This window comes from Rhinoderma darwinii, chromosome 10, assembly GCF_050947455.1.
Source record: "Rhinoderma darwinii isolate aRhiDar2 chromosome 10, aRhiDar2.hap1, whole genome shotgun sequence".
In the NCBI taxonomy this organism is placed as follows: Eukaryota; Metazoa; Chordata; class Amphibia; order Anura; family Rhinodermatidae; genus Rhinoderma; species Rhinoderma darwinii.
Window position 1 is genome coordinate 86,056,453 of NC_134696.1, and position 121,896 is coordinate 86,178,348.

At 42.1% G+C, this 121,896-nt stretch overlaps 1 protein-coding gene, 1 long non-coding RNA gene and 4 other non-coding genes across 8 annotated transcripts; 5 read left to right on the forward strand and 1 right to left on the reverse strand.

Moving 5' to 3' along the window:
• The first annotated feature begins 31,083 nt into the window (after nt 1-31,083).
• On the forward strand, nt 31,084-37,535 carry LOC142662158 (uncharacterized). Of its 2 annotated transcripts, none has more exons than XR_012850876.1 (6): nt 31,084-31,265; nt 34,320-34,425; nt 35,022-35,063; nt 35,775-35,828; nt 37,063-37,102; nt 37,469-37,535. It is a non-coding gene; the product is annotated as an uncharacterized LOC142662158 (long non-coding RNA). The 2 variants fall into 2 exon arrangements; XR_012850877.1 differs by lacking the exon at nt 31,084-31,265 and adding an exon at nt 32,141-32,278.
• Nucleotides 34,768-34,856, forward strand: LOC142662780 (small nucleolar RNA SNORD88). Its single transcript, XR_012850994.1, has one exon. It is a non-coding gene; the product is annotated as a small nucleolar RNA SNORD88 (small nucleolar RNA).
• On the forward strand, nt 35,107-35,196 carry LOC142662781 (small nucleolar RNA SNORD88). The gene has a single exon (XR_012850995.1). It is a non-coding gene; the product is annotated as a small nucleolar RNA SNORD88 (small nucleolar RNA).
• On the forward strand, nt 35,864-35,953 carry LOC142662783 (small nucleolar RNA SNORD88). The gene has a single exon (XR_012850996.1). It is a non-coding gene; the product is annotated as a small nucleolar RNA SNORD88 (small nucleolar RNA).
• LOC142662157 (testicular acid phosphatase homolog) lies at nt 37,019-116,528 on the reverse strand. 2 transcript variants are annotated; one of them, XM_075840162.1, is made up of 11 exons: nt 116,316-116,528; nt 96,712-96,807; nt 96,187-96,273; nt 69,351-69,503; nt 50,831-50,929; nt 49,639-49,734; nt 48,146-48,278; nt 47,002-47,084; nt 45,816-45,922; nt 45,085-45,260; nt 37,019-39,122 (listed from the first exon to the last, which is right to left on the reverse strand). In XM_075840162.1, exons 1-11 carry the CDS (start codon nt 116,418-116,420, stop codon nt 39,007-39,009), a joined length of 1,251 nt encoding a protein of 416 aa, XP_075696277.1. In that variant the 5' UTR covers nt 116,421-116,528; the 3' UTR covers nt 37,019-39,006. The 2 variants fall into 2 exon arrangements, with proteins under 2 accessions (XP_075696277.1, XP_075696278.1); XM_075840163.1 differs by lacking the exon at nt 69,351-69,503.
• Nucleotides 37,140-37,229, forward strand: LOC142662784 (small nucleolar RNA SNORD88). The gene has a single exon (XR_012850997.1). It is a non-coding gene; the product is annotated as a small nucleolar RNA SNORD88 (small nucleolar RNA).
• Nucleotides 116,529-121,896: the final 5,368 nt, after the last annotated feature.

The window sequence follows — 121,896 nt, forward strand, 5'->3', positions numbered from 1 at the left end:
GGTACTATAAAGGCATTATACTGTGTGGGGGCCACTACAGAGGCATTATTCTGGGTGGGGGGCACTATGGGGCATTATACTGTGTGGGGGCCACTATTGGGCATTATACTGGATGCTGGGTGACTATGGGGGCATTATACTGTGTGGAGGCTACTATTGGGGCACTATACTGTGTGGAGAGGCACCATGGGCATTATACTGTGTGATGGGCACTATGGGGCATTATACTGTGTGATGGGCACTATGGGGCATTATACTGTGTGGAGGGGAGCTATGGGGGCAATATACTGTGTGGGGGGCAGCTATAAGGGTATTTTCACACGGCTTAGCAAAATACGTCTGAAAATACTGAGCTGTTTTCAGGCGAAAACAGCTCCTGATTTTCAGACATTTTGTAACAACTCGCGTTTTTAACGGCGTATTTTATGGACGTTATTGGAGCTGTTTTTCAATGGAGTCAATAAAAAACGGCTCCAAAAACGGCCCAAAAAGTGACATGCACTTCTTTTTCGCGGGCGTCTTTTTACGCGTCTCTTTTGACAGCGACGCATAAAATAACACCTCGTGGGAACAGAACATCGTAAAACCCATTGAAAGCAATGGGCAGATGTTTGTAGGCATAATGGAGCCGTTTTTTCAGGCGTAATTCGAGGCGTAAAACGCCCGAATTACGTCTGAAAACGGTGCGTGTGAACATACACTTAGGGTATTATACTGTGTCGGCTGAACTGAGTGTGTATGGGTCGGGTTAGAGTGCTGCGACATGCAAGTTATGTACGACGCTAGGAGTCCCTGCCTCGCTGCCGGACAACTGTCCCGTACTGTAATCATGTTTTCAGTACGTGACAGTTGTCCTGCAGCGAGGCAGGGACTCCTAGCATCGGACATAAGTATGATGCTTGGAGCCCGGCTCCCTGCACTGTGTTCGGTCCGGTACTTGCGGCCGAAATACGTCCGTATATTACGGACGTAATTAGTGTGTGTGCACATACCCTTAAAAGAACATGCAGCTTTTTTTCCTATGAGCAGTCAAAAGCCGCCCAGAGGGAAAAAAAATGCCTCTACATCCAATTGAAATCAATGGGGGGGGGGATTTCGGCCATTTTTTGACACAGATTCTAACGTGGTTTTCGCATCAAAATCAGTACCCAAAAATTATTTGTGAAAATTATTTGTGAACTGACCCTAAGGGGAGATTCACACGAACGTTGCGTTTTTGCGCGCGCAAACAACGCAGCGTTTTGCGAGCGCAAAAACCATTTGACAGCTGCGTGTGTCATGCGTGTCTGATGCGCGGCTGCGTGATTTTCGCGCAGCCGGCATCATAGAGATGAGGCTTGTCAACGCCCGTCACTGTCCAAGGTGCTGAAAGAGCTAAATCTTTCAGCACCCTCGACAGTGAATGCCGAACACAACAGCGAAAAACCTGTAAAAAAAAAAGATAAAGTTCCTACTTACCGAGAACTTCCCGGCCGTTGCCTTGGTGACGCGTCCTTGGTGACGCGTCCTTGGTGACGCGCCTCTCTTGACATCGGGCCCCACCTCCCTGGATGACGCAGCAGTCCAAGTGACCGCTGCAGCCTGTGATTGGCTGCAGCCTGTGCTTGGCCTGTGATTGGCTGGAGCTGTCACTTGAACTGAAGTGTCATCCCGGGAGGTCGGACTGCAGGAAGGAGACAGGAGTAATCGGTAAGTTAGAACTTCGGTTTTTTTTTACAGGTTAATGTATTTTGGGATCGCAAGTCACTGTCCATGGTGCTGAAACAGTTTAACTCTTTCAGCACCATGGACAGTGACTATCTCCTGACGTCGCGTACCGATAATTTTTTGGCCGGGATCGGCCAAAACGAGTTTGGCCGAACCCGGTGAAGTTCGGTGCGCTTGTCCGGCTTCGCTCATCGCAAAGACACTCCGTTTGGATGTTCGGAAACAGAAAAGCACGTGGTGCTTTTCGGTTTTCATTCATCCTTTTCACTGCTGTTGCGCGAATCACGCTCGTCCCACGGAAGTGCTTCCGTGTGGTGCGCGTGATTTTCACGCACCCATTGACTTCAATGGGTGCGTGATGCGCGAAATACGCAGAGTTATTGAACCTGTCGCGCATTTTGCGCAGCAGACAAACGCTGCGCAAAAAGCACGGACTGTCTGTACTGCCCCATAGACTTGTATTGGTCCATGCGTGCCGCGTGAAAACCACGCGGCCCGCACGGACCGAATACACGCTCGTGTGAATCCCCCCTAAGGGGGGATTCAGACGAGCGCGATTTGCGCGCGTGCAGGCCGCGTATTTTCTGCGCATCACGCACAGCACTATAGAAGTCAATGAGGCAGTTCAAACAGTGCGTGATTCTTGCGCAGCGTTTGTTCGCTGCGTACTATACGCGACCGGTTCAAAAACTCTGCGTATTTCACGCATCACGCACCCATTGAAGTCAATGGGTGCGTGAAAATCACGCGCACCACACGGAAGCACTTCCATGGGACGAGCGTGATTCGCGCAACAGCAGTGAAAAGGATGAATGAAAACCGAAAAGCACCACGTGCTTTTCTGTTTCCGAACATCCAAACGGAGTGTCTTTGCGATGAGCGAAGCCGGACAAGCGTACCGAACTTCACCGGGTTCGGCCAAACTCGTTTTGGCCGATCCCGGCAAAAAAATTATCGGTACGCGACGTCAGGAGATAGTCACTGTCCATGGTGCTGAAAGAGTTAAACTGTTTCAGCACCATGGACAGTGACTTGCGATCCCAAAATACATTAACCTGTAAAAAAAAACCGAAGTTCTAACTTACCGATTACTCCTGTCTCCTTCCTGCAGTCCGACCTCCCGGGATGACACTTCAGTTCAAGTGACAGCTCCAGCCAATCACAGGCCAAGCACAGGCTGCAGCCAATCACAGGCTGCAGCGGTCACTTGGACTGCTGCGTCATCCAGGGAGGTGGGGCCCGATGTCAAGAGAGGCGCGTCACCAAGGACGCGTCACCAAGGACGCGTCACCAAGGCAACGGCCGGGAAGTTCTCGGTAAGTAGGAACTTTATCTTTTTTTGTTACAGGTTTTTCGCTGTTGTGTTCGGCATTCACTGTCGAGGGTGCTGAAAGATTTAGCTCTTTCAGCACCTTGGACAGTGACGGGCGTCGACAAGCCTCATCTCTATGATGCCGGCTGCGCGAAAATCACGCAGCCGCGCATCAGACACGCATGACACACGCAGCTGTCAAATGGTTTTTGCGCTCGCAAAACGCTGCGTTGTTTGCGCGCGCAAAAACGCAACGTTCGTGTGAATCTCCCCTAAGGCTGGGTTCACACGACCTATTTTCAGGCGTAAACGAGGCGTTTTACGCCTCGAATTACGCCTGAAAACACGGCTCCAATACGTTGGCAAACATCTGCCCATTCATTTCAATGGGTTTGCCGACGTACTGTGCCGACGACCTGTAATTTTACACGTCGCTTTCAAAAGACGGCGCGTAAAATAACAGCGTCGTCAAAGAAGTGCAGGACACTTCTTGGGACGTAATTTGAGCGGTTTTTCATTGACTTCAATGTAGAACAGCTCCAAATTACGGCCGTAATTGACGCCTCGCAAAACGCGAGTACGAGCAATTACGTCTGAAATGCAGGAGCTGTTTTCTCCTGAAAACAGCTCCGTAATTTCAGCCGTAATTGACGTTATCGTGTGCACATGCCCTAAGCGCGATGAATGCCACTGTATGTCTATACAGTGGAATCCGTCAGAGGCATCTGTCAGGTTTATGTTGGGAAATCCTCCCGATGTATACCTCTGATGTACAGCTCTGATGCAGCGTGAATGTTGCCGTAATAAATGTCATGTGACCATTATCTAATATTCCACTTGAATTGGAACCAAGAATTTACAGCTCAGCTTTTATAAATGTTAATAGCAAAATGCAAATTTTTATTTTTACGAGGCATTCATACAAAAAATACTGTTCCTAACTGAACCCTTGAAGTTAAAATACGTTTCCATATAATTTACTCTGCGCTCAAAGCTTTATTTTCAAGTACCAACAAATATTCTGGTCGCAATAAAACAAAGAGCCCCAGGGGCAAGTAACACCTTCTTTTCACTTTACCAGATAGTTTCATCATTAACCATTTAATAGCTTATACCAGACGTCTTATAAGTAAAGTAAATAGGTAAACACGGTTTTATAAAGTGCTCCTCAGTCCTCGCTGTTCAGATTCCAGGCAGTACATTTCATGGCCTATGAGGCAAAGATTTCAGGGAAGACAGGTATTATTTTGGTCTTCGGACAGTCTGATGCAGGAGCGTATCATAGGTGGGGCAGATGTTGCGGTTGCACCTGGGCATTAGAGCCTGAGAGGGCCCAAATTGTCTATGCCCCATAAGACGCATGATAGTTTGGGTCCCTGATACAGATTTTGCCTTGGGGCCTGAGAAGTTACGCCTCTGTTCAGGGGCGTAACTAGGAAAGACTGGGCCCCATAGCAAACTTTTTACTGCCCCCCCCCCCCTCCCCTAGGTGTCACATAAACCCCCCCCCCCCCCCACTTGTAGATAGTGCCTTTTTTACAGCCCCCTCTGTAGATAACGCCATACAGACCCCCTGTAGATAACGCCATACAGACCCCCTGTAGATAGCGTCATACATCCCCCTGTGGATATCTACAGGGGGGGCTGTATGGCGTTATCTACAGGGGGATGTATGGCGCTATCTACAAAGGGGGCTGTATGGAGTTATATACAGGGGGTCTGTATGGCGTTATCTACAGGGGGTCTGTATGGCGTTATCTACAGGGGGTCTGTATGACGTTATCCACAGGGGGTCTGTATGACGTTATCTACAGGGGGTCTGTATGACGTTATCTACAGGGGGTCTGTATGGCGTTATCTACAGGGAGGCTGTATGGCACTATCTACAGGGGGGGCTGTATGGTGTTATCTACAGGGGGGGCTGTATGGCATTAACGCCATACAGCCCCCCTGTAGATAGTGCCATACAGCCCCCCCTGTAGATAACGCCATACAGCCCCCCTGTAGATAACGCTGTACAGCCCCCCTGTAGGTAACGCTATACAGTCGCCCATGTAGGTAACACCATGCAGCCCCAACCCCCAAAAAAAATCTGACCTATAGTGTGTCCTACAAACGACATGTATCCTCTATCCACAGGATAGGGGATACATGTGTGATCGCTGGACCGAAAGTCCCCCAAAGTTCTCCATAACTAACCTCTGACTTCCGGAGTCTGCGCAGCTCAATAAAAATGAAAGGAGCGCTGGTCACGCATGCGCACAAGCGCGACCGGCGCTCCATTCATTTCTCTGGAGCTGCCGACACAGACCCCGGAAGTCCGAGGTTTCTCATGGAGAAGTTCAGGGGACTTTCGGTCCCCCGTTCTCCCTATAGCTGCCAGCGATAACACATGTATCCCCTATGCTGTGGATAGGGGATACATGTCTTTTGTAGGAGCAACCCCTTTAACCCCTTCCCGCACCTTGGCGTAAATGCACGTCCAGGTGAGCAGTAACTTCGCGCACCTGGGTGTGCACTTACGTCCGCGCTTTAACAGTTAACCGCCGAGCGGCGCTACACCGCAGCGGCGGTTAACTGTGCAGGGTGTCAGCCCTGCTCTCCCCGTTGCCGATCAGCGGCCTGTCGCCGCTGAAATCGGCAATTAACCCCTTCGATGCGGTGGTCGATTGCGATCACCACATCGAAGAGGTTTACAGCGGATCGGCAGCCCCCCACATGCATTTTCGGGTGCTGGCGATCCTTCTCACGGCAACTAGAGGCCAGACAATGACCACCGGGTTGCCATGTACGGAAGCCTCGGAGGAGCAGCCTCCGGCCGGTCCTCCGATGCTTCCTGTCAGTGTGACTGTCACGTCACAATGACAGTTAGAACACATTACACTACGTGTGTAGTGTAATGTGTTCCAGCAGCGATCAGAGCTGCAAGTCTAAGTGTCCCCTAGTGGGACAAGTAAAAAAAGTAAAAAAAAAGATAATAATTTTTTTTTAAAAAAGTGTAAAAATAAAAGTTAGAAGTGACATAAACAAAGAATGCTTTTTTTCCTATAATAAGTCTTTTATTATAGGAAAAAAATTAACACGTTAAAAAAAGTACACATATTTGGTATCGCCGCGTTCGTAACGACCCCAACTATAAAACTGTAATATTATTTTTCCCGCATGGTGAACACAGCGAAAAAAAGAAACGAAAAACAGTGCCCGAATCACAATTTTTTGTTTACCAAAATATACAATAAAAAGTGATCAAAAAGTCGCATGTATGCCAAAATGGTACCAATAAAAACTACATCCCGTCCCGCAAAAAACAAGCCCTTACACCGCTTTTTTGACTGAAAAATAAAAAAAGTTGTGGCTCTTAGAATATGGTGACATAAAAAATTATTTATTTTATAAATAAGTGATTTTATTGCACAAACGCTGCAAAACATAAAAAAATTATATACATCTGGTATCGCTGTAATCGTACCGACCCACAGAATAAAATATAACGGTCATTTATAGCCCAGGGTGAAGGCCATAAAAAAACGAATAAAAAACATTGTCAGAATTGATGGTTTTTGGTCACCTTGCTTGCCAAAAAATGGAATAAAACGTGATAAAAAAAATTTCTGGTACCCCAAAATGGTACCAATGAAAACCTACAGATTGTCCCGCAACGAATAAACCCTCACACGGCTCCGGTGGTGAAAAAATATAAAAGTTCTGGCTCCCAGAATATGGCGATGCAAAATGTGCAGAGCGTTCCAAAAGCGGATAAGATCGGGCACCATTTATCAGTGCGATACCGGCCACATATCTGCGGATTATTATTTATTTACTGCATTATTATATCCTCTTATTATACCCTGATGTACCCCGCACAGATAACATGTACCCTGATGTACCCCGCACAGATAACATGTACCCTGATGTACCCCGCACAGATAACATGTACCCTGATGTACCCCGCACAGATAACATATGCCCCCACATTATAAACTGAAACACCAGTAAAACCCCAAACAGAACAACTACCAAGCTACATCTGCGCCCCAAAAGCCAAATGGCGTCCCTCCCTTCTGAGCCCTGCAGCGTGCCTAAACACCAATTTACGTCCACAGATATGGCATCGCCATACCCGGGACAACCCGGTTAATATTTTATGAGGTATTGGTCTTCAGTGGCACAAACTGGGCATAACATGTAGTGCACTAAAATGGCATATGAGTGGAAAATTGTAATTTTCACTCTGCACCATGCGCTGCGCATTAACCCCTTCGCGCACCACAACATAGCATGTCTTAGTGTGGGGGGTGATGTATGGAGCGTCTCATGTGAAAAATAAAGAATTTAAAACTGCAAAATCGCTGTTTTTTTGGTCACCTTGGCTCTACCTAAAAATGTAATAAAATGTGCTCAAAAAGTTGTATGTACCAAAAAATGGTACCAATAAAAACGAACGCTCGTCCCTCAATAAATAAGCCCTCACATCACTATTGACTGAAAAATAAAAAAGTTGTGGCTCTTGGAACGCGGGGAGGAAAAAACTAAAAAGGAAAAGAAAAAAATGGATCAGTCCAGAAAGGGTTAATTACTTTCTAATGAAAAACCATTTATGACCACACGTGGGGTATTGCCGTACTCGGGAGAAATTGCTTTACAAATGTTGGGGTGCTTTTACCCCCTTTATCCTTTGTGAAATTGAAAAAAATGCAACATTTTAGTGGAAGAAATGTTGATATTCATATTCACGGCCTAATTCTAATAAATCCTGCAAAAGACTTGTGGGGTCTAAATGCCCACTATATCCCTAGATAGATTCTTTAAGTGGTGTAATTTCCACTTTTGCAGGGCTTCCACTGTTTTGGCCTCTCAGGGGCTTTGCAAATGCGACATGGCACCCAAAAACAGCTAAATTGGAGCTCCAAAAGCCAAATAGCGCTCCTTCCCTTCTAAGCCCTGCTGTGGGTCCAAACAGCAGTTTATTACCACATATGGCATATTTCCGTAATCGGTAGAAATTGTTTTACAAATGTTGGGGTGCTTTTTCTCCTTTTTTCCTTGTAAAAATTAAAAATGGCTACCTTTTTTCAGAAAAAAAGTCGATTTTTACCTTTACAGAATAATTCCAATGAATTCAGCAAAACAACCGTGGGGTCAAAATGCTAACTTTACCCCTATAAAAATTCCTTGATGAGTGTAGTTTCCAAAATGGGGTCAGTTTCCGGGGGCTTCCACCATTTTGTTCCCTCCAGTGCATTTCAAACGCGACATGGCACTGAAAACTATTCCAGAAAATCAGAATTTCAAAATCCAAATGGTGCTCCTTCCCTTCTGAGTCCTGCTGTGGGTCCAAACAGCAGTTTATTACCACATATGGGGTATTGCTATAATCGGGAGAAATTGCTTTACATATGTGGGGGTGTTTTTTCTCTCTTATTCCTTGAAAAAATTTAAAATTTCTACGTTTTTTCAGAAAAAAAGTAGATTTTCATCTTCACAAACTAATTCAAATAAATTTAGCAAAAAAACTGTGGGTTCAAAATGCTAACTATACCCCTAGATAAATTCACTGAGGGGTGTAGTTTCCAAAATGAGGTCACTTTTGGGGGTCTTTTTTGCTTTGGCCCCACAAGACCTCTTCAAACATGACATGGTACCTAAAATATATGCTTAAAAAAAAAGGAGGCCCCAAAATCCACTAAGTGCTCCTTTGCTTCTGAGGCCGGTGTTTCAGTAAATTAGGACACTAGGGCCACATGTGGGGTATTTCTAAAAACTGCAGAATCTGGGCAATAAATAATAAGTTACATTTCTCGGGTAATTGCAGATTAGGAAGAAAAAGCTGCACCTCTGAACGGGCGCTCAATACTTCAAAACCGCAAGGAGAGGAGTTCCTGATACGAATTCACCCCATGCGGTTATGGCTCCAGAGGCAAGCACAGTGTGATCGAGCGTGTACAAGCTACAAAGTCAAGTTGTGCTGGCGACATTGCACAACTCACCAAGGTGAGCTCCATTCATTAAGTTACTCACTGTCCTACAAATACCAGAACGATATCACCTTAGAGGAGCGCAGTTTTCTCTCTTTTTTATCTCCCCTTTTTTATCTTAAGAATTTCTCGGGTAAAACCTTCTGTGGTATAGAAAAAAATGTATTACAAATGAATTTTGTAAAAAAAAAAATGACATTTGTAACTTTCACCTCTACTTTGCTTTAATTCCTGTGAAACGCCTAAACAGTTAATACACTTTATGAATGCTGTTTTGAATACTTTGAGGGGTGCAGTTTTAAAAATGGGGTGGTTTATGGGGACTTTCTAATATATAAGGCCCTCAAAGCCACTTCAGAACTGAACTGGTCCTTGTAAGGGTACGTTCACACGAGGGCGTCCGTAACGGCTGAAATTACTGGGATGTTTCAGCCTGAAAACATCCCCGTAATTTCAGCCGTAACGGCATGTGCAGGCGCTTGAACGCCGCGTCCATTACGGACGTAATTGGCGCTGCTATTCATTGGAGTCAATGAGTAACGGCTCCAATTACGCCCCAAGAAGTGACAGGTCACTTCTTTGACGCGGGCGTCTATTTACGCGCCATCATTTGACAGCGGCGCGTAAATATACGCCTCGTGTGAACAGACAAACGTCTGCCCATTGCTTTCAATGGGCAGATGTTTGTCAACGCTATTGAGGCGCTATTTTCGGACGTATTTTGGGGCAAAAACGCCCAAATTACATCCGTAATTAGTGCGTGTGAACATACCCTCAAAATCGCCTTTTGAAATTTTCTTGAAAATATGAGAAATCGCTGCTAAAGTTCTAAGTCTTACGTCCTAGAAAAATAAAAGAATGTTCAAAAAACAATGCCAAACTAAAGTAGACATATGGGAAATGTTAACTAGTAACTATTTTGTGTGGTATTACTATCTGTTTTACAAGCAGATACATTTAAATTTAGAAAAATTGTAATTTTTGCAAATTTTCTCCAAATCTTCTTGTTTTTTACAAATAAATATTGAATTTATGAACCAAATTTTTTCACTAACATAAAGTACAATATGTCACGAGAAAACAATCTCAGAATCGCTTGGATAGGTAAAAGCATTCCGGAGTTATTACCACATAAAGTGACACGTCAGATTTTAAAAATCGGCTTCGTCCTGAAGGCCAAAATAGGCTCAGTCCTGAAGGGGTTAATGGCAGAGCGGGGAGATACCTCCCTGCTCTGCCGTAGTGTTCAATGGTGTCACGCTGTAGCAGCCATAGCGGCAGCTAGCGGAGCCTCCGGCCATGGTGGGGGCCCGTGCCGGCGGGCGACACGGGCCCCCTCATGCCGCGGGCCCCGTAGCAGCCGCTACGGCTGCTACAGCAGTAGTTACGCCACTGCGTCTGGTCTGTTGTCTACATATTTTGCACGGCTCTAAGCCAATGTATTAATATATGGTTTTCCTATGGTTCTGCATCCTGGGGTTGGTTCCTTCCGGTTTACGATGCCACCGTGTGTGGCCATCTGTTCAGTGAGGAGTGCACCTGGGGTCTTTAAAGCTTTTTGTAATTTCACAGATTCTTTCCAAGGTGGCTGGTGGATTTTACAACCGGCAAATCACTTTCTGTCACTCCAGCATTTGCTGCAGACAATACAAACAGTATGGAAAAAATAGCAATAATAAAAATAATAATAAACCAAAAAATATATATATGTTTTTTAAAGTGCAGCTGTATGTAAATGATTCTGCAAGTTTTTGGACTTCCTGTCAGTCATCCCCTTAAAGAGGATCTGTCACTAGTTTATTAATTCCCTTCCTCCTAACTAATCTAATAGGCGCTTTGCTGCTGTTAACTAGTGTGATTTGTCTGAAAAAACATTAATTATTTGCAAAGTTATGTGTATTTTTCTAAATATGCTAATGTGGCCCTTATAGTCAAATAGGAGATTACTCTTTCCTTTCACTCTAGGTGGTCCACAGCCCAAGATATGGCTGTTTGAAGTGATCCCCCTTCCCTCCAGCCTCAGTCTCTCACACTGTGTGAAGCAGCTTCATGCTGATAGGACAGCGTCAGAGGCTGTGAGGAGGCTCCACCTCGCTGGTGTTGACACCCACTTGTCTAGTATAGCCTCATTTACATATTTAGAAAAAAGCTCATAAATTATAATAAATTATAATAAATAATAAACGTTTTGGGACACAATTTTTCACTAGCATTATCAGTGTGACAGCGCCTATCAGATTAGGCTATGTTCACATCTGCGTCAGAGACTCCTTTATAGGCCTCCGTCGCAGATGCGACAGGTTTTGCCAGAGTTTACCAGAGACAATAGCGCAGCATGCTGCGCTATTGTGTCCGGTGAAATCACGGACACCCCGACGGAACCCATTAAAGTCAATGGATTCCGTCGGCAACCGACGGAATCCGTTGTGTAACGGAACCGTTGGTTCCGTCATTCCCTTGTTCTGCTCCTCGGACGGAGCAGAACAACGGAACACACCAACACAGGTGTGACCCAAGCCTTAGTTAGGGGGTAGGGCAGTACTAAACTAGTGACAGAGCCTCTTTAAAGAGGCTCTGTCACCACATTATAAGTGTCATATCTCCTATATAAGGAGATGGGCACTATAATGTAGGTGACAGTAATGCTTTTTATTTAGAAAAACGATCTATTTTTACCACGTTAGAAGCGATTTTAGCTTTATGCTAATTACTTTCTTAATGTCCAACTGGGCGTGTTTTTACTTTAGACCAAGTGGGCGTTGTACAGAGGAGTGTATGACGCTGACCAATCAGTGACCAATCAGCGTCATACACTTCTCCCCATTCATTTAGTCAGCGCATAGTGACACTGCGTTATTCGCTGTCTTATACTGACATATTAACGTAACTGAAGTGTTTAGACAAAAATCTATTCAGTTTTTTTCTTAGTTATATGTTATATGTTTCTGGGAAAGCATGGAGACAAATACAGTCGGTGACTATTAGGCCTTGTGCACACGGCTCAGATTCGGCGCGTCAAAAACACATGCTTTAAGCTTCCCATTGACATAAAAAACTAGCCTAATTCCCATAGTCAATGGAAGTCCTAATTAAGCGCCCAAAAAACGTGCAGAAAACTCGGCAAAAAACATGGCAAAAATGGCTGTACTTTAACCCCTTCCCTCTTTAGCCACTTTTGACCTTCCTGACAGAGCCTCATTTTTCAAATCTGACATGTGTCACTTTATGTGGTAATAACTCCGGAATGCTTTCACCTATCCAAGCGATTCTGAGATTGTTTTCTCGTGACACATTGGACTTTATGTTACTGGCAAAATTTGATCGATATGTTCAGTATTTAATTGTGAAAAACACCAAAAATTAGCGAAAAATTGCAAAAATTAGCATTTTTCTCAATTTAAATGTATCTGCTTGTAAGACAGGCAGTTATACCACACAAAATTGGTGCTAATTAACATCACCCATATGTCTACTTTAGATTGGCATCGTTTTTTGAACATCCTTTTATTTTTCTACGACGTTACAAGGCTTAGAACTTTAGCAGCAATTTCTCACATTTTCAAGAAAATTTCAAAAGGCTATTTTTACAGGGGCCAGTTCAGTTGTGAAGTGGCTTTGAGGGCCTTATATATTAGAAACTCCCAAAAAGTCACCCCATTTTAAAAACTTCACCCCTCACAGTATTCAAAACAGCATTTAGAAAATGTCTTAACCCTTTACACATGTCACAGGAATTAAAGCAAACTAGAGGTGAAATTTACAAATTTAATATTTTTCTGCAGAAATAAATTTTTAATACAATTTTTTTTATAACACAGAGGTTTTACCAGAGAAATGCAACTCAATATTTGTTGCCCAGTTTCTGCAGTTTTAGGAAATATCCCACATGTGGCCGTAGCGTGCTACTGGAACGAAGCACCGGCCTCAGAAGCAAAAGGAGCGCCTAGTGGATTTTGGGGCCTTATTTTTGTTAGAATATATTTTAGGCACCATGTCAGGTTTGAAGGGCTCTTGCAGTGACAAAACAGTAAAAAATCCCCCAAAAGTGACCCCATCTGGGAAACTAGACACCTCAAGGAAATTATCTAGGGGTGTAGTGAGCATTTTGACCGCACAGCTTTTTTACAGAAATTATTGGAAGTAGGACGTGAAAATTAAAATCAACATTTCTTCAAAGAAAATGTAGGTTTAGCGATTTTTTTTCTCATTTTCACAAGGACTAAAGGGGAAAAAGCACCGCAAAATTTGTAAAGCAATTTCTCCCGAGTAAAACAATACCTCACATGTGGTAATAAACGGTTGTTTGGAGACACGGCGAGGCTGAGAAGGGAAAGAGTGCTATTTGGCTTTTGGAGTTCACATTTAGCAGGAATGGTTTGCGGAGGCCATGTCACATTTACAAAGCCCCTGAGGTGACAAAACAGTGGAAACCCCCAACAAGTGACCCCATTTTGGAAACTATACCCCTTGAGTAAATTATCTAGGGGTATAGTGAGCATTTTGACCCCACAGGTTTTTTGCAGAAATGTTTGCAAGTAGGCTGTGAAAATGAAAATCTACATTTTTTCAAATAAAATGTAGGTTTAGCTAATTTTTTTTCATTTCCACAAGGACTAAAGGAGAAAAAGCACCATAAAATTTGTAAAGAAATTTCTCCCGAGTAAAACAATACCCCACATGTGGTAATAAAGGGCTGTTTGGACACACGGCGAGGCTGAGAAGGGAAAGAGCGCCATTTGGCTTTTGGAGATCACATTTAGCAGGAATGATTTGCGGAGGCCAGGTCACATTTGCAAAGCCCCTGAGGGGACAAAATAATGAAAACGCCCAAAAAGGGACTCCATTTAGGAAACTACACCTCTTGAGGAATTCATCTAGGGGTGTAGTGAGCATTTTGACCCCACAGATGTTTCATAGAATTTATTAGAATTAGGCAGTGAAAATAAAAACAGTCCTTTTTCTTCAATAAGACGTAGCTTTAGCGCAAATTTTTTCATTTTCTCACCAAATAAAGGAAAAAAAGAACCCAACATTTGTAAAGCAATTTCTCCCGAGTACGGCAATACCCCATATGTGGTCATAAACTGCTATTTGGGCAAACGGCAGGGCTCAGAAGGGAAGGACCGCCATTTGGAGTGCAGATGTTGCTGGATTGGTTTCTGGGCGCCTGTGGGCCCAAAACAGTGGAAACCCCCCAGAAGTGACCCCATTTTGGAAACTACACCCCTCAATGCATTTACCAAGGGGTGTAGTAAGCATTTTAACCCTGCAGGTGTTTTGTAGAAATTAGTGTTCACTCGATGTTGCAGAGTGAAAATGGGATTTTTTTCCATAGATATGCCAATATGTGGTGCCCGGCTTGTGCCACCATAACAAGACAGCTCTCTAATTATTATGCGGTGTTTCCCGGTTTTAGAAACACCCTACATGTGGCCCTAATCTTTTGTCTGGACATATGACAGGGCTCAGAAGTGAAGAGTACCATGCGGAGTGGAGGCCTAATTTGGCGATTTACAAAGTATTGGTTCACAACTGCAGAGGCTCAGATGTGAAATAATAAAAAGAAACCCCTGATAAGTGACCCCCACTATGGAAACTGCACCCCTCAAGGCATTTATTAAGGGGTGTAGTGAGCATTTTCACCCCACAGGTCTTTTCCATAAATGAATGCGCTGCGGATGGTGCAAATTAAAAATTTATATTTTTCCCTAGATATGCCATTCAGTGGCAAATATGTCATGCCCAGCTTATGACGCTGGAGACACACACCCCAAAAATTGTTAAAAGGGTTCTCCCGGGTATGACGATGCCATATATGTTGAAGGAAACTGCTGTTTGGGGACGCTGTAGGGTTCAGAGCCGAGGGAGCACCATTTGGCTTTTGGAGAGCGGATTTTGCTTGGTACTATATTTGTTTGAGTATTGCTGGTGTTTTATAATGTGGGGGTACATGTAAGCGGGGCGGAGTATATAAGGGGCATAGTCAGGTGGTATAAAAAAAATACATAGATGTGTGTTACGCTGTGAAGCAATCCTTTCCGCACAGGCCAGTGTCGCACTGATAAATGCTGTCATTTCCTATCCCCCTTTTGGTCCACACTCCGCACCCTTTTGTAGTTTGGGGAATTTTGCTGGGAAAGTGTTGTCCTGGTATAATACGGGCACCGTCGCTTCCAGCGGATATGTTTGGGCTCTGCCCTTCCTGATTCCCTAATTTTAGGTCCTTGATAAATCGCCTCTTGAAACAGAAGAAATGTTCCCCTCAGGCCTGCACAACTGCATATTTTTTTATTTCCTGACTTATTGGAGCCATAACTAATTTTATTTTTCATAGACGTAGTGATATGAGGGCTGGTTTGTTGCGGGACGAGCTGTAGTTATTATTGGTACCATTTTGGGGTACATGTGACTTTTTGATCACCTTTTATCCTATTTTTTGGGATGCCAGGTAAACAAAAAAACGCAATTCTGGCACAGCTTTTTTCGTTTTTTTTATACAGCGTTCACCATGCGTTATAAATTACAAGTTAACTTTATTCTGCGGGTCAGTATGATTCCGGCGATACATAATTTATAGCACTTTTTTATGTTTTACAACTTTTTGCACAATAAAATTACTTTTGTAAAAAGAATGTATTTTTTCTGTCGCCAAGTTGTGAGAACCATAACTTTTTAATTTTTTTGTCGACGGAGGTGTATGAGGGCTTGTTTTTTGCGGGACGAGCTATAGTTTTTATAGTTACCATTTTTGGATACGTGCGACTTTTTGATCACTTTTTATGCTAATATTTGTAGGGCAAAGTGACCAAAAAACAGAAACTCTGGTAAAGTTTTTTACGTTTTTTTTTTACGCTGTTCACCGCGTGCAATAAATAATATAATATTTTGATACCTCAGGTCGTTACGGTCGTGGCGATACCAAATACATATGGTTTATTATTATTTTTCAATAATAAAGGACTTGATAAGAGTAAAAGGGGGATTGTGTTTTATTTGATTACTTGAAATTTTTATTGTTTTCAAACTTTTATTTTTTGCACTTTTTTATACTTTTTTTACACTTTTCTTCAAGTCCCACTAGGGGACTTGAAGGTCCAACGGTCAGATTATTTTTTTTCTAATACATTGCACTACCTATGTAGTGCAATGTATTAGATCTGTCAGTCATTCACTGACAGCATGCCGATTAGGCTTCGCCTCCCGGTGGGGCCTAAATCGGCTTCCGTAATGGCAGAGCAGGAGACCATTGTGTCTCCTGTTGCCATAACAGCAGTCGCCAGTCCCGATTGCCTCTCAGGGCTGGCGATCTGATAGTAACCGCTACGATGCAGCAATCGCTTTCGATTGCTGCATCGAAGGGGTTAATGGCAGGGATTGGAGCTAGCTCCGGTTCCTGCCGTTACAGGTGGATGTCAGCTGTACAGTACAGCTGACTTCCACCGCTGATGACGCCGGATCAGCTCCTGACCCGGCGCCATCTTGCCGGCAGCTACGGAAGCCGATCAGGCTCCGCCGCCGGGCGGATCTTGACCGGCTTCGGTGCTAGGCAGACCGGGAGGCCAGTATTAGGCCTCCGGTTGCCATTGCAGCCACCGGAACCCCGGCAATTTCATTACTGGGGCTCCGATGAGCTGCAAACACCTTAAGTGCAGCGATCACGTTTGAGCGCTGCACTTAAGGGGTTAATGGCGGGGATCGAAGCTAATTTCGGTCCCCGCCGTTACAGTCGGATGTCAGCTGTAAGATACAGCTGAGATCCGACGATGATGGCACCGACTCAGCTTCTGAGCCGGTGCCAAACATTTGACGTAAATGTACGGCATTTTGCGGGAAGTCAATGCTTTCCATGATGTACATTTACGTCAAATGTCGGGAAGGGGTTAAAAACCGCTTTGCAAAAACGCTAGCATTTTTAAAGCGTTTACACGTCGTTTTTTTTTTTAGCGCTGTGTGAACAAGGCCTTACAGCTTCCACAAGAATTCTCATTCCATTTTTCCAGAGTAGGAGGACATCAAAAATATTCTTTAACTCCTTGACCCCTTAAGGACACAGCCTAGTTTGGGCCTTAAAGAGGCTCTGTCACCAGATTTTGCAACCCCTATCTCCTCGGCGCTGCAATGTAGATTACAGTAACGTTTTTATTTTTAAAAAACGAGCATTTTTGGCCAAGTTATGACCATTTTTGTATTTATGCAAATGAGGCTTGCAAAAGTACAACTGGGCGTGTTTAAAAGTAAAAGTACAACTGGGCGTGTATTATGTGCGTACATCGGGGCGTTTTTACTTTTACAAGCTGGGCGTTCTGACGAGAAGTATCATCCACTTCTCTTCAGAACGCCCAGCTTCTGGCAGATCACGCTGTGACGTCACTCACAGGTCCTGCATCGTGTCGGACGAGCGAGGACACATCGGCACCAGAGGCTACAGATGATTCTGCAGCAGCATCAGCGTTTGCAGGTAAGTAGCTACATCGACTTACCTGCAAACGCCGATGCTGCTGCAGAATCAACTGTAACCTCTGGTGCCGATGTGTCCTCGCTCGTCCGACACGATGCAGGACCTGGGGCAGGAAGTGAGTGACGTCACAGCGTGATCTCTCGAGAACACGCTGTGTGTCTGTGCACTGCCAGAAGCTGGGCGTTCTGAAGAGAAGTGGATGATACTTCTCGTCAGAACGCCCAGCTAGTAAAAGTAGTAAACACGCCCCGATGTACGCACATAATACACGCCCACTTGGACTTTTACTTTTAAACACACCCACTTGGACTTTTGCAAGCCTCATTTGCATAACTACAAAAATGGTCATAACTTGGCCAAAAATGCTCGTTTTTTAAAAATAAAAACGTTACTGTAATCTACATTGCAGCGCCGAGGAGATAGGGGTTGCAAAATCTGGTGACAGAGCCTCTTTAAGGCTCAGGGCTCAGAGCCCATTTTTCAAATCTGACATATTTCACTTTATGTGGTAATAACTTCGGAATGCTTAAACCTATCCAAGCGATTCTGAGAATATTTTCTCGTGAGATATTAGGCTTTATGTTAGTGGTAAAATTTGGTCAATATATTCAGTATTTATTTGTGAAAATTAGCAAAATTTAGAGAAAATTTTACGAAAAATCAAATTTTTCTGAATTTAAATGCATCTGCTTGTAAGACAGAGGGTTTTTACCACCCAAAATAATTACTAGTTTACATTTCCCATATGTCTACTATATGTTGGCATCATTTTTTGTACATTCTTTTTTTTTTCTAGGACGTTACAAGGCTTAGAACATAAGCAGAAATTTCTCATATTTTGAATAAAATTCCAAAAGCCTCTTATTTTAGGTACCAGTTGAGTTCTGAAGTGGCTTTGAGGGGCCTATATATTAGAAACCCCTATCAAACTCCCCATTTTAGAAACTGGACCCCTTAAAGTATTCAAAACAGCATTTAGAAAGTTTATTAACCCTTTAGGTGCTTCACAGGAATTTAAAGCAAAGTAGATGTAAAATTTACGAATGAAATTTTTTTGTCAGAAAATCTTTTTTATTCAATTCTTTTCTGTAAAACAGAAGATTTTACCAGAGAAACCCAACTCAATACTTATTGCCCAGATTCTGCCGTTTTTAGAAATATCCCACATGTGGCCCTAGTGCGGTAATGGACTGAAACACCTGCCTCAGAAGCAAAGGAGCACATAGTGGATTTTGAGGCCTCCTTTTTATTAGGCACCATGTCCGGTTTGAAGAGGTCTTGTGGTGCCAAAACAGTGGAAAACCCCCAAAAGTGACCCTACTTGACAAACTACACTCCCCAAGGAACTTATCAAGGGGTATAGTGGGTATTTAGAGCCCACAGGTTTTTTTGCTGCATTTTGTGGAATTCGGCTGTGCAATTGAAGATCAAATTTTTCCAATAAAAGGTACGAATTTTTAATTTTGACAAGGAATAAAGGCGAAAAAGCACCCCAACATTTGTAAAGCAATGTCTCCCGATTGCGGCAATACCCCATATGTGGTCATAAACAGTTGGTTGGACAAATGGCAGGGCTCAGAAAGGCAGGGGCGCTATTTGGCATGTAGATTTTGCTGGATTGTTTCTGTGCGCCATGTCGCATTTGCAGAGCTTCTGAGGTACCAGTACAGGGGAACCCCTTAAACGTCACCCCATTTTGGAAACTAGACCCCTTGAGGAATTCATTGTAGTTTTCATGGGGTGCATGCAACTTTTTGATGAACATTTATTCTATTTTTAGGTGGCGTGGTGACTAAAAAACAGCAATTCTACTATTGTTTTTTTATTCTATTTTCTTTACAGCGTTCACCGTGCGCTATAAATGACATTCACTTTATTCTGCGGGGCGATACGATTACGGCGATACCAGATGTTTATAGTTTTTTTATGTCTTATGGCGTTTACACAATAAAATACTTTTTATAAAAAATCATTCACTTTTTCTGTTACCTTATTCTAAGAGCCAGAACGTTTTTATTTTTAAATCAATAAAGCCGTGCGAGGACATATTTTTTGCGGAACGAATCGTAGTTTCGATCAGAACCATTTTTAGGTACATGCGACTTTTTGATCTCTTTTTATTCCAATTTTTGGGAGGTGAAGTGACCAAACAATTGTGATTCTGGTACGGTTTATTATTATTTTCTTTTACGGCGTTCACCGCGCGGGATAAATAACGAAATACTTTTGTAGTTCAGGACGTTATGGACGCGGCGATACCAATTATGTATAGTTTATTTGTGTATTTTTATTAATAATAAAGGACTGATAAGGGAAAAAGGGGGATTTTTACTTTTACAACTTTTATTTTTACATAACTTTTTTTTTACTTTTTTATTTTGTCCCACTAGGGGACTTGAGGGCAGGAGGCCCTGATCGCTATTCTAATACACTGCACTGCATGCGTAGTGCAGTGTATTAGAGCGGTCAGTTACCTGCTGACAGCAAGCATAGTGGGTCCTGACTTAGTCAGGACCCACTAGGCTTCCGTAGATGGCATAGCCGGACGCCATTATTAGGCGTCCGGTTGCCATAGCAACCATCGCCGCCCACTATCATGTAGCGGGCCGACGATGGCAATTTAACACCTAAGAAGCCACAATCGCTATTGAACGCGGCTTCTAAGTGGTTAATCAGCGGGGACACGGCGATCGGTCCCTGCTGAAGGAGCTGCGGCAATTGCTGTACGAGACAGCAGCTGTCACAGCTCCTGTATGTGTAGGGAGGACGGCCAAAATGGCCGTTCCTCCCGCGACATACTATTCCGTCGCTGAGCGCGAACGATGCACTTGCAGATTGATGTGCATGAGCACTGTTGATCCCAATTTCCCAGCTGCTATTGAGTTATGAGTTTTTTAAAACGTAACTTTTATTTTTGTAATTTAGAAATGAAGCGCAGCAGAGAAGAGAAAGACGTACAACATAAAGGTGAGTTAAAATGGTTCCAAGTCGGTTGGCGTAATTATAGAGATCCAATGTGTATTAGGGTCTCATATGAATAGAGTGGCAGGCACGGTCAGCGGCTGCAGACTGCTGGAGAGCCTCTTTGTCACACAGAATAGGTACAGTAGCTAGTGCCGACTGGGATTATTAAAAGAGCGCTAGCCCCCCCCCCCCCCCGACATGTTTCTATTACATATATGTAATATCTACCTAATATCCCTAATCTATACTATATTCATAACCATAGGCACTAATAGCCTCTATTGAATACCTCATCAAATAAAGCTACATATATTACATTATCACTAGTTGATACAATCTTCCTTTTGAGGAAATTCTTGCATATGTCTACAAAGTATTGATATACTCTTCTCAGCAGAGTTAATGTAAGGTTCACTAAAACATACACAAAAATCACTTCTTGTTACAGTACAATATCATAATCATACCATTTTCTTCTTTCCTCCTCCACATGCCACTGCCTGGGGCACCTTTATAAAACATAGATGCGCTGACAGCATGCTATGCTCCTATACCTCAGCGCATAATCCGACCTCCCGTTGTAATTTGAAGGGGACATACGTCCCTTTAAACATCCAAACTCTATCACCCGATTCGACAAGGGTGCGAATGCGCCAAAAGCGTCTTCTGACGTTGACAGCGGCACTTCGAGACACTTATCTCTATCACCCGATCCGACCAATGAGCGCATGCGCGCTAACTTACACCTGATTGGAGGAACAGCTACACGATTACATAGGCCAGCCAGCATGTCACTCAAACACAATGAGGGCTCGTCCTTCCAAGCAATCACTATTGGCTGCCTCTTGGCTATGACGCACCCCAGTAGGTGGTCCCCCCTCCTATAACAGGAAGAGGAAAATGAACTCGTGGCTACTAGCCCCGAATTTATCCCCTGAGGACGCTGCTGTAGCAGCGAAACATGTCGGGGGGGCTAGCGCTCTTTTAATAATCCCAGTCGGCACTAGCTACTGTACCTATTCTGTGTGACAAAGAGGCTCTCCAGCAGTCTGCAGCCGCTGACCGTGCCTGCCACTCTATTCATATGAGACCCTAATACACATTGGATCTCTATAATTACGCCAACCGACTTGGAACCATTTTAACTCACCTTTATGTTGTACGTCTTTCTCTTCTCTGCTGCGCTTCATTTCTAAATTACAAAAATAAAAGTTACGTTTTAAAAAACTCATAACTCAATAGCAGCTGGGAAATTGGGATCAACAGTGCTCATGCACATCAATCTGCTTTCGTATATAATTTATCCCTGCCATCTACTAGGGTCTGCGCTATTCTTTTCGAACGATGAGCGCGAAGGGGTTAATGACCACCCATACACCTTTCCAAAGCAGCCATTAAGGGTACTTATGCCACGGCGCCGTGAAAAGGCAACACTGACACTCACACCGTGCTGGCTAGAGCAGGTGTTTGGCTCTCTAAATTAGCATTTATCCCACCTGTTTAACCCCTTAGATGCCACGGCCAATAGCGACTGCTCCATCTAAGTGGTTATAGAGGGAAGGGGCTCACTCTCTCACCCTAGGGTTTAACAGAATGCCCGTCAGTTTAAGGGTATGTTCACACGCAAACGTAAAATACGTCTGAAATTACGGAGCTGTTTTCAGGCGAAAACAGCTCCTGAATTTCAGACGTTTTTGCAAGGTCCGGCGTTTTTCGCGGCGTCCATTATGGACGTAATTGAAGCTGTTTTTCAATGGAGTCAAGGAAAAACGGCTCCAATTACGTCCCAAGAAGTGACATGCACTTCTTTTGACGAGCTGTCTTTTTACGCGCTGTCTTTTGACAGCGGCGCATAAAAAAAAAAGCCCGTCTGCACAGAACACCGTAAGACCCATTCAATTCAATAGGCAGATGATTGGAGCCGTTTTTTCGGACGTAATTCCAGGCGAAAAACGCCTGAATTACGTCCGTAAATAGGTGTGAACATACCCTTACACTGACAGGCATAATACACTCCAATACCTTTGTACTGCAGTGTGTTATATAGGAGCAATCAAATGATCGCATAGTGAAGGTCCTATTACACGGCCCGACGAGGCAGATCCTTGATCGGCGCTCGTTTGCTACTTTCACAAGGGGCTATTATCAGTAATGTATGGGGACGAGTGCTCGTTATTCTAATCACTGGTCCCCATACATTTCTATCATGTGGGCAGCACGTCTCCCTGTATACACAGATAGTTGTGCTGCCAACAAAGACAATATTTTAGGCTGCGTAAACGATACAATCAGCTGATGAACGAGCATCAGCCGATCGTTGCCCTGTTTATACAGGGCAATTATCGGGAACGAGCGTTTTGTGAATGTTCGTTTGCCCGCTAATTGACTGGTGTAAAAGGATCCTTCACACATAGTTTTTTTGCAACACAAAAACAAATACTTTTTGAAGAAAAGTGTTTTAAGGGCATGGCCCCACGTGGCGTATTTCTTCCACAACTGTCCGCATCAATGCCGCACATAATCTGCGTTGCAGATTCTGTTGCGGATCTGCCCAAAATGTGCAGTAAATTGATGCGGACTGGCCGTTGCGTATTGAGGTGAAAGTAGTTCCCTTCTCTCTATCAGTGCAGGATAGAGAGAAGGGACAGCACTTTCCCTAGTGAAAGTAAAAGAATTTCATACTTACCGGCCGTTGTCTTGGTGACGCGTCCCTCTTTCGGCATCCAGCCCGACCTCCCTGGATGACGCGGCAGTCCATGTGACCGCTGCAGCCTGTGATTGGCCTGTGATTGGCTGCAGCGGTCACTTGGACTGAAACGTCATCCTGGGAAGCCGGACTGGAGACAGAAGCAGGGAGTTCTCGGTAAGTATGAACTTCTATTTTTTTACAGGTTGCTGTATATTGGGATCGGTTGTCACTGTCCAGGGTGCAGAAACAGTTACTGCCGATCGCTTAACTCTTTCAGCACCCTGGACAGTGACTATTTACTGACGTCGCCTAGCAACGCTCCCGTAATTACGGGAGCCCCATTGACTTCCTCAGTCTGGCTGTAGACCTAGAAATACATAGGTCCAGCCAGAATGAAGAAATGTCATGTCAAAAAAGCAAGACGCATCCTCAGCACACATAACATGTGCATGACAGCTGCGGACTTTATTGCAGAATTTAGAATCTCCATTGAAGTCAATGGAGAAATTCCGCCATGAGTCCGCAACCAGTCCGCCACAACTCCGCAACATCCATTGCATGCTGCGGACACCAAATTCCGCACCGCAGCCTATGCTCCGCAGCGGAATTTTCTGCATCGTCTAAACGAACCCTACTAAAAAGAAGTGGAAGGCAATGGAGAAACGGGTCCGCTGCGGATTAACGCTGCGGAGTGTCCGCAGCGGAATTCCAGAGCAATTCCGCCACGTGGGGCTTTGCCCTTATTGTGTAAAAGTAGTAGAACATAAAAAAAGTTTATACATTTCGTATCGCTGTAATCGTAACGACCCATAGAATAAAGTTATTACGTTATTTAGACCACACGGTAAACAACATAAATTTAAGACAAATAAAAGACTGGTGAAATTTATGGTTTTTTACATTAACCCCCAAAAAAGTTAATGAAAGTTAAATTATAAATCAATAAATTATATGTACCCCAAAATGGTGCCATTTTAAAAAATCCAACTTATCCTTCAAAAAACGAGTACTCATGCAGCTATGTTGATGGAAAGTTTGCTTGGTCATTATTCCCTAAAATAGGCTGCTCACTAAGGGGTTAAAGTGGTTGTTCAGTTTAGAAAACCCATTTTCATATGACCTATTAGGGAATCCTCTCTTCAGGATTCTCATCTCTTAGTCGAAGTTGAGAGCAGTTAGGCTACATTCACACGAGCGTGGGTAACCTCGGACATGAAAAATTACAGTTTTTCACGTCCGACGTGCACCCGTGCGGGATGCTTTATCACGGATCCCCCATGGATTAGAGTCTATGGAGGGATGTGTGAAACACAAGAAAATAGGGCATATTCTATTTCTTCACGGACCCTTCACGTGCTCCGTTGAAACAACGGTCGTGTGAATGGCCCCATTGAAATACATGTCCGTGTGACACGGACGACTTATACGATCGACTGAATGAGCCCTTACAAAGAGTATCTCTCACTCTGGAGGACCTGTCCTGTATTAGGGTATGTTCACACGGCAGCCTCCGTTACGGCTGAAATTACGGTTCTGTTTTCAGGAAAAAACAGCTCCGGAAGTTCAGACGTAATGGCATGTGCAGGTGTTTTTCGCAGCGTCCATTACGGACATAATTGGAGCTGTTTTTCCATGGAGTCAATTGAAAACGGCTCCAATTACGTCTCAAGAAGTGACATGCACTTCTTTGACGCGGGCGTCTTTTTTACAAAAAATGACCGTCGGAACAGAACATCGTAAGACCCATTCAAATGAATGGGCAGATGTTTGCCGACGCTTTGGAGCCGTATTTTTGGACGTAATTCGACGTTAAAACGCCCGAATTACGTCCGTAAATAGGGTGTGTGAACCCAGCCTTACACGGACAACCCATTGATATGAATGGGAGCTATGCAATGCTTAATTTCTCCTGTAGTGGCGCTGTTGGGAAATTGAACACTTACTGCCAGGTTTCCCCACAGATTATAGCTAAGTGCTGGGGGTTTTAGCAGAGAGATATTTTGTGATCAGCTTATTGTCAAGGGATCCTTCTAACAAGTAGGGATTGTCCAAAGTGATACCCTGCTATTAACAGGGTTTATTCAGCCTATTTCATTCAATTAGAACAAAATGAATAGCAAGAATACAGTATTAAGATAATGACATTTCCTATATTCTCCCTCAGAGAGACTTTGTAAGTCCAGCAGTAGAGGAGCAGTATATATGTATTGAGTTCCAGCTGATGAACATTTGCTGCCGGAACTTTTTCACAGAATGAGGCCTCATGCACACGACCGTATTTTTTCCCACCCGTAAATACTGGCGTAAATACGGGTCCGGTGTCACACGTATCCCACCCGTTTTGCACCAGTATTTACGAACCCGTGCCCGTAAATATGGGTCCGGTGTCACCCGTATTCCACCCGTATTTACGGGCACGTTTTTGGCGGCAAAATAGCACTGCACTAATCGGCAGCCCCTTCTCTCTATCAGTGCAGGATAGAGAGAAGGGACAGCCTTTTCTGTAATAAAAGTTAAAGAAATTCATACTTACCCGGCCGTTGTCTTGGTGACGCGTCCCTCTCTTCACATCCAGCCCGACATCCCTGGATGACGCGGCAGTCCATGTGACCGCTGCAGCCTGTGATTGACCTGTGATTGGCTGCAGCGGTCACATGGCCTGAAACGTCATCCAGGACGTCGGGCCGGATGTCGAGAGGGACGCGTCACCAAGGCAACGGGCGGGAGACCGGACTGGAGGAAGCAGGAAGTTGTCGGTAAGTATGAACGTCTTTTATTTTTATTTTTTACAGGTTTATACTGATCGGTAGTCACTGCCCAGGGTGCTGAAAGAGTTACTGCCGATCAGTTAACTCTTTCAGCTCCCTGGACAGTGACTATTTACTGACGTCGCTTAGCAACGCTGCCGTAATGACGGGTGCACACATGTAGCCACCCGTCATTACGGGAGCTCCATAGACTTCTATGGACTGTCCGTGCCGTTATTACGGCCTGAAATAGGACATGTTCTATCTTTTTCAACGGCACGGGCACCTTCCCGTGAGAAAACGGGAAGGCACCCGTCGCCAATAGAAGTCTATGAGCCCGTTATTACGGGTCGTAATTACGACCCGTAATAACGGGAGTTTTTACGGTCGTGTGCATGAGGCCTAAAGTTGTAGAAACAGGACAGTGAATGGAGGATACTATGTAACAGTGACATCTAGTGGCCACTCTGTGTGCATCATGTCATCTATATATATATATATTTGTATGTATATAAATACACTGTACTTGTGTTGTTTTAAGGGTGTGTTCACATTAGCGTTCGTTTCCGCTGAGGGGTTCTGTCTGAGGTTTCCGTCTGTTAGCCCCTCAATGGAAAGGCAAACTGAAACCTTAGCTTCCGTTTCCCTCACCATCTATCTCAATGGTGATTGAAACGTTGCTAAAGGTTTCCGTTTGTCACCGGTGTGCCAGGGTTCCGTTGTGTTGACAGAATCAATAGCGCAGTCGACTGCGCTATTGATTCTGTCAAGACAACGGAACCTGTTCACAATGGTGACAAATGTAAACCTTTAGCAAAGTTTCTGTCACCATTGAGATCAATGGTGATGCAAACGGAAGCTAAGGTTTACATTTGCTTTTCCGTTTAGTGGTTATAGGCCCTCAGCCTGGGGCCTAAAAAATATACCACATTTTTGGAGGTGTAGTGAGGGGTTTAGCACAGAGGGGGCAAAACATATCTGAGTGGGCGCAGAAGCACATTCTAATTATATACCAGCCATCATCCCTGTATATAACCCACATCATCTCTGTGTATAACCCCCATCATCCCTGAATATTCCAGCCATCATCCCTGTATATAACCCCCATCATATCTTCATATACCAGCCTGCCTAGTATATACAGGTAAGATGGGTATTATAAACAGGGATGATAGGGGTTATATACAGGGATGATGGGGGTTATATACAGGGATGATGGCTACTCCAGCCATCATCCCTGTTTATAACCCCTATCATCCCTGAATATACCAGTCATCATCCCTGTATATAACCCCCATTATCCCTGAATATACCAGAAACCACCCCTGTATATAACCCCTATCATCTCTGTATATACCAGCCATCATCCCTGTATATAACCCCCATCAACCCTGTATATAACCCCTATCATATCTTCATATACCAGCCTGGGTAGTATATACAGGTAAGATGGGGGTTATAAACAGGGATGATGGGGGTTATATACAGGGATGATGGGTACTCCAGCCAACATCCCTGTTTATAACCCCTATCATCCCTGAATATACCACTCATCATCCCTGTATATAACCCACATTATCCCTGTATATAACCCCTATCATCTCTGTATATACCAGCCTGGCTAGCATATACAGGTAAGATGGGGGTTATAAACAGGGATGATGGGGGTTATACACAGGGATGATGGGGGGTTCTATAAGGGGATGATGACTGGTATACACAGGGATGATAGAGGTTAATGCAGGGATGATGGCTGGACTACCCATCATCCCTGTATATAACAACCATCATCACTGCATATAACAACCATCATCCCTGTAAATACAAGCCAGGCTACCCCGGTCGTAAAGGTTTGTACAGCGTAAAACTACTGCTCCCAGCATGACCCAAACAATGGTAAAGATATGAGGGAGTTGCTGTTTCACAAAAAACACAAATCATACCACCCATCATCTCGCTGCAGATCATAAAGTGATCACAGTGCTGATTAGAGGCAGGATAAACATTTACGTTAAGTGACTCATCGGTGACGTCCTTTCATATTCTAGTTATTTTTCTCTTTTCTTCTCCATCTGGTCCAGAGCTCTATGATGACTTCTCCCGGCAGAAGAGGATGGAGGCGCAGCCTTATATAGTGGATCGAGCGGGTTCCCCAGCAGCATTTAAAAAAAAAACAATATCCTGACCTGTCCACAGAGTTTAAGGCAGCACAGAGTTTTTCAGGAGCCGCGTTCTGCTCCCGTAGGTAAACTGGGTAGCAGCACTGCAAAGACCGCACGGAGAATTCACCGGCGGTCAGGATAGAACGTAGCAGCTAGATGAGGGGAACACACAAAGCTGCTAAGTGAGACACAGCAGGGCGCGCTTCCAACACAACCGTGCTGTTAGCTATACAGCTGACGGCTGTCAGCCGTGCAGTAGGATCTTGTGCGGGGTGGTGACTTGCCAATCATGTGAAGGTGTTATTGAGGACAGGAGTGGAGGAGAGGTAACAGACTGAGAGCTACGTAATGGTAAGAGTAGAGTTCACAGCAGCACAGAATATTTCAGGTGAGGAGCGTGCAGATGTTGAGGAGTGTATGATGCTGACTGGTCACTGATTGGTCAGCATCATACACATAAACACGCCCAGTTAAAAACACAATACACGCCCAGTTGAACATAACGAAAAAAACACGCCCAGTTGTCCATTTCAAAGCTCATTTGCATATATATAAAATAGCTCATAACTTGGCCAAAAATGAACGTTTTTAAAACAATAAAAACGTTACTGTTATCTACATTGCAGCGCCGATCACATGCAATAGGAGATAGGGGTTTGAGAATCTGGTGACAGAGCCTCTTTAACGACACATACAGAGATGGAATACGGCAGCTACAGGGCATAGGACACAATGAACGGGAGCCGTTCATTATATCCTGTGCTTCTGCTGTCTCCCTCTGCAGCTGGTTTGTAGGGGGAAAGCCGGCCCCATTTTGAAGACCAGCCGCACTGCAGGGAAGGTGTGTGTGTCTGTCTCTCACAGCCCCCCTCGTGGCCCACTTGCACACCTGCTGTAACTGTGTGTGTATAGCAGAGCTGTGTGTTTGTGAGTGTAGCGGAGGGGGGGGGTGTGTGTGTGTGTGTGTGTGTGTGTGTGTGTGCGCAGCAGACCTGTGTCCTATTTTTGTGCAGCGGCGTATGCACGTGCGTCGCTGATCCTTCATTGCCGCTTATCAGCTGTTTTGAAGAATCAGCAGCGAGCACCCACCACACACATACAAATCCCCCCCCAAACATGCAACAGCGCCACACTGTTCTTTTTTCCGCAACACGTTTTTTAAAAAACACTTTCGTAAGAAACTAACGGCTCGCATTCCCATTGATGTAAAGCGTTTGACCCTTTTTTTGCCTGTTTTTCTACGCACTTTGTGTGCGCTTTTTGGCACATAATTAGGACTCCCATTGACTATGGGAACATTTGGTACGTTTTACGTGCAAAGGAATTGACTCGACACTTCTTTATTTACACCATGCGTTTTTTTAAAACGCGTGTGTAAAAAAGCACGTGGTATGTACTAACAGCGCACTTTACCAATTATGTAAATGAAAAGCGTAAGCAAGCGTTTTTTTTATGGGGCTTTTGGCACGTAAAATGCGCCAAAAAACCACGTCAAATACACGCCGTGTGAACCTGTCAACTGAAAAGTCATTCACTTGTCTTTCATCATTCTTAGCCTTTTGTTGTGTCCTATAACTTCTACCAGCTGCATTGTAAACACTCTCCCAAAATGGGAGCCGGACACTGCTTAGCAATTTGAAGACACCTTTTCCTGGCTTGTAGCCAAAAATAGGGAGGGGGGGGTGAGATTCCCTCCCACATTTACAGCAGCTGTGAGTCAGGCTGCTTTGCCTTATTCACCTTGTTGTAATTCTGGGAAGTGCTCCCCCTGGTGGCCAACATAGGAAAAATTGTCAAATTATTATTTTGTTTTTAATACTTCCCACCATGTGGAGGAAACATTCCCTTTGAGTGGAAAAAAACAACAACTTTACATACTCACCTTGATCCCGTCCCTGTGCCAATGCGGGCCTGCTCTTTTCTGAGCAGGTCTGCTGGAGCTGAATGACACTTGCGCCGTTAAAAGGGAGAAAAATTTCGATCCAGCACGGAGTTTAAAAGGAAAAATCTTCCACTTTATTGAAAAAACTGTTAAAACCTACACAAGCACAGAGGGCTGGATGTACAGAGCCGTTGATGCACGTTCCGCGCCCGACCATTCAGCGCCTTCCAACAACGGGAGGCCACCCGCCCGGCTAGCTACGCTACTGACTGTCATATATACATATTAAATTATAGATTAAAAAAATTGTATTCAATTGTGACAAAAAAAAAAAAATTTGGAAAAATAATTTGTTTCTGATTTGCTAAAATAACTACGCAAAAGAAAAATATACAACTAGTCTTATTGTATAAAAATGATTTACCAGTAAAAAAAAAATATATACACATGTTATTTCCCGTACAATCAAGTAATTTTGTCAAATATAGTAAACAGTAAAGGGTGTTAAGAAAAAAAAACTATAGCGGAATTGCATTTTTCATGATTTTTTTATGCTAAAAAAAAAATCATAGAAATGAAACATTAACTTATTTGTACCCATAAATAATTCAACTCGTCTGGCAAAAGTCAAGGCCTCAAACAGCTATGTAGATATAAAAACAAACATTATAGCTGACAAAATGATGACGATGACAGTCAAAAACGAAAAATTCCTGTACGCCTAGGGTCAAAATTGGCTCCACTTATGCATTGAAAATTGAAGGCATAAAATCTTACAAAGCATGCTGGGAGTTGTAGTTCCACGCCCCCTAGCTGTTGACCACTGCTGCCTAAGAACACACAAGTGTCAGGGTTCTCCATTGCAGCCAATCAGATCATCGCTTTTATTTCGCCTGAGCAAGTCTGAAAATAAAATACGAGCTCTGATTGGTTGTTATAGCGACACAAGCTTCACCGTCTCCTTCGCTCCTTCATTGCCACTGGAAAATGCCTGTCCGCAAAAAAAAATGAATTGCCAATTCATTTTTCGTAATTGTCTTATTTCTTGTTTTAAATCCGATTAACTACTTAGTCTCGTCATTACCTCATGAAAACGCCCTATTTGTAGAATACTTATGTACCGGCAGCATTACGGGCAGCCCCTGGGGGCCTGACGCCGCAATATATATAAGGGTCCGTTGTGGAGCGCATGTTCCTCTTCGTGTTTGGCGGTGAATGGAGGAGCTGCGGGAGAATGTCGCCTCGGTGGGACAGGGCCGTCGCCTCGTTCCTGGCGGTGTGTAGTCATGGAACTCGGATGAAGGCCGGTCTTCGTGTACCCTTGTCATGTAGAGGACGGTCCGGTTAATAGCGCTCCCGGGGTCTGCAGGTAATGGCTGCTTGTTGTCTTCTCTCCAGGTTTTTTTTCCACCATAATTTTGCGTTTTAGACTTTGGAATAATTACTTCATTTCTGTTGTAGCGATATAATTATATCCTTATATGAAGCTACAGACTGCTGAGGTGATATCTCTATCTATATAGCCAGGAATAAAATCGCGGTTTTTTGGCGGGTTTTTTTTTCAGCACTTTGGGTGATTTTTTATTTTTTTTTGTTTTAATTTATGTTTAACAAGAATTACCGAGATAATTTAACATTCTCTTTTATATCAATAACTTTAAAATATATTGCTGTAATGATTGTATGCAACTTCAACTGTCCAAATTCTCCTACATTTCCAGTCTCTCTCGTGGCCATAAAAAAGATGGCTTTCATTTGTCAGGGTGGATAATGGCCACATGTAGTGCCACCCACTAATATAGTGCCAGTGCCCACATGGTGCAGCAGAAGTGCTGGTTCCATCAGTACCAGGTGGAACCCATTAACTTGAATGGTACTGTCGGGTTTCTGTCATGGTGTCTGTGGCTCTACCAGAACAGCGTGCTGCGCTCATCATGGTTTCTGGTATTTTTGGCCAGATCTGTAATGGAAGCCACTGTGCAGATGAGCACTCAGACTTTTTGTCTGTTGTCCCAAGTGCTTTTTAACCCACAGAAATTAGGCCCCATGCACACGAACGTATTTTTGCGGCCCCCACTCATCTCAATGGGCCCATGCACACGACCGTGGTTTCCACAGTCCATGCATTGCCTGGAACGCAAAAAGAACTGACATGGCTTATGACGGCCGCATCTTGCGTTCCAGGCTCGTTGAAATTAATGCGCACAGGCTGTGATTTGCAGGTGGCCACGCTGCAGCCATCTGAGCCGCAAGTCCCAGCCCGTGCACGCCACTACGGTCATGTGCATGAGGCCTAACTCATCTAAATCTGTCCCATGACAGGGAGACCAAATGTGGATCCCAACATTGGAAGGATGGGGGTCCCTTTGTTTAAATGAAGAGGTGTGTGTGGCCCTCTATTAAAGTCTTTGGGAGTTTTGCAAAGGGCAGGATGGGGGACCTAGCTGCATGTGGAGACACAGCGCTTGTATTTGGGTCTGTCAGGTGCTCCTCTCTGAAGGCAGTATATAATAGGGGGAGATATTGGGCATATAATTTGATTCGATATATTCATGCAAAAAGCTGGTGGGTTGTTTCATGAAGACATGGCGATTAGATTATTGTGGGTCTGACTTTACCCCCTCAACATTCCCTTTTTATTCTGGCCATTGCTCGTTGTAGAGAAGCAGGAGGATCTGTCTTTTTGAGTGCTGGCATGGTTTAAATGCTTTTTGCATGAAGACTATCAAATCCTACAAAATTACATACCCCGAGCTCCGCACCTCCCTTGGCTGCTCTTAGGACGCATAGGAAACTTGATGGACCAGCTTTAAACTCGGTGGGAGCTGTATACATCTTTGCTGTGTGCTCCCCCTAGTGGCAGCCATAAACTGCCCCTATAAACCTACTTGGCTTAGTTTTTCTCGCAGAAGAGCTTCTGCCAGACACCTGTGCCCTGGATTGGGCATCTAGATATCAGCATGCCCCATCCTTTTAAAGAGGCTCTGTCACCAGATTCTCAAACCCCTATCTCCTATTGCATGTGATCGGCGCTGCAATGTAGAGAACAGTAACGTTTTTTTTTGTTTTTTTTTAAACGATCATTTTTGGCCAAGTTCAGCAATTTTATATTTATGCAAATGAGCCTCATTTCCAACTGGGCGTGTTTTCTCATTTCCAACTGGGCGTGTCTTGTGTTTGTAACATCTGGGCGTGTTTACTTGTTTTACTAGCTGGGCATTGTGAATAGAAGTGTTTGTCAGCATCGTATGTCAGCATCATCCACTTCTATTCACAACGCCCAGCTAGTAAAACAAGTAAACACGCCCAGATGTTACAAACACAAGACACGCCCAGTCGGAAATGAGAGGCTCATTTGCATAAATATAAAATTGCTCATAACTTGGTCAAAAATTATCATTTAAAAAAAAAAACACGTTACTGTTCTCTACATTGCAGCGCCGATCACATGCAATAGGAGATAGGGGTTTGATCTGGTGATAGAGCCTCTTTAAAGGGAATGTGTTGCCAGCAAAACATGTTTGTTTGTTTTTTTAGTTAAACAATTAGTGTGTAGGTGATTAAACATTGTTCCAATTTTTTTTATTTTTTTCACGAGTCAGGAAATATTATAAATTGGATTCAATTTATAATTCCCAGCACTGGTCACTAGATGGAGCAATTCCCAAAATTGCAGCATTGCATGTGGTAAAGCAACCACATTGCTTTATGCTGCAAAATTGGGAAAAAATCCCTCGCTCTAGTGAGCTCTGAGAATCCCCCCCCCCCCTCCTTTATCCTGGCTAGTGCCGGGAGAAACGAAGGGTTTGAACGGTCTAACCTCCTACACTGTGTCGCCATTTTTTGAGCTAACACACAGTGTAGAAGGTTTACATACAGTAGTAAACACACTGAAACACAAACATACATAGAAATAACTTGCTCCAGCCGCCGCGCGCTCCCTCTTGCTCCCATCCGCTCCGTCTGCTGCCGCTGCTCCATGTGCACAAGTCCGGGAGCCGCGACCGGAAGTAGTAATCTTACTGTCCGGCTGCGACTTCCGGTCCACAGGAAAATGGCGCTGGACGGCGCGCTTTTCAAATTGGACTGTGGGAGCGGCGCATGCGCCGTTCCCACACACGGCGTACACCATAGTGGATGGAACGGGCCCCGTTCGCATTCCCTATGGGACTGTGGCTGCCGTATTCCATGTCTGTATGTCGTTAATCAACATACAGAAATGGAAAAAAAATGGCAGCCCCCATAGGGAAGAAAAAGTGTAAAAATAGAAAAAAGAAACACACAAATAAATATAAACGTTTTTAATAAAACTGATATATAAAAAAAAAATTTGGTGACACTGTTCCTTTAACACAAAGCGATTACATGTAAAGACTGATTTTATTCCGGCTCAAACTTGTATTTTTAATCTTTTCTGCTGTAGGACCATGTTGACTTCATCAGAGCGGCTGCTGGGCCTTTCAGCTTCTGAAGATGTTTAGCACATTGACAAGAACTTCTGCAATAAAAGTTGGAGGAGAATGTGACATGTAAGTCTCCAGAATCTTCTATAATTGTCAAATGCTGTCCAGCTGACATTAGGTGTTTTTTGGCCAAACGTCACACCTTGCTTGATTCAATATGGTTTCTGTAAGACTATGGTGTCATCTCAATCAATGGAAAAGAAAATCTGACATACAACCTGTCAGATTCATGTTTAGACTGATGAAAGCAATTGTCATTGCTGGATGACGCACTCGGTAATCTGAGCAGCTTTACAGTCCATACTTTTCCAGTAAACAATATAGCAGTTTCCTCTATTTAACTTGTGCATAATTTTAAGTGGAAGCGATTGTGGTTGGCACCACTTCCACTAATGTACCGTGTATGTGCTGTCCCTATGATGCTAGCACTGGGCTCTGAATAAATGTGAAAGATACTGTGCCCCTCTGTCCTGACATGCAGAGGGTCTGAGGGACGGCAGAACTGCAGTAAAAGTCCAAATAAAAAAAAACTGCTTGTAGTTGCAGACTACAACTCCCAGCATGCTGTGACGGCCTGCTTTAAATTGTGCAAAATTAAACTTTTTTTTTTTTTTTTTGTGCATAATATTTTGGCAGCCAAATAGTAATTATTTTCTTTCTAGGTGACTGGGTTGGAAGATGATCCTTCAAGGACCACATATCAGGTATAGAATTATGTACAGATTCCTGATTATGAATGGATAGGGCATGTCCCAATGATGGCAGCACTGGGCTCTGAAACCTGTGAAGGAAACTGTGCCCCACTGTGACTTGACATGCAGTGGGTCTGAGGGACATGCAATTGACACTGGTACAGTACAGTTGGTATAATATCCTTTTATGGGGTATTCTCAAAAACCTAAATTATTACTTATCCACAGAATAGGTAATTTTTTGATCACTGGGGGCCCCACCTCTGGTTCTCCCACTGACTGAGAATGGGGTCCCAAACCTTGTGTTCCTCATCACTGCTCCATTATAGTGGAGGACACTGAATTGAGCGGCGGTTGAGCATGCACGCTGCCACTCTGTTCAATCTATGGGAATGACTGGAAGAGCTGAATACAGCAGTGGACGCATGGCAAGTTCAAAAATGTGACTTCTGCATTCAACATTGACCTCCCCTTTTCTGAGAGCGAAGGCTGTTGTAGAAACAAACCTCAGGCACGGCTTCCATGTCTGTTTATTTCAATAGTGGGTGGCAGAATATGCAGCTGCATCTACTGGACAGGGACAAGGATTCCCTCGTGCTTGGGATCAGTGGGGGTGGGGTAGTCCTGATCACCTCCATGACACGCCAGAATTGTTAGTAAAATACCTTAAGCCAAAAAAACAACGTTTTTCTGTGTCATGTATTTATTTTTTTATTTTTTCAGGTGACTGATGATTACAATGGCGATTCCTTTGAAGACTTTCTAAATTCACATCAGGTATAAAAATCTTGTAATCCTAAACAGATATAAACATGTCCCAATGATGGCAGCACTGGGCTCTGAAACCTGTGAAGGAAACTGTGCCCCACTGTGACTTGACATGCAGTGGGTCTGAGGGACACATGACACTGGTACAGTTGGTATAATGTCCCTTTATGGGGTATTCCTTAAAGGGGTATTCTCAAAATCCTAAATTATCACTTATCCACAGAATAGGTAATTTTTTGATCACTGGGGGCCCCACCTCTGGACTCCCACCAACTGAGAATGGGGTCCCAAACCTTGTGTTCCTCATCACTGCTCAATTTTAGTAGAGGACACTGAATTGAGCGGTGGTTGAGCATGCACGCTGCCGCTCCTTTGTTCAATCTATGGCAATGACTGGAACAGCAGTGGACGCGTGCTCGACTGTCGCTCCATGCAAACTCATCACTGTGGGGATTGCAGTAAGGAGAATCTGAGGCATTGTGATCGGTGGGGGTCCTATGGATAGGTGATTTATGGTTTTGGCATGTCATCTACTCTGGTGCTCAGTGAATTGATGTGGCTCAGGCTCCTGGAACCCCTGGCAGTTTGCTGCTATTGACAATGGGAAGTTGGAGGTAGTCCCCAGCTCAGGACCCACTGATGGCCATAAACATACTGCCATAAATAGCAGGTGTTTAAGGGAACAGTATTCTGACGCCAGGCTTCCCTGCTATACTCCAGATTCTAAAGTGGGTCTGATACTGCCTTTCTATTGTGGAACTACTTAAAACGTAGGCCCACCCTATTGAAAGCACAGGGATCCTATTGGTGAATTGCATATTCGGCCATTGCACTGTAACTTCTGAGCTGCAGCTGTTTAAGTCGTCAAATCCATCATTATTGCCCTCAAATGTTGGCAGAGTGAGACTTCCTAAATGACGAGATATATGGGCTAGTGGCAAGTTCAAATGTGACTTCGGCATTCAACATTGACCTCCCCTTTTCTGAGAGTGAAGGCTGTTATGGAAACCGTGCCTGAGGTTTGTTTCTACGTCTGTTTATTTCAATAGTGGGTGGCAGAATATGCAGCTGCATCTACTGGACAGGGATAGGGATTCCCTCGTGCTTGGGATCAGTGGGGGTGGGGTAGTCCTGATCACCTCCATGACACGCCAGAATTGTTAGTAAAATACCTTTGTATATTAAAACACATTTTTCTGGGTTTTTTGCTGGTTTGATGTATTTTTATTTTTTCCTTTTTCAGGTGACGAACACGATGGAGAGACTTTCTATATTCACATCAGGTATAAAATTCTTGTTTATATCTAGGTTTAGGATTACATGTCCCGATGATGGCAGCACTGGGCTCTGAAACCTGTGAAGGAAACTGTGCCCCACTGTGACTTGACATGCAGTGGGTCTGAGGGACACGTGACACTGGTGGTAATCTGCAGATGGCACTCAAGTGGTAGCTGCAAATAAGAGCTTAGCGCCTCTTTCCCCTAAATAGGATGCTGGTTTTGAATAGTCTGCCCATATATTTTAGTGCCTTACTACTGTTACAAAAAAACAATTCCAACATATGGAATTGCAATTGAAGCATTTCTTGTGCTTATTCATGTATGAACACTACCTGTTAAGCATCTGACTTCATTTGTTTCTTATTGCAGATGGTCCATGAAGAAGAGCTTGGCTACAGTTGACTTGTCTAGTTCAATAAAACAAACTTGAAATGCACTCTGGTGGCTTCTTTCTTGGCATAAAGTTTGGCCTCATGGCACTGATTCAAAACCGCTATCTACCAGACCTCTTTTAGGGAATCTTAAGTTTTCCTGCTGAAGAGCAGATAGTGGGTGCATCCTATGGCTTACAGGTCTGAGCAGCAGATCGGAGCCTTCACATTATCCAGCTTGCCTGTAATGGGGCTCATGTTCCTTCATTTGTATAGTGTGGGCAGGCTTTTGCCCTCCATGAACCCAAAGCACCTGTTCAAGGGGCTGTGAAATGTGTGCACATTTCTCCAATGTAACTTTGGTAGATAAAAACATTAATGCCAAACCTGCCTATACAAATTGTAACACGAGAATAACCAGACCCCCCTCTGTGTTTTTAAACAAGTGTGAAAACTACTTTTATTTTCCACTTTCTATAAATGCATTATTCTTTCAGGGCTGACCCGCAGTCACATGAGCATGTCCAGCTTGCATCCGTAACAGTGTCATCGGTTCTTGCCTGTACTGCTCCTCTGAAAGCATTTCCTATGTTTGTGGTTTTTTCCCCTCTGCATCACTTGGCAACAGATCAGTGAAAAACAGACCAACACATGGATGTCACCTCACATACACCTATGGCTTTTAATGGGCAAGTCCTGGGATGCAAAAAAAAAACCTGACAGAGAAAAATGAATATCACCATTAACGTGTCTAGATCTTTATACTGTTCATGTGAATAAGGCCTTAGACATGGTATATATAGCTCATTAATATGAATAGGCTAATAGACTGTAGAGGGCTCTTATGTGTATGAGGTGTTTCAGATATAAGGCAGGGGCTTTACAGTCACTTTAACTGACAGGTCATGCAGCTAAAGATCGCTGTGCTGCGTCGCAGGCATTGAAAGTCAACATTGGTCACTCTGCAAGTTACCACGTCCCTGCATGCAAGTTACCACGTCACTAGTTGCAAGAAGTCAAGCGAGTGGCTTCTTGTGATTGTGGAGTAATGGCTATTTATGGGTTGTAAAGTGGTCACATTGACTCATGACCTGTGATGCAGGAAGGGCGGTACAGCCGTCTTGGAATGCAGGATCTGTTGTGGCTAAAGTTACCATATAGTCCTAGCCTAAGGCCTGCTGCATATGACGAACCATGGTGGTAATGCAGTCCTATGGGAGTGATTAACAGCGAGTTGCTCACAACTGCTACTATGATGCAGCAAGGAATGGGGACTTGGGTATCCTCAATATTGTCTCCACTTATGTTCATTGATGGGCTGAACAATTAAAAGGACTGCAGTGGGGTAACTTCAACCTCTATTATTGGTGCCCAACATGCCTAGTAGGCAGCACCCTGTCGAGCTGTGTGAAAAGTGGAGAGGCCAATACAGGACATTGCTGAAGATGAACATGCAATAGGATTGAGTGAAAAACTAGGGACAGTTCTGCAAGTGGCACTTAGTTGGTGTCACCCAGCTGCAAGTCCGTATCTCTATTACTGAGATATGGGATAGGCTTCTACCGGACGCTGTCTCCAAACACAAAACAGACTGGCAGCCAGTGCCACGGAGAGGACTCCCACTACAATGGACAATGACAGAATGGTTCTATCTGCAAAGAAAAGAGAAATGTGGTAAGTTTCTCATAAGATGAACAAAAAACTCCAGCGCCCAGGGTGTAGTATGGTTGTTAGTGCATGTGTTAATATAACACTCGTTGCCAATAATTGCTCTGTGTAGATGGGAACGATCGGAAGATTAATAAGCAAACGCTCGAGCTGCTGGTCGTATCATTTAGTAAGATTGTTGTCCGCACCACATCTCCCTGTGTAAACTGAGACGTGATGCTGTATGAGGACGAGAGATCAGAGTAACGGCTGCTTCTCCCCATCCATAGCCCCGTGTGACAGGAGCAACCGATCAACGATGTCTCAAAGACCCCCAGGCCTGCCCTGGCTGTATGCCTATTAGGCTGTGCCAGAGGCATGGCCTAATATATTGCCTGGCAGTTTTACACTGACAGGCAATAATCCTTTGGTATACCAAATCATTATATCTGTGATCAAAAGATCTCATGGTGAAGTCCCCTGGTGGGACTTAAAAAAAGAATGTGTTTTTTTTTTCTTCAAAAACTGACTAAAAATGTAATAAAACCATTGTTTCCATAAGTGGTTTTATTTAATAAAAGTGTAAAAGAACATGAACAGAACATACCTAGTATTGCTGCGATCGTAACGGCACAAAGAATAAAGTTAACACATTAATTCAACTGTATAGTGAATGCCGTACAACAAATGGCAAAATTGCTTTTTTTTTCCTCCATTCCCCGACCAAAAAAAAGTTCATATTGATTAACTTAGAGGCTCTGTCACCACATTATAAGTGCCCTGTCTCCTATATAAGGAGATCGGCGCTGTAATGTAGGTGACAGTAATGCTTTTTATTTAAAAAAACGATCTATTTTCACAACGTTAGGAGCGATTTTGGTTTATGCTAATGAGTTGCTTAATGCCCAAGTGGGCGTACTTTTACTTTCGACCAAGTGGGCGTTGTACAGAGGAGTGTATGACGCTGACCAATCAGCATCATGCACTCCTCTCCATTCATTTAGACAGCAGAATCGCGTTCTTACTAGAACATGATCTGCAGCCACATACGCAGCGATTCTGCTTGATTAACGTTAATCCAGTGTCCTGATAATGAATACACATGACCATCCAGCCTGGACGTCATGTGTACTCAGAATCCTGACACTTCTGAATATTTTCTGTGAGATTTACAGCAAGGGAAACGAAATCTCGTTTACCTCCGTGATCTCGCGAGATTTCGTATCCGTTGCCGGAATCTCACAGAGAAGAGTCAGACGTGTCAGGATTCTGAATACACATGACGTCCAGGCTGGATGGTCATGTGTATTCATTATCAGGACACTGGATTAACGTTAATCAAGCAGAATTGCTGCGTATGTGGCTGCAGATCATGTTCTAGTAAGAACGCGATTCTGCTGTCTAAATGAATGGAGAGGAGTGCATGATGCTGATTGGTCAGCGTCATACACTCCTCTGTACAACGCCCACTTGGTCGAAAGTAAAAAAAAATACGCCCACTTGGGCATTAGCCCCTTAATGACCGGCCTATTTTGGACCTTAATGACCAAGCTATTTTTTACGTTTTTCAATCGTCGCATTCCAAGAGCTATAACCTTTTTATTTTTGCGTCGACATAGCTGTATAAGGTCTTGTTTTTTGCGGGACAAGTTGTATTTTTTAATAGCACCATTTTGAGGTACATATTATTTATTGATTAACTTTTTTTTGGGGGGGGGGAATAGAAAAAAATCTGAAATTTCGCCACTCTTTTTTGCGTTCTAAATCTACGCCGTTTACCGTGTGGTATAAATAACACTAACTTTATTCAGCGGGTTGTTACGCTTGCAACGATACCAAATTTGTATAGTTTTTGTATGTTTTACTACTTTTACACAGTAAAAACGCTTTTTTTTTCTAAATTATTTGTTTTTGTGTCTCCATATTTGAAGAGCCGTAAAGTTTTTGTTTTTTCGCTGATGTGGTTGTATGAGGGCTTTTTTTTTGCGGGACGACTTGTAGTTTTTATTGGTACCATTTTGGAGTAGATGCGACTTTTTGATCACTTTTTATCACATTTTTTTAAAGTCAGGATTCACAGAAAACAGCAATTTTTCCATAGTTTTTTATTAATTTTTTTACGGCGTTCACCGTGCGGGTTAAATAATGTAATAGATTTATAGTCGGGGTCGTTACGGACGCGGCGATACCAAATATGTGTAACTTTTTAACTGTATTTTGTTTTTTTTAATAGTAAAGCATTTTGTAAGGGGAAAAGCTGGGTTTTTCATTTTTTTTTTCACATTTTTTTTAAATTAACTTTATTAAACTTTTTTTTCACTTTTTTACTAGTTCCATTAGGGGACTATAATATGCGATTCTGCGATCGCATTTATAATACACTGCAATACTTTTGTATTGCAGTGTATTACTGCCTGTCCGTTTAACACGGACAGGCATCTGCTAGGTCATGCCTGCGGCATGATCTAGCAGGCATTCACTCCAGGCAGACCTGGGGGCCTTTATTAGACCCCTGGCTGCCATTAGAGACAGACATTCGGCGATCGTATCGCCGGGTGTCGGTGGGAGAGAGAGGGAGCTCCCTCCCTCTCTCCAAAACCACTCAGATGCGGGGCTCGCTATTGAGCACCGCATCTGAGGGGTTAAACGTGTGAGATCGATACTAATATCAATCTCACTCTGGCAGCTGAGAGCAGGGAGATTTGACAGCTCCCTGCTCTGTTTACTTATTCTGATGCCGCGACGTAAAAAGTCTATGGTATCGGAATAAGGCCCGTTAGTGACCGACGTAGAAACACAATGGGCCGGTCACTAACGCGTTAGGAAACTCATTAGCATAAACCAAAATCGCTCCTAACGTTGTGAAAATAGATTTTTTTTTTAAAATAAAAAGCATTACTGTCGCCTACATTACAGCGCCGATCTCCTTATGTAGGAGACAGGGCACTTCTAATGTGGTGACAGAGACTCTAAGTCACATGCACCCCAAAATAGAGAAACTACACCTCACGCAAAATACTCTTGCAAGTACTATTCGGGTATGTGCACACGTAGTGACCAAAAACGTCTGAATATACGGAGCTGTTTTCAAGGGAAAACAGCCCCTGATTTTCAGACGTTTTTTGAGCAACGTTTTCGCAGCGTTTTCTACGTCCGTTTTTGGAGCTGTTTTCATTGGAGTCTATGAGAAAACCGCTCCAAAAACTTCCAAATAAGTGTCCTGCACTTCTTTTGACGAGGCAGTCATTTTACGCGTCGTCGTTTGACAGCTGTCAAACAACGACGCGTAAATGACAGGTCGTCGGCACAGTACGTCGGCAAACCCATTCAAATGAATGGGCAGATGTTTGCCGACGTATTGGAGCCTTACTTTCAGGCGTAAATCGAGGCATAATACGCCTCGTTTACGCCTGAAAACAGGTCGTGTGAACCCAGCCTCAGGGTATGTTCACACAGGGTGGATACAGTGTGTAAAAGTACACAGTGTATGCACCCTCGACCCTGCAGGGAGCTGTGTCTGAAAAGCCGCACCAAATTGTGGTGCAGAATTTCAGGCGGAAATAGAGCTGGAAAATAAAGTCAACACCGACCCCCAATGCCCCCCCCCCCCCAATGCCCCCCCCCCCCTGGACGTTGTAGTAGCATCACCCCGTTCTCTGTGCAGTCTGACCTCCTGGGAAGGCTCTGAAATTCATGTAACTGCTGCAGCTGTCACATGGGATGAGACGTCATCCTATGAGGACGGCCTGGATGGATAAACACAAGAACGCGTTGTATGACAACTCCCAGGCGATACGTATTGATATTTTTATTGGTTTTAACCCCTTAACGACCAGGCCATTTTGCGCGTTAATGACCAAGGGTTATTTTTTGTTTTTTCACGGTTGCATTCCAAGAGTCATAACTTTTTTTTATTCCGTCGACATAGCCGTGTAAGGGCTTGTTTTTTGCGGGACGAGTTGTATTTTGTACTTGCACCATGTTTGGATGCATATAATATGTCGATTAACTTTTATTATCTTTATTTTAGGAGAGAATTGAAAATAAGCAGCTATTCCAGCATTGATTTTCACGTTATAAATTTACGCCGTTTACTATGCAGCGTAAATAACATGTTAACTTTATTCTATGGGTCGGCACGATTACGGGGATACCAAATATGTAAAGGTTTTATATGTTTTTCCTACGTTTGCACAATAAAAACCCTTTTAGAAAAAAATTACTTGTTTTTGCATTGCCGCGTTCCAAGAGCCGTAACGTTTTTATTTTTCCGTCAATGTGGCCGTATGTGGGCTTGATTTTTGCGGGCCAACGTGTAGTTTTCATTAGTATTATTTTGGGGTACATAGGACTTATAGATTAACTTTTATTTAATTATGGGGGGAATGGGAGAAAAGAGAATTTTGACGTAGTCTTTTGTGGGTTTTTTGGACGCCGTTCATCCGGCGGTTTAATTAATGTGTTCATTTTATTGTTCAAGTCGTTACGATCGCGGGGATACCATGTATGTGTGATTTGTTTGACACTTTTACTAAATAAAACCACTTTTTGGGCAAAAAAAGCAGTTTTATTTTATTTTGACAATTTATTTATTTTTTTATTTTTTTTTTAAATTCATAAACTTTATTTAACTGCTTTACATATTTTATTTTTTTTAGGTCCCACCAGGGGACTTCACCATGCGATCTGCCAATCACATATATAATGCTTTGTTATACTTCGTTTTACACTGACAGGCAATAATGCTTTGGTATACTGACAGGCAAGCTATTAGGTTATGCCTCCGGCATGGCCTAACAGGCATCTGCTGAAGGCAGATCTGGGGGCCTTTGTTAGGCCCCTGGCTGCCATGGAAACCCGACGGCGCCCCGCGATTTTTTTGCGGGGGTGCCGATGGGGTGACAGAGGAAGCTCCCTCCCTCAGCGACATCTAATGTGTTTGACAGTCGCTATTGACGGCGGCATTTAATGCGTTAAACTGCCGGAATCGGAGCGCGCTTCGATTCTGGCAGTTGTGGCAGGAGCCAAGCTGTGTATAACAACCGTGCTCCTGCTGCTGATCGCATAGGTACACTGGCAGTACCCACGCAATCAGAGGATGGACATAGCCGTCCTTTTGCGGGAACTAACACCTGTACAGGACGGATATATCCGTCCGTCTGTCTGTCGTAAAGGGGTTAAACCGAAAAAAGTTATTTTTGTGATTTATTTATTTTTTTGTGGCGGAATCGCAGCTTTTTTGCTGCTAAAAACGATTTTACCTCCCTATTGTATTAAATGGGAAAAACTTGCAACAAATGAGCAGCGAATGCCTGGAATAAATTGACATGCGGCAGATAAAAAAAAAAGCATCACAGGTCAGTTTATGAACTGTTTCTTGGTGGATATTTCCCGCAGAGCGTGGATGAGATTTGTTCAACAAGTTGTCTACTGTAATACGCAGCAGATTTTCTACAACGAAATCAGTTGTGGAAAATCTGCACTGTTTATGCAATGTGTGAACATACCCATACAGTTTGCAATGTTTACGCTGTGTGTCCTTACCCTTATTGTCCCGTGTGCCATATGCTTATTAGCTTGCAAGTGTCCCGAGTTCTAAACCCTCCCTCTGCAGTTGACTGACAGCTCTGGATGGAACGTCATATGGCGCTGAGGACCTGTAGAGCTGTCAGTCGACTGCAGAAGGAAAGAGGATGGAGCTCAAGATGCGGCGGACACTTGCATACAGCACGTGGGACAAGAGCATTTTTATTTTGTTTACACTTATGGAAGAACTAAGCTATGTAACAGAGGGATGTTTCATAGATTAGTTCTTGCACAAGTGTATAAAAAAAAATAGGATATATGGACAGGGATTGTCCTGGTGGGACATAGGTCCCTTTTTGCTGATACTTTTGAGTTGCTGGACACATAAGACCTTTAGGTGGCAATTTGTATAAGTGATAGTGCTGCCCGATTCCGTGTTACCTGATTTGCGTTGTTGCTCCTGAAGTTGGCATTCCTTCGTCCAGTCCTGTGGGATGACCGGTGCCATTAGCTGCGAGAAGAGCCGTAATGGGCAAGGAGACGTGCAACCTGGGAGCACTAACTCATACGGTTCCTTATAGGACTCATTTCGATAGTACATTCCAACACTGTAAGTGCTAGGAGAAAATAGGTTCCATGTTTTACATTATTAAATAGATTCTACTCATGCAGCACCCTTCAGTAGGCCATGATAGACGGTCATAATTGTACAATTATTTGTGCCATTTTGATAAAGAAATACTCTGTAACGCTTACAAGGCAATCATGGGACATCAACATGTACTTTTTAACTATTTCAACCCATTTATTAGATAATATTAATCATTTTAGTGTTTCTCAAATTGCGTTCCAAGAAATCCCAGGGTCCCACCAGAGGGTCCCACCAGAGGGTCCCATGGGTTGCCCAAGGTAAAACTGGGTTGATGAAGGGGAAGTGCCACATTAACTGTTATACACAAGTCTGAGATGGTACCCGTACAAAAGGTGACCATTAATTTAATTTGGCCAAATACCCAAAATATAAACGTTCTACCCTTGAGAGAACCAAGTTCTGTCTTTACCCGGATGGCCATACTGCATATGTTCGCCCAGTTGAAATGTAGAAATTGATCTTATTTTACTTGATCTGACTCTTTACCATCGAACAAGACAGAAAATATTTTACAACTTACCCATCACTTTCCTTGTAAAATTCAAATATGTGACAAGATGCATATGGTGGGTGGATTCCATTATAAACGCCGAGTGCCCCTTGTAATGCCAGGAGGGTGCTGTCGTGCTTAAAATACAAGTCCTTGGATCAATATTCAAAAACTAACCGAGCAGTATCAGCTTTTTTGTTGTTTTCAAAGGGCACATGTAACAGTGTCAAAATTGCCTCAGAAAAGTGACCTTGGTGCCCGTAGATATCAATCACAATTTATGTATGTTTCTACCAGTGCAATTTAGAAGATCCCAAGTGTACTATGATATGGAAAACATGAGACCATTGTGTCCTCAACAATATCCATAACTTTGTCTTTTTAATGTGCCACTTCTGATATTAAAGGGAACCTATCACTAGACTTTAGGGCACTAAACCACCAGCATGGTTGGCACTTTAGGACACTAAACCACCAGCATGGTTGGCACTTTAGGACACTAAACCACCAGCATGGTTGGCACTTTAGGACGCTAAACCACCAGCATGGTTGACACTTTAGGACGCTAAACCACCAGCATGGTTGGCACTTAAGGACACTAAACCACTAAGCCGTTGGACTCTTTTCAAGACTCTTCTCTGGTAATTTACATATAGCGCACGCTGTATTATAACTTCCTTTAAGACCAAATGCTAAAACGACGCTATTTCCCAGCAGTGTATGCTGGGGGTTAGGTGCCCTAAAATCCAGGGACCGGTTCCCCTTTAAAGAGGTTTTTTGACTACTATTTAAACTTTGGTTCCTAAAATTGTAAAATAATCCACATTTTAACATACATATCTTACCAAACCTCTGCTGTTTCCACCACTAGCTTCCTGCTTCATTCCTTGTTTAGAAGGGTGCGTGATGAAGTGTTGTCCACAGTAATGATTGTTGCCCTCACCATTGCTGCGGATGGCAATGATTGGTCGCTGTGACCGGGTGACACTTTATCACGCACCTTTCCAAACGAAGAGCAGAGGGTAAAAAAGGAGATCAATGTAGGGGAATGGGGGGAGCAGAGAATTTGTAATAATTGGTAAGCATTATTTACTATTATAGGCCCATAGAAGTCAAGTTTATTAGCCGGAAAATTCCTTTAACAGTCATAATGCCCCTTGCTTAATGCAGCAGTAAAATATGACATTATTAGTCACCTCTATTTGCTATGACTTACCGCTGAGTACATCACCATTTTTAGCGGTGAAGATTTTTTAATGGCTACGGTGAAATTCTGAAGAACGGCGTCCACAAGTATCCCTAAATAAGAGGAATAGTGATGAGAATTTGTGAGATCAACAAATCGCAATTTCTGTATATAATATTAAATTCCCCACACACTGGAGGTCTGATAAATATCAAAATATTTCCTAACAGAATTTCGGATAATTTCTAGCATTAAAGTGAATCTCCATGCTCCCCTCTTATTGAGTGTCATTTGCATTTATTAGCTGTATATAGCTTTTTTTTTTTTTTTTTCATTCTATCATTGGAAATCAGCTCTCCAATCATTGACCTGGTGAGCTTGCGGTAAGTTTGTGCTTGCATACAGTAGTGCGCTGCAGTGTAAAGTAAGGAGGAAGACAGATCCACAGCCTCTGATGGGACATGTGATGGATGTCAGCTGCAGTCAGATCACAGCTCTCTTCTAATGGACTACAGCTAATGAGCAGTGAAACAGCCAACAATGGGAAAAAGTAATAGGTAAGCACTGCCCAAAGGTACTGTATTAAATATAATATTTAAGCCACAGGCTGTCAGGGCAAGTAGTGTCGCAAAAGCTGGAGAGCCAATTTTTGGAGAACACAGATCTACAGGGGCGTAACTATAGGGCGGTGCAGCGGTTGTGGTCACACATGGGCCCCGGAAACCCGAGAGGGTTCAAAACGTTACTCTATCCCATAAGAGGAGACCCATACTATAAATGGCACACGGTAGGTGGGGGCCCTGCTACAGAATTTGCATCGCAACAATCAGCTGATGAGTAAACGCTCGTTCATCGGCTGATTGTATTGTTTATATAGCATGAAATATCGTTGTCGGCAGCACATCCCCCTGTGTAAACAGGGAGAAGCGCTGCCAACATGATAGAAATGTATGGGGACGAGCGATCATAGTAACAAGTGTTTGTCCCCATAGCTTCTTGTGAAAGGAGTAAACGAGCGCTAATCAACGAGCTGTCTCATTGATCGGTGCTCGTTTACATGGCCCACGTCGTGCCGAGTAATAGGACCCGTAGAGAGCTGAGCATGCTATCACAAGGTATCAGGAAAATGTCTATGGTTGACTACAGACTTAAACATATTAAAGGGGAAACCCACCTCCAGTGATTCGAGCCTTCTCTTTGGGTTGGTGGAGCGCCATATGTGCTTTAATATCAAAAGCCGCGATCTCTTCCAAAGTTTTCAGCACGTCTGGTGTGGCCCATGCAGGTAGACTGAAATTGTGAGACTTCTGCAACCCAGGCGTGTATACATAGCATGGAACATAACAAGAGACTGTATAAGACAATAAAGATCTCATAGCAAGATAGTATCAGATATACACAATGGTGTTACAGAGTATCGGGCAGAGATAGGACCCTTCACTGGTCTTACAATCAGATGTCCCAAATATACGGTTGGTATTATTAATCAGAACAATGAAATCCTGAATCCTTTAGCAGAACAAATATATCATAAGATGGGAAATTTCATTTTTTCTAATGTCAATTTGGAAACTATTAAGTAGGACCTGGTAGAGACGGGGCCAACTGTGACTCAGATGCCCAAGGGCCCGTACACCATAAGGCTGTGCAATTTTCACAATTGGATTGATTCACGCAGTGCGATCAAAACGTAATATTTTTTTTATAATTGCGGCAAAACCCACACTGAGTGAAAAGACCTCGACATTTTGAAAACTGCAAGGAATTGAAACACATATTTGTAAAGACATTATACAATGGTTAATTAAAGGGGTTCTCCAGGCATTTCATATCGCTCGCCTACCTTAGGATAGGTTATCAATATCAGATCGGTGGGGGTCCGAGTCCCGGCACCCCTGACGATCAGCCGATTGACGAGGCCACGGCCACGAACAAAGCTCCCTCTTCATAGTTTACCAGGCACAGCGCCCTACACAGCCGTAGCGGCTGTGCCTGGGATTGTATTTCCGGTCCCATTTAAGTGAATCGGACTGAGCTGCAAACCAAGCACAGCCGATATGGATCTGAATGGTGCCTTCAATCAACTGATCGGCTGCGGTGTCAGGAGTCGGACCCCTACCTATCTGATATTGATGACCTATTCTAAGCATATGCCAGTAATATAAAATGCCTGGTAAATTCCTTTAACGGGAGACACATAAATGATCCCTGAGTTGCCCATACATAGTCACGTGTGGCTCCTATCACACCAGTCCCATGCCTCCCAAACATCCTGAAATCCTAGCGCTGACCACACATCTGTCCTGAGATGTGATCAATCATGAATTACTTCCGCCTGTTGCAAGAAGCTGCTGGTTTTCTGCTCATATGTAAGTTCCTATTGGCGGAGTGAAGTTTGGTGCACTATTACGAAGCAGATGTATATTATAGGGGCTTTGTGTAAAAGGTGTAGTCATCCAGTTGCGAATACATTATTGTCTTAAGATTACGAGTAGCGGTTGTTTTTGGAGGCGTGTCTAGGGTAATTAGGGGCAGGGCTTATATTTGAGAAATTTGCCATTTAGCATATTTGCAACTTCTGAATGGCAGCTATTCATCATTGTGGATCCTATAAGAAGGGCCGTCCTTGGTCTGTATTAGGGTCGTAGCTAGGATTTCAGTTCTTACCTGACAGAAGAGCGTGTCATAAACTTTCCATACTCGACGAGGGACTGCCTGGTCTACACTATAACCAGTGTAGTTTGCAATGCGAGCAATAAAGTCCTAAATAAAAGAATATTATGAAACACGCTAGTTATAAATACAAGTGCTATAGGATATTGACCGAAAAACCATACAGATTAACTATCTGCTCACTGGCATATGAAACTTCCATGGGCATGCATAGAAATCATCGCAAAATGTAATCGTAGGCTCCAGAGCAAAATTTAGAATGGGTCCTACCTCCCATCGAGAGCTCTGACATTTATTAATAGTTACGTTAATGGCCAATGTAATTTATTAAACCAACTTTATAGGGTTAGAGGCGAGCTCTGGTTTTCACAAATAGAGCTCCAAATACTCTGCTTTCCTTCAAGCAGTAAATGATAAAGCTCTGGTTTCCAGCAGCCACCACTAGGGGCAGCTCTGTGCATATGGATTTACACAGCTACTATTGAACTCAAAGGGAGCTGAGAAAAGAAACTCCATGCAGTGAGCTCCCCCTAGTGGTGGCTGCAGGCAAATACTGTCACTGTGTGTTGGAAAGCAGGACAACCAGTAAAGTGCCAGGCCCCTTGCACCACAGGGCCCCATAGCAGTCGCATGATTTGCCTCTACAGGGTACGACACTGGAAATGTCTACTTAACTTCTCCACACATTTCAATTGTAGTTTTATTTATGTGGGGTTTCCTGAAGTACAGCAGATAATAGTAGAATGGACTGTGGGTTAGTAAAGCGACTTTAGACGTAATGATTTATTTGTATAATATAATCTGTATATTAAAGAGGATCTCCCGGATCCTTCCTTACTGTAGCCGCAGTAAATGTGTGACAGTTACCTGAGAAATAGGTGGATCAGTTGCTAATTATTATAATTTTGCTGTAATAGACAAGCAGCTTGCCATGCACTGACTTCTTGGTGAAGTTGTTTTATATAAAGCAGTAAAACAAGTCAAGCTGCAGTGTAAAGCATGGAGGAGGGACAGAATATCAGACTGACCTGTGATGAAAGATGTTTCAGACTCCCATTAGCGGAACAGGAACAAATATGGTAAGAGAACACATGTATTGACATTCAGTGTTTGTGGCACAGTAGTATTGTAGACATGCGCCACACCACTACCTACCACTAGTCAACAAGGCCATCATTTCTCTTACCTTCCAAGCGTCCATCCTGTTCTGATACTCCGGCAGCTGAATGGTGTCCTTCATTAGTTCATAGAATCGGGGGCAATCATTGGAAGGAAATTTTAGAAGCTACGCAACAAAGAAAACAATTTTTTTTTTACATGTGACTGTTTTTACTACTTTACTTATTTGTTGGATATGTGTTGCCTTACAATTCGATACAGCTGCTCTGTATACAGGATTCAAAGCCGCTGCATCTCCAAAAGTAAAAATAATATTTAATAAAAAAAGTATTTAGAAAGTTGCACCAAACAAAAGAACGATATCAGTGGTGTACATAGCCTTTTAGGGTGTATTTCGTGGCGTAATGCGACCATTTTACGTCAATGACAGGTTCCCTTTAAACTTCTGGACCAATGTAGCTGGTATGATGCTGGAATACCCATTTTAGATTATATGGTGAAATTCCATTAATTCAATGTCCGCTAATGTGGAAATCCTGCATGTGACAAAAATAGTCACGTAACGGATTAGCGGGTTATTTACCCGGAATTTGACATTTTCAGCAGTGCTATGGAGGGTCGTGGCAGCTCCGCAATGAGTCAGGGGCACTGCTGCAGGTCACTATCGTCTCGAGCTCCAACTAAATATCACTAAGTGCCAGACAATATATATATATATATATATATATATATATATATACACACACACACGTATGTATGTATGTATGTATGTATGTACATATATATATATATATATATATATATATATATATTATAGAATATGCGGATGTCTTCATCAATGGATGAAAATGTAGGACTGAGTTTCAGTGTTGTTAACTTTCAGCATAAAAGGGTAGGAAATTAATTTATTGTAACATTTTTGGCACCGTTTTTTGAGCGAAAAACTGAAGTAGACACAAAAGAAAGAAGATACTTTTCCTTCCTCTTGGATTAATTTCTGGCTTTGGCTCAAAAAACTGAGCTGAAAACTGCAACAAAACTATGTGTGATCCTGGCCTGAAACTGTAAATTAGAGCAACTTGGCGCCGACATGTATAAACACCCCACCCCCTCATCTCCCAGATGCACTACCAGCACTTGGTGGGTAAATATCAACTGCTCTGCTTGTGCTCTATTATTTTGGCACAATTTAGAAACTAATGGAGAACCTGTTTAAGGCCAAGTTTACACAGCGTTTTTTGGCACCGATTTTGATGCAAAAACCGTGTCGGAATCAGCGCCAAAAAATACCTAAAATCTCCCTCCATTGACTTTAATGTGAGGTAGAGGCAAGGAAAAAAAGCGTCATGCCCTATTTTGCAGCAGTTTACTTTGAACCTCCATTGAAATCAATAGGCGGTGGGAAAAAAACGTGACATTTGTTGGGAGCGATTTTTTTATGCGGTTTTTGACTTTGTTTAGTTTAACCCCTTCAGGACTGAGCCTGTTTTGGCCTTCAGGACGAAGCCGATTTTTCAAATCTGAGATGTGTCACTTTATGTGGTAATAACTCCGGAATGCTTTTATCTATCCAAGCGATTCTGAGATTGTTTTCTCGTGACATATTGTACTTTATGTTAGTGAAAAAATTTGGTCGATAAATTCAATATTTATTTGTGAAAAACATCAAAATTTAGAGAAAATTTGCAAAAATTACCATTTTTCGAAATTTAAATCTATCTGCTTGGAAGACAGATAGTATTACCACACAAAATACTTACTAGTTTATATTTCCCATATGTCTACTTTATATTTGCATCATTTTTGGAACATTCTTTTATTTTTCTAGGACGTTACAAGGCTTAGAACTTTAGCAGCAATTTCTCATATTTTCAAGAAAATTTAAAAATGCCATTTTTTCAGGGACCAGGTCAGTTCTGAAGTTAGTTTGTGGGCCTTATATATTAGAAAGTCCCAATAAATCAAGCCATTTTGAAAACTGCACCCCTCAGAGTATTCAAAACAGCATTCAGAAAGTGTTTTAACCCTTTAGGCATTTCAGAGGAATTAAAGCAAACTACAGGTGAAATTTACAAATTTGTAATCCATTTTTTTCAGTAACACAGAAAGTTTTTTTCAAGAAATGCAACTGAATATTTATTGCCCAGATTCTGCACTTTTTAGAAATATCCCACATGTGGCCGTAGTGTGCTAATGGACTGAAGCACAGGCCTCAGAAGCAAAGGAACACCTAGGGGATTTTGGGGCCTCCTTTTTTTAGAATATATTTTAGGCACCATGTCAGGTTTGAAGAGTTCTTGTGCTGCCGATACAGTAAAAACAGAGAAAAAGTGACCCCATTTTAGAATCTACACGCCTCAAGGAATCTTTCTAGGGGTATAGTTTGCATTTTGACCCCACAGTTGTTTTGCAAAATCTATTTGAATTTGTGTGTGAAGATGAAAATCTACTTTTTTTCTGAAAAAACATAGAAATTTTACATTTTTACAAGGAATAAAGGAGAAAAAGCACCACTACATTTGTAAAGCAATTTCTCCCGATTACGGCAATACCACATATGTGGTAATACACTGCTGTTTGGACCCACAGCAGGGCTCAGAAGAGAAGGAGCGTCATTTGGATTTTGGAGAACAGATTTTGCTGGAATAGTTTTCAGTGCCATGTCGCGTTTGCAATGCCCTGGAAGGACCAAAACAGTGGAAAACCCCCAAAAGTGACCCCATTTTGGAAACTGGACCCCTCAAGGAATCTTTCTAGGGGTATGTTTAGCATTTTGACCCCACAGTTGTTTTGCGAAATCTATTTGAATTTGTGTGTGAAGATGAAAATCTACTTTTTTTCTGAAAAAACATAGAAATTTTACATTTTTACAAGGAATAAAGGAGAAAAAGCACCACTACATTTGTAAAGCAATTTCTCCCGATTACGGCAATACCACATATGTGGTAATACACTGCTGTTTGGACCCACAGCAGGGCTCAGAAGAGAAGGAGCGTCATTTGGATTTTGGAGAACAGATTTTGCTGGAATAGTTTTCAGTGCCATGTCGCGTTTGCAATGCCCTGGAAGGACCAAAACAGTGGAAAACCCCCAAAAGTGACCCCATTTTGGAAACTGGACCCCTCAAGGAATCTTTCTAGGGGTATGTTTAGCATTTTGACCCCACAGTTGTTTTGCAAAATCTATTTGAATTTGTGTGTGAAGATGAAAATCTACTTTTTTTCTGAAAAAACATAGAAATTTTACATTTTTACAAGGAATAAAGGAGAAAAAGCACCACTACATTTGTAAAGCAATTTCTCCCGATTACGGCAATACCACATATGTGGTAATACACTGCTGTTTGGACCCACAGCAGGGCTCAGAAGAGAAGGAGCGTCATTTGGATTTTGGAGAACAGATTTTGCTGGAATAGTTTTCAGTGCCATGTCGCATTTGCAATGCCCTGGAGGGACCAAAACAGTGGAAAACCCCCAAAAGTGACCCCATTTTGGAAACTGGACCCCTCAAGGAATCTTTCTAGGGGTATGTTTAGCATTTTGACCCCACAGTTGTTTTGCGAAATCTATTTGAATTTGTGTGTGAAGATGAAAATCTACTTTTTTTCTGAAAAAACATAGAAATTTTACATTTTTACAAGGAATAAAGGAGAAAAAGCACCACTACATTTGTAAAGCAATTTCTCCCGATTACGGCAATACCACATATGTGGTAATACACTGCTGTTTGGACCCACAGCAGGGCTCAGAAGAGAAGGAGCGTCATTTGGATTTTGGAGAACAGATTTTGCTGGAATAGTTTTCAGTGCCATGTCGCGTTTGCAATGCCCTGGAAGGACCAAAACAGTGGAAAACCCCCAAAAGTGACCCCATTTTGGAAACTGGACCCCTCAAGGAAGCTTTCTAGGGGTATGTTTAGCATTTTGACCCCACAGTTGTTTTGCAAAATCTATTTGAATTTGTGTGTGAAGATGAAAATCTACTTTTTTTCTGAAAAAACATAGAAATTTTACATTTTTACAAGGAATAAAGGAGAAAAAGCACCACTACATTTGTAAAGCAATTTCTCCCGATTACGGCAATACCACATATGTGGTAACACACTGCTGTTTGGACCCACAGCAGGGCTCAGAAGAGAAGAAGCGTCATTTAGATTTTGGAGAACAGATTTTGCTGGAATAGTTTTCAGTGCCATGTCGCATTTGCAATGCCCTGGAGGGACCAAAACAGTGGACAACGCCCAAAAGTGACCCCATTTTGGAAACTGGACCCCTCAAGGAATCTTTCTAGGGGTATGTTTAGCATTTTGACCCCACAGTTGTTTTGCGAAATCTATTTGAATTTGTGTGTGAAGATGAAAATCTACTTTTTTTCTGAAAAAACATAGAAATTTTTAATTTTTACAAGGAATAAAGGAGAAAAAGCACCACTACATTTGAAAAGCAATTTCTCCCGATTACGGCAATACCACATATGTGGTAATACACTGCTGTTTGGACCCATAGCAGGGCTCAGAAGAGAAGGAGCGTCATTTGGATTTTGGAGAACGGATTTTGCTGGAATAGTTTTCATTGCCATGTCACGTTTGCAATGCCCTGGAGGGACCAAAACAGTGGAAAACCCCCAAAAGTGACACCATTTTGGAAACTGGACCACTCAAAGAATTTTTTTCTAGGGGTGTGATCAATTTTTTTAACCCCATATTTTTTTTACAGAATCTTGTGGATATCTGGCGTGAAAAAGAACATGTAACATTTTTTCACAAGTGCTTCATTCATAGGACAGATTTTTCAGACACAGAGCATGCAAGTGAAGAAAAGCATTATTGGCCCATTTGTACCGAGTTCAGAGATACCCCCAAAGTGGTCCAAATTTGTTGTGTGGACACATGGCAGTGCATGGAAGTGAAGGAGAAGCCTTAGGTTTTCAGGACTCAAGTTTTGCATGAGACTCTGAGCCCCCATAATGATGGGAAACCCTCAGAAATGGCCCCATTTTGATAACTACACCCCTCTAAGAATTTTTCTCGGTGTGCGATCACATTTTTGACCACACATTTTTTTTGCAGAATCTTGTCGAAATCTGGCGTGAAAAAAGCTATTTTCAATTTTTTCACCAAAGTTTCATTTATAAGACAGATTGTTCCGAGCATGCAAGTGAAAAAAAGCACCTCAATACTTATTGGCCCATTTGTACCGAGTTCAAAGATACCCCCAAAGTGATCCAAATATGTTGTGTGGACACATGGCAGTGCCTGGAAGTGAAGGAGCAGCCTTAGATTTTCAGGGCCCAAGTTTTGCATGATTGGTTCAACAGCCCCATTTGATCTTTGAAGAGACTCTGAGCCCCCATAACAATGGAAAACACCCAGAAATTACCCCATTTTGAATACTACACCACTCAAGGAATTTATCTAGGGGTGTCATCACTTTTTTGACGGCACAGTTTCTTTGCAGAATCTTTTGGAAATGTGGAGTGAAAAAGGACATTTTCAAATTTTTTCACAAATGCTTCATTTATAGGACAGATTTTTCAGACACTGATTATGCAAGTGAAAAAAAGCACCTCAACACTTATTGGCCCATTTCTTCTGAGTTTAGAAATACCCTCAAATTGGCTCTAATCTGCTGTTGCTGGACGTATGGCAGGGCCAGAAAGTATTGGAACACCACAAGAATTTTGAGGCCTTATTTTACTTGGATGATTTTTGGGCACATGTCATGTTTGCAAAGGCCTAAAAAATTGTGCAGATACTACACAGTATTACAAATCCTAGGTATTCATCTAGGGGTATAATGGGAATTTTTAGTTTTGTTATGGGGGATCTTCAATTTTTAAATGGTGAAATGGTTATGGTAAATCAAAGGGACGGTAATTGTAAATGGAAGGGACTATAATTATAAATGAAAGGGACGGGTGAAAATAAAATTTAGAACTCCAGAGAGGTGTGATATATTTGGAAGCACTCCTTGATACACAGTCCAGGGTGGGTGGGACAGGTGTTACACTGATATATCGTGTCTTTTCTTATGCCTCTTCTGGCACAGACACAACACTTTTTCTGGGGGCGCCTTTTTTTTTCTGTGGGCGGCACTTCACCAGGAAAGTGCTGGCCTGGAACTATTCTGGGGACATCCGTGCTTGCTGAGGCAGAACTTTCCCCTACCTCTGCCACATTCCCAAAGAGAAGGGATTTGATCACCTTCTCCTGGTACTCCAGGTATGTCCCCTCCTGACCAGTGCTCCTGTAGATGACAAAGGAGTTGTACAATGCCATTTGGATAAAGTGCACCGCAAGTTTTTTATACCAAATTTTTGATTTCCGCATGGCATTGTACGGCTTGAGCATCTGGTCAGAAAGGTCCACTCCCCCCATGAACTTATTATAGGCCTGGATGCAGACAGGCCGTGACGTGGTGGTGGGTGTTGCACCACGCACAGGGACAAGAGAGCAGGTGGCATCATGGATTGATGTCAGCATTAGGACATCCTTCTTGTCCCTGAACTTCAAAAAGAGGACCCCTTCGCTAAGGAGTGCCCTGCTCTCCCCACGCTGCAGGGGTTGGCCGAGAAGGGTTTTTGGGAGCTGTCTCTGGTTTTTGCGGACCGTCCCACACGCCACTGTTTTTTGCTCCGCCAGGCATTTGAACAGGGGTACACTTGTATACCAGTTGTCTATATACAAGTGGTACCCCTTATTAAACAGTGGGTGCAGGAGGTCCCAGACAATCTTCCCAGTTGTGGTCAGGACGGGTGGACAGTTTGGGGGCTCAATTTGACTGTCCCTCCCCTCGTAAATTTTAAACGTGTGAGTGTAGCCCGACTCCGACTCACACAACTTGTAAATTTTTATGCCATACCTGGCACGTTTGTTGGGCAAATACTGCCTGAACTTCACCCTTCCCTTGAAATGCACCAGGGACTCGTCAATGGCAATTTCTCTGCCAGGGGTATAAGATGCTGAAAATTTTTGGGCCAAATCGGAAATAAGGGGTCTAATTTTGTAGAGTCTATCAAAATTGGGGTCATCCTGGGGGGGGCACTGGGAATTGTCATTGAAATGTAAAAATTTATGTATTGACTCAAAACGAGCCCTGGGCATTGTGGTGCGGTACAAGGGGCAGTGGTACAAAATATCAGTGGACCAATAAGACCTCACTGATGGCTTTTTCGTTAGGCCCATATTTAGTACCAATCCCCAGTACTGCAGCATTTCTGCTTTGTCAGTGGGATGCCACCTGTACGGCCTGGCATAAAAACTTTCGGGGTTGACAGCAATAAATTGTTGAGCACATAGATTAGTTTGCTCAACAATATTTTCCACAAGGCTGTCCGAAAAAAAGAGCTGGAAAAACTCAATCTCGGACAGCCCTGCTGTCTGGACTTGGTCCCCTGCAGCAGCAGTAAAGTCCGGTACTTGGGGGGGTGTAGGAGGTTGGGGGCAACCAATTGGGTTCAGGTGCAGGTGTTACTTGAACACTAACCCTCCTGCGACTGCGAGGGGGTTCCTCTGTGTCGCTTGAGGAGGACAGAGCAAATGCGGACCCAGCATCACTCGCAGTATCGGTGTCCGATGCGAGCATCTCATATGCCTCCTCTGCAGTGAAGGTTTTGCGGGCCATTTTTATTGAATGTATAAGTATACAAAAAATATTTTTTTTGGTCTTTTTTTTTTTTTTACGTAAAACACTAAATACTAACGTACACTAATGTTTTTTTATTTTTTATTTTATGACACTAACACTGACTAAACTATACTGACAAAAAAAACAATAACTAACTGACAATCACACACTGATTGATGCTAACTGACGGTCTGACGCTGACTGACACTAAACAAATTGACGCAGACTAAACTACACTGACAAAAAGACGATGACTAACTGACGCTGACTAAACTACACTGACAAAAAGACGATGACTAACTGACGCTGACTAAACTACACTGACAAAAAGCCGATGACTAACTGACGCTGACTGATTTTATAAACAGACGGTCTGACACTGACTAACAGACGGACTGACCTAACACTAACGTACACTATTTTTTTTATTACTTTTTTTTATTTTATGACACTAAAACTAACACTGACTAAACTACACTGACAAAAAGACGATGACGGACGCTGACTGATTGACAAATGGAACGATCTGACGCTAACAGACGGTCTGAAACTAAGTGACGCTGACACTGATTGACACTGAATAAATTGACGCTAACGCTGACTAAATGGACACGGACGCTAACACTGACTGACGCTGACTAACACTGACGCTCACTAACACTGACGCTCACTAACACTGACGCTCACTAACACTGACGGTCACTAACACTGACGCTCACTAACACTGACGCTCACTAACACTGACGCTCACTAACACTGACGCTCACTAACACTGACGCTCACTAACACTGACGCTCACTAACACTGACTAACGCTGATGCTGACGCTGACTAACACGGACGCTGTCTAAATGAACTTTTTTTTTAGAGTTTTATTTTTTTTTTTTGAAAAAAAGCACACAAAAAAAAAGCTCCCTTATAGACTGGGAGAGGAGGGGGGGGGATCACAGTTACACGCTGTGATCAAGGGGTTAATCGGGATATTATAGTGTTTTCTTTGCTCTTCACACGACGACGACGCTACAGGCTCTGATCTCCTCGACTTCCTAACTCCAACAGAGGAAATCAGAGCCTGTGACGTATTTCCTTCTCAGAAGTGAGCTCCGATTGGTAAGTCTGCACAGACTTACCAATCAGAGCGATCTACAACAAGGGACAGCTTCAATTGGTCCCTTGTTGTGTGCCCGGACATCAGGGCAGACTGCCTGAGAAGTTAACCGCCGCTGCGGTGTAGCGCCGCGCGGCGGTTAACTTTTAAAGCACGGACGTAACTGTACGCCCGGGTGCGCGAAGTTACTGCTCACCTGGACGTACAGTTACGCCAAGGTGCGGGAAGGGGTTAAAAAAAAGAAAAGCCTAGAAAAAAAGGGCATAAAAAAAGCCTCAAAAAATGTGTCAAAAATGCTTGCATTTCAAAATCTACCTCAAAAATCCTGAAGGAATTTTGAGGCCGATTTTTTTCTGCTTGGCAAAAAACAATGAGTGCACTTACATTTTTTTTTTTTTAAATCCGAGGACATGCTTTCTCTCACCCAATTGCTACAAGAAAAGTGCTGGGCGCCACATAAAAACGTGCACAAGGATGTGGTCTATTGCAAGCCCTCTCCAAAAGGAGAAGGTCACCCACAAACCTTCCCCAACCCTCTGAGCCAAAATGCCCTGCAAGGGTCGGAGATCGATGGCCTCCCTTCGCCAAAGCTATGGGATAGCCTGACTTGCTCCTGGCTTGCACCTGGACTGTCGACCCTGTGTCCACCTGAAGCTAAGTCAGTTTGGCTCCCCCAGCCAGGGTTTGCCGGGGGATGAGAAACCTGATAACAGTACACGGCGGCATGTGATCACGGGCATGGCCATGTGCATGGGGCCTAACATCCATAACAACAGCACAATATGCCTACATTACAGGCCCGGACTGACAATCTGTTGTTTCTGTCAGCTTCCAGAAGGGCTGCTCTAAGTAAGTGTAGAATGGCCATTCTCAAAAACAAATAAATATACCCAAAATCGAGATGAAGGGACATAAATCTTCCAGGAATAAAAGAAAGCGGCTGAAATTCTGGCTATGACTCCAGAGCTGTCTGCTCAAAGTATCTATGCCGCGGTCAATACCAACTGCGGCATCTAAGTGGTTTCAGAGGGAAGGGGGTTCCCTCTGTCACCCATTTCATCCTGTTACGTGTTCGCAGGATGCTGATGGTCGTCATGGCAGCCAGGGTCTAACAAAGGCACCTTGGTCTGCCAACAGTGTATGGCAGAGGCAGGGCCTAATAGAATGCCTGTCAGTTTTACACTGACAGGCATAATACACTGCAATACAAAAGTATTGCAGTGTATTAGAAAATGATCAAATGATCGCATAGTGAAGTCCCCAAAAAAGTAAAACAAAATAGAGATCAATAAAGTTTATAATAAAACGAGAAAATGAAATGAAAAACAAATGAAAAACCTAAAAAAAATCACGTTATTTAACCCGCACGATGAGCGCCGTAAAAAAAAAACAACTAATTCCAGAATTGCTGTTTTCTGTTTATTGCGCCTTACAAAAAACACAATAAAAACTTATCAAAAAGTTGTTAGTATCCCAAAATATTACCAATAAATATCAATAAGTTGTCCCGCACAAAATAAGCCCTCATACAGCTACGTCAGCGGAAAAAAAAATGTTATGGCTCTGAATATGGCAACACCAAAACAAATACTTTTTTTTTAAGTGTTTGTTTTTGTTTTGTTTTTTAAAGTAGTAAAACTTAAAAAAAAAACTATATAGATTTGGTATATCCTATCCCACCCCACCAAAAAAAAAACTTTTATAAAAGTTATATCTACCACAAAATAGTGCCATTAAAAAATACAACTCATCCCGCAAAAAACAAGTTATGTCTACATAAAAATTAAAAAATGCACGGCTCATGGAATGTGACTATGAAAAAACAGAAAAAAATTGCTTGATCAATACAGCCCAACATAGGCTGGTCACTTAAGGGTTAACATTTTCTATCTCCTCACAAGAAGATATAGGACAAGAGCGGCAGTAGTTCCAGTCATGTAGTAATGCTTCAAAACTAATATATAGTATGTGTAAGGCTGGGTTCACACACCCTATTTACGGACGTAATTCGGGCGTTTTAGCCCCGAATTACGTCCGAAAATACGGCTCCAAAGGGTCTTACGATGTTCTGTGCCGACGGCCATTGTTTTTACGCGCCGCTGTCAAAAGACGGCACGTAAAAAAGACGGCTGCGTCAAAGAAGTGCCTGTCACTTCTTAAGAGGTAATTGGAGCCGTTTTCACTTGACTCCATGGAAAAACAGCTCCAATTACATCCGTAATGGATGCAGCAAAAAGCGCCTGCACTTGCCTTTACGTCTGAAATTCCGGATCTGTTTTCTCCTGAAAACAGCTTCGAAATTTCAGCCGTAACGGAGGCTGCTGTGTGAACATACCCTAAAAAGCAAATAGTGTAACGAGTGAGTTCATCTAGTTATTAATTCTAGAGGTCCTGTCAGCTAATGACAGAGGGACCGACACCAACAGCAGAGTGATGTCACAGCAGCTTACGTCACAGAAAACCATGTGTGATGTCACAGCAGCTTACTGACTGAAAAACTCTAGTGATATGTATCACAGTAGCTTACCCAAGGGCAGACACCAACAACAAAGCACCGTTGTGCAAGACCTGTTAGGTTGAGTTCACACGGGATAAATACGCTGTGTAAAGCTACACAGCGTTTCCGCCCTGTGCACTGCAGGGCATATCGGTCAAAAAAACGCATCAAACTGTGGTGCAGTTTTTTCGCCCAGAATGTCCGCTGCGGAAAACTGCATTACTTTGCCGGCCTGGTAGCAGGCCGTCCTCCTGGGATGACGATTCATCCCAGGAGAACGCTGCAGCGGCGGTCACATGGGATGAAGCATCATACCAGGAGGCCGGCCCTCTGACGTGACCCAGGCCGGCCTCTTGGGATGACGTTTCATCCTATGTGACCGCCACTACAGCCTGTGATTGGCTGCAGCGGTCACATGGGATGATCCCAGGAGGCCATCCTGGAGGAAGAAACACAGACTTCTGGGTAAGTATAAGATTATTTTTTTTTTCTGAGTTGCATTTTTTGCGGCGCATTCGCTGCGGACCTGCTGTGAAAAAATGCAACAACTGCTATTTGTTGTTGGTTTTACCTCCCCATTGAATTCAATGGGAAACACCTGCAGCAAATAAGCAGCGTTTACGTAAATAAAATTGACATGCTGCGGAATGAAATTCACAGAAAATGCTCAGATAAAATTCTGCACCGCAGATCAATTTCTGAGCATTTTTTTCCGCTCAGTATTTACGCAGCATGAGATGTTTTATCTCATCTACTTTGCTGCAACTAATTCCATTGCGGAAAATCTGCAGTATTTACGCAACGTGAGAACTGACCCTAATTGTGCCCCTATATTTCCAACTACTAATTTGATCACAGTGATTACTAGCTATAGACCACCTCATTTATGGCTGTCCAGAATAACTTATCACTGTACCAATCCATAAATAATTGTAAGATACTGCATGGAAAGGAAGACGCGTAGCCCTTTATACTATGTGATCTAATAGACAGTAGAAACCACTAGTAGGACACCCTTCAAACAGCTGATCGGCGGGGATGCCGAAAATCTAATATTGATGGCCTATTCTAAGGATAGAGAATACCTATGAAGACATATATAGACAACAATACTAGAAGTGTATATAAACATAGTACAAGTAAAGCACTAACCAATATCCAAAAAATATATATCTTTATTTGGAAAATATTTAAAAACATACATAGACCATCACATACAATATAAAACAACACATAATAAAAATGTGGTAGTGGTATCTAGGAGCAAGAAATGTATTATATTATATATACATCCATGGAATCAAACATTGTATTGTCAAGGTATTGACAATACTGTACAAGAATACCTCAACAGTTAACGGTATACTAAATATGTACACACTGGACAAAAAATACAAATGACAGTGTCAGAGATCCAAGAGATACAAAATATATAAAGTCAGGATCAGATCCATGTCAAATACCAACCCATATTCTGCATGTCTGCCCCTAAATGAGTCAACCACAGACCACACCAAGACACCCCGACGTACGTTTCGCCATCAGCTTTTTCAAGGGGTAATGGTAAGTGAGGAGTCCTGAGTATATATAGGAGGGAACGCAATCACATACTCCAATCAAAGGATGACATTCCTGCACATACAGGTGAAGTAAATGAACACTCAAGCACATATTCTAAGGATAGGCCATCGTCTTTAGAAACCCAGATATACCCTTTAAGTAGCTTTGCGCATTGGGAGCAACGAAACAATGGCTAGTGCAGATTAGATCCGTTTTATAACTTCATGTTAAAGTTGTTCATCTTCTACGACAGTATGCCATTATACATCATGCTTTTTGCATATGTCAATGAAGAGTCCCTTTAAATACTGTCATGTAGGGTAACAGCTTTGCCATCCGAGAAGGTACTGCTGCTTGAGGCCTGGTCTGTATATATCCGGAAAAGAAAGCAAAAATGTGCTTATCTGAGCAATGCAAGGTCACTCATACTTGCAGTGGTTGTTGACAGAACAGTATAAGAGACTCTCATATCCTCATCAGAGTCATATCTCCATATACCAAGTAATGTCAAGAGCCGTCTCTTATCAGATTATCATGGGTGTGTATTTTTATGAGACACAGGGCAGTTACACTAAATAACTCATAATCATTGCATTACGTGTCACATACTTTCCCCTGCAAAACATCTAGGATCAAACGAATATTTTTTTAATTGGATATTTGATAGGGATCAAGGGATTAGAAACAATAATTGCAAGGTTTTAGAGGAGAGAAGTAGGGAGTGCCTATATGAATAGGTCTTTCCATAATTGTTAAATGTCCAATTTTGTCCAATCTTTACAATAGGCACTGTTTAGTAATCTGATGTATGGAAATTCTCCAACTGCTTTATAGGTGCTCAGATAAGCTGTTAGAGGTGTGTCTGACGACTAGCTTGTCGACAGTTTCCAATGACAACCAACAGAATTGTGAATTCAATTCTGGAGTATAATACAGACAGTAGATCAGGATCAGTAAAGGATAAGTTTCCATGATGTATTAACAAAGTTACTCAACATTTAGTGTAGGTTATTTCCATATATAAACTGTAATATGGTAACTTGGAATATTTGTGGGAGGGTCCAAATGTATGGATTAATAAAAAGTGTAATTTTTGGACTATTTGGTCTGTATGGTATATGGATTTTTTGCGCTGAGACATTTTTTGGTCTTATTTGTAGGAGTTTTTGTGCCTTGCTTTTTAAGCGATGCTCAGGATATATATATATATATAGTTGTATTATATAAACTGTAATATGTTGTTGAAAATTGTACATTCCCTTCAAGCATCAAATTATCAGCTCCCATCCTTCACTAAAGCACCACGTTATGGGACAGTGGTGCTTTAAAGGAAACCTGTCGCTAGATTTTAGGGCACAAAATCACCAGCATGTTGTTAAAGGACAGGTGTCGCAGAAATGTTTTTTTAATATCAATTTGCTTTTATTGTGTTATTAAAATACATTTTAGTTATTTGTGTGTTTGTGTTTTACTTTTTTCTTTTTTCTTACTTTTACTTCACTATTGGGGCTGCCATTTTTTTTTTTCATCTCTGTATGTGTCGATTAACAACACATACAGAGATGGAATACGGCACATACATCCCCATAGAGAATGCACATGCGCCGCTCCCACACAGTCCAAAAGGAAGGTCTTCGGCCGAGTGACATCTGGCGCCATTTTCTTGTGGACCGGAAGCCGCGGCCGGACAGTAAGATGACTACTTCTGGTCGCGGCTTCCGGACATGTGTTAAGAAGCAAGGACTAGGAGCGGACGGAGCGGATGGAGCGGCGGCGGCAGGAGCAGGTAAGTTATGTTTGTGTATGTTCGTGTTTTACTGTGTGATTACCACTTTTTGTAAGCCTACTACACTGTGCATTCGCTCAAAAAATGGCGGCACACAGTGTAGGAGGTTTGAACATTCAACCCCCTCCTTTCTCCTGGCAATAGCCAGGATAAAGGAGGGGGATTAATTGAGCACACTAGAGCGAGTGTGTCTTCTCCAATTTTGCAGCATAAAGCAATGAGGTTGCTTTACCACATGCCAATGCTGCAATTTTGGGAATTGCTCCCTCTAGTGACCAGCACATGGAAATTTTATAAATTAGAATCTAATTTATAATATTTCCTGACTTGTGAAAAAATAAAAAAAATTAGAACAATGTCTAATCATGTATATAATAACTGTTTAACTAAAAAAATAAAATAAACAACATTTCTAGCGACACATTCCCTTTAAACTGGGGAATAGCGTCCTAAACATGTCCCTCCCAAAACTGTCCGTTTTAGCATTTAGTCTAAAAAGAAGGTACAATAGAGCGCTGTATGTAAACCACCAGAGAAGAGTCCTGAGACTAGTCTAACGGCTTCCTGCACATGCTCGGTGCTCAGATGAAGCCGAGGCCAATACACCTGGACCAAACTCTGGTAATTTACATACAGCATTCACCAGAGGCGTAGCTAGGTTCTCTTGCACCCAGGGCAAATATTCAGATTGGCGCCCCCCCAACTTCTTTCCTGACAACTCCTTCCCACTCGCCGTGTTTGCTTGCTCTACCAATCAATGAGGTGTAATTTTTTTTTTTACAATTTTTTTTAATGTAACTCGAGCATAAAACTATTTGTATATTTTACAAGCGATATAGTTCTATAAGGGAGTTAACATAACAATAAATTAGAAGAAAATAAATTAAAGAGGCCACACACAGCCCCTTGTAGATAATGCCACACACAGATGCCTGTAGGTAGTGTCATACACAGACCCCTTGTAGATAGCGCCACACACAGCCCCCTGTAGATAGCGCCACTCACAGCTGCCTGTAGATAGTGCCACACACAGCTCCCCTCTTGTATATAACGCCACACAGCCCCCTGTAGATAGCTCCACACACAGCCCCCCCTTGTAGTTAACGAGACACAGCCCCCTGTTGGAGATAGTGCCACACAGCCCCCCTGTTGTAGATAGTGCCACACAGCCCCCCTGTTGTAGATAGCGCCACACAGCCCACCCTTGTAAATAGCACCACACAGCTCCCATTGAAGATATTGCCACACACAGCCCCCCCCTTGTAGATAGTGCCACACACAGACCCGCTTGTAGATAGTGCCACACAGCCCCCCCTTGTAGATAATGACACACTGACCCCCCTTGTAAACAGCGCCAAACTGCCCCCCTTGTAAATAGCACCACACTGACCCCCTCTAGTAAACAGCGCCACACAGCCCCCACTTGTAAATAGTGCCAAAGACAGCCCCCCTTGTAGATAGCACCACACACAGCCCCCCTTGTAAACAGCACCAACACAGCCCTCCTTGTAGAAAGTGCCACACACAGCCCGCTGCCTCCCTTGTAAATAGTGGCACACTACACCCCTTGTAAATAGCGCCACACTCCCCCCTTGTATATAGTGCCACACAGCCCACCACCCCCCTTGTAAATAGCGCCACAATCCCCACTCCTTGCAAATAGCGTCACACTATAAACAGAGCAGAGAGCGGTAGCCTACCTCTACCACTCTCCGCTCTGCCTGACGTTACTCACCGGAGGAGCCGAGGAGGTCATGTGGCGCAGGCAGCGGCGGAGTTCCTTCTGACTAGGGTCGGTGACAGCCCGGGAGTGGACCAGTGAGTTCAGGGGACAGGTCAGGGGACAGGTCAGGTGACAGGTCAGGTGACTGGACGGGTCCACTCCCGGACAGTCACAGACCCCAGTCAAAACGCCGCCGCATGAACTCCTGGCTCTTCCTAATGCTGATCGCTGCTGCTGGTGTCCGACATACAGGGCGCCTATCAGCAGCGATCAGCTGCTCTGCCACGGCGCCCCCCCCTTCCCTACCACGTAGTTGCGCCCGGGGCTCATGACCTGCCTGCCCCCCCTAGCTACCCCCCTGGCGCACGCTGTATTTAACAGAGATCTTGAAAATGGTAAAGAACTGAAAAATTAAGTAATAGCAACTTATTCCTCCAGTATTTAGTCTCTAGCTCTCCAGCTATTGTAGAACTACAGCAGAAGCTCCGATGCAATAGATGTACCATCTAACTGGCAACAATATAACACGCAAAAACACAAAAGAGAAAAAATGTAAAAAAAGATATTGGTCTGCACATCCTAACAAAATGAAAAATATACAGTTGCAAGTACGCTGTGACCGTAAATACATGTAAAGAAGAAAAAAACATTGCGACAGCACTCTGCGAACGCAAAGGCTACCTAATACACTAAATATAAATACATATGCATTACTGCTGAATCTAATTACAATAATGAGGTTCTTTGCAATGTCACTATGTTTTTTCCTCCTTTTTGATCTAACACTCCTCCAATTTTCCCAAGGCTGCTTTTAATTAGAGTAAAGCTGTTTCCTACCTATCCAAAGTATATTCTGCAGGCTTAGACCCAGTACAGAGGTGTATTTGTAGGTTATGGACCCACCTCATACTAACTCATTTTTATTAAAAAAAAAAAAAAAACGCCCATAGGTTAATTTATGAACGTTTTCTCAGCTGATTTTTTCAGCACCGTGTGGATGCGATCTTTTCAAATCTCATCCACTTTGTTGCTACTGTATGACGCTGCGGATTTTTCGCAGTTGATTGTCTACGTGTGAACAATACCCTAAGGTTTACTGAATAATGAAATATTTTAGCAACTCACTAAAGTAGCACTTTAGAGAGCATCGGGGACAGCTTGCTTTAAGACAATGTTTATTATAGAATAAAACGGAGTCTGCAATAGATTGAGAGTGGGCCCTTTAAATTAATTCCTCTGGTGGGCCTAAGGTACCCCAGTCCGACACTGGGTAGAGGTCAGGCCTCTGTGCGGACCAGTCAAGTTCTTCCACACCAAACTCAACCAACCATGCCTTTATGGAACCTGCTTTGTGCACTGGGTAACATTCATGCTGGAACAGAAAAAGGACCTTCCCCAAACTGTTCCTACAAAGATTTCCCGTCACTGGAACTAAGGGGCCTGGGCCAACCCGTGAAAAACATCCCCATAGCATTCTCCCTCCTCCACCAAACGTTACAGTTGGCACAATACAGTGAGGCAGGTAACGCTCTCCTGGCATTCACCAAACCCCCGACCCGTCCATCAGACTGCCAGATAGATCAGCGTGATTCATCGCTCCACAGAACGTTTCCACTGCTCCAGAGTCCAGTGGCGGCGGCTGTACAACACTCCATCCAATGCTTGCCATTGTGCTTGGTGATGTAAGGCTGGCATGCAGCTGCTCGGCCATGAACATTTTACATGGTCTGCAACTTCGTGGCTGAGTTGCTGTGCTTCCTAAACGCTTCCACTTTGCCATAATACCACTCATAGTTGATTGTGGAATATCTAGGAGGGAAGAAATTTCATGAACTGACTTTTTACAACGGTGGCGTCGTATTACGGTACCACGCCGGAATTCAGTGACCTCTTTAGAATGACTCATTCTATCACAAACGTTTGTAAAGGCGACTGCATGGCGAGGTGCTGGATTTTTACACCTGTGACAATGGGACTGAATGAAACACCTGAATTCAATTATCAAGAGGTCTGTCCAAATACTTTGGTCCATATGGTGTAGGGGAACCGGTGTGACATGAATGCAAACACAAACTCTCCTACCCGCAGATACCAAGCAATATTACACGTGCCACTCCCGCTTATAAAGAGAGTGATCTGGGTAATAAGTATAAATCAGGAAAATACAATGCCATAGTGGCGTCAGAGGTGGATCCTGACTTTTCAGGGGCCAGGACAGAATAACTGTTGCAATCATCAATTCGAAATAACAAACCGACAGACAGACATACAGAAATGTACTATATCTCACTCTGTCTTGGGATACAGGCACAGTATGCACTGGAATTGGCTGCCATGGAATATCTTGGTTCCATTGCTGGGTTCCATTTGGAGGATACAATCCTGCCAGGTTTGCTTGAGCACTCATCAAGGTCCGGTCATAGTCCGTACTGCGCACATAGATCTGTGTGTAGAGAGCAACATTTAACAAAATTATGTAACGGATTCACTGATAAGCTTGCGGTGGGCTTATTCTTATACACAGCAGCCAACCTTAACAAGCAGAGCTGCAGTACAAAACATAAGTTAGTGGACTTAAACTACCTCAAACTCCAATAGACATTGTACAGTAGATGAGAGAGAGAGATGCAGTGTATTTACATAATATATCTATCTATCTATCTATCTATCTATCTATCTATCTATCTATCTATCTATCTATCTATCTATCTATCTATCTATCCAGAAGATCCAGCAGCACCGGTTAGAGATGTGGGTGCAAGCCCAGGGGTGCAGACCAAGTTCCCAGTAATACAGAAATCCAAAAAATAGGCAGCACACCATAGATTCATGGGGCAATAAAGTACCCTCTTTTTTCACTGAATCTACGGTGTGATGCCTATTTATTGGATTTTTCTATCTATCTATCTATCTATCTATCTATCTATCTATCTATCTATCTATCTATCTATCTATCTATCTATCTATCTATAGATATACATATACATACATACATACATACATACATACACATACTAGTCCTTCTCAATGAATTAGAATATCATCAAAAAGTAAATTTATTTCAGTTATTTAATTCAAAAAGTGAAACTCATATATTCTATAGATTCTTTACACACAGAGTGATCTATTTCCAGCATTTTTTTCTTTTAATGTTGAAGATTATGTCTAAGGGTATGTTGACACAACATATTTTCGGCCGTTTGAAAAATCGGTTGAAAAATCGGAAGCAGAACGCCTCCAAACATCTGCCCATTGATTTCAATGGGAAAACGGCGTTCTGTTCCGACGGAGCGTTTTTCGCTGCGTTTTTTTGCGTAAAAAAACGGCCGCGAAAAAGAAGTGCAGGAAACTTCTTGGGATGTTTTTGGAGCCGTTTTCCATAGACTCTATTTATAAAAGCTCCAAAAACGGCCGTAAAAAACGCAGCGGAAAAACTGTACGAAAATCGCGAGTGGCATAAAAAACGTCTGAAAATCAGGAGCTGTTTTCTCTTGAACACAGCTCCGTATTTTGAGACGTTTTTGACTCTGCGTGTGAACATTCCCTAACAGTTAATGAAAACCCAAAATTTCGTCTCTCAGAAAATTAGAATATTATATAAGCCCAATTTCAAAAAATTTTAATACTGAAATTTTGGCCTACTGAAAAGTATGTACAGTATATGCACTCAATACTTGGTCGGGGCTCCTGCTGCATGAATTACTACATCAATGTGGCGTGGCATGGAGGCGATCAGCCTGTGGCACTGCTGAGGTGTTATCAATGCGGCGTGGCATGGAGGTGATCAGCCTGTGGCACTGCTGAGGTGTTATCAATGCGGCGTGGCATGGAGGTGATCAGCCTGTGGCACTGTTGAGGTGTTATCAATGCGGCGTGGCATGGAGGTGATCAGCCTGTGGTATTGCTGAGGTGTTATCAATGCGGCGTGGCATGGAGGTGATCAGCCTGTGGCACTGCTGAGGTGTTATCAATGCGGCGTGGCATGGAGGTGATCAGTCTGTGGTACTGCTGAGGTGTTATCAATGCGGCGTGGCATGAAGGCGTTCAGCCTGTGGTACTGCTGAGGTGTTATCAATGCAGCGTGGCATGGGGGCGATCAGCCTGTGGCACTGCTGAGGTGTTATCAATGCGGCGTGGCATGTAGGTGATCAGCCTGTGGCACTGCTGAGGTTTTATGGAAGTCCAGGTTGCTTTGATGGCGGCCTTCAGCTCGTCTGCATTGTTGGGTCTGGTGTCTCATCTTCCTCTTGACAATACCCCATAGATTCTCTCTGGGGGTTAGGTCAGGAGAGTTTGCTGGCCAATCAAGCGCAGTGTTACTGGGCTATGTTCACACGGGGTCTTTTGCCGAGTTTTTTGACGCGGAAACCGCGTCGCAAAACTCGGCAGAAACGGCCCGAGAACGCCTCCCATTGATTTCAATGGGAGGCGTCGGCGTCTTTTTCCCGCGAGCAGTAAAACTGCCTCGCGGGAAAAAGAAGCGACATGCCCTATCTTCGGGCGCTTCCGCCTCCGACCTCCCATTGACTTCAATGGGAGGCAGGAGAAAGCGTGTTTTCTGCCCGTGGCGCTCAATGGCCGCGGGCGAAAAACGGCGCGATCATTGCTATTCACACGGAGTATTTTGGGGGAGGAATATCTGCCTCAAAATTCCGTTTGGAGCTTTGAGGCAGATATTCCTCCCCCAAAATACTCCGTGTGAACATAGCCTTACTGTGGTTATTACACCAGGTATTGGTACTTTTGGCAGTGTGGGCAGGTGCCAAGTCCTGCCCGAAAATGAAATCCGCATCTCCATAAAGCTTGTCAGCAGAGGGAAGCATGAAGTGCTGTGAAATGTTCTGGTAGACGCTGCGCTGACTCTGGACTTGATATAACACAGTGGACCAGCACCATCGGATGACACGGCCCCAAACCATCACTGACTGGAAACTTCACACTGGACCGCAGGAACTTGGATTGACGCCTCTCCACTCTTCCTCCAGATTCTGGGACCGAAATTTACAAATGAAATGCAAAATTTACTTTCATCTGAAAACAGGATTTTGGACACTGAGCAGCAGACCCGTCCTTTTAACCCTTTCACGACCAATGACGAAAATGAACGTCATGGTCGGCTGCTAGTTCCCGCACCATGACGTTCATTTTCATCAGTATTTCAAACTGTCACTCCGTGTAAACACAGAGTGACAGGCGCGCACTGACAGCTGTCCTAGACAGCTGTCACATCAGTCTCGCCGGACCATCGCCGCTGTTTTCGGCAATTAACCCCTTAAGTGCGGCGACGGATTGGCGTCGCCGCATTTAAGTGGTTTAAAGCACATCGGCAGCCCCTACGAAGTGATCATGGGGCTACCGATGCTTGTCGTGGCAATCGGAGGTCAGACAATGACCTCCGGGTTGCCATGTACGGAAGCCTCGGAGGAACAGCCTCCGGCCGGTCCTCCGAGGCTTCCTGTCAGAGTGACAGTTACGTCACAATGACAGTTAGAGTACATTACACTACGTGTGTAGTGTAATGTACTCTAGCAGCGATCAAAGCTGCAAGTCTAAGTGTCCCCTAGTGGGACAAGTGAAAAAAGTAAAAATAAGTAATAAAGGTTTTAAAAAAAAGTGTAAATATGAGTTTATAAGTTATATAAACACAAAATGCTTTTTTTACTATAATAAGACTTTTATTATAGAAAAAAAATGAACACGTTAAAAAAGTACACATATCTGGTATCACCGCGTTCGTAACGACCCCAACTATAAAACTGTAATGTTATTTTTCCCGCACGATGAACACCCCAAAAAAATCAATAAAAAACGACGACAGAATCGAAATTTTTTTGGTCACCACCCCTCCCAAAATAGAGAATAAAAAGTGATCAAAAAGTCGCATGTACCCGAAAAATAGTACCAATAAAAACTTCTATCCGTCCCGCAAAAAACAAGCCCTTACACCGCCTTTTTTGACTAAAAAATAAAAAAATTACGGCTCTCAGAATATGGTGACAAAGAAAATTATTTTTTTTATAAATAAGTGATTTTATTGTGCAAACGCTTAAAAAAAGGACCAAACCTATATACATCTGGTATCGCCGTAATCGTACCAACCCGCAGAATAAAGTAAAAATGTCATTTATAGTGTACGGTGAACGCCGCAATAAGAAAACCTAAAAAACTGTGTCAGAATTCCTGTTTTTTGGTCAGGATTGCAAAAAAATTGAATAAAAAGTGATCAAAAAAAAAATCGCATGTACCCCAAAATGGTACCAATGAAAACTACAGATTGTCCCGCAACAAATAAGCCTTCACAGGGCTCCGGTGGTGAAAAAATAAAAAAGTTCTGGCTCTCAGAATATGGCGATGCAAAATGTGAAGAGTATTCCAAAATCGGCTAAGATCGGGCGCTATTTATCAGTGTGACACCGGGCACATATCTATGAATTATTATTTATTTACCGCATTATTATACCCTCTTATTATGCCCTGATGTTCTCCGCACAGATTACATATACCCTGATGTACCCCGCACAGATTACATATACCCTGATGTACCCCGCACAGATTACATATACCCTGATGTACCCCGCACAGATTACATATACCCTGATGTACTCCGCACAGATTACATATGCCCTGATGTACCCCGCACAGATTACATATGCCCTGATGTACCCCGCACAGATTACATATACCCTGATGTACTCCGCACAGATTACATATGCCCTGATGTACTCCGCACAGATTACATATGCCCTGATGTACTCCGCACAGTTTACATATACCCTGATGCACTCCGTCCATATTACATGTACCCTGATGTACTCCGCACAGCTTACATATGCCCTGATGTACTCCGCCAAGCTTACATATACCCTGATGTACTCCGCACAGCTTACATATACCCTGATATACTCCTCACAGTTTACATATACTCTGATGTACTCCGCACAGTTTACATATACCCTGATGTACTCCTCACATATTACATATACCCTGATGTACTCCTCATAGCTTACATATACCCTGATGTACTCCACACAGATTACATATACCCTGATGCACTCCGCTCAGCTTACATATACCCTGATGTACTCCGCACAGATTACATATACCCTGATGTACTCCTCACAGCTTACATATACCCTGATGTACTCCGCACAGATTACATATACCCTGATGTACTCCGCACAGATTACATATACCCTGATGTACTCCGCACAGATTACATATACCCTGATGTACTCCGCACAGATTACATATACCCTGATGTACTCCGCACAGCTTACATATACCCTGATGTACTCCGCACAGATTACATATACCCTGATGTACTCCGCACAGATTACATATGCCCCCACATTATAAACTGAAATACCAGCGAAACCCCAAACAAAACTACCACTAAGGCCCCATGCACACGATCGTACCCGCAATCACAGCCCGCGATTGCGGGCACGGCCGGCCGCTGACTGACAGCCGCATTACAAAGTATGGGAGCACGGCCCGCAAAATGCGAAAGAACGGACATGTTCCATAATTCTCGGAACATTTCCACGGCACTGACACCCTTCCGTAGTGCTACGGAAAGGTGTCAGTGTTTAATGAAAGTGAATGGCTCCGTTTTTGCGGACCGCAATTGCGGTCCGCAAAAACGGAGGTTTTTTGCTGTCGTGTGCCTAAGCAAAATCTGCGCTCCAAAAGCAAAATGGCGTCCCTCCCTTCTGAGCCCTGTAGCGTGCCCAAGCAGCAGTTTGCGCCCACACATATGGCATCGCCATACCCGAGAAAACCAGCTTAACGTTTTATGAGGTATTTGTCTTCTGTGACACAAACTGGGCACAACATATTATGCACTAAAATGGCATATCAGTGGAAAATTGCAATTTTCACTTTGAAGCATCCGCTGTGCACTAACCCCTTTGCGCACTATGACTTGATTGCCCGTCATGGTGTGGCGGTTGATGTATGGAGCCGGCTCACGTGCTGTGCCCGCTCGATACGCTGCGGGTGTCAGCTGTGTATTACAGCTGACACCTGGGACTAACGGACAGGTACAGCGATCGCTCTGTTACAGAAGCCTGTAAGAATAACAATATACTGCAATACATTAGTATTGCAGTGTATTGTACCAGTGATCCAATGATCGCTGTATCAAGTCCCCTAAGGGGATTGATTAATAAAATGTGTAGAAGAATTATAGTTATTAGTAGTGAGAATATTTTTTTTTAAAGTTAAAAAAAACAAAACACCTTTTCCCATTTTTCTTCTAAAGTAATGTAAAAAAATGAACAAAATTGGTATCGCTACGTCCGTAAAAGTCAGAACTATTACAATATACCATTATTTAATTTGCACAGTGAACACCTTAAAAAAATTAAATAATTGAATGTAATACAACTTTTTAATCAAATTTTATGTACCAAAAATTGGTACCAATAAAAACTGCAGCTCCTCCCGCAAGAAATAAGCCCTCACACCGCTCTATTGATGGAAAAATAAAAAAATTATGGCTCTTGGAAAGCGGGGAGTGAAAATCTAAAATAAGAAAGCAAAAAATGGATCAGTCCTGAAAGGGTTAATTCATTTCTAATGAAAAAACCGTATGACCACATGTGGGGTATTTCCGTACTCGGGAGAAATTGCTTTATAAAAAAAATGTTTGTTTTTTTTTCCTCCTTTATCCCTTGTGAAAATGAGAAAATTCAACATTTTAGTGAAAAAAATTTTGATATTAATTTTCGCGCCCTAATTCTAATAAACTCTGCAAAAGACCCGTGGGGTCTAAATGCTCACTATACCCCTAGAAAAATTCCTTGAAGGTTTTTCCAAAATGGGGTCACTTTTGGTGGGTTTCCACTGTTTTGGTCCCTCCAGTGCATTGCAAATGCAAATGCGACATGGCACCGAAAACCATTGCAGCAAAATCAGAAATCCAAATGACGCTCCTTCCCTTCTGAGCCCTGCTGTGGGTCCAAACAGCAGTTTATTACCACATATGGGGTATTGTCATAATCGGGAGACATTGCTTTACAAATGTTGGGGTGCATTTTCTTTTTCTTGTAAATATTAAAAATTTCTATGTTTCAGAAAAAAAGTAAATTTTAAGTTTTACAGACTAATTCCAATATATTTAGCGAAAAACCTGTGTGGTCAAAATGTTAACTATAGCCCTATATAAATACCTTAAGGGGTGTCGTTTTCTAAATGGGGTCGTTTATGGGGAGTTTCTATCGTTCTGGCAGCTCAAAGCTTCTCCAAATGTACAGTGAGGCCTAAAACATTTTCAAGCAAAATATGAGTCCTGAAAGCCTCCGGGTGCTCCCTTCCTTTGGGGACCTGCCGTGTATCCAAACAACGCATTAGGGCCACAATGTGGGTATTTTTGAAAACAGGAGAAAGAGGGTGATAGATTTTGGGGTGTGTTTCTTCATTTTCGCTTTACAAAGAAATCGGTCTTCAAACTAATACTTTTATGAAAAAAGTGAAATTATTATTTTTTTCACCTGCTATGCATTAAATTTAGCAAAAAACTGTGGGGTCAAAATACTTACTATACTCCTAGATAAATACCTTATGGGGTCTAGTTTTCTAAATGGGGTCGTTTATGGGGAGTTTCTATCGTTCTGGCAGCTCAAAGCTTCTCCAAATGTACAGTGGGGCCTAAAACATTTTCAAGCAAAATATGAGTCCTGAAAGCCTCCGGGTGCTCCCTTCCTTTGGGGACCTGCCGTGTATCCAAACAACGCATTAGGGCCACAATGTGGGTATTTTTGAAAACAGGAGAAAGAGGGTGATAGATTTTGGGGTGTGTTTCTTCATTTTCGCTTTACAAAGAAATCGGTCTTCAAACTAATACTTTTATGAAAAAAGTGAAATTATTATTTTTTTCACCTGCTATGCATTAAATTTAGCAAAAAACTGTGGGGTCAAAATACTTACTATACTCCTAGATAAATACCTTATGGGGTCTAGTTTTCTAAATGGGGTCGTTTATGGGGAGTTTCTATCGTTCTGGCAGCTCAAAGCTTCTCCAAATGTACAGTGGGGCCTAAAACATTTTCAAGCAAAATATGAGTCCTGAAAGCCTCCAGGTGCTCCCTTCCTTTTGGGTCCTGCCGTGTGTCCAGGCAGCGCATTAGGGCCACAATGTGGGTATTTTTGAAAACAGGAGAAACAGGGTGATAGATTTTGTGGTGTGTTTCTTCATTCTCATGGTCGCTTTACAAAGAAATCGGTCTTCAAACTGATACTTTTATGAAAAAAAGTGAAATTATTTTATTTTTCACCTGCTACGTATTAAATTTAGCAAAAAACTGTGGGGTCAAAATACTTACTATACCCCTAGATAAATACCTTAAGGGGTCTAGTTTTCTAAATGGGGTCATTTGTGGGGGTTTCCATCACTCTGAGACATATGAGCCTCTGAAAACCTGGCTTGGTATAGGAAACAAAATGTACTTCAAAATGTATAAAATTATTATTCAATTTGTCCTCTAAATTGCTGAAAATTTATTTTAGTGCTGCCAAAATAGAGTAAAGAGATGGAAATATATATTTAATAAAAAAAATTGTACAGTATGTGTGTAAATATGTGACATATTGCAGTTAAAAATAGGGGAAAATTGTAATTTACAAAATTTCTTCCATTTTTCTATTTTTTTAATTAATTTCCGCAAATCATATCAGTCTACTTTTACCACTAAAATGTCAGAATTACTTGGATATTCAAAACTTTCACAGAGTTATTCTCTGATAAAGTCAGACATACCAGATTTGACAAATCTGGCTTGGTCATTAAGGTACAAACAGGCCCGGTCATTAAGGGGTCAAAGGCTTAGGAAACATTTGCAGGTGTTTTGTGTTGATTTGAGTGTCACACCATGAGGCTACAATCTTCAACTTTTACCCAATATTCAAGTTTTCGGAGAGACTAATAATAAAAATAAATAAATACATTTTGGGTTTTCATTAACTGTTAGCCATAATCATCAACATTAACCACTTAGTGACCAGCCTATTTTAGGCCCTAATGACCAGGCTATTTTTATAATTTTTTTTTTTCATTTTTCTATAGTAGCATTCAAAGAGCTCTAACTTTTTTATTTCTCTGTTCACATAGCTGTACGAGGACATGTTTTTTGCGGGATTAATTTAACTTTTTAATGGCACCATTTTGGGGTACATATAATTTTATGATTAGCTTTTTTTCGGGGCAATAGAAAAAACCCCTGAAATTCCGCCATTGTTCTATGCATTTTAAATTGACGCCGTTCACTCTGCGGCGAAAATAACACATTACCTTTATTCTATGGGTCGTACGATTAGGATGATAGCACATATGTATAGGTTTTTTATGTTTTACGACTTTTGCACAATAAAAACACTTTTGAATTAAAATTATTTGTTTTTGCATCGTCGCTTTCCAAGAGCTGTCATTTTTCTATTTTTCCGTCAATGTCTTGATATGAGGGCTTGTTTTTTGCAGGATGAGATGTAGTTTTGATTGGTACTGTTTTGGGGTACATGGGACTTATTGATTAACTTTTATTATGACTTTTTCGCCATTGTTTTTTGCATTTTCTTTTTACGGTGTTCACCTTGCGGTTTAAATTACATATTAACTTTATTGTTTGAGTCATTATGGTCTCGGCAATGCCATATATGTGTACTTTTATTTCTTTTTTACACTTTTACTAAATAAAACCACTTTTTATGGAAAAAAAAAAATGGTTTTATTTATTTTTTTACTGTCATTTTTAGTAATAATTTTTATTTCACATTATGTACTTATTTTTTTAGTCCCACTAGGGGACTTTACTATGCGATCTTTAGATCACTGCTCTAATGCTTTGGTGTACTTAGTATACCAAAGCATTACTGCCTGTCAGTGTAAGGCCTCATGCACACAAACATATTTTTTTCCTACCGTAAATACTGGCGTAAATACGGATCCTTGGTCACACGTATTCGACCCGTATTGCACCAGTATTTACGGACCCGTGCCTGTAAATACAGGTCCGGTGTCACCCGTATTCCACCCGAATTTATGGGCACATTTTCGCTGCAAAATTGCACTGCACTAATTGGCAGCCCCTTCTCTCTATCAGTGCAGGATAGAGAGAAGGGACAGCCCTTTCCGTAGTAAAAGTAAAAGAAATTCATACTTACCCGGCCGATGTCTTGGTGACTCGTCCCTCTTTCGACATCCAGCCCGACCTACCTGGATGACGCGGCAGTCCATGTGTCCGCTGCAGCCAGTGATTGGCCTGTGATTGGCTGCAGCGGTCACATGGGCTGAAACGTCATCCCGGGAGGCCGGACTGGAGGAAGAAGCAGGGAGTTCTGGGTAAGTAACTTCTATTTTTTTTACACATTGATCTATATTGTGTTCGGAAGTCACTGTCCAGGGTGCTGAAAGAGTTGCTGCCGATCATTTAACTCTTTCAGCACCCAGGACAGTAACTATTTACTGATGTCGCCTAGCAACGCTCCCGTAATTACGGGTGCACACACGTAGTCACCCGTAATTACGGGAGCCCCATAGACTTCTATGGGCTACCCGTGCCTTACTTACGGCCTGAAATAGGACATGTTGTATATTTTTCCACAGCACGGGCACCTTCCCGTAAGCATACGGGGAGATACCCGTGGCCAATAGAAGTCTATGGGCCCGTAATTTCGGCCCGTGATTACGGGCGTTTTTACGTTCGTGTGCATGGGGCCTGAATCTGACAGGCAATCTATTAGGACTGCGTATAATGAATTTATATAATATATGAGTTTCACTTTTTGAATTAAATTACTGAAATAAATTAACTTTTTGATGATATTCTAATTCATTGAGAAGGACTAGTATTTATACATTATTTACAACTGGACATCCATTATTATGTATTTTTTGGCAAACCCTTAAACGTAACCTTTCAGGTAAAAAAAAAGTTGGAGCCCTGTATTGTGCCATTTCCCTGTAATTCCTCTTGTAAACGTACGAATAAATGGACAACTGGGCCTTACCATTCTGCTTTTCATTAGGGTATGTCCCTTCACTGTCTGACATGGTTAACAGTGACTGGACACTATCAGCGTGTATAGCAGCATGCCCCATTGACAAAGGGAATGGTTGCACCTGGTTGTCAATTCATTCATGCATTTCCAGGAGGAATAACCGAAGAAGTGCACAATGCGGCCATGTGGACAATCAAAGAAGAGCGCAGAATTCAAAACTGCATGTGGCCTCTGTCTGGTACTAGTTGTAGTGGGCTATACTCTGTACTCAACGTAACCCAAGGACTTACCGTAGTTCCTGGAGAACCTCCACACACTTAAGTCTTGGGCAGGGCAGAATATAAAGACCCAAACTGAATTGGGGGTGCCACAGGTGAAATGTGGGGTAAGGTTTAAGGCTGGGTTCACACGACCTATTTTCAGGCGTGTGCACATACCCTAACTCTTTCTCTGGATATCACAGAACCAGGCATCTAACACTGTCCTCTTGCGCTTGCACCAGTACTAGCAGGGGTGAACCTAGCCCGTCTGCCGCCTGAGGCGAACTATAAAAAGGCGCCCCCCCCCCCAAATCTATCAGAGTTTTCTCATTCCTAGCTTTACACATCAAACACGCAATATATAAATGTTTTAAATAGGAAAACATTTGATGTTTATTTGTTAGGCCCTGTTTACACTGAGTATTTTGACGAGTTTTTGGGCGCGGAAACCGCTCCGCAAAACTCGTCAAAAACCAGCCGAAAATGCCTCCCGAGAAAGAAGGGACATGCCCTATCTTCGCGCATTTACGCCTCTGACCTCCTATTGACATCAATGGGAGGCAGAGAAAGGGTATTTCGCTGAGTTTTTTGCCCGTAGCACTCAATGGCCGCGAGCGAAAAACGTGGTGAAAATCGCGGCAAACGACATGCAGGAAGGACAAAATCTGCCTCAAAATCCCAAACAGAATTTTGAGGAAGAATTTTCCTCCTGCAAAAAACTCAGTGTGAACATAGCCTTAAAGTGCTGTTTGAAGTATGGAAACTATTTAAAGAATTATTCTTACTGCCAATCAGTGCAGTACAAATAGTACGGTCTGCCCTGCACTGCCCCATATCTCTCCTCGGCAGCCAGTCTCATTTGTGGCGTCACTCTCTGCAATTACATTCAGGCCAGTCCAGGACGGATCGCATTCAGCACTGTTTTGAAGCGGCACATCCGGGGATAGTTTCTTTGCTCTACCTGCTATATTGTTGTGGTCTGCTTGTGCTGGCTCGATGCCAGTGGTGGATTCATATGATCTTAGGCCCTGGGCTTTGCACAAGTTAACTGCCCACACCCTACACATAAGTATCACCTACATGTCAAAGTGCATCACATGCTACTCTGCAGAGTGTCTCTTAGCCTGATCATCTGCTGCCACACTCACACTTCCCCACAGCCCCCACCACAATAATTTACATAGATTGTAACACCAACATTACCAATAATACTCCCATACTGTTACTGAATAATACCCCCATACTGTTACTGAATAATACCCCCATACTGTTACTGAATAATACCCCCATACTATTACTGAATAATACCCCCATACTGTTACTGAATAATACCCCATACTGTTACTGAATAATACCCCCATACTGTTACTGAATAATACCCCCATACTGTTACTGAATAATACCCCCATACTGTTACTGAATAATACCTCCAAACTGTTACTGAATAATACCCCCATACTGTTACTGAATAATACCCCCATACTGTTACTGAATAATACCCCCATACTGTTACTGAATAATACCTCCAAACTGTTACTGAATAATACCCCCATACTGTTACTGAATAATACCCCCATACTGTTACTGAATAATACCACCATACAGTTACTGAATAATACCCCCATACTGTTACTGAATAATACCCCCATACTGTTACTGAATAATACCACCATACAGTTACTGAATAATACCACCATACAGTTACTGAATAATACCACCATACAGTTACTGAATAATACCCCCATACTGTTACTGAATAATACCCCCATACTGTTACTGAATAATACCCCCATACTGTTACTGAATAATACCACCATACAGTTACTGAATAATACCTCCATACTGTTACTGAATAATACCCCTATACTGTTATTGAATAATACCTCCATACTGTTACTGAATAATACCCCCATACTGTTAGGCTTTATTCAGACGAACGTAAAAGACGCGCGTGCAACGCGCGTGATTTTCACGTGCGTTGCCCGTAGCTATATTAGTCAATGGGGCCGTGCAGACATGGCAGCGTTTTTTGCGCAGCGTTGCTCAGTTGGCAAAAACTCACGACATGTCCGTTGATTCAGCGTTTTCAACGCATCACGCACCCATTGAAGTCAATGGGTGCGTGAAAACCACGCATGTCGCACGGAAGCACTTCCGTGCGAACTGCGTGTTTGCGCAACAGCTGTCAAAAGGATGAATGTAAACAGAAAAGCACCACGTGCTTTTCTGTTTCCGAACATCCAAACGGAGTGTCTTTGCGATTAGCGAAGCCGGACAAGCGAACCGAACTTCACCGGGTTCGGACGAACTCGATTTGGCCGAACCCGGCAAAAAAATTATCGGTACACGACGTCAGGAGTTAAACTGTTTCAGCACCATGGACAGTGACTTCCGATCCCAATAAACATGAACCTGTAAAAAAAAAACGAAGTTCTGACTTACCGATAACTCCCGGCTTCTTCCTCCAGTCTGACCTCCCGGGATGACAATTCAGGCCAAGTGACAGCTCCAGCCAATCACAGGCCAAGCACAGGCTGCAGCGGTCACATGGACTGGCGCGTCATCCAGGGAGGTGGGGCCCGATGTCGAGAGGCGCGTCACCAAGGACGCGTCACCAAGGCAACGGCCGGGAAGTTCTCGGTAAGTACGAACTTTTTCTTTTTTTCAACAGGTTTTTCGATATTGTGTTCGGCATTCACTGTCGAGGGTGCTGAAAGAGTAAGCTCTTTCAGCACCTTGGACAGTGACGGGCGTCGACTAGCCTCATCTCTATGATGGCGGCTGCGCGAAAATCACGCAGCCGCGCATCAGACACGGATGACACACGCAGCTGTCAAATGTTTTTTGCGCGCGCAAAACGCCGCGTTGTTTGCGCGCGCAAAAACGCAACGCTCGTGTGAATCCAGCCTTACTGAATAATACCTCCAAACTGTTACTGAATAATACCCCCATACTGTTACTGAATAATACCACCATAAAGTTACTGAATAATACCCCCATACTGTTACTGAATAATACCCCCATACTGTTATTGAATAATACCTCCATACTGTTACTGAATAATACCCCATACTGTTACTGAATAATACCCCCATACTGTTACTGAATAATACCTCCATACTGTTACTGAATAATACCCCCATACTGTTACTGAATAATACCCCCATACTGTTACTGAATAATACCCCCATACTGTTACTGAATAATACCTCCATACTGTTACTGAATAATACCGCCATACAGTTACTGAATAATACCCCCATACTGTTACTGAATAATACCCCCATACTGTTACTGAATAATACCGCCATACAGTTACTGAATAATACCGCCATACAGTTACTGAATAATACATTTATACTGTTACTGAATAATACCCCCATACTGTTACTGAATAATAAATTTATACTGTTACTGAATAATACCTCCATACTGTTACTGAATAATACCTCCATACAGTTACTGAATAATACCTCCATACTGTTACTGAATAATACCTCCATACAGTTACTGAATAATACCTCCATACAGTTACTGAATAATACCTCCATACTGTTACAGAATAATACCTCCATACTGTTACTGAATAATACCCCCATACTGTTACTGAATAATACATTTATACTGTTACTGAATAATACCCGCATACAGTGAGTGAATAATACCCCCATACTGTTACTGAATAATACCGCCATACAGTTACTGAATAATACCGCCATACAGTAACTGAAAAATACCCCCATACTGTTACTGAATAATACCCCCATACTGTTACTGAATAATACCCCCATACTGTTACTGAATAATACCCCCATACTGTTACTGAATAATACCCCCATACAGTGACTGAATAATACCCCCATACTGTTACTGAATAATACATTTATACTGTTACTGAATAATACCTCCATACGGTTAATGAAAACTACCAAACCATGATCACATATTACTACAATATAGTGTCAGAAAAAACCCACCATACTGTTAGTGAATAAATCACACTATATATAGACCAATATTACCACCATATAGTGACCTTATAGAGGTAGATGCCAGTTATACACAAGATGTCTGCAGACCATATAAGTGATTACAGTATAGTTATATCGAGTGACTATTGTTAAGTTTCTTAAATTTTTATACTGCTTTTTTTTGGTAGGTTCCGCTGGAGCGTTTGGACTACGTCGTAGATTCATTGGACTACTCCGATGATCTACTTTAAATAAATAAAATAAAATGGTGAAAGAGGGTTGCATGGGGTTGTTTAGATTTCAATAAAAGTTTTTCTTATGTCTGTTTTTTTGAATAGTTTATTATGGTCTTAGTAATGGCTGCTTGAGAGCGTCCATTACTAAGAAGGGGCTTAGTGATAGCCAGTAAAAAGGCTATCACTAACCCCTATTATTACCCCGGTTCTCACTGCCGCGAGTGGAGTACGATCCAGTACCCGACCATCTGAAGCGACGGTAAGGCAGCAGGGCGCCACAGGCTGGTTTTAGCAGGCTGGGAAGGGATAAAAAAAATCGTGGCCCTTCCCACGCTGGTGATGCTAGGCTGCAGCTGCTTTATTGTATCTGGCTGGTTGTGAAAAATAGCGGGAACCCCACGTCTTTTTTCAAAATAAATAATAGAAAAAAAATTACGTGAGATCCCCTCCATTTTTCATAACCAGCCAGATACAATAAAGCAGCAGCAGCCTAGCATTACCAGGGTGGGAAGGGCAATGGTTTTTGGCCATTCCCATCCTGATATTACCAGCCTGCGGCCACCCCAGTACCCGCCCTTCTCTTCAGACGGTTGGGTGCTGGATCGTACCCAGCTCTTCCCGGGACTCCTGGTGGCGGTGGGTACCGGGGTAATAATAGGGGTTAGTGATAGCCTTATTACTGGCTAACACTAAGCCCCTTCTTAGTAATGGACGCTCTCAATCAGACAGCAGCCATTACTAAGGCGGTAATGAAGTATTAAAAAACAGAGACAAAGAAATGTATTTTATTGAAATGACAACTCTTCCACACAATCCACTTTAACCATTTTATTAAAAAAAATAAAAAATAAAGCTTAAATCAGCGAAGTAGTCCAACGAATCTACGACGTAGTCCAAATGGTCCAGCGGAACCTGCAAAACAAAAATTAGCAGTATGAAAAATAAAAATAAAGTTGGCTGCCCCCGCAGACGTACAAACATATGAATAAATAAAATAATTAGAAAAATTAGGCCCATAATATAAAACATATCAAACATATCAAATAAAAAAAAATAATTATAACACCTTTCTTTTAGGCTATGTTCACACGGAGTATTTTGGGGGAGGAATATCTGCCTCAAAATTCCGTTTGGAACTTTGAGGCAGATATTCCTCTCCCTGCACGCCAATTTTCGCGCCGTTTTTCGCCCGCGGCCATTGAGCGCCGCGGGCATAAAACAGCGAGAAATACGCTTTCTCCTGCCTCCCATTGAAGTCAATGGGAGGTCAGAGGCGGAAGCGCCCGAAGATAGGGCATGTCGCATCTTTTTCCCGCGAGGCAGTTTTACTGCTCGCGGGAAAAAGACGCCGACGCCTCCCATTGAAATCAATGGGAGGCGTTCTCGGGCCGTTTTTGCCGAGTTTTGCGACGCGGTTTCCGCGTCAAAAAACTCGGCAAAATACCCCGTGTGAACATAGCCTTAAAGAGAACCTTTCACCTCCCCATACATGTACAGCTGAGTGCAGCATGTAATGGGGAGGGCTGCACAAACTCTGGGGCACTTTAGATTTTTTTCTTAGCCTCCTTCGTTATTTAGATATCAGTGCTGTAATATTTGGCGCCCGATATTTAAATAACCCCATGAACTGTCAATGGGAAGGTAATTGGCAAGGGGGCGTGTAATATCGCTGTGACACTGTCCAATCAGCTACGGTCAGCGTTACAGCAAGAGCTGGAGAGAGAGCGCGTGCGCGCAGCTCCGCCACCACTAAGGAACACAAGAGGAGCAGAAGAGTGTGAATTCTTCTTCTTCTGTTCCATGGCATCGGAGCTGTGCGCGCACGCACGCTCTCACTCTTTAGCTCTCGGCAGACAAGGACGACAAGACTGATCTCTCACCTGAGATCACAGTCTTGTACTTGCCTGCCAAGAGCTGAAGAGTGAGAGCGTGCGTGCGCACATGATCTCCTCTCTCCAGCTCATGCTGTTGACATTGTCCGTAGCGGATTGGGCAGTGTCACAGCGATGTTACACGCCCCCTTGCCAATTACCACCCCATTGGCAGTTCATGGGGTTATTTAAATATCGGGCACCAAATATTACAGCACCGATATCTAAGTAAGGAAAGAGGGTAGGAAAAAATATATAAAGTGCCCCAGAGTTTGTGCAGCCCTCCCCATTACATGCTGCACTCAAATGCAAATCTGTGGGCAGGTGAAAGGTTCTCTTTAAAGTGTAACAACTTTTTTAAGAACTTTTGACATGTCAGAAGTTTTGATCAGTGGGGTCCGAACACTGAGACCCCCCACAAGTCGCTAAAACGAAGCAGCAGAAGTGCTCGGGTGAGAGGTGTGCCGCTTCAATTCTGTTTGGCTTTCCTTGGAGCAGTGTACGGCTCAATAGAAAGTCTAGGAGTCCGTACACCGCTCACTCGGCTGAAAGTCGATCATAAATGAAGCGGCACAGCGCTCACCCGAGCACTTCTTCTGCTTCGTTTTAGCGATCGCTGGGGGCCTTAGTGCTCAGTCCCCCACCGATGAAAACTTCTGACATGTCACTATGATATATAAAGATATCTATTAATGCGATTGGTGCAAGTTTCAATTACTTTTTATTGAAAATGATTTGCACTTTTTGAGATACAGCTGCTTTGTATCCTGTATACAGAGCATCTGTATATAGCGCTGAGACCTGAATCCATTAGGTCGCCTATTACCGATCACATCTAAGTTATGAACTTAGATGTGATCGGTAACAGCTCGATCCTGCAGGACTCGCTGACACTGAATCAGTCAGTCCCGCTGACCTGACGGATACAGGATACAGGGCTATATACATTATATAATATATTTATTTTAATTAGCGGGGGCAGGTTTATGGGGAAGGATTAGGGCCTGTTCACATCAGCGTTGGCTTTCCGTTCCGGGGTTCCATGGGAGGTTTCCGTCGGGTGAACCCTGCAACGGAAAGTCAAACTGAAACCACAGCTTCCGCTTCAGTCACCATTGAAATCAATGGTGACGGAAACATTGCTAATTCCGTCAGGTTTCCGTTTTTGTGACGGAATCAATAGCGCAGTCGACTGCGCTAATGGTGACGGAAACGGAAGCTGTGGTTTCAGTTTGACTTTCCATTGAGGGGTTACCTCCGACGGAACCCCACAACGGAAAGCCAACGCTGATGTGAACAGGCCCTAAGGCTTCTTTCACACTAGCATTAATATACGTTTACCGCTCTTCCGTCAGAGGAAGAGAGGATCGATACGTTAAACGGAAAGCAATGGTTCCATTAGAATTACCATTGCTTTCAATGGTAATTCTTTTGTATCAGTTGCTTTCCGTTTGTCTCCGTTCGCTAAGTTTCGTTTTTTTTTAAAGGAAACAAAAGTGCAGTCTGCAGAACTTTTATTTCCGTTCAAAAGAACGGAAACCTAGCGAATGACGGAAGAGAGGTAAACATATATTAATGCTAGTGTGAACAAAGCCCAATAAAAGTAAGATATTAATATTAAAAAAAAAACAGCTGGGATTTGAACCACAAACCTTCCATATGGAAGGCAGACAAGCTGGCCACTACACTATAGAAGCCATCATAGTCAATGGCTGTGAAACTGTAGTAGTTGAGGGTTTATCAGTCTATCCTGTCTGTCTGCTGTGTGTCGGTGGTGACTTGTCAGAGACTCACAGTCAGACTGGCTGCCGCACCTGCCGCATGCAGTGTGCACTGGGAGTGACTGTGAGACTCACCAGTCACAGCCCCACTTGTAGCTTTCCCACGCTAATTAAGCACAGGAAAGCTACAAAGCCCTTATACTGCGCTCAGCTTCCTGCCCCTGCCAGGAGCATACTGCAAGGAGGGGGGGGTCTGGGCGTTTTACTGACAGCAGAGGGCTCTATAGGGGGGAATTATCCCCCCACCATAGAGCCCTGACTAGTTACTATACTGAAAGGTTAGGGGGGTCTGAGCATCTGACTGACTGCTCTAAAGGGGGGGTCAGAATCCCCCCTATAGAGCTCTCTGCAGTAAGTCAGACAGTCAGACGCTCCCCCACCCACACTAATCCTTCCATTATAGTGATGAGAGGGCTCTATGGGGTGGATTATTCCAGCCCCATATAGCCCTTTGCTGTCGGTAAAATGCTCAGACCCCCCCTTGCAGTATACTCACGTCACGGGTCCCGGTCCCAGCAAGGCAGGAACTTACCTCATGCTTCTCGTCGCTCCTCCTGCAGCCTTGCTCCTCTCTGGCTGCATGTGCTGCGTACAGTGTCAGAGAGGAGGAGGAGTGTTTCAGACGTTCGGCACGTCTGCTATGTGCGTCTGCATGGCCCCTCCCCCCGGTCCAGTCAGTCCCGGGCTGAAAATGCCGCCCCCCAAGTTTGGGTAGGTGGTGCCGCCTGAGGCTGTCGGCTCACCTGGCCTCATGGCAGGTGCGGCACTGAGTACTAGTGAGCACAATATTCAGGTGTTTTGGCATCAGTTCCTTGCTCCATTTTATACAAACTATTAATGTTATTTTCCAGCTTTCATATTCATAAAATGAGTCTTTGTAAAATGAAATTATTTATGTGAAATCTGAACCTGACCAAACCAGTTTTTTCTTGCGATTTCCAAATTTCAGAAACATTTATTCCATTCGCAGACTATTGTCAGGTGAGCAAGTTCTGTGACGACTTTTTCTGAGTATTACTCAGGTCAGCAAGTGCACAATGACACAGTCCCAAACCGAGCTTAACAACATTAATGAATCATGATATGAAAGAACTTTCAATATAAATGTATCTGTTGTGCAATTGGCCAGTGACGGAAGCAATGTCTCATAATTAAACAGCCCCCAATGATACAGTCATGCTTCTCTTAACCCTTGCTTACTCAGAGGGAACTGGGAGTTGGAGGCCCCAGAGTATGTGCCCTTGTGCCCGATGTCTAATCCTGCACAAATCTACTGCCTTGGTATAAGGCCCCATGCACACGACCGTAAAATCATCCATAATTGCGGAACGCAATTGTGGTCCGCAATTAGGACGCATTCACTTCTATTATCCACAGATACCTTCCCGTTTATTTATGGGAAGGTGTCCGGGCCGTACAAGTGTATCGCAAAAGATAGGACATGTCCTACCTTTTGCTTTTTACGGTCCGTGCTCCCATACTTTGTATAAGTGCACGGGCCGAAAATGCGGACGGCCCGTGATTTCAGGCACGGCCCTGTGCATGGGGCCTCTGTCTGGATTCAGCCCTTTATTACGAAAACTCATAAAATCTTCATGTCTAAGGCTTCTTGCACACAGCCACCCGCATTTTCGGCCCGTGCTCCCATACTAAGTATGAGAGTACGGCCCGTAAAAAAACAAAAGATAGGACGTCATATCTTTTGTGGGACACTTCTACGGCCCGGACACCTTCCCGTAAATAAACAGGACGGTGTCCGCGGACAATAGAAGTGAATGGGTCTGTAATTGCATTCTGCAATTATGGACGGTTTATAATGGTCGTGTGCATGGGGCCTTAATTTGTAAATAAGAAAAATTTTCGAATGTGTATGGATTTTGTAATCCTACTATTATGTCCAGTGATGTGTAATAAATTTAGAGCAATCGCCTCTAACCTGTGGCTCTCCAACTGTCAGGACATGGTGGGGGTTGTAGTCTTACCACAGCTGGAGAGCCACAGGTTGAAGACCATTGATTTAGGCCTAGGCTATACTGACACTTTTTGTAATGCTACTGATTGATTTTAACTATTGAGGGACAGCTGCAGTCCACAAGATCGCATGCATCTCAATGTATTCAGTAGCGCTACAAAAAGTCTCAGTGTAGTCCTGGCCTTAGGCCTTATTCACACGAACGTGTATTACGTCCGTGATACGCGCGTGAAAAGTCCAAGTGGGCGTGTATTATGTGCGTACATCGGGGCGTTTTTAATACTTTTACTAGCTGGGCGTTCTGATGAGAAGTATCATCCACTTCTCTTCAGAACGCCCAGCTTCTGCCAGATCACGCTGTGACGTCACTCACAGGTCCTGCATCGTGTCAGACGATCGAGGACACATCGGCACCAGAGGCTACAGTTGATTCTGCAGCAGCATCAGCCTTTTGCAGGTAAGTAGCTACATCGACTTACCTGCTAACGCCGATGCTGCTGCAGAATCATCTGTAGCCTCTGGTGCCGATGTGTCCTCGCTCGTCCGACACGATGCAGGACCTGTGAGTGACGTCACAGCGTGATCTGCCAGAAGCTGAAGAGAAGTGGATGATACTTCTCATCAGAACGCCCAGCTAGTAAAAGTATTAAAAACGCCCCGATGTACGCACATAATACACGCCCACTTGGACTTTTACTTTTAAACACACCCACTTGGACTTTTGCAAGCCTCATTTGCATAACTACAAAAATGCTCATAACTTGGCCAAAAATGCTCGTTTTTTAAAAATAAAAACGTTACTGTTCTCTACATTGCAGCGCCGATCTGCTGCAATAGCAGATAGGGGTTGCAAAATCTGGTGACAGAGCCTCTTTAAGTGAATTTAACCCTGGATTTACGGACTTATGTCCCAAGTGGCAATAGACTACTGGCTCTTTTTTTTTCCACTTACTATGGTCTTGCCCTGTCCTCTGGGGCTACTAGGAACAAATACTTAAGTTCCTTTGCAATCTAATGGGAGTCACCATGCCAGCCAACCCAAATGTCTGCCTCCTGTTCATTGACCCGCAGTCATTTCCTTCCCTATAGAACTTTCCTATGTGAGAGTCTATACAATTCTAGGAAAACTGTAGACAAGTTATGGATGGCCCCCTCTACTCCTGAACTTAAAGGGTAATGGAACTTTAAAAAAAAATGTGACATATCTTAGGGACATTTCAGAACTTTTGATTGGTGGGGGTCAGAGCACTGAAACCCCCACTGATCGCTAAAACGATCGGGTGAGCGATGTGCCACTTCGTTTCTGATTGGGTTCCCTTGGAAAGCCGAGCGAGTGGTAGACTTTTTATACACCGCTCCAATGAAAGATGGTCAGAAACGAAGCAGCATAGTGCTCACCCGAGCGCTTGAGCTGCTTTGTTTTAGCGATCAGTGGAGGTTTCAGTGCTCGGAACCCCACCGATCAAAACTTCTGACATGTCAATTTGAACTGTAAAAAGTTTAAAAAAAAGTTTAGGTACACTTAGGGCTCATTTAGACGAGCGTAATCCTCGTCCATGTGCTGTGCGTTGAAATCACTCACAACACACGGACCCATGCAATTCAATAGGGCCATTCACACATGCGTTGTAACGGACACACGCTGCGTGAAACTCACTGCATGTCCTATATTGGTGCGTTTTCACACACCCAGTTGCCCATTGAAGTCTATGGGTGCGTGAAAACCACGGACAGCACACTGACGACATCCGTGCGCTGTCCGTGTTTCACGCATCAAATACATAGAAAAGCAGAGAAATAAATCTAAACAAATAAATAAGTGCTTGCAGAGACGTAATAAACGCATGCACACTGATGCCAATACACAACACACAAGGATGTAGGAAAAACGCAGCTTTTTTTTACTCGTACAAATCGGACACGCTCGTCTGAATGTAGCCTTAAGGATTTAATACATTCGATCAATCACACCCTACCGTTGAAAAAATAGATATTTATGCATAGAAATGAAGTCAGGTTCCATAAAATCTGGGATAAATGGATGCACGCAACCCACAACCCTCTATTCGAGTACTCTTGGGCCCATAGGGGATGTTTGGGCATGCTGTCCCTTCATTTTTGTCCCTTTTCCTGTCTGAACCCCTTAACTATTTAACTGGGTGTTCCCTATTGATCTGCCTAACGCTTACGATGGAGCGTAATTCCTTGTCTACATCGCACTATATGTGACCTTTTGGGTTTGTTGTTCTGTTTTCCTTTTTCTTTTCTTTTTTTTTTTTAATATGTTGTGAATGTATTGCCTGACTTGTCTTCAATCTGTTGGATGAGTCGGTCAATGCAAAATTCATGAAGAGTTGGCTTGTTTTGTATCCTGTCTCATGCCTGGTTTATATCTTGTCTACACGCGCTCTGCGAGGTTTGTCTTACTGTCATGCCATATGGGGCTTTGTGATGTTGCATACGTGATTTATATAATAAGTGACAAACTGTGATTGTACGTTGTTCACTTAGTTTATATTCAATAAACTTTATTGTTGATTTAAAAAATGGGTCTGAACTGAATTTTTATTTTAAAGTGTAACTTGTTATATATGTAGATTGATATCGATAGCACCTGCATAGAGTTGTGTTATGATCGGTCCCATTCATGTGATGGACATTACAGGATTTCTTTATATGAGCAGATTAGGATACCGCCCAACTGGACAACCCTTTTCTATGTACATCATTGAGGGGGGTTACAGCCAGAATGGTGAATCATTGCAAACACAAGCTCCTGCTCTGGCATTTACATGGTTGCCCATTCAGTCAGTGACCACCATATAATACTATATTCACAGGGGCATAACTAGTAAGTGCTCGGACTCATAACCCCCTTCCCTAGAACATTTACCAACTCCATGTGAAAGTTAGGGCGAGGGCACACTTGTCGGTCAAGTCGCAGTAATCTGTCCCCTCTCCTGACATGTTTATTATAAACAATCTTTGTATTTCACAAAAAGTCTTTGTGCAGTCCAGGACTGATTGGTGTTACCATTCCCCTTGTCAGGAGGATGTGTCCCTGTACACACTGTATGTAGGGACACAGCCCTGTGACAAGGGGAATCGTAACACCCATTTGTTAATGTTTGCACAAAAAGGTAGTGTTAACAATAGTTACGGTGCGGCAGGGCGACAATGGAGAAGGGGGGCCCATGTTTGGGTAACAGCCCAGGACCTATGGTCTACTTAATCTGCCACTGAAAATATTCAGTTCAGTTCTGGGCTCCAGTTCATAAGAGGATGCCCTGGAGTTGGAAAAAATACAGAAAAGAGCAACGAAGCTAATAAGGGGCATGGAGAATCTAAGTTATGAGGAAAGATTAAAAGAATTAAACCTATTTAGCCTTGAAAAAAGACGACTAAGGGGGGACATGATTAACTTCTATAAATATATTAATGGCACATACAAAACATATGGTAAAAACCTGTTCAATGTAAAACCCCCTCAACAGAAAAGGTTCAACCTGCAGAGGCGACAAGCCTTCTTTACTGTGAGAACTGAGATCTATGGAATAGTCACCGCAGGAGCCGTCACAGCAGGGACAGGAGATGGCTTTAAAAAAGGCTTAGATAATTTCCTAGAACTAAAAAATATTAGCTTCTATGTCAATGTGTAGAATTTTTATTTCATCCCTTCCCATTCTCCCATCCCTTGGTAGAACTTGATGGATATGTGTCTTTTTTCGACCGTACTAGCTACATAACTATGTTACTCCCAGCATGTCATGATAAATGATGAGAGTATGCTCAGACAATGGTACCACACACATCAGCCACATAAGTAGAGGATGTGGGATGGGGGCTCAAATCAGACCCTAGAATAAATTCAGACACCCAGATCAGAGGCCAAAATTAATTCAGACCCTATATCAGACCCCAAATATATTTTAGACCTCAGACACCTTAATTAATAACTGGGAAGCTCAGCTATAGTCATGGGCATTCCAAAGTCGAGTTAGAGAATTCTACACTTTTGTTAAATTCAGGCTGGACCATGTGCGTAACTATAACCGTAGCAGCCATAACAGGTGCTATGGGGCCCAGAGGCTGTGGGGGCCCAGACAAGTGCAAGAAAATCATTCCTTCTTGTGAGGAAAAACAAGTGATCTTCTGTTTTATGTAGTAAACGTGAACGTCCCAGAAATCTTACAGTCCTGCTGTGTGGGGGATCCGTATCCTATCTGTGGTCATTATATAAAAACAGGTTTGGCAGTTCTGTACATTGCAGGGACAGGTTCCTTTTTGTGTGTCAGAGGGTAATAAGCCCCTGATCATAATGTTCTTCAAATGTGGAGGTTGTCTGTATCATAGTAGGGGAGGATCTGAGAATATTATTTTCAGATGGTCATCTTTGTGTAGTGGGTTCTTCTTCTCTGATATACGACACTACTAGCTATCCCCTGCACTGTTGGCTGCAGTAGAGTTTATTGTCATCATGCAATGGGGCGCTATGAATCCTAGTTAGGTGCCTGGGCTGGATGGCCTGCAGCGCTATTTGGGGAGACAAAACAAGTGACTACAACTCGGGACGCCTTTTTGTGGAACATTTTGGACATTTCCTATTATGGATGATACGCTCGTTCAGGCTAGCAGATGTTTTACTGTAGAGCCTTTACATTATGATCCAAATATGAACCATTGCCCCTAGGTTCATATACACATGGAGGCTTATTACACCCTTACATAGATATAGTAAGGCCGCTGCCTCTATTCATATACACAGCACACATTGAGCGCTGTGTAGAAGAGATCAGAGAAGATAGAAGCAGTGAAAGCCACTGACTGCCAGAGACCCGACATTCAGCTGCCCGATCCTTCGGGCAGCAAGCTAATACCCGCTCCATAAATAGTCCATGGCGTGGGTTTTAAGGACCCCGACCGCCGGCCGTAAATACACAGCCAGCGGTCGGGAACCGGTTAAAAAGGTTGTCCGAGATCAGAAAAAAAGGACCTGCTTTTTTTGTAGCCTATTTCTTATAAGAATGGGACTGAGCTGCAATACCAGACAAAGTCCATAGAGAAGAGTAGCGCTGTTTATAGAAAAAATTCTAATCTTGGACTATGTTTTTTTAATGAAACAAAGTCCACATATTCATTCAAAAGTCTAAATATTTATTTAAATAACTTATTAATAATAACTAATATTAAATAAGTGTCATCATTAAAGGGGTAATACATTTCAGACATTAATAGCAGATCCCCCGACCCCATCTCGCTTGGTGAGGCAGCCGCTACATCCTGGTGGAGAACAGAGAGCTTGCTTGGCTGTTTCCATAACTCCTGAAGAAGTAAATTGAGTTTGTACGGCCACCTCTCTATTCATTCTCCCGCGGTCACCTGCACTAGGTGGGAGAGGTGTTGTGGGAAACCAGCTCCCCAGGTAGGTGCAGGTCCCAGAGGTGGGACACGCTCCTATCAGACATTTATAGGAGAAATAGGGAAATGGAAAACGGAATGATCGAGGGCGCAGCCGTGGTCAAACTATTTTTTCAATTGTACAGATAAAACTACGCGTTTCAAGGCCGTACTGGCCTCTTCATCAGGTTAGCTACAAGTAATGGAGGGGCCAGTACGGCCTTGAAACGCGTAGTTTTATATGTGCAATTAAAAAAAATTGTTTGACCACGGCTTCGCCCTCGATCATTCCGTTTTCCATTTTCCTATTTCTCCTATATACACAGCGAAGCTATCACAAATTTCGGATCGGAATTTGGGCTGCAACCCCACCTCAAGCATTCCACCTAGGTGGATTCTTGGAACAAGTTTTTTTGGATGTTATGCTCCCAGTATAACATTACAAGGTCAGCCTATTTGACCATCGCTTCTCATTTCTTTGAGACTACTGGTTCATGCACTATGTGCGCTTTGTCCTCTTTTTTCTTTTATAGTGTGTATCAGACATTTATGACATATCTTGTGTCTGAGATGGGAATAATCCTCTTTTTCATAGCATGAAAACATATAATAAAAAATTGACAAAAAGAAAGTGTCATTTACCTCCTCTTTTCTATATGATGAGCTGAGGAAATGTTCATATCTCATCCTCAGATATTTCCCCAGCTCATACTGCTGTCTGATGCCCACCTGGAAGTGAGACAAAGAAATTAGATTAGGATTATACTAAAGCAAAACAGTGGTATCCGCTAATCTAAAGCCTTTAAAATGATATTAGGTAATTGCAAAAAGTTACATTTGACAAAAACATTCTGAATACTTTTCAGGAAAATAGAAAGAAAAAGTGTATTTTATAATTATATGACACACATTCAAAAGAAAGGGTAGTCCGTCTGGCTCACAAAGGGGGATCTCAAGTTGAAGGCCTCCCTGTATTATATTGTCCAGATACGACAAACCCTTTAAATTGCTAAAATGTTAGATGAGGAATGGTTACCGCTACCATTGATGATTGTATCTGCCCGCTACCCTTGGATAGTATCCGACCTGAAGTTACATTTTAAGCAAACCTAAGAATGCTATCTTTCACAAATATTTTTTGTTGCTGCTGGGGTTAATAACATGTACCTGGGTTAGTTGTTGCAGTCCATTATCCCAAACTGTATCTTTATAGGGGTCAGTTGGATATGTATCAATCGGGGAGCGGTCTCCATGTCGATACACCTAGAAACACAAAAAAACATTGACTAACAACTTACAATGTAACCCAAAAAAACATGGGCATGCCTCACGTAAAAAATATAGTAGTGTACTGCTCCAAGACACAGCTATTGGCAGGAGCAGTGAGTCATTGGTAGCTCCTGGGCAATGTATGGCAGTATTTAGTGGGAGTTTAATGAAAGTATTATTTGAGTCGGTATTGTGATTTCAGGTTAACTGTGACCGTCTTTACATATTCACATTGCTATAGTTGTGGCCATTGATACGAAAAGTATATCCGGTACTGTAGGAGCCGTTCTAGCTGTGGTCCCCAAAATCTGCTGTCAGTGATTGAATCATTATATAGATTATATTGCAAAGTCTGCTCCCTGCAATACACTTTATTTGTTCGTTTTGGCCAACCCACTTAGGTGGTTTCCCATATAATTGATTCAATGTGCAGAGATCACTTCACAGCAGTCGGGCTGATTCAGACGAACGTGACGTTTTTGCGCACGCAAAAACCGTGGCGTTTTGCGTGCGCAAAAAGCACTTGACAGCTCCGTGTGCCCTGTTCATATGGATGCGTGGCTGCGTGCTTTTCGCGCAGCCGCCATCTTTATGACACTCCGTTTGGATGTTTGTAAACAGAAAAGCACGTGGTGCTTTTCTGTTTACATTCATTCTTTTACTGTTATTGCGCGAATAACGCTTGTCCCACGGAAGTGCTTCCGTGGGGCATGCGTGATTTTCACGCACCCATTGACTTCAATAGAACATGTCGCGAGTTTTACGCAGTGGACTAACGCTGCGCAAAACTCACGGACTGTCTGCACTGCCCCATAGACTTCACTAGGTCCGCGCGAGCATCGTGAAAACCACGCGGCCGGCACGGACGCAAAACACGTTCGTCTGAATCAGCCCCTCATCTCATTATCATCACAGATAGGATTACAATGATGGGTAACACTAATATACAGATAACACATGATCCACCATTCATAATAGACTGATCTTTCCTGTTCTGTAGAGATCACTTTTCAAAAGTCATCGCATTATCATCACAGGCAGGATTACAATGAACGGTAACACCAATATATAGGTAACACATGATCCACCATTCATAATAGACTGTATTATTGTACTGTGTATATAAAACACAGAATCCACCAATTACAAAAGGTGATGGACGCAGCTCCTCATCTCCCCCACCCTGCACAATGACCTCTGCACAGGTCACAAAGCATGGCTAGAAAATTCTCCCATAGAAGTCAATAGGTCCCTTCCTGTTCGCATGTTCCTATGGTCCATGTGGCTGCTGTAAAGCATATCTCTAAATGCTGTTTACAGCAGCTCGGGCAAGATGGCTGCCCCCCTAATCATGTACAGAATTAGAATAAAAATGTACAATCAAAAAATAAAAACAGATTAGAAAATAAAGATTATATTTCACTATCTGTTTTTTATTAGGTAAACAAGTATATGTGATACATTTCCTTTAACCCCTTAATGACATACTACGTACATGTACGTGGTAGCCGTCAAGGGGAAGTATGGAGCGTGCTCCCAAGTCTGCTATCTTTGTGCGATATACTGCAATACATTAGCAGTGCAGCATATCATGCAAGCAATGCAAAGGAGACTGTCAGTTTAGCAATATACTACACTACATTAGTAGTGTAGTATATCATGCAAGCCATGCAATGATCGCTGGTTCAAGTCCCCTAGAGGGACTATTAAAAATAAGTAAAAAACTGTTAAAGTTTTTCTTCATGTTCCAAAAAAAAATATTAAAGTTAAAAAAAAACACCTTTTCCCATTTTCCCCTAAAGCAATGTTAATTTTTTTAATAAAAAGTTAACATAACTGGTTTAGCCGAGTCCGTGAAAGTCCGAACTACCACAATATAGCGTTGTTTATTACCATATATAATTACATTTATATATATATATATATATATATATATATATATATATATATATATATATATATATATATATATATACAAAGAGCAAATTGCGGTTTCTTTGTCACCTTAGCTCTCAAAATGTCGCATGTACCCCAAAATGGCATTGGTAAAAACTACAGCTCGTTCTGGAAAAAAAAAAAAAAAAACACACACACACATCGCTCAATTGAAGGAGAAATAAAAAAAAGTTATGGCTCTGAGAATGTGGCAACACAAAACTATTTTTTTTTTTAGCAAATATTTTTTTTTTTTCTAAAAGTGATAAAACATAAAAAACATATAAATTTGTTATCACTGTAATCGTATCAACCCTGTAAAATAAGGTGAACATGTCGTTTTTACCGCCTGATGGACGCCATAAAAACAAAACCCCCCAAAATTTGGCGTAATGGCTGTTTTTTGCCCATTTCACCTCACAAATAATTTTTTTTCAGCTTCCCAGTACATTATTTGGTACAATCAATGGTGCCATGAAAAACTACAAATTGTCCAGCACAAAATAAGCCCTCATACGGCTATGTCAATGAAAAAAAATTATGGCTTTTGGAAGGCAGGGAGGAAAAAAACAAAAGTGAAAAAATGAAGTTTGGCAGTGTTAACATCTATGTTGGGGCTTTCCATCAGGATTTATATAACTTTTGACAACAATAATAGCACAGTATGTTGCACTATTCCTGCAGACATAAGAACGGAAATCTCAACAGAACCTCGACAGACCCCACTGAAAGTTTTAGGAGTTTGTCAGAGACGTATGCATCTGTCATATGGCGGATCTGGCACAGCATTATGGCAGGAAGCCATCACTCTAGTGTGAATAGAGCCTTTCAGTTATTTTTTGCAGTGCTGCATTATAGTGTGTGAACGTTATGGATAATTGGTTTGCATATGACCCTGATGTCACAAATAGTGTTACAGTTTAGAGATCCAATGAGCCGTGTCTGTGCGTCCAAATACAGATAATTGAGAAACGCTCTTCATAAGATTGCGCATTGGTCACCATGTCAATATATCAGCTGACGGCGAGAGGTTTTTTTTTTTTTTCAGGGCTTTTCCAGGAAATTCTTGCAGCTGTATCTGTTCCTGAAGCTCAGTCCCATCCAAGTAAATGGGGTGGACCGTACCAGACACAGCCACAGCCACATTAATGAGAGTAGCACTATGGCCGGTACATAGCCCCTTCTTTCTGCTTATCATTGCTAGTATCGGGGGTCAGAGCCTCACTGATGGCTTATCCTAAAGGGCTATACATTTAAGATGTCCGGCCAACAACTATTCCTCCCGACATTATAAAAAATATGAGCATTTGGCTGAGCATGCGTGTTTTTTCAATGGGTAGAGGGGAATAAGCCCCTGACAGACCTCTGGTAATGGCTTATCTCCCTCAGAAACAAGAGATCGGACATGCTGAAATCAAAATGCCGTTTCTTCTTTCCCCACCGTCATCTGCCATCGGGGGAGAATCAGTATACCCTCATTCATATTAGGGTATGTTCACACGCTGAGTCAACAACGGCTGAAAATTACGGAGCTGTTTTCAGAAAAAACAGCCTTTAATTTTCAGCGTTTTTTGAAGCTGAAAACGTTTTTTCAGGCGTGTTTTGGAGCCGTTTTTTTAAACTGTTTTCGTAAGCCCCATAGAACTGAATGGTAGTTACTGAAACAGCGTAGCTCGCATGCTACGCTGCTTCCGTAACTGCTATTCACTACTATGGGAGTTACGGAAACAGCGTAGCTCAGCGAGCCACGCTGTTTTCGTAACTCCCGACCATAAAGTCAGGAAGTGGATGGGAGTCATTGATAGCAGACAAAGCTAGAACGAGATTTAGGGGGCGCCGTTCTGGAGATAGGTGCGGGTTCCAGAGGTGGGACCCGCATCTATCTGACATTTATGACATATCCTGTGGATATGTCATAAACGTCCCTCGTGGGAAAACCCCTTTAATGATAATTTAATTTAATAATAATTTAATAATAATAATAATTTAATAATAATTTAATTGATGTTTTTTCAAACAGTTTGCATCTTTTACAACAACTGACAAATGGCTGCAGTATACACAGAATATTATTATGGATATGTGCATAGGTCCTCTCCATAAGTCACATCATTTAGGGCACGTCTTGTGTGCTAATTTTTCAATTTTTTCTTCAATTTACTTTAACAGAACCCTGTATAAAGGAAAAAGTTTTATAAAAAAGTTAAGCTGGATTCACACGAGCATGTTCGGTCTGTAAAGGACGGAACGTATTTCGGCCGTAAGTCCCGGACCGAACACACTGCAGGGAGCCGGGCTCCTAGCATCATAGTTATGTACGACGCTAGGAGTCCCTGCCTCTCCGTGGAAGTACTGTCCCGTACTGAAAATATGATTACAGTATGGGACAGTTGTCCCGCAGCGAGGCAGGGACTCCTAGCGTCATAGATAACTATGATGCTAGGAGCCCGGCTCCCTGCAGTGTGTTCGGTCCGGGACTTGCGGCCGAAATACGTTCCGTCCTTTACGGACCGGACATGCTCGTGTGAATCCAGCCTTAGAGTACATGACAAATGTAAAAAGTTTGATACTGACTTCTTTGCCATGTTATTCGTTCTTGACATTACAAGCGCAATGCTTTGACGCTCCTCTGACCTGTTATCCCCATGACAACACTTCACAGCAATATTGTATGACTCTAAATCACCATTAAATCAATGTCTACATCCCTTGTATCTTGAATAGTAGCAGTCATGATGTTAGATTTATACAATGTCTCCATGACAAGGCCAACACCGAGCCGTGGATTCATAGCAATATACGGTATTTCCCACATAAAAAATCTAAACTCAATGCTATTAGGAAAACATACAACATAACAGACAATGATTGTATTATTAAAATTTTTCTAAAAGTTACAATAATCAAATGTAACAATTTCAGGAATCATTTGAAAATTGTTGAGTCCCGGATGTGACTTATGCAAAGGTTGAACACCTGATGTGAGTGTATGTAGAAAAGAAATGTTAATACAAAGGACAATAAGGCTACATTCACACAAGTGTGACAGATTTACGCGCGTAAAAAATGTGCGTAAATCTGTCCGTGTGCGTTATGCATCATTGTGCTTTGCATGCGGCATGTGTTTTTCGCGCACTCACATGCACTGTGTAAAACACGCACAGCACACAGATGTGCGTCCGTGTGCTGTCCGTGGTTTTCACGCACCCATTGACTTCAATACGCGACTAGGTGCGTGAAAACGCACCAATGTGGGACATGCAGTGAGTTTCACGCAACGGACACTCGTTGCTTGAAAACTCACGAATGTGTGAACGGCCCCATTGAAATCAATGGGGCCGTGCGCTGTGCGTTGTTTCAACCCACACCACACGAACGAGAATCACTCTCATCTGAATGAGCCCTTAGGGTATGTTCACACGAGGGCGTCCGTTACGGCTGAAATTACGGGGATGTTTCAGCCTGAAAACATCCCCGTAATTTCAGCCGTACCGGCATGTGCAGGCGCTTGAACGCCGCGTCAATTACGGCCGTAATTAGCGCTGCTATTCATTGGAGTCAATGAATAACGGCTCTAATTACGGCCAAAGAAGTGACAGGTCACTTCTTTGACGCGGGCGTCTATTTACGCGCCGTCTTTTGACAGCGGCGCGTAAATATACGCCTCGTGTGAACAGACAAACGTCTGCCCATTGCTTTCAATGGGCAGATGTTTGTCAGCGCTATTGAGGCGCTATTTTCGGGCGTAATTCGGGGCAAAAACGCCCGATTTACGTCCGTAAATAGGCCGTGTGAACATACCCTTACTCTTAAGGCCCCGTTCACACTTTTTTGCAGGCAGAAAAAAAATCTGCATCAGCATTCCTTCAGGTATTTTCAGCGTTTTTTTTCACCCCCAGCCATTGAAGCTAATGCAAGGACTGCGGGAAAAACACGCTGCAAAAATGAGCGTCGACAAGAAAGGACATGCCACTTCTTTTTCCCGCGAGCAACCAAAAGCCGCCTGGGTAAAAATATGCCTCTGGCTCCCATTGAAATCAATAGAGGGTGAAAAACAGCCGTTTTATGGTGCTGATTCCAACGTTGCTTCTGCGTCAAAATCAGCGCAGAAAACAGAGTTTTTTGGCGCTGACTTTGACACGGAGACTCCGTCGGAATCAGCACCAACAACCGAATCCCGTTGATTTCAATGGAAGGCGGAGGCGTTGTTTTCCCCGCTCGCGGCAAAAAAAAGCAATATGCTCTTTCTTCCAGTGGTTCCGTCTCTGATCACCTATTGAAATAAATGGGAGGCAAAAAAAGCCTCGTTCAATGACTGCGAGCGAAAAACTCAGCAAAGACCAAGGCAAGAAAGTGCAGGGAGGTGAAAATCTGCCTCAAAATTCCTGGAGGAATGTTGAGTCAGATTTTTCTGCCTGCAAAAAAACTCAGTGTGAACAGTGCGTTGGATTTTCTGGGATTGTTTAACGTTTCAGGCCACTGTAAACAATCCCTATTTCATTAAAAGGGTACCCCGAAGATAAGCCCATCACAGGGTCTCCCCACTTCTAGCGCCCCTAGTGATCACCTGTAATCGATGGGGCGGCGAACCCCTACTATTAACTCATTGCTCTCTAATAGGGTATACCAGAGAACCTCTTTTAGTAAAGAGTTTTAGAAATAGCACACCGTATAATATTTATTAGTCACAAATCTGTGCTTTTAGTCATGTGACTGCGCTTTTTGTTTACCTATGGCAAATCCTTTGCTGAGAAATATTAATTATATTGAAATATAAACTATTCATTCCTCATCCACATATGTCCTGTATGCAAATAAACACAGTCACACCTGTTGTCATGGCCTCTGAATTCTCTGGTTGGGGACTAAACTGCTACAAATCACCCAACAGCAGCTTGTTGACTGTTTCCAAGAAGCAAAATTAGATCTTTTACTACAAAGCACAAGTGTAAATTAACTAAAGTAAGTGTAAACTGCAAATAAAAGTAATGAAAATAAATACATGTAGATGATATATTTATAGATTGTGCAGCCAATGCTAATGAGAGGTGGAGCTTATCTTTAAAGGCACAGTATATCACATAAACATACATCATTATAGAAGACTGTACAATATAACCAATACACCAATATGGGTCTTACAATTATGGCATAATTGTATAGTAATGATGATGATAACCCACATCATAAAACTGTACAACACCCGTAAGCAGATCACGTTATGACTTTGTAACATCGATCTAATAGACCACTCAAAAATATAGGGTAATGTGGTCATTGGGGGTAAATAAAATTTTTGTTCTGTGGATATCTTTCATAGACCCGCTCTCCTTATGTAAGGAACGAGAGGTAGATTATTATTTACTAGGCAGAAGCCATGAAAAACATACAGACTACATAGCAACCCTATATTTATGACATGTAGGATCAGCAGTCTGCGGATTTGGCGGATCGTCATCATTCTATACAGTGGCGTAACTACCGCGGTAGCAGCAGTAGCGGCTGCTACGGGGCCCGGGGCTTGAGGGGGCCCGTGCCGCCAGCCAACACGCCCACCCAAATGCCCGGTGGCGCCGCTAGCAGCCGTTATGGCTGCTACAGCGGTAGCGCCGCTACTGTGGGGCCCGCGACGCCGAGCCTTACACAGGCCTTCTCATGCCTGTAGGTGTCGCTAGCACCGGAGGGGGCCCCAGTGCTAGCGGCAGCCAAATACATGTATTAGCACTGAATGGCCGGGCATGTTCCGTGCCTGACCATCCAGTGCCTTACAATGACACTGATTGGCTAGCGGCGCGATGACATCATCGCGCCGCTTCCATGCTTGGAAGGTGCTGATTGGCGGGGCAAGTCATTCTGCCCCGCCAATCAGCGTCATCGGAGGATGCTCGTTCAGCTCCTGCAGACATGCTCAGAAGAGAGCATGTCTGCATCGCCAGTGAACAGCGTGGGAACGGGATCATGTGAGTATGTCAATTTTTTTTTTTTCCCTCATAAAAATTTGAATGCCATTATCTACAGGGGGGGTGGGGTCGTCTTTATGTGGGCTATTATATATAGGGGGTCTATATGTGGGGCAGTAGCTACAGGGGGGTCTATATGTGGGGCAGTAGCTACAGGGGGGTCTATATGTGGGGGTGTGGGCCATTATATACAGGGGGCTCTATATGTGGGCCATTATATACAGGGGGGTCTATATGTGGGGGTGTGGGCCACTATATACAGGGGGGTCTATATGTGGGCCATTATATACAGGGGGCTCTATATGTGGGCCATTATATACAGGGGGGTCTATATGTGGGCCACTATATACAGGGGGGGTCTATATGTGGGGCACTATATACAGGGGTGGGCTATATGTAGAGCACTATCTATAGGGGAGCTATTTTTTTTATGGTACTTTCTATAAGGGTGGGCTATGTGTGGGACACTATATACAGGGGTGGGCAACAGGGTGGCTATATGTAGTGCACAGTCTAAAGGGGTGGGCTATATGTGGGACACTATATACAGGGGGAGCTATATGAGAGACACTATCTACAGAGGTGGGCTATACGTGGAGCACTAACTATAGGGGAAGCTATATGTAGGGCAGCACGGTGGCTCAGTGGTTAGCACTATTGCCTTGCAGCTCTGGAGTCCATATGTGGGCACTATCTACAGGGGCTTCTATGTAGGTCACTATCTACAGGGGGCACGGTGTGTGTGTGTGTGTGTGTGTGTGTGTGTGTGTGTGTGTGTGTGTGTGTGTGTGTGTGTGTGTGTGTGTGTGTGTGTGTGTGTGTGTGACAGTTATATTTAGATGTGTTGAGAATTTTAACTTTGTTTATAGGTGCAGAAATGAGAAGCTGAAGACATCTAAACGGAAAACTGCAGAAATGGGTCATGGCCGGGAGAAATCCATCATAGATGTCTGAACCGGAGGGAGAAGAAAATAACTAGAATCTGAGACGTCACCGGTGAGTCACTTAATGTAAATGTTTATTTTGCCTCTAATCAGTATTGTAGTCACTGTATGATCTGCAGCGAGATGATGGTGATAGGATTTTTTTTGTGAAACCGCATCCCCCAGCATATCCTTACCATTGTTCCGGCCATGCTGGGAGCTGTAGTTTTACGCTGTACAAACCTATACGCAGTGGCGTAACTACCGCTATAGCAGCCGTAGCGACTTCTACAGGGCCTGCAGCATGAGGGGGCCCGTGGCACCCGCCGGCACGGCCCCCTCCCATGGCCGCAGGCTCCGCTAGCAGCCGCTATGGCTGCTACAGCGCGACGCCACTGAAGGGGTTGTTCCTACAAAAGACATGCATCCCCTATCCACAGGATAGGGGATACATGTGGGATCGCTGGGACGCCCAGCGATGAGGAGAACGGGGGACCGAAAGTCCCCCCTAAGTTCTCCATGACAAACCTCGGACTTCCGGGGTCTGTGTCGGCAGCTCCGTAGAAATGAATGGAGCGCCGGTCGCGCTTATGCGCATGCGTGACCAGCGTTCCTTTCATTTTTATTGAACTGCGCAGACGCCGGATGTCCAAGGTTAGTCATGGAGAACTTCGGGGGACTTTCGGTCCCCCGTTCTCCCTATCGCTGCCAGCGATCACACATGTATCCCCTATCCTGTGGATAGGGGATGCATGTCTTTTGTAGGACAAACCATAGGCCGTTTTTTTTTGGGGAAGGGGGGCTATATGGCGTTATCTACAGAGGGGGCTGTATGGTGTTATCTACAGAGGGGTTCTGTATGGTGTTATCTACAGGGGGGGCTGTATGGCGTTATCTACAGGGGGGCTGTATGGCGTCATCTACAGGGGGCTGTGTATGGTGCTATCTATAGGGGGGCGCTGTGTGGTGGAATCTATAGGGAGGCACTATGTACAAGGGTGGGGGGTTGTGTGATACCCAGCAGAGGGGGGCCCCAGTCAAAAGTTTGCTATGGGGCCCAGTCTTTCCTAGTTACGCCCCTGATTCTATGTAAACAGTATTTTGTCAACGATGGCTAGAGGATACACCGGTTTAATGTAGTAACCTCCAAAACGTATAAAACTATAATTCGATTATGTTTCTACAGAAAAAAAATATTACAAACGGAGTATGCTACTGCAATTGGGAAGGGGGAGATAAGTAGCAACCCATTAGTTCTGTAGCACAGTTATGCATTTTCCAAAAAAACATTTCTAGTGGGAAAACATTTTGTTAGAAATTTAAACGTGACATTACTTCCGGGTGGTGATGTTTTACAGCTGACACCCGGGACTAAAAGCCAGGAACAGCGATCGCGCTGTTCCTGGCTCTTTAACACCTCAAATGCTGCGGTCAATCGCGACTGGAGCATCTGAGGCATTGAAAAGAGGGGGACGGACCCTCCGACAGCTCATCACCCCCCCCCCTGCAACGAGAACCGGGTGGGTTGACGACGGTTGTCATGGCAGCCCGGGACTGCCTTCACGCTGCCTCTGTTAAGCCCTGCCCGTAAAAATGACAATATCCTGCAATACATTAGTATTGCAGTGTATTGTACCAGCGATCCAATGATTGCTGGTTCAAGTCCCCTGCTGGGCTAATAAGCTGTGTAAAAAAAGTGACGTTTTTAGTAGTGAAAATAACAAATATGAGAAGTTTTAAAAAAAACTATTTTCCCATAAAGTAACGTAAATAAAATTGGTATCGCTGCATCCATAAAAGTCTGAACTATTACAATATAGCGTTATTTAAGGTGAACGCTGTAAAAAAGAAAACATCTAAACTGTTTAAAACTGATTTTTGGTCAACTTAGCTCTTCAATTTTTTTAAAATAAAAAGGGATCAAAAAGTTGTATGTACCAAAAAATGGTACCGACAAAAACTACAGCTCGTCCTGCAAAGAATAAGCCCTCACACTGATGAAAAAAGAAAAACGTTATGGCTCTCAGAATGGGGCGACACAAAACCTTTTTATTAATTTTTTAAAAAAAAGTTTATTTTCTTTAAAAGTAGTAAAATATAAAAAAACCTACATAAATTTGATATCACTGCAATCGTATTGAGCAACACAATAAAGTTATGTTCTCGTTTTTATCGCACAGTGAAAGCTGTAAAAACTAAACCCAAAAAATAAAATCGAGGAATCGCAGTTTCTTTCCAATTTCAACCCGCAATTTTTTTTCCAGTTTCCCAGTACATTATATGGTACTTTAAATGCTACCAATAGAAACTACAACTCCACTCGCAAAAAAAAGCCCTCACACTACTCTTTTGACAGAAAAATAAAAAAGTCATGGCTCTTGGAAGGCGGGGAGTGAAAAACGAAAATCAAAAAATGACTGTCGTGAAGGGGTTAAATGGCACAGACTGTATTCTGAAACTTGTTCTGCACTATCAATGATACAGAGTATGGCGGAAATGTATATAACTTGTGAGACAGAACAAACCGTGGCACGTGACAGTCCAATAGCGGCAGGTTACTAGCAATGGCCTGCAGCTGACATTACATCATGAGCGTCAAGGAACGAGGGGAAGAGGATTTACATTATAGAGATGTGGAAGGTGATAGAAAAGATGCAGAAAGCCTGCAAGGAACATGATCCAGGGCCAAAGCGGAAATTTTCACTGCAGCAAACAGGAAATTCCTGAGTATACCCAGAAAATAACCAGTTTAATATCTCGGGAGGAAGCCGAGCAGATACACACGGCATGACTCAGTCCAGTCTGTTCTGTATTATCAATCACCCTCAGCTGTAAGACTTGAGATATTGTAGGAAAGTCAAGGAAATGTGTCATCAATCTGGGGACATACATTCTTCTTATGACAAAGCCCATTTTGACTTCATACTTAAAACCTTTGCAATACTGATTACTAAGATGTGAACATCACGTCCTGGGACATATGAAAAGCATCTCATTCTCTAGTGTGGACCATGCGGTTGCTATGTGGCCCTTGGACAGAAGGGTTCCAGTCCTGAATGGTTCCATCCCCTGTGCTACTGGGAGGTAAGAACTTGTTGAAGACCTCTCTCCCTAGAGGACATGCAATGTTAAAGAACAAGGTGGCTGGGAATCGGCAAAAAGGTTCTAAAAAAGGCAGTGGAGGGGGAAACAAATACCAAGCCCTTCTGTCCTGGGTGGCAAAACCCAGCACTATAATGAGGAACCATTTTGATCTTTGCTATGGGGCCTCCTTTCTTCTATGTACGCCACTGGATGGGAGTGGGGACTATCGTTTATGATGAGGTAAAGTGGATTAGGACAGAGCTAGAAATTAAAGGGTTATCCAGGTTTTGAAAAATTGATGGCCTATCTTTAGCGCCGCGGCCCCCTCAAACAGTTGATAGGCGAGGGTGGCGAGAGTCAGACCGCCACGATCTAATATTGATGGCCTATTTTAAGGATTGGCCATTCATTTTAAAAACCTGTATAACCCCTTTAAAGGAATCAGATATACATCTAAACAAATATTCTACATCACTTATAGTGCATATAGACCTATAAATATTCACACCTGATTAAAATAAATGACTAGACATGGATTTCATATTGGATAACTTATTTAAAAACTTCACACATGCAAAGATGTTGTAGCAAAAATCATAATTATTTTTTTTATTTTTTACATTGCCCCCCACTTGGGGAATTCTTAGCTGATTTAAAGGGACAGTTTGGTACAAACAAGGGGTTAGCAGAACGTCTTTTATCTGCCTGAGTTTTTTGTATGCTCTGGGACGCCTCAAGTTTCTTTTGAACCTGGGCACAGACTGAGCACAGTTCCCGATGAATGACATCTACCTCGGGATTGTTGGAACCACCAGGGGAAACGGAGGAGAACCGTGGATTAAACCCAAAATTACAGAAAAAGGGGGAGACCCCTGACGAGTTACTGACCCGGCTATTGAGGGAAAATTCGGCGAGGGGAATGAAGGAGACCCAATCATCTTGGCAGTCAGAGACAAAACACCTTAAATATTGTTCTAGAGACTGATTAGTCCTCTCGGTTTGGCCATTAGTTTCAGTATGGAAGGCCGAGGAAAAGGACAGATTAATCTCCAACTTCTTACAGAAAGCCCTCCAAAACAATGAAACAAACTGTACCCCTCTGTCAGAAACAATATTGACAGGAACCCCATGGAGACGCAGGATGTGTTTGACAAACAAGGTAGCTAATGTTTTGGAATTGGGTAGTTTCTTGAGGGGCACAAAGTGGCACATCTTACTGAAGCGGTCTACTACAACCCACACAACCATCTTGCCTTGGGATGGAGGCAGATCGGTGATAAAATCCATGGAGATATGGGTCCAAGGTCTCTGGGGAATGGGCAAAGAACATAGTAAGCCCGCTGGTCGGGACCTGGGAGTCTTGGACCTAGCACAAATTTCACAAGCGGCGACGTAGGCATTAACGTCTTTAGGCAACCCAGGCCACCAATAGGTTCTAGAAATTAGGTGCTTGGTACCCAGGATGCCTGGATGGCCAGATAGTGCAGAGTCATGATTCTCCCTGAGTACCCTTAGCCGGAATTGCAGGGGAAGAAACAGCTTGTTCTCAGGAAGGTTCTCGGGAGCTGAACCTTGATCAGCCGCAATTTCGGAGACTAAGTCAGAATCAATAGAGTATATGATTATACCTGGGGGCAAAACACAAGCAGGACCCTCCTCCGGGGGAGGGCTGGCCATGAAGCTATGCGACAGCACATCAGCTTTAATATTTTTAGACCCAGCCCTATAAGTGACCACAAAGTTGAATCTAGTAAAAAACAACGCCCATCGAGCTTGTCTCGGGTTTAACCTCCGGGCAGATTCTAGAAAACCAGATTCTTGAGGTCGGTAAGGACCGTTACCTGGTGCCTAGCCCCCTCCAGGAAGTGGCGCCACTCTTCAAATGCCCATTTAATGGCTAAGAGTTCGCGGTTGCCAACGTCGTAGTTACTCTCAGTGGGGGAGAACTTTCCTGGAGAAGTAGGCACAGGGACGGAGATGGGTGAGAGACCTAGTACCCTGGGACAAGACAGCACCCACTCCCACCTCGGAGGCGTCAACCTCCACGATGAATGGCACCATCTGGTTAGGCTGAATCAGCACTGGGGCAGAGATAAAGCACCTCTTAAGGACCTCAAAAGCCTGGACCGCCTCCAGAGGCCAGTGGAGGAGATCGGCACCTTTGCGAGTAAGGTCCGTAAGAGGCTTAGCGATGACCGAGAAGTTAGCAATAAATCTCCTATAATAATTAGCAAACCCCAGGAAGCACTGTAAAGCCTTCAGGGAGGCAGGTCGGACACATTCAGCCACAGCCTGAACCTTGGCAGGGTCCATGCGGAATTCGTTAGGAGTGAGGATTTGACCCAAAAATGGTATCTCCTGCACCCCAAACACACATTTTTCGGTTTTAGCAAAGACACTACAACTATTAACGGACTACAAAACTCCTCAAAAACATTTTATGTGTTGTATCTCCCTATGTAAAAAAAAACTCCAAACAGAGACATAAAAGCACGGAACCCTACTTGGGAACGAAGAATGACAGAGATGCAAAAGATATAAACACAGTGAGAAAATTCAATTATACTCGATTAGACTCCGGACCCAACCAGCTAAATGGGGTGTGGGTATCCAATCCCATAGACAGAGTAACCCCCAACACCGCCACTCCCATAGGGCCCCCCAACTCCCTTATTCAACACCTGTGGGAACTAGAGCAACAGTGGTGAAGTTAGTAGCGAGGGTGCAACAGCCAGGCTGAGCAAAAGGAAGTATCATTACAAAAGTCAATGTGTGTCATCCCGGAGCATTAGGGTATACGGGACTCATAAATACAATGGCTGACATATATGTCCCAGCCAATCACCCAGTATGATCTCACTGGGGTGGAGGAAACTCAGGTCAGGAAAAAGGGCATTAAAGTAGAGTCTTATGGAGGGACAAACAAAGCCCTGGGAAGGGAATTATTGAGATGCAATAATAACACCCGCCCCAACATAGGAGTTAAACCCTGATCAACCCTAAAAAGTGACAGGCACACCCTCACATCTAAGCTGCCAGGGGAGGACAATAGCAGGCAATATAGACCGAAGGCACACAATACAACATCCAATCCACACAGACATTATGTGGAAGATCAATCTCTGCTTGGATTGGAGGGTGCCTCACTGGTGCCCGCATCTCGGCCGGACCATCTCTGGAACGGGGTGGAATCGGTTGAGCCGGGTTCGGAAATGGACCACCTCTGGGAAAGAGCAATGCAGACGGTGCAATCCAATAGGGTAGCATAACTGGTGGGCTCTCCAGAAACAGAAACGCTTCCTCCAAGTCATCCGGGGATCTAACAGCAAAAGAATGACCCAGTTTTCTGAGAATGATGTGGAAAGGATAACCTCATCTGTACGATGCCCCTGCCACCTTGATAGCCTCCAATAAGGGTCGTAGAGCTCTACGCATATACAGCGTTAGCCTGGATACATCAGGCAGGATGGTAACCACCTTTCTCCCATGCTCTCCTCGCAATGTCCTCTTTCTGTTTGTATATATGCACTCTGCAGATGACATCTCACGGGCGGTTGTTGTCCCTCGCCCTGGGGCCCGCCAGTCTATGTACCCTATCCAACTTAATAGCCATATCACGTGGCCTGTCCAGGAGCTTGTTGAATATGGTAGTCACGGTGTCATAGAGGCAGTCCAGAGGCACCAATTGCGAGATGCCCCTTAATTTCAAATTGTTCAGTCTCCCCCTATTTTCAACATCATCAAGATGCAAAGAAAAGTCTCGCATTTGGGTAGAGTGTGTTTCCAAGGTCTGAGAGAGAACCGAATTATCCATAGAGTTAACAGAATTGAGGTGTTCCAAAGTCGCAACACGCTCAGTAAGTGAACGAACCTCATGGTTAACTGCATGAATGGCCTTGTCATGTCTTTCCTCAAGGCAGGAGAGTCGCATGTCCAGGTCTAACTTCGTAGGTAAGGCCCACACCATTTCCCACAGCTCTGTCAAAGTCTGTTCCATGGAGGGTGGTGGACCCGGAGTAAAGACCGACTGTTGGTCTCTTCCAACTACAGGGGGAGAGGTGGTACCTCTGAGGATGGTGGGGATCCCTTGCCTAAGCTGGGACAGGTCGTCTGAGAGAGGCAGCTGTGAGGCGGCGGGGGAAGGTGGCGCCACCATAACAGCCACACGGTCAACGTCCCACTGGGAGTCACCCCGGGGGACAAGTAGAGGGAAGTCCCCTGCAGAGGCTGGCTGAGTCGTCCCAGGCTCGCTTTCAAGGCCCTTGACAAACCTCTGGTGCCGACATGGCAAGCGGTCGTGATGGTGAGCGGCCACGATCACTATCTGTCTGGGGGGAGCAGGGAGTCGTCGGTAGCACCAGAGCTGGCGGCGTCTGGCTGCAGACTAGTGGCGGGATAGAGGAGCGCTGAGGAGGTGGTGGGTCTCGAGCGAATGAATTTGCCGATGGAGTATGTGCAAGGGGTCACAGAGAGGCTCCTACGGTTCCTCCCCTTCGTCATGTCGTGCAGGTGCAGGAGCAGGGTAAGTGAGCCTATTTAGCGGTATTCTGAGAGGCCGGGTCCGGAGCATTGAGAGTGTGCATCCTTACACCGCCATGCCAAAGCCATGCCCCTATGTCTCACCATGGTGACTTCAAACCATCTGTAGGTCTACATGGATACACAACACAGTAGGATTTTTTCAGTCAAAAATATTTGCAAAGTTGCTTCATATTTTTTAGAGCTTAGAGCAATAAATGTATTGTCTGCAATTGTGTACATACCCTTTAAAGAGTAACAGCACTCGAAAAATTTTGAGATATCATAGAGAAATATCAGAAATTGTGATCAGTGGGAATCCGAGGAGCTGATACCCCCACTGTCGCTGAAATGAAGGTGCAGAAGCGCTCTACAATTTTGCCTGGTATTGGCACTCCCTGAAGATGCCCTCACATAGCACCTCTCTCCCGTCTTTAAGCTAATGAGAAGTGCCGATAATAGCCGAAGGCGCAGAGCTCTTATGTACCTTTGTTTCAGCGACGGCGATGGTCTTAGCATCTAGACGCCCACTGATCAAAATTTCTGATATGTCTCTATGAGATATCAAAAGTTTTGCGAAAGCGGAGTTACCCTTTAAGGCTGTATTCATATGTGGCTGTTTTGCAGCTGCAATTACTAAACTCTACTTTAACCCCTTAACAACCTGTGACGACAATGCACATCATAGAGCGGGGGGGGGGGAGTTTGGAGCGGGCTCATGTGTGAAGTCCGCACCATACAACGCAGCTATCAGCTGTGTATTACAGCTGACACACTGCTCTAACGGCCATGAACAGCGATCGTGCTGTTCCTGTCCGTTTAACTAGTTATATGCCGCAGTCAATAGCGACCGCAGCATTTAAATCGGGGGGCGCTAATAGTTGATATGACAGCACGGGGGCATAATGAAGGCCCCCAGATCTGCCTTCCGGCTGCCTCTGCTAAGCCGTGGCTTAGCAGAAGCCTGTAAAAATGACAATATACTGCAATACATTAGTATACTGCAATACATTAGTATTCAAGTCTCCTAGGGGGACTAATAAAATATGTGTAAAAAAAAAGTTAAATACATTTTTAAAAAGTGTAAAAAAATACAAAAATATTAAAAGTTCAAAAAACCCTTTTCCCATTTTCCCCAAGCACAATGTAAAAAAAAAAAAAAATTAATAAAAATTGGTATCGCCGCATCCGTAAAAGTCTGAACTATTACAACATACCATTGTTTAACTCGCACGGTGAACGGCGTAAAAAAAAACAACTAAACCACCCGAATCATTGTTTTTTGGTCACCTTAGCGCTAAAAAATTAAAATAAAAAAGTGATCAAAAAATCGCATGTACCAAAAAATGGTATCAATAAAAACTATAGCTCGTCCCGCAAAAAATAAGCCCTCACACCACTCGACTGAAAAATCAAAAAGGTATGGCTCTCAGAATGCGGTGAAACAGAACAAATTTTTGTTAACAAATAGTTTTTTCTTTGAAAGGGTATGTTCACATGGCTTAGCAAAATACGTCTTTTTACGCGCCGTCTTTTGACAGCGACGCGTAAAATTAAACCTCGTCGGAAAAGAACATCGTAAAACCCATTGAAAGCAATGGGCAGATGTTTGTAGGCGTAATGGAGCCGTTTATTAGGCGTAATTCGAGGCGTAAAACGCCCGAATTATGCCTGAAAACAGTGGGTGTGAACATACCCTTAAAGTGGTAAAGTATAAAAAAAAACTATATAAATTTGGTATCACCGTAATCGTATTGAGAAGAATAAAGATAAGTTGTCGTTTTTACCGCACGGTGACAGCCGTAAAGACAAAACCCAAAAAACTATGGAGGAATTTCTTTTTTTTCCAATTCCACCCCACAAATTTTATTTTTTTCTGTTTTCCAGTACATTATATGGTACTTTAAATAGTGCCAATAGAAACTGCAGCTCCTCCCGCAAAAAATAAGCCCTCACGCCGCTCTATTAATGAAAAAATAAAAACGTTATGGCTCTTGGAAGGTAGGGAGTGAAAAACGAAAATGTAAAAACAAAAAATGGATGGCTCGTTAAAGTGTTAAAGGGAACTTGTCACATTGACCTGGCAGTCTGATCTGCAGGGAGCATGTTATAGAGGAGGAGCAGCTGAGCAGATTGATATATAATTTTGTCAGAAAATATTTGGTAGAACTTGTAATTTATTGATCTAAACCTCAGCTCATTCTGGAGTCCAGTGGGCGGTCCTACTTGAGTGCACACTTATACAGGGAAGTCTGTCAATCACTGATTAATACCGACCACTGGACTCCTAATTCCTGAGCTGAGATTTACATCAATAAATTACAAATTCTACTGAACTTTTTCCCACAAAACTATACATCAATCTGTTCAGCTTCTCCCACTGACATGATAGGACTAGTTTTTTTTCAATTTGACAGGTTAACATTAAAAAATATATTACAGTACAGACACTAAAGGCATATCGCTATATTGCTTGATCAAAAACGTGTAGGTTCCAAAAAATGGTACCAACAAAAACTACCACTCGTCCCGCAAAAAATTAAGCCCTCACACCGCTCAATCGACAATAAAATAAAAAAGTTATGGCTCTGAGAATGCGGAGACACAAAAAACTATAAAAATTTGGTATCTCCGTTATTGTATTGAGCCGCAGAATAAAGTTAAGTTGTCGTTTTCACCGCACATTGAAAGTCATAAAAACTAAACACAAAAAAACAATGAAGTAATCACAGTTTTTTCCAATTCCAGCCCACAGAGAATTTTTTTTAAGTTTCCCAGTACATTATTTGGTACTTTATATAGTGCCAATAGAAACTACAACTCCTCTCGCAAAAAAAGAAGCCTTCATACTACTCCATTGATGGAAAAATGAAACAGTTACGACTCTTGGAAGGCAGGGGTTGAAAAACAAAAACGAAAAAAAAACAAAAAATGTCTCAGTTCTGAAGAGGTTAACTTAGAATTGACTAAAAAGGTATCTGAAAATGGGTTTACAAAACCAGAGAATCTTCCTAATTTTTACCATAGGTAATAAGGATAAGATTTCTACAACAATTTGTAAATGTCAAACAGATTTACTCACCACAACCACAAAAGTTAGATTGTCCGCTCTCAAGGAAGAAGCTCCTGATATCAGAGTGCTGGAGAAGACCAAAAAAGGCCAAAATGCAAGTAGTTCTGCCACCATACTGCGAGGAGTGTAAGCTGAGAGAAGGTAACTGTACTGACGCCAGGACAATTCTCTCAATATTACTGTTTATTTTACATTAGGAAGTATGTACCAATCCTCCCGAGCTCCAGAGAGCCGTATCCTGCTGTAGGATGTTATGCCATCTGTTTACATTGTGAATACAAACAATGGCGGGAACCACTAATAGCTGAATTACTGGGTGTTAACGGCGACACACTCTAAAGCGGGGGTCTCAAACTCGGCAGGGTAAATGGGCCGCACATAGAAAAAATGTGAAATTGACAGGCCACATTACTTTCAAATTTGATACAATACGAAATTATTGTTAATCAATTCATTATTTGAACTACTATAATACTATACTACTATAATAATACTACATTACTATAACAATACTGCATTACTATAATACTACATTACTATAATAATACTACATTACTATAATAATAATACTACATTACTATAATAATACTAATACTAATACTACATTACTATAATACTACATTACTATAATCATACTACATTACTATAACAATACTGCATTACTATAACAATACTGCATTACTATAATACTACATTACTATAATCATACAACAATACTATAATAATACTACATTACTATAACAATACTGCATTACTATAACAATACTACATTACTATAATACTACATTACTATAATCATACATTACTATAATACTACATTACTATAATACTACATTACAATAACAATACTACATTACTATAATACTACATTACTATAATCATACATTACTATAATAGTACTACATTACTATAACAATACTACATTACTATAATAATACTACATTACTATAAAACTACATTACTATAATAATAATAATACTACATTACTATAACAATACTACATTACTATAATACTACATTACTATAATCATACATTACTATAATAATACTACATTACTATAATAATACTACATTACTATAAAACTACATTACTATAATAATACTACATTACTATAATAATACTGCATTACTATAACAATACTGCATTACTATAACAATACTGCATTACTATAATAATACTACATTACTATAACAATACTGCATTACTATAATAATACTACATTACTATAATACTACATTACTATAATAATACTACATTACTATAATACTACATTACTATAACAATACTGCATAACTATAACAATACTGCATTACTATAATACTACATTACTATAATAATACTACATTACTAAAATAATAATACTACATTACTATAATACTACATTACTATAATAATAATACTACATTACTATAACAATATTACATCACTATAATACTACATTACTATAATCATACATTACTATAATAATACTACATTACTATAACAATACTGCATTAATTACTATAATACTACATTACTATAATAATACTACATTACTATAATACTACATTACTATAATAATACTACATTAATATAATACTACATTACTATAATCATACAACATTACTATAATAATACTACATTACTATAACAATACTGCATTACTATAATACTACATTACTATAATACTACTACATTACTATAATACTACATTACTATAATAATAATAATACTACATTACTATAATAATACTACACTACTATAATAACAATACTACATTGCTATAATACTACACTACTATAATAATAATAATAATAATAATAATAATAATAATACATTACAATAATAATACTACATTACTATAAAAATACTGCATTACTATAATACTACATTACTATAACAATACTACATTACTATAATAATAATGTTACATTACTATAATAATACTACATTACTATAATACCTCATTGCTACAATAATACTACATTACTATAATACTACATTTCTATAATACTACATTACTATAATAATACTATACTACTATAATAACAATACTACATTACTATAATACTACATTACTATAATAATACTACATTACTATAATAATACTACACTACTATAATAACAATACTACATTACTATAATAATACTACATTACTATAACAATACTAATTACTACAATAACAATACTAATTACTATAATAACAATACTACATTACTATAACAATACTACATTACTATAACAATACTACATTACTATAATACTACATTACTATAAGAATAATACTACATTACTATAATAATACATTACTATAATAATACTACTACATTACTATAATAATACTACATTACTATAATACTACATTACTATAACAATACCACATTACTATAATACTACATTACTATAATAATACTACATTACTATAATAATACTACACTACTATAACAACAATACTACATTACTATAATAATACTACATTACTATAACAATACCAATTACTATAATAACAATACTACATTACTATAACAATACTACATTACTATAATACTACATTACTATAATCATACATTACTATAATAATACTACATTACTATAACAACACTGCATTACTATAATACTACAATAATACTACATTACTATAACAATACTGCATTACTATAACAATACTGCATTACTATAATAATACTACATTACTATAATAATACTACATTACTATAACAATACTGCATTACTATAATACTACATTACTATAATAATACTACATTACTATAATACTACATTACTAATACTACATTACTATAATACTACATTACTATAATCATACAACATTACTATAATAATACTACATTACTATAACAATACTACATTACTATAATACTACATTACTATAATAATAATACTACATTACTATAATAATACATTACTATAATAATAATACTACATTACTATAATAATACTACATTACTATAATACTACATTACTATCATAATACTACATTACTATAATACTACATTACTATAATAATACTACATTATTATAATACTACATTACTACAGTACTACTACATTACTATAGTACTACATTACTATAATAATACTATACTACTATAATAACAATACTACATTACTATAATACTACATTACTATAATAATACTACATTACCATAATAATACTACACTAATATAATAACAATACTACATTACTATAATAATACTACATTACTATAATAATACCAATTACTATAATAACAATACTACATTAATATAATACTACATTACTATAACAATACTACATTACTATAATACTACATTACCATTACTATAATAATACTACATTACTATAACAATACTGCATTACTATAATACTACATTACTATAATAATACTACATTACTATAACAATACTACATTACTATAATACTACATTACTATAATAATACTATATTACTATAATACTACATTACTATAACAATACTGCATTACTATAACAATACTGCATTACTATAATAATACTACATTACTATAATAATACTACATTACTATAACAATACTGCATTACTATAATACTACATTACTATAATAATACTACATTACTATAATACTACATTACTAATACTACATTACTATAATACTACATTACTATAATACTACATTACTATAATCATACTACATTACTATAACAATACTACATTACTATAATACTACATTACTATAATAATAATAATAATACTACTACATTACTATAATAATACATTACTATAATAATAATACTACATTACTATAATAATACTACATTACTATAATACTACATTACTATAATAATACTACATTACTATAATACTACATTACTATAATAATACTACATTACTATAATACTACATTACTATAATAATACTACATTACTATAACAATACTACATTACTATAATACTACATTACTATAATAATAATAATAATACTACTACATTACTATAATAATACATTACTATAATAATAATACTACATTACTATAATAATACTACATTACTATAATACTACATTACTATAATAATACTACATTACTATAGTACTACTACATTACTATAGTACTACATTACTATAATAAAACTATACTACTATAATAACAATACTACATTACTATAATACCCTATTATACCCTATAATACAGCTACATTACTATAATACTACACTACTATAATAACAATACTACATTACTATAATAATACTACATTACTATAACAATACCAATTACTATAATAACAATACTACATTACTATAACAATACTACATTACTATAATACTACATTACTATAATCATACATTACTATAATAATAATACTACATTACTATAACAATACTGCATTACTATAATACTACATTACTATAATACTACATTACTATAATAATACTACATTACTATAATACTACATTACTATAATAATACTACATTACTATAATACTACATTACATTACTATAATAATACATTACTATAACAATACTGCATTACTATAACAATACTGCATTACTATAATAATACTACATTACTATAACAATACTGCATTACTATAATACTACATTACTATAATAATACTATATTACTATAATACTACATTACTATATTACTATAATACTACATTACTATAATACTACATTACTATAATAATACTACATTACTATAATACTACATTACTATAATACTACATTACTATAATAATACTACATTACTATAATAATACATTACTATAACAATACTGCATTACTATAACAATACTGCATTACTATAATAATACTACATTACTATAACAATACTGCATTACTATAATACTACATTACTATAATAATACTATATTACTATAATACTACATTACTAATACTACATTACTATAATAATACTACATTACTATAATACTACATTACTATAATCATACAACATTACTATAATAATACTACATTACTATAACAATACTGCATTACTATAATACTACATTACTATAAGAATACTACATTACTATAATAATAATACTACATTATTATAACAATACTACATTACTATAAGAATACTACATTACTATAATACTACATTACTATAACAATACTACATTACTATAATACTACATTACTATAATAATACTACATTACTATAACAATACTGCATTAATTACTATAATAATACTACATTACTATAATACTACATTACTATAATAATACTACATTAATATAATACTACATTACTATAATCATACAACATTACTATAATAATACTACATTACTATAACAATACTGCATTACTATAATACTACATTACTATAATACTACTACATTACTATAATACTACATTACTATAATAATAATAATACTACATTACTATAATAATAATACTACACTACTATAATAACAATACTACATTGCTATAATACTACATTACTATAATAATAATAATACATTACAATAATAATACTACATTACTATAACAATACTGCATTACTATAATACTACATTACTATAACAATACTACATTACTATAATAATAATACTACATTACTATAATAATACTACATTACTATAATACCTCATTACTACAATAATACTACATTACTATAATACTACATTT

Excerpts from the sequence above, each read along its gene's own strand:
- LOC142662157 (XM_075840162.1), bottom strand. The coding sequence starts at position 116,420 with ATGGTGGCAGAACTACTTGCATTTTGGCCTTTTTTGGTCTTCTCCAGC. Across the intron at positions 96,274-96,711 it reads GACTGCAACAACTAACCCAG|GTGGGCATCAGACAGCAGTA; the intron begins GTACATGTTATT and ends TCTCACTTCCAG. Across the intron at positions 48,279-49,638 it reads ATGACACGCTCTTCTGTCAG|AAGTCTCACAATTTCAGTCT; the intron begins GTAAGAACTGAA and ends CCTGGGTTGCAG.